Source organism: Camelina sativa, chromosome 4, assembly GCF_030686135.1.
Source record: "Camelina sativa cultivar CO46 ecotype springtype chromosome 4, ASM3068613v1".
Taxonomy (NCBI): domain Eukaryota; kingdom Viridiplantae; phylum Streptophyta; class Magnoliopsida; order Brassicales; family Brassicaceae; genus Camelina; species Camelina sativa.
The window spans coordinates 1333022-1474678 of record NC_141883.1 but is presented as its reverse complement, the minus strand read 5'-3'; the positions used below and the strand labels follow the sequence as shown (position 1 = coordinate 1474678).

Below are 141657 nucleotides of genomic sequence, written 5' to 3'. Positions count from 1 at the left end.
TGCTTTATGCAGATATGCTTTCCCATTTGCGTGCACCAACGTTTCCTTTGCTGATGATAATGAAATAGTTCATAAGCCGAAGATTATTTTCTTTGAAAATCTTTATATTTTCTATAATTTTGTGGCTCTTTCTTACTGTTTCTTTTTATTGGGGTTCTTCTACATTAGGTAGCTGAATCTTCCCTAGGAAAAGAGCCCATAATGCTTGAACTCCGATAAATTGAGAAACTCTAACTTCGAGGTATGCATATTGTTCTCTAGCTTTTGTTGTAGTTACAAAGATTGTTCCCTAAAGCTAAATTGTATCTAATATGGTAATACTCTATGGAACTCAATGATGATTGGCTCACTACCATTAACCCGAACTCCAAAGTGGCAGTTTATGGTGCTTATGCTGTATCAACCCTTAAAGATGCTGGGAGACAGACTCCAATTCGAGAGACTTTGTATTTTCTGTTTCAAGATCATAAAAATTGCTTCGCTTCTAGATGAGCACATTGTGCTTTTTAATTTTTTGTATTCTCTCTGTTCAATACTTGTGTATCATACATAAGGTCTCTTATGCTATATAATCTATTCATCCTAGATATTTTAACTGGAGGTTGAGATTGCAAAAAGACTCTGCGATGATTGTGTAAATCTCTGGGAAGAAGAGAGAGGGCGTAGATATGATCGGTTTGATCTTCCAGTAGCCGCCATTGATGTGCAGGTAAGAAGCCATCGATGAGAAAGATAAGAGAAGCGTTTAAATTTTTCTTTTGATTTTTATTTAAATTGGGTTTAATTAAAGTTTTGGTGGTTCAGTTGAAAATTTAGCGATTCCGTTTGATTCTCATATCTTAATATGAGAGTTAAGATACTAAGTTTGTTAGACACAGACAGGGCAAGAAGCTTTTGGTTGTCGATAGCATGAAGTCAGGATATGTTAACATGATGAGATGGGTCTTTCTATTCATCTTTAAACAATTTATCTTCTGATACGTTTTGACAAATGGTTTTACTCTGCTGGAATTGAGCGTTTCCACCACAGATGAAGATATTGCCTATTCAGCCGAGGATATGGTGCTTCTAGTCTCAGGTACTTTCTTCGAGTCGATCTATTCTCTCTTTGTCTAATTGATGGGTTTTGTTTTGGTGTAGTTTTTTTTCTTTGTATTTTCAGTGTCTTTTAGCGTGAAAGGGATTTGAAGCGCTGAGAGGGATCTGATGATGGACATGCTTGGAGCACTTGATCCCGGGAATCCCCAGAGGTATGCATTAATATATGAAACTGCTGGTTTTCTTTCAAGTAATGGAAGCTGCTTCTTATGGAGATGTGTTGTAGCAGAGTTTTTTAAAAGAAGAACAATGTTGAGCAATGTTGAGCAATGTTGTACTTATCAAAAACATATAATGACTCTTGTGAACACTACAAGCCTACAACGTAGGTTTCTGTTCCTTCATCCGATGCTGTTTCCGCACATTTAATGTGGGTTTTGCTAAAGGTTAAAGTACTTTACTTTTTTTTTTAAATTCTCCAGAGACTAGGAACTTCTATGTTAATGATAGACATTAAATGATATTTTGCAGCGTGTTCTTCAGCTTCACAATGATATCGCAAAGGTCGGCTCTGTTCCTTGCTATGATTATGACTACTGCAATGTTGATTCTCTTGAGAATATAACGCATTCGGTATGTCCCTTTCTAGGTCTTTTGGCTACTTGCAGCATGAATTAGTATAACTTCAGCAGCTGCATTTGTGACCCACTATTTTAGTATAAGTATTAGAAAATCCCTTCTGAATCTAAAGCATCTTTGTGGTTTTGACATTTTCTTTTATTTGCATAATAGCAGCTCTGTACTTAAAGTCAAAGCCAAAGGTTATTTTCTTTAACCATCTTTATATTCTGTATAATTTTGTGGCTCTTTCTTACTGTTACTTTTTCTATACGAGGTTCTACACTGGGTAGCTGAATCTTCCCTAGGAAAAGAGTCCATAAAGGTTGAACTCCGATCATTTGAGGAACTCTTTAACTTCCAGGTATGTATATTGTTCTCTAGTTTTTGTTGTAGACTTGTAGTTACATAGATTGTTCCGTAAAGCTAAATCGCTACTGAACTCAATGATGATTGACTCATTTCCATTAACCTGACTCCAAAGTGGTAGTTATGATGTATCAACCCTTAAAGATGTTGGGGTAGAGACTCCAATTCAAGAGACTAGATGACACATTGTGTGTTTTGATATTTTTATCCTCCCTGTTTCAATGCTTGTATCATAAGGTCTCATATTCTATATAATCTATGCATCTGAGATATTTATTTGATTCTATATAATGTATGTGGAGTCTCTTATTCTATATAATGTATGCATCTTAGAGTCTTTTATTTTATTCTATATAATGTATGCATCTTAGATATTTATTTTATTCTATATAATGTATGCGGAGTCTCCTATTCTATATAATGTATGCATCTTAGAGTCTCCTGTAGATATCTATCCTGACATAGGTGCGACTTCTACATATATGAATTGTAGTTTCCTCGAATCTTTTTTTTTTTTGTCATCTGTAACTATATTACTTGAACCTTGAAACCAAAAGTTTACAAACAAAGAGAGTAATCTAACTCTCACCACTCAAAACCCCCCCTAATTCCACCCTCAACACAATGAGGGATGCCAAAAAAATATGTTAGTTTACATTAGCCTAACATATTAACCACACAGTCAAAAAACCAATCAAACCAGTCCCTACACATCTAACCAGCGGCCACACCCCTCTCTTCATTAAAAAGACCTAATAACCACTGCGGAGGCCCCATGGCCACATACGATTGGCTTCTCCGGTCGTCAGTAGCACTCCGAGCAATGAGATTTGCTCCCCTATTTGCACCAATACCTTCCCATTCCATTTTCCATTCCTCAAACCGCAGAAGTAATCTTCTCAAAGCCACTGCTTGCGGTTTAAAAGCAGGCCACTCTCTGGGTCGAAGGACTGCATTTACCCATACTTTATCAGAACAAGCAAAAATAACCTTATCTATCCTATGACTGGCCATACTTTCCATTGCCCACACCATACATCTCAAGCCTGCATCCTCTTTTGTCATAATTTTAGCAAAAGTCCTTCTACTATGTAGGATTACCTTACCATGGTTGTCTCTTAAGACCCATGCCCCTCCTGCACAAAGATTTCTACTTGACCACGAGGCACCCACATTACATTTGATCCAAGTCTCCGGTGGCTTCTTCCATACTCCTGCCCCATTTTCAACCAATATTTGAGTATCCCCCTCAAATTGTCTGCTTCCTCTGTCTCCTTCTTCTTCAACACTCTGGGCTTCAAACCACTCTTTTACCTCCACTCTTATCTTCTCCACTGTATCTACCGCATTAAACACTTTCCCTTCAAAATTTAAACTGTTTCTGTTTGTCCATATCCTCCATAATATCCAGGGAAAGCTTTTCCTCAACTCCTCAGGCCATTTTATGTTCCCTTTATTTTCTAAGAGATGAAACATATTGGAGAAAACCGACCCTTTCTGGAATCCCTCTAGGGGAAAGGGGAAGTCTGAAAGAGCCCATACCTGTCGAGCCACATTGCAGAGGAACAGAGTATGGTTAATTGATTCCCCGGTCTCCCCACATAGTTGACACATCTCATCCACTTTCAAGCCTCTTCCTATCAAAGCTGATGCTACTGGGATGGCTCCACTTAAAACCTTCCACAGAAAAACCTTGATTTTTGGGTCCGTTTGGAGTTTCCACACCAACTTTTTTAACTCAAGCGTTGAAGGTTGCATTGTAGCTTCCCTAATCAAGATTAAGCTCTTTTTTTGAAAAGCCACCCAGTACGCTGACCTCACAGAGAAGTCCCCACTCTTATTATGCTTCCAAATATAGAAATCATCTTGAGACACCAATGGTTTAATGGCCTTGATCCTAGGGATATCCTGAGGTAAAAACAGATCCTCTAAAATTTCATGGTCCCAAAACCCTGTTTGAGGATCTATCAGCTCGCACACCTTTAAACAGACATCAAAAAACTGTTTCTTTCTCCATGGGGCTCTAAGCCCAATATCTTCTATCCACGGGTCAATCCAGACATTCATCGATCTACCGTTTCCAACCCTCTTAACCAGCCCTTGAACTAAGAATTCTCTCCCTGACAGTATGCTTCTCCACGCAAATGATGGTCTTTTACCAAAATTAGCTTCTAGGAAGGAAGAGTCCTCATAGTATCTACTCTTCATTAGTCTTGACAACAGGCAATGAGGATCCTGCAACAACCTCCACGCTTGCTTTGCTAATAATGCCTGGTTAAAACATTGAATGTCCCTGAACCCCATTCCTCCATGATCTTTAGCCAAGCATAATCTTCCCCAGCTCTGCCAATGTATTTTCCTGTCATGATCTCCCAAGCTCCACCAATATGCCGCCATTGCACTTTCCAGGTTTTGACACGTTTTTACTGGAAGCTTAAAGCATGACATCGCAAAGACTGGCATGGACAAGGCAACCGATTTTAAAAGTACTTCTTTGCCACCTTGGGATAAACAGCGTGAGTACCAACCAGTTAGCTTGCCTTTCACACGATCCTTCAGGTAGTTCAACATATCTACCTTTGAGCCACTAAAACACTCAGGTAGCCCCAGATATGAACCCGCACCACCTTCAATATTAATTCCTAGAGCGGTTTGCACCAATACCTTTGTTGCTTCTGGTACTTTACTCCCAAAAGTGATAGAAGACTTTGTCGGATTAATCCTTTGTCCTGTGGCATCCCCATTGCTTTTAAGGATTTTCTGAAGGACTTGACTTTGCAGTTGAGAAGCTTTACACAGGAACAAACTATCATCAGCAAACAGGAGGTGATGTATTACTGGTCCCTCCACCGAGAATTGCATACCTTCAATTAACCCTTCCTGCTGTGCTTTGTTCATTAACAAGGACAGGCCTTCCGTGCACAAAACAAAGAGAAAAGGCGATAGAGGGTCACCCTGTCTGAGCCCTCTTTGAGGAGTAATAAGACCAAAAGGATTATCATTAATGAGGACTGAGTATGTAACGCTTGATACGCATAACATTACCCAATTTACCCATTTTTGATGAAACCCTAGGGCTAATAAAAGGCTTCTCAAATAACTCCACTCGACTCTGTCATACGCCTTTGACATATCCGACTTGACTGCCATAAACTCAGAGGACATAACCGGATGAACCTTCAGACTGTGCACTAGTTCATGAGCCACCAAGATATTATCCGTAATAAGCCTTTCCGCAACAAAAGCAGACTGATTAACCGATACAATCTCCGGGAGGAATGGTTTCAATCTTTTCACCATGATCTTTGAGATGATCTTATAAAGAACCGAGCACAGGCTGATGGGTCTGAGGTTAACCATTTCTGTTGGATGAGTCGTCTTGGGAATCAGGCAAAGATGTGTATAATTCCATTCAGTAGGCATAACCCCTTCTTCGAAAAAGTCCTGAACCTCCTTGATTACTTGCGGTCCAACAATTTGCCAGTACTGTTGGTAGAAGAGTGCCGGCATCCCATCAGCTCCAGGAGCTTTCACCGGATTTATGCAGAAAACCGCATCTTTTATTTCTTGTGCATTCACCTTTTCTATCAAAACCTCATTCATCCCCTGCGTGACTCTCACGTCCATACCATCAAACCACTCATAGAAACTAGCAGGATTAGACGAAGTAAACAGGTTCTGGAAATACGCAGCTGCCACTTCACCCTTTGCTGCTTCCGACACCTGATAGTTCCCATTAACATCCTTCAGTTTTTCTATTCGCTTCTTTTGTCTATTGTCTTTAACTGAGGCATGGAAAAACCGAGTGTTCCTATTCCCACTTCGCATCCATTTCTGCCTACTTTTCTGTTTCCAGTAAGTCTCTTCCTCTCTATATGCTTTTGCCAGATCTCTTTTTAACCATCGAACTCTCTGAAGCCGTGGCCACGACTTTGATTGTTCCTTCTCCAGTTCCACCTCTATAATAGTAATCTTGTCCTTAGAATTCTGCGAATTATTCTTTTTCCAGGAGCTCAGGGCTTTCCTACACTCTCTCAGTCTTGTTGCAACCGTTACACTTGCATCGCCTCTGTTTCTATTCTAGGAACTATTAATGGCTACTTTGACCTCTTCTTTGAACAGAAACCGTTTGTCAAATTTGAATTGCCCTCTGTACGCCTCTTGTGAAGCCATCAGCTTTATCAAAACAGGTCTATGGTCAGATCCCCTCAGATCGAGAAAAGCCTGATTACTCACCGGAAACTGCTTGAAAAACTCCCTGTTCCCAAAACAACGATCAAGTCTGCATTGAATCCAATGATCCCCTCTTCTACCTGCCCAAGACCATCTATTCCCTGTGCTGGATAGTTCAACCATATCACATACATTTAACATATCTGTAAAGGGTTTGAACTCATTGTCAGATCTTCTCGGACCCCCATTCTTCTCTCCATTATGCAAAAGATCATTAAAGTCTCCGAACATACACCATCTATCTTTCCTCCCTACCCCGATCTTTGATATACGTTCCCATCCATGTGCTCTATTCTTCCTATCCGGGTCTCCATAAACACACGAAACAAAGAAATTGAATGCTCCAAACTGTACTTGAGCATCCAAAAGGTTCTTATCTACAAACAGAACATCCACCTTTACACTGCTCTTCCAAAAGAGAGCCAGACCTCCACACTTACCCACCGGATCAACTGTATACACACGATCATACCCTAGCCAACACTGAAGATCCACCAAAACATCTCTTTTATGCATTGTTTCCATCAAGAACACCATCTCCGGGAAATACTTTTTACGCATTTCCTTGAGACGAGGAATCGCCAAGTCTTGAGACCGTCCCAAGCCTTGGCAATTCCAGCTTATAATGCTCATTGGAGTTTAGGCAGTCCCCCCTTTGGGACCACCTCTTGAGGATTAAGCTTTGGTTGTTTCACAGTGCTTGGACCCTCATCATCTGCTTTTCTTTTAACCATAGGACCTGCTTGACTACTCTCTATTACCTCTATATCCCATCCTTTCATGCTCAATTGGGCCTCCAGTTGCTTCCTAACTTTTTTCATAGGCCTTTTTCTACCTTTCGACTTGGCTTTTGCTTTGGACGAAATCCCAGAACAGGCAGCCCCACTAGTCCCAATTCCATGAACCGTTGGATTGTAAGCAACAATCCCGGAGGAATCAACACTAACGGGAGCACCCATATACACCGTTAGATTAGCCCTAGATGGTGGAGCCAACGCTAAAAAATTAAGAGGAACCTCCAATTCCTTCCTTGACACTTTTTCCACCAACCAAGATCTATCATCCTCTCTTGCACTGCTGTCATCCAGGACCACTTCCAACCCATCCCTCTCCATACACTCTCTTTCACCAGCTTCATAATTAAAAATCCTTCCCTTGTCTTTGTTGACATCCTGATGAAAAATGGGTAAAGGTTCTAACCTCAGGACTGATTTTTGTGTAAACAAATCCTTCTCCACCTCTTTAACTGAAGCCTTGACTTTGTCTATCCAAAGCAGTTTTTCTTCTTCTGACGACACCCTCAGATATTGTCTCATACCCTCCAAAACTACCGGCGCAATTTTTGGTCTACCAGAATTAGGATCTATCCCCACTTGATCTTCTTGTAACACTCCGTATAATGGGTCCGACATTTTTAACATTGGCTCTTTCCCTTTTTTTTCCCCGTATTACCTGCTTTCCTAGCATCCTCTTCTGCTTCTTTCTTCATTATCCTAATAGGGCACGTTTCCCTTTCATGAGTCATTCTTTGGCATTCAAAACACCTTTTTTGAACCCTTTCATACTCAAAATTCACCGTTGTTGTACCCCCTTTAGGCAGAATGACGATCTTTGATCTTCTTAAAGGCCTTGACACATCAAACACTATCTTAACCCTTATAAAATCTTGCAGCTGAGGCTTATCCGGATCAAACGCCACTTCTGTAACCTGCCCAATCATTTCTCCCATTGCAGTGAGAGCTTTCTTCGTGTAGAAATTAATTGGCAAATTCCACATTTGAATCCACATAGGAGTAAACTGCAGGTAATTATCTGGAGGATACTCGTACCATCTATCCACTACTATCGTCCATTCATTGAAGGTATGTACTCCTTTCTCTAGTACCTCTATAAGATCATGTTCTGAAGTGAAGAAGAACTGGAATCTTTCTTTTGACAACGCCACACCTCTCGTTCTCCTAAGCTTTTGCCACTTTCGGGGCATATTCCTGATCAGCTGGTCCATCGGTTGGCAAGCCGGATTTAAAGTTCTTCCAACCAAGCTCAAGGCGTTTTGTTCACAAGACGAGAACTCCGGTAAGTCAGGCATCTCGAACGGAACATCTTCTTCCTCCAAGGACATTGCCATCAAGGCTCTATCCATCGCGGAAGACATCCCTTCTTTCGATTTACAACCCCTCTGAAACTTGAAATTAAGGACCTATAACACGAGATCTACTTATTTCCTTAAGCTAAACCTTTTTCCTTTTTGAAATATTGAAGCCCTTCCCAAATTAACCGTTTATACTACTCCACCCAACACTCTCGTAAATACTTTTTAAACACTGAAGATCAGAATCCCTTAGAACCCTAAAGCTTTTTTGCAAATTTTTTCCGAACAGACCAAAAGCTGCGTAACTCGGTTGACAAGGTCAAAAGGGAAAGTGTTTTATCCCGGTCAAATCTCTATTTTAACCCTAATAGAAGCCACTAGTTTAAAAAGAGGGTCTTAAGCAAAAAGAGGGATTCTTACTTTGGATCGACACACGGTTTTGTTTCCTCGAATCTTGAAAGTAGTTATTTTTTGTTATGCTCTAAACCTTTCGTGATTGTTTTAAACATGTGAATGATATCCTAGAATTTTCAGTTTTGTATCAGACATTGAGAAAATGTAGATTTTACTTAGGCTATTGGACCATTACATAGTGTGCTTTTAAAATACATATTATCTCTGTTGTTTGTTTGAAATGGACAATATTTTCTCTATTTTTTTGGCTTTGTGTTAGAGTATAAAATCTGTCCGGTCATGAACACAATTCTTTGGTTGGTAGTGCCATCGTTTTTTTTGTCATTTTTCTTTGGATGTTACCATCCTGACTTTTGCATCTTGTGTCTTAGAATGTTAGTGTGATAAACTGACTAAGGGTATATTTATTCTTGTATGTCTATCTTAAATTATACCCAATTAAGGGTATATCGATGTCTATGATTGGTTGTGAGTATGGAGGATGTAAAGGACTTTAAATTTAATATTTTTTTTAGTGCTTGGTATTTTAAATGATTGAACCAAATTAAATTAGATATTCAAACAAACTTGGAGATGTTTACAAATTACATACTAGGAGTGAGCGAATATTTTTTTTTGGAAGATACCAGGTTGAACTAGAAGACGGGACCGAAAACATAATAAATGAGTTATATACTACAATTATATACCAGGTTCTGTTTGGCACCACCATTAAGTAAGTCTTCGTGTGTTGCTAAATTAATTCATCGAATGATCAGGTTCGATGAATTAAAAAAGAATACATGATCGTTGTGTGCGTCGTTGATCACGTTTAATACATCAACGATGATGGTTAGATTCGTATTGAACCAAAAGACATCAAAGTTAGTGGGTGCAAAGTTAAATGCGTTCGTAGCTTAACAATTAAACCTTCTTTTTTGGGTTACTCCTAGTTTATAATCTCAACATTAGAGTTTTATTATGTGAAAATCTCCTCTATGTTTTATTAAACGCTCGACATTGAACTATGAGTGTCTCAAAGAATCACTCTAATTTTCAAAATTTATACAATTACACAGACAATTGGAAGAAACAAATACATGTTGGGCTTCACCCACCACTGAAGCTTCGAAATATATATTTGGGCCGTAGAGAAAATCATTTAGTGACTCTTTTTCCTTAAGGCCTATAAAGATAAAACTCTCTCTAAGGCTTCTACATGCATAGGCAGAATATATTTATTATTCCATGGTAATTGCAGACCACAAAAGAGATTAAGAGAGTATGACAACTAAACATCTATGTTATGTTTTCAGTGTGATACTTCACTAAGAACCTTCGGACACGGCAATGGTACGAAACGAAAACCCATTATTACTTGAACAATGCGCAAAGCTATATGACTATATATGGGTTTATAGATATACCGTACGTATAAATCTGTTATTGTATAATGTAAGATCAGAGAAACAATAATAATTTCACGTGTGACAAGACATATCGACCAGTGGACTGAGGTGGGGTCGTAAATTTTGCAAATTCACAAAAAACTGAGTAAAGGATTTTGCAGGCGCGGGGTATATTTGTCTCTGCACCAAACCCATGCATACTCCTGCAAAATCACGACTCAAATAGTTTTTTTCTCTTTCCTTCGTTACATCAAAATGTAAATAATTTTGTCTTACTTCACCTTTTTTTTTACTGTTAAATGTTTTAAAAAAAATTATCGTCCTTTTTCTTCAACTTTTTTCTAGAAGAATAAAAAAACAATGATATGATCGGTAATAAAATATATATATATATATTTGATGATATGATCGGTAACACAAAAACAATGATATATATATATATATATATATAAGTTGTATAATTTAAAACCTCGCAAGAATATTTGATGTGTTTTTTCATTTTGTCACAATTCGAATTTTGTTTCTTATAGCTAACAATGCCACACTGCATGTTTCATTTCCTGTGTCTGACACTTTTCCACACAGCCTTATCTCTTTCTTGTTCGATACAAAATTTTGATTTTAACTCTTAAATAAACGTAAATTGTTTCCAAAATTTCTTTTAAGTAGGACCAAATTTTGTTTTGGAAAATTCAATATATAAGCCTTTATATTCTTTTGGAAAATAAATGGCTGTACAGTTGAATTGTCACATCGTATACTACGTACATGTTCATGAGTACTATAGGTTCATAGATCCATAATGTCAATAATTTTGTTTAAATCATATTAAAAAATAAAGAGATTGAATTATTAAAGAAAACAATGGAAAGTGGCTAAATGGAAGATAACAACGAACAACAAATTGTGTCATGGGCAAACATTATCAAAGTACACGTATGTATATACATAAAGGATGTTGAACGATTTCTCAAGATCATTTTAAATATATAGTTGGAAGTATATAAGAAAGGAAAATGCCAAAAAATAATTTACTAAGAGGCTAATATAAGAACAAAACTGAAAAAGACAAGAAAATAAAATACCTCAGGTTTCAGTGCAAAACACAGAAATAGCAAAAGAGGGTCCATCAATCAATATAAATACTGTATAATTGAGAGGCTTAATAGTATTATTATCTTACACATATTTAAGCATATAAAGACAAACCTCAGCTGCTTCATCAATAATAATTAGTTATATATATAAAAACCTATACGAAATATTCAACGTTTATTTAAGTATTTGTAAGTTGTAACTAAACCAGACTTTTTCTTTTTCACAAAAAAAAAAAAAAAAAAAAAATCTGGTTTAGTTACAACATACAAAATAGCCATGCAAATTTGAAGTCAGTTCTAATTTAAATTATTAATCATAACTGAAAAACAAAGATGTCGGGATTTTGCAATATATAATACATTAATACTATAACACAAGAAATTGGATTTTTTCCTTATTAAAAACAAAATAATTAAGGTTAGATATGGTAGCAACTAGCAAGTAGTAAACAAAATAAAGAAGACGGAAGTACCCATTGAGTAAAGGTTGTCGACGCATACATCCCATCAAGGAAGTGAAGGGTATTTTTGTTATGGCATAAAAGCTAAGCATATGGTTGTTCCTTTGTGGGAAGTATGAGGCAATCCCATGTGACGAGAGATTTTCATGCTAACCCACTTCCAAATCCAACAACTAAGTACACTATTATTAAAATCCAATAATTATATATTAGCTAGCTTCGTTTCTTTCTCGACATTCTTGACAAGTAGGTAGCTTTTCTTTTATATTGTTGATAAACAATCTTATTAATGTTTTTTTCAACTTCTGCTTACAACATGACATCTGGCTTATTATATAACTGACACATGTCCTCTTTTATTTTTAAAGGCCATTGTTTTTACATTTTTAAATTGGACCTAACAAAATAAAATCAGTTACAAGTCCAGCAAATATAATTGACAGCTCTTACACCCATCAGAAGGATATGAACCAAACGATGTCAAATTCACCTATACTCACCTTCTCACAACCATCGTTCCCGGCAGCTACCACCTCCGATGTACCTTCACAAAAATCTCCTAATCCTTGGGTTTCTTTGGTTTAATTTTCCTACTCCACCACCAAATTCTAAATCATTTCCGGTTTAATGTCTGTATCAAGATTCCGAAAACCTATTTGAAGTTCCGAATTGTATGTAACATTAATCCTGTCCAAAATCATTTTTAAATTGCTTGGTATCAAATTTAGAAATATTAAGAAAGGGGTTTAGATCTTCACTACCAATTAGAATCATATAAACCATTATTATGACGTTATTTGTATTACTTATTACTATATTTAAGGTAATTAAAGAATTCCACTGAAGTATATCCTTCATTTTCATCTTTACGTTTACCACCCAATTATAACGTAATGAAAATAATACCAAACACCTATGTTTTCATGGTCATTAACATTTCATTTCAATCCCTGATTACTCTTCCTCAACCATTGCATTAAGTTTTTTTTTTAAATAACAACCTTTGACGACACTCATCTTCTCTCTCACACACCATGGGTAAAACTAAAACAATAGCACTCTACTCTACCCTTGATTCAACCTCCAACGAAATACACAACACTGGTATCAATAGGATTGTTGTTTGGGTCATCCATATTTGGGAAGTTTGAGACTTTTGAAGAAACAATATGTTACTTATTGTTCCTGATGAAAATGTCTCCTTACTGATGAAAATATATATTATCTCTATTATTGTTCCTCTTGACCCCTGATTTACCTCCATTTTAACACATTCATTTAGCCTTTGTTTCAGGATTGTGCTATACAAGCTTCAGTTGTTCCTAATCGTGTGTCTAAGTTTCAAGATCAATTGGTTAAAGGCCAGTTGTACAGCATCAATGATTTCGATGTTGTTGCATCCTCCAACCGTTATCGTCGCACCAAGCACAACACTACAAAAAGTCAGGTGTGTTGTATCATTTATTTTGTATCACAAAATAGAATGAAGTAAATCTAAATTACTTATTTTCAAGTGAAGCAAATAAAAATGATTAGCATCAATTAGATCATTTGATGTTATAATTATCTAATTTTACATCAGTTATTTATAATTGATTCAGTTTCAACTAGTTTGTATCACTTTTTTAAAATTGATATAAAATATATTTTTATATCATTTACATAATTGTTGTGTTTTTTTTTTGGATAAAATCATTTTTAAAAATGATTTAAAATTTACATCAATTAAAAACTGATGTTAAACAAAATTATATTTAAACAATTAATAAGAGATGATTGTATCCCACACCGAGTGGGAGAGAAAAAATGATTAAAAAAACTGACTATAAATAGAGTGGTGTAGGTTTATGTTGTTTAGTGGCTTTGGGCATTGTATTAAAGCCCGTGTAGCTTAACCAATTTTTTTTAAAAAATTAGTTAAATATCTGATTTTAGTCGGTTAAGCGGGTAAAAATCGGATAACGATTAATTTCAGCGATTTGATCATAATCGCCGCGGGTATGTTCCGATCAGCGCCTAATCGAACATGTAATCGGCTAGGCGCACGACTTTTAGAACATGTTGAAACTGATGTAAATATTCTAATCATTTGTGATAATTGACACTAATTTTAAATCAGTTTAACTAAATGACATAAATATTAACATCACTTAAATAAAATGATATAAACGTTGATATCAATTTTAAACAAATGATATATATTGACATTGATTATAATAATCGATGTAAATATTTGAATATTAGCATCGTTTTGATATAAACTGATACAAATTATTTGCATCGACAAAATATAAATCATTCATTAAAGTGATGTAAATTATTTTTGCATCACTTAAAACTGATACAATAATAGAAAATAAATGATTTAATACAATTGATTTTTTGTAGTGCAAGTAGAGAATTGTTTTCACGGAGAAAACGTCTTTGGAGACTGTTAAAAAATGACAATGCTCGATTGGTTTTGATTATTTTAGGTTCTCTACTTTTTCAGACTTGCTTGATATGGTAAACAAGGGTGAGGAGCTTCTAGGTAACAACCTTTTTTGCACTGTTCGTATTTCTGGTCTCTTAGCTTCCACTCTGTTCTTCAGTATATGATTTATATCTACATTTACCCACTCACCAGATGTTGTTGGCCAAATATCCTCGTCTCGAACATTTGAAAACAAAGATCAGAACCACCCTTCAAAGACAACTTTCAGTTTAATATTGACTTGCATTTTAGAAAGGTATTGGGTTTTTTTTTTTTTTTCAGATTCGTTCTACACTTTGTAAGTCTGTAACTGTGTAACATTTATGGTGTTTGTTGTAGTGGTGACAACGTATACAAATCTCTTTGGAGAGAACTTGCGGTCGATGTCCATGCCAAACTTTTAACCCTAAAAGATGAAACAGTTGTTGTCATTGCAACTCATGTAAACCCACAAAAAGTTAGGCTTAAGTGTTTTGTTTTTAACGTTCTACTTTCTATTAAATATTAATTGGTTCAACGTTTTGGTGTTCTAAAACTTAAGACCAATGTATATGAGCCTATGAATGAATATAATGCTAACAATGGCCATATGTATTCTTGACAATTTCAAAATTAGAGCATGTTAATTCTGTTTAAGATTTGATGTTCTTCATCTTCAATTCAATAAACCGTGGAAAACTAAATATTGTTTTAGTAACGTCCCATTATCAACTTTAAATCCCAATGAATTAGCTTACATTTATATCAAAAAATCAGTTTCAATGTTTAGTCATAAATTTATATTTCAATCTCTTATTTCTCTTCATCTAAAGTTCTATATTGTCCCATTAATTTTAAACGGCCAAATTCTGCTACTATAATGGCTGATGGCTGGTCCCTTAAAATGTATATTTTATGTGATTGTATTCTATTTCGTACTTAAATTATTGTTATGATTCGAGGAAAGTTCTAATGTCTCTGAAGCATTTTTCCTTTAGATCACGTAAATGACTTGCTCATTGCATAGTTCATTTTTAAATCCCATTATCACATTTAAAATCCCAATATATTAGCTTACATTTATATTAAAAAATCAATTTCAATGTTTAGTCATAAATTTATATTCCAATCTCTTATTTCTCTTTATCTAAAATTCTATATTGTCCCATTAATTTTAAACGGCCAAATTCTGCTACTATAATGTCTGACTGGCTGGTTCCTTAATATGTATATTTCATGTGATTGTATTCTATTATGTACTCAAATTATTGTTATGATTCGAGGAAAGTTCTAATGACTTTGAAACATTTTTCCTTTAGATCACGTAAATGATTTGCTCATTGCACATATAATTTTTAAATCCCATTATCACCTTTAAAATCTCAATAAATTAGCTTACATTTATATCAAAAAATCAAATTCAATGTTTAGTCATAAATTTATACATTCCAATCTCTTATTTCTCTTTGACTAAAATTCTATATTGTCCTAATTTTAAATGGCCAAATTCTGCTGCTATAATGGTTGACTGGCTGGTTTCTTAATATGTATATTTCATGTGATATATTCTACTTCATACTTAAATTATTGTTATGATTTGAGGAAAGTTCTAATGTCTCTGAAGCATTTTTCCTTTAGATCATGTAAATGATTTGCTCATTGCACAATTCATTTTTAAAGGAAAATGGAGGATTTAAGATCTCAGATAAGGAACTAAAGTTTATGCAAGCATGTAAGGTAGTAGTCTGTACTGGTGGTTAGGTGGAGGAGAAAACTTTTACGGAATGACCAAACAATCAAATAAAAAATTTAGTTACTCTTATTTTCTCCTTTAAGCTTTTTTTCTATTGCCATATTGAGTAAGGTTTTCTATTAAGTTATGGAGACACCATGAGCCTACGTGCATGAACACTACGACATATTCATAAAGTTAAAACAATGCAGCTTAGCCTAAGATATATATCACACAATGGTATAATTGTGTTAGAAAATGATTTTTTGAGTTTAAAATTTAATTATACATTCTTTTATTTATATATTATTCTAACTTGGAGATTTGTTAAGATTACTATGGATAGGGAGACCTTAAGCTCAAAATAGATGATCAGATCTCTATTATATATATATCGAAGGAAGACATTAAAAGAAACAACGTTAGACGAGGTGATTTGTAATTGATTTCAGTTAACTTGTGATATGGGACTTCAATTTCAACTTTCGCTTATGTCTTCACGTAACAACAAAATAAAGATGATGAGGATTTGCCTTAATCAATGTCGAAGTGAATAAAATCACCAAAAGGTAATCTTTATTTTATTTTATTTTTGGTTTAAAGCCACTGAATAGGCTTTGAAGTTTGAAGGATACGTATCATTTTCCATCTTGTGTTGACAGGACAAAAAAGGTGCTTTTGATGTTAGGGGTTACCAACAGTTAAAAGAGAAATAAATTACACATTATCTGAATCTGAGGATGAAAAATGTGCAATATTAAGGAATATAATATTTATTTTATATCTCTAAACTTCACCATATTTAATAAAAGATTACTCATGGGATAAATTCAAAACTCAACAATGATGGTAGATCTCGGCTATTTCTGTAAAGCCACAGCGGAAACAACGTCCAAACAAGTTATTGTCGTAGTTTGAAAGTGACATGTATTAATATGACTATATGAGTCTATAATTTTTAGTTGACAAAATACATCTTGACCCAATAGAAAATACAAAGACGATGATCATTTGCCCATACAGCTTACATCAAGCATGTTAGTATTCTGGAAGTTGTTTAAATATTGATTGACCATTTTAATATTAAATATCATTTCAATGTTTATAAATACATTACATAAATCATCTACATTGTAATCACAAAATTTGCCTTAAGTGTATTGCAAAATGGTTACATCGCAAAACAACATGTCCTAAAAGAGAATCAGTCTAAGCTTTTAAACATTTTGTTATTCAAAAAAGTAAACATGATTAATAAAATCCATTATACATGAGGTTGTAGTTTAATTACTTAAGATACATACTCTTCCCCCAAAAATTTATATAATTTTTATCAATTAAAAAAAAATCCAATTAAGAAAGCAAAATACAGAAATATAAAAATCTAACAGTTAAAAAAAATTGTCAATAGAACAAATACTAAGATAAGCCCGTGCGTGGCACGGGGCAACTCCTAGTAAATATATATGGCTTAAATATAAAAGATTAAAAGAGACTATAAATGATTTGGTTTGCTTCTAAAACTTCGAACTGATGATTTCATTACTAGATGAAAAACGATTTGTTTTTTGTTTTTGTACCAAAAAGTCTGGGATCTAGATATGTAATATGTTTTCATTAACTTAGTTTTCTCTCATTGTTGTCGTTCGAACTCGTAAGCTTGAAGAATCTCTTCTTTAGATGGCCAACTATTACGCTGGCAAAGGTTGTTGCGTGAAAGACCGGTTCAACCTTCCATCAAAGATAAAGAGGTACAGGAATTCTCTAATACTCGAGGAAGAGGTAACCGTGGACGTGGAAACCGTGGCCGCGGAACTCGTGGTGGCGGACACCGTGGACGTGGCTAATTGTCCTCTTGTACTTATCTAAGAAGCAAGCCGAAGCGGATGATTCAGTTGCCAAATTTTTACTACTTCTAATATTGGCATTTAGCTATATTGTCGTTAGTGTTTTTACTTTGTGACTTAGGTCATGGCTCCGTAACTTTAAACTTTTCATTATTAATATATATATATATTATAAAAAAAAAAAAAAACTATTACGCTGGTCGACCTATCGATATAGGGTGGCGCCAATAATTACTTAATAGTCTACATATAATTCATAGAAGACGAGTCATATAATTTATTTACATAGTTTATGGACATATAAAATCCGGAATTAACAAAATCAATGGACTAAATCTTCTGCAAACAAAAATCTTCCATATCACATGCAAATAGAATAAGATAAGAGAAGAAAAAAAATAATATATAAGTGGCTAATGTAGCAAAAGGTCCTTTAGGTTGTGAAAGGCATGAGCATTTGAAAGGTTGGGGGGAAGAGAAGCAAATATGCACATGCTCTTCTTAAAAAATGCTATCCCAAGAGATAAAAAGCTAAACCCTTTTTTGTCTTGCACGTTCCACTGTTGTTCTCTTTTTTTTTTTTTTTTAAACATTTCCCAAACCAACTATTATATATTTATATGTAGATGATCCGAGCAATTATAATTTAGTTCTATTACATTTACTGACGAAAAGAATCGCGTTAAAGTGCATATTTACTACCAGCTATAACATGAACCCCAACATTGTATCCACATTGACATTGTTAGACAATTATTTATTATTATTTTTTGTTTTTTATTAAGAGTTAAACATGGTTAGAAAACTGGGAAAATATTACATACACTGTTTTACGTTCACAGTTCGTAACGTAAACCACCATCAAACATATGCATACATATACTACATGCCTTAGTAATAGTATTACACACATGTGTTTGGCCATTGGTATAGAGAAAGCCTAATATGCTCTCTCTCTCTCTCTCTCTCTCTCTCTCTCTCTCCACCTCTCTTTCTGTGACAAACATAGCTGCAGAATCTGCAAACCTCTCTGCGTGTTGGCACAAATGATGAAAACGAGAGAGAGAAAGAGAGAAGAGAGAGAGAAATAGTCACTTTCAATGCAATTGAGTGCACATTAAATGCAACGAGAAGCAAATAAACGTCATGGTTTTCAGTGCCATAGAGTTGAAACGGAGTAACGGGCAGGCATTTGTCACTCTCTTATTTACTTAACCCACTTCTTTAGTTCTCTCAGACAAACATTCATGTCACATTTCTTGTTTATTTTTTCTTCAAGTCCTCACCTCACACTCATTATTATATCCTCCTAATTTTTGCATCGAAATTGGTCCCAAAAGATGTACAAAAACCAAACCCACCTCGGATTTTAGATTTTTGTAGTGCTTCTTCAATCTCATACGCAAAAGATCGTCTTTGTTTTTGTTTTAGATATTTCTTATTTTGTTATATATATATATATATATATATATATATGCATAAATGTATGCATCTATATACTTACCAATCAAACTCTTTCTCTTTCATGTATCGACATTCATTTATTATGTGTGTTCATACATCATAGACCTGTCCAATCTACAAATGTTTGGTTTTCATTTATAGGAAAAAAAACTTCATCTAAAAATGTTTGGCTAGAAAGATGAATAATCACCATAATGTATTAATTTAGAACTCTCAAACGTTTATCAATCGTGTGGCTTGAAACATATAATGTTTTTGTATGACTTGCAAACCAGATGTTCTTTATCACCACAAAGTTTGGGATAATTTTATCTTCTTGGCGTAATATGGTATTTGGTTTCAAATTTTCTAATATTGAATTAATTAAACTTGAATAATACACACAATTTGATAAATGGTGTATTTTTATATGAACACATAAAACTGATGTATTTTTTTATAAAGATTAATTAATCTAAACTTTTAACTTAGAATCTCACGACCAAACCTATATAAAAATATGACTATTTTGAGTGATGGTGATATGTGGATTTATATTATTCTACATGCATTTCCTTATAAATCATATTTATTGGTTTTAAATCAAATGAAGAATACGTGTACAAAAAAATTTCTGGACAATAAATGAGTAGCTAGAAAATTTGCTAAAAGTTGTAATAACAACAAGTAAAAATGGGTCGGACTGTTTTATCATGATTATAGATCAACACTTTTTGTCCGAATCTAACGAAAGATGAAACGATGTTTGTTTATGAACCTCGTTATAAGTGTAACGGTCACGGACCAATACGACATCATAATAGTACATTTCCCATCACTCCACCATATATTAACTCGTCCCAAGCAATTATAGCTTACCCACTTTGTATTATTAATTTGCATGAAATATTTTTCAGACCTTATACCATTCATTAGATTTTGAGAATATGTTACATGGATTGGTTTGATCTTGACGACCAAAAAAAAAAAAAGATTCGTTTGATCCGTATACCTTACAATTTTTGAATTTTTAAATTAAAATATACCATCATATGTTTCACAAAAACATTGTAGACAAAGAAAAAAAATATACATTAATCCATATTCACAAAAGCTCTGGACTTATAAGTGGCGAAGAGCGGATATTTCTTTGTGGATTTAGTCATTTAGACATGAGGTCAAGACACCAATGGATTTAGCTCCTTGTTAAATACTGTAGACGTCTACAATGAAAAAAAGTTATTAATTTTTAGTAGCAAACTTGATATTGTAAACTTTAAAGTTTATGATACCAAATTCTTTTTTTTTTAAGTTTACAATTTATAGTCTATTGTAGCGGGAGTGACATTAACAAGTAATCTAAACTGCAATATTTATCAAGAATGTAACAGTAACATGTAACGGTACGTTTATGAAATAGTGACGACATCCTGTAAATTTTTTTGAAGGATTGAGGATTGGGGCTTCTATTTTTGAACAATTTAACCACGGAATTGTAGATATAAATCTAGAATAATAGGAAAACCTGTATATAGAGTCATGAGCACTCATAGACTAGGTACTACTGTTGAACCTAAGATAAATTCGACTGAAAAATTAACATATTATATATGGTACGTACGTAGTTGAAAAAAATAAATACAACCGTGTAGTTAATACACAAAAATATTAAAAAAAAAAAGTAAAACTTTAATTTAAAATGAACTTTGTACTTTTGTGATTTACTTAAAATCCATTTTCAAAGTCTCCGTCGGTATTGGCTGAAGACATGTAACTGACCACAAGAGATGTCTCGTCAGCCGCAGCCGCCGGAACCGCAACTGCTTGAAACTGTCCTTTACATGTTTGACAAGTGACTTGCATGATCGTTGAGCTTATTTTCTTCATAGATTGTTCCTTTAAAAACTTAGCTCTCTCAAGCTCAGCTTGTGCCTTTTGCCTAATCTTCTTAGCATTCGCAAATTCGTTTTCCGCTATCTCTCGTTGCCTCTTCGCTTCTCTTTTAGCTTCCTCCGCATAAGCTTTCTCCTTCATCGCTATCTTCATGATTTGCTCGCTTGCCATTATCTCTTTTATACGATCAAAGTTATTGTAATGTTGATATGATGATGATGATGGTGCAATGGAGAGGTTTAAGTTTGTAGCATCATGATTATGATTATGATGATGAGATGGTTCTTTAACTTTTTGTTGTTGGTTTTCTTGATGGTTAGGGTTTTGATTCGACGATAATGGAAGAAGCTGGAGTTCGAGGTTGAGATTATTTGATGAGTGAGTGAGAACTGAAGGTGAGATTCTCTGATGAATTGGACGGCCTTCTAGAGGTATAGGAGTCGCAACAGCAATTGCACCGCCGTAATTGGTTTCACTAGACGGAGTACTGATGGTTGAAGCGGTTCTAGAGGAGCAGGCCGGGACTGGTACTGCGGTTTGTGGCGGTAGAGGCTGTTCACGGTGAACTCTCCGTACGGAACAGTTATCTTGATGCTCAATAAAACTCTCCACCCTAAAAGCAGAAAAGAAACTTATATATCAATTTAATAATTTCATTTGGTTATGAAGTGACAAATTTAATAATTTTATATTAAGGTTTTCTGTTTAAACCTCGTTTATGAAATAATAACGTTATAGTTAGACTATATTTTGACCAAAAAAAAAAGACTATATATATTATTAATATGAGTTTAGGTCCAATAGTAGCCTAAAAACATAGTATAATATTTCTTTATAGATTGGGGTCAATGTCATTAATCTAAGTAATTAACTTTCTTTTTATGTCACAAAAACCAAACAAATAGTCAAGAGATATATTAGAAAACTCTGATGCATACACAGAATTAGTAAAAATCATGAGCGATAGTCAAATCAAATAGTACTATAACTATCAATCTTGGTTTTGGGTCGCTTGAGCAATTTCTATTTTTGACTCTTTTATATGATCTTCTAAATATACATACCAAACAGAGCCAAATTAAATGTATATTGAGCAATTTTTGCATCTTTCTTGAATTCATAATACCAATACTAACTGAGTAACAAAAAAAGGGTCCATATATATATAATAAATTAAAAAAGTTGGATTTTTTCTGATTAAAAACCAAATTTTAACGAGGAACAAGAAACTATACCTGGAGAAGACGCGACCACAGTCACAAGAATGTCCTCTAGTGCCACAAGTTTTGAGATGAGCTTTGTAATCTGATTGAACAGCATAACCTTTAGAGCATCTCTCACAAACCCATTGCTTATGGTTACTGTGCTTTCTTCTGAAATGTTTTTTGATACCAACAAGATCTCCGAGAGCATGGCAAGGATCATGGTGAAGGCAAGTTGGTTCAGGGCAAACATAGACTCGTTTCTTCACCTCTATGTTGTTGTCTCTTTTAAGAAGCTTCCATGGAACTTTGTGACGTCTTCTATGCATCTGGAGATTCTGGTCTCTTTGAAACCCTTGGTTACAGATCTCACATATGTATCTGTCTGATTCAAGAAGAGTTCTTGGTGATAAAGACACAACTTCTGCATCTGGATCTGAAGAGCAAATAAGACATACTCCATCAAAACACATATCTTCGGTTTCAAGAAAAATTCATAAAGCTGAGTTTTTAATGAGGTTTAAGTAAAAAAAAAAAAAACACATTAATACCCAAAAACTTGAACTGGTACTATTATTAAGAATAAAAAAAATTGAAACTTCAATATCAAACCTATAAAAAAAACATGTCTTCGGTTAACATTATATATATTTTTTCTAAAGTATGGTTTTAAATGGAATTTTAGAGAAAACCAAAATTTAAAACAAGAAAATAAAAAAAGAAGATTGAACATTAAATTTTTCAGTAGTGGGGATTTATTATTACCTGGTGTACCTGCAGGTCTTCTTTTCCTCTTCTGAGTGGATGTGTTTGTGGTGGTGACCCCATTTTCTGAAGAAGAGAGGAAAGGATCAGAAGAAGAAGAAGAAACCACACAACATGTGTTAGTGTTCTTGTTGGACAACATGACTTGATCTGTTCTCATCAATAACTCTACTTTTCTTGATCTCTCTCTTTTTTGACTTTATTGTATTTGGATACTAGAGATTGATTTGATGAAACAACAAGACCCAAAGACCCCAAAAGAAAAGAAAAGAAGAAGTAGAAAATTTGAAGATAGTGGGAGGTTCAGCTTTACAAAGATGAGGAAGGGTAATAAAGAGAGATATAGATATAGGGAGAGAAAAAGTTCTTTTAAGCTTTCTGCAACAAAGGCTTTTCAAACTTTTTCTTAGACTCTTCAAAGTTCTCTTATGTTATTATGATGAAAGCTTTTTAATTGCTTGGGTCTCTCTCTCTCTCTCTCTCTAGCTCTCTTTGCTATTTTGACTCTTATCAGCCTATTTCTCTCTCATACACTTGAGAGCTGAGAGCAAGTAAGGAGGGGTGTTTGATGTTTATAATCCTTCTGTTTATAAAGCTCATTGCACTGTGCCATCATTACATATAATATATACATACACTCTTGTAGCTATCTAAAGAGATAGAGAGAGAGAGAGAGAGAGAGAGAGAGAGAGAGAGAGGGTGAGGTACTTATTTATTAGATTTAGATTTAGAATTTTCTTTTTGTTATTTTGTTTTTATATTTTAGACTTTGTTTCTTAGAGTATGTTGGATATATGGATTTTTGGCTTGGACCCATATCTTGTCCTGATTGATGAATTTGTCTGATTTTCTTGAACCTTCATACACTATTTTAAAAATAATTTCGATTTTTTTTTGTTTTATATATGTTAGTGATTATCTACATGTGGTTTCTCTAAAAAAATGAGAAAAATATGAGATCATACGTCCACATGTAGGGCTCATTTTCATTGATAAACTAGGTCTTTGTGTGGAGTTTATCTCCATTGGCTGACCTAAATTCGAATTTTGGATATGTTTTACAAAATATGACAGAACTAATTAAATAATAGTTAAGGTTATTAACATACTTTTTGACTGTCACTCTCAACTCCTATAAGTAGTGTCACTAGTAAAAATTATGCGTATAGCCACGGCTGAGTCACGAACAATCCATGGCTAATTTCAACATGTCACGGAAAAACTACGGAAAACCCACGACCATATTAAAAATACTTGTTAACTTTTTTGACTGTCACTCTCAACTCCTATAAGTAGTGTGATTATACATCACTAAATACATCTTGCGTTCCATTATTGTTAAAGCAATCCAATAATATATAGACAATCTCAGAAAATTTGTCATTGTTAACTATATATGAATGTTATGTCATCATGTTTCCAAGGGTTGGTCCACATACATGTTAAGATTCTTTTCGAATTACACTTGGAAACAAAGTAGAGGAAAAAAGGTATATGGTTCTTGTGAATAATCCAAGGATAAAATTGCATAATTGCATTAAATACCAAATTCTGTAAGTTTACAATAATTCAGACAAACTATTATTTCTTTTCTATTTGGCTTATATAACGGACGTACTAGTGCCCATACTGTTAAGGGAAAACAAAAAAAAGACCAAGAGTAAAATGTGAAAAGTATTATTATAAAACCCTACATTGATAAATTCATATTCGATCCCGATTTAAGAAATGAAACAAAACAAAACCAAAACCGATCCCGCACGTGATTTTATGTCTTACTCACGTGACCTTTTTTCCCATCCACTCTCTAGTGTCGATTCCTTTTAGGCTTTTGCCTTTCTTCTGAGTCATTCATTCCTTAGGAAGGTTTCATTAACATATATCTAAGACTAAGAATATTTGCACAAAAAAAAAAGACTAAGAATAAGTAATTTACGATCAATAGGCGATCAAGGATTTAATAATTAGTTTTTTTTGTTTGCTGTTGTGTGGAACTCATATGAAAACTGCCAAAATTAATCATTATTGTGATCTAGAATTTCTCAATCATATTTAGATACATTTTTCTAGTAATTAAACAAGGTTGGAATTAAACTAAGAGACTTTAATCATATCTAGAATTTTTTTTTCTTTTTCTGTTTCAATTGTAATGTTTATATGTATTCCTTAGCTTGATCGCGCTAGTAGTTTTATATTTTCCTTATTGTCGAATAATAATTTAAATATCTGATAAAAGAAACAAAAGATACCTCATAATGTGTTTTTTGTCAGTTGTCTAAAACTGGTTTCAAATAGACCGAAACGAAAAATAAAACAAAAATGAAACGAGAAGATATATCATCGAGTTAAGGTGACAGCTTTTGTATAAAGGGAAAGATATGAGATCGTGTTTTGTAATAATTTCCTAAGATGAGATTACTCTCCCGACTCTTGCTTTTATCGACTACCATTGATTATTCCTATACTAGTACATATATAATGCATATGATATTTATTTCGTAACTAAGAAACTAGAAATCTGTAGTATATATATATAAAATTTCAGAAGTTAAGTTAGGAGAATGAATAAAATAAGGAAGATACTGAATGTGAGTAGGAGAACTGAGTTGGAAAGAGAGATCAAGTCACATGCTCCAAATTTACAAAGCAAAGAAATGCCATCATCTCCCCCAACTCCTCCCCCTTTGATTCTCTTTATCTTTTCTTTTTTTCTATCTTCATATTTTAAATATTTTTTCTGATAAAATAACATATGAAAATAGTTTAGCTATTTGAAAAAGAACATTCCCAATACATCATTACTAACTTTTATTCGGATATATTTTGGTCTCATGCCTTCATTCTCAAGTTTGGCATACATCAATGAACTCTAAAATGCAGCCAAAATAAAGAAACACCTATACGAATGTGTATCTATATTTGTGTTAAATCTTTCAAATCAGATTATCATAAAATATAATTTTAGTGAATAAAAGAACTTGGTTAAATTGTACGAATGTATATTACATTATATTAAGCTGGTTACTCTTTTCTTTTTACTATCGAATTAAGTTGGCCACCAAACAAAAATGTGACTAGAGGCCGAAATGATTATTGGGCCGTGAAAATCAGTCCACTGGCTGTATATGGGTCTCCGTGAATGATGTTAGTAACAGTAAAGTTGGATCCAAACCCAAATAGATCGTCGATATTAATTGAAACAATTTTATAAAACAAAATTCTAAATTTTTTTTATTTATGTTTTTATAAAGTAATATAAGTGAATTTTATAAAATTTTATAAAGTAATATAAGTGAATTTTCTAAAATTCATTCCACATCAAAAGTTAAATAACAAACCCACATTCTTCTATATAAAAATAATAATTAATTTAAGTGAATTTTTTACAGCTACCACATGTCTACCTAAGGAATTCATAGAACATTTCTGCAACTACGTTCTTGCAACCATTTGTAATGTCTACCAAACATTTTTCGTTCCACGGTTAAATCTATGCAGCCAAGAAATGGTTTGGAGTGTCCGTAGTAGTATTAACGTGATCAAATATGTTTTTTCCATTGACTTGTCAAGTATGTAATAATCCTTGATAATATTTCATAATAAATACATGGTGAATCCTTGATTAATTTTTTTTTGGTTTATTATTCACAATTAAAATCATTGTGTTTGTTCAAAATATGTACTAACTAGTTATGAATTAACATGGACATGTACCAAGGTTTTGCATATCTAGATGAGATAGTTGAAAAAGATAATGTTTACAATAAATATGTGAACAAGATGTTAATAGATAAAGAATGGGGAGATAATGTTACATTAGACGCTGTGATAGAGTCCCAAATACTATAGCATGTTGGTCATGTGTGGTTGAGTTTTATGGCTGATAAGTCTCATTATAGATCATTGGTAGAGAACTAGAAGTGAGGACAAGGATCGGAAGCTAAGGATATATGAAGGTCCTCTCAAGGGAATTGACCTGTTTCTGGATAGTAGAGGAACTAACTCGATGTTTTAGCCTAGCTATTGTTCACTTGCAGCTACATTTGTATTAAAATTAAGCTTTCATGGTTTTTAACTTTTATTAGTAAGACCAATTCAGCTGCTTCTTGTTAAAATATATATATATATATCTATATTAACATTTTTGAAGTATATTTTGTGTTATACCCTTTAAGTTTTGCTTATTTAAATTATATTCATAACATTAACCCCTAAAAAATTCCATAAATAACATTGCAGAGAAACTCAAATACTAAACTTTCTTAAATCGACCAACATTTGTTACATTTATTGCCATAAAATCTTAACAACATCTATACATTCCGATTTTTCCAAATAAAACTCTACCCATTAAAGTTTTAACCCATTAAATCTCCAAAACTATTTTTATGGATGCTATAATCTCTCAAATTTAAATGATATACAACAGATTTTCCATAATAAAAGTTTACAATCTCCATAATTATATTAACATTAATAAATTTCCTAAACCGAAAATCCAATGATAAAATGTCACATTAAATATGTTGAAAATCCCCTATATAATTTGGTTTATTTTTTATTTTTTGAGGAAGTACCAAAAAAATTAAAATTCTATTAATTATCATAAACTATATATATTGACATGGAAAAATTATAAACTATAAAAATATGCTAATTTGGTAAAACAATTAACATAATTAAACTTGATAAAAAAACTTATTTTGATTATTTTTTTTTACGCAAAAACTTATTTTGATTTTTGTGAGACGGGCTGGCATTAATCCCATATAGGGAGTTAAGTGAAATTGTTATTTTTTTAAAACACTTTTAGATGTGTACCAGGAGATAAATGTATTATTAGACTATACATAGACCACACGGGTTAAAACCTTTAAAACTGTAACACTCGCGAACCATTTTTTTGGTATTTTGGTGAGGGTGTCGATCGACACTGAATGTTTCTGGTTCGACCGGTTCGATTTAATTATCGATTTGGACCGGTTTGGTTTAGGAAAAACCACTAAACCGTGATATTTAAGTGTTTTGTCGACCAGAAGGGTTTTGGGAAGTTCTTTTGTCGCCGCTTTGTTGTTTTTGAGAGAAAAGGAGGAAAAAATGTGTTCTTGAGCTTTTTGGTGATTTTTGGTGAGATTCTTGGCTGTTCTTGAGAGATTGGAAGCTAGGAAGGATCTAGAAGCTTGCTAGGAAGTTTGGATTCGTTGCTATTGGTCTGAATCTTCCTGCAAAAAGGTGAGTGCATGACCATGGCTTATCTAAGCTAAGATCTCTAGTTTTTATGTGATTTGGTGCTTATGTGGTTGTTTCTTTGAGTTCTCTATGGTATTTCGTCGCTGCTTTGGCTGGGTTTGGCTTCGGGGAAGGCATGGAGCGGATTGGAGAAGATTGGAGGCGAAATTCAGAGTTTTTGATCGAAGGAAATCGCTGCTCGGCATCGGTGTCGGTCGACACCAGTTGGGGTGTCGGTCGACACCAACGCGAGGACGGCTCGAGACTTTGGCGAGTGTCGATCGACACCATGTGGAGGTGTCGGTCGACACAAACTAGGGTTTTCGGGAGTGTCGGGCAAGGTGTCGGTCGACACCAGATTGTCAGTGTCGATCTACACTATCTGGTGTCGGTCGACACCCTTCTTTCAGCTGTGTATTGCCTGGTTTGTTTTATTGATTGTTGATTATGGCATGTAGAGATCTTATTGCTTGTGTGTATAGCCCAGTAGATGGGAGGATTGCCTCACTGAGTGTTTATCAAATACTCATGCATCTCAATTTGTGTTTGTGGTGCAGGTAAAGGCAAAGTGTGATCGTGGAATCAAGGAAATGAAGACGAGGATGTTCTAGGGACTCGATTGGATGTTGTCTGGCATTGTTAGGTTGCTAGAGTTGAGTCATTAGAAACATTGCTAGGTTGCTGGTTTCATGTTTCTTGTTGTTTGGTATTTAGATATTGCTTATGCTATGATATTGGATTGTTATTGGATTATTATTGGATATTGGTTTTGTTATTCCGCTGTTGATTGTGAATGTGGTTAGGTGGCTAGTGGGTATGGGATCACTAGTTGTAGTTTATTTATATATATATTATTTATTATTTATTAAAAAAAAAGGTCGGTCCTTTCAAAAACACTACAAAAATTCTATACTTTGAATACTTATATCAAATACCTGTAAAATTTTATATTTTTAAAATTAATAAAAAATAATAATAAAATAACAAATAAATACAATATAAATTTTAAAATTTTAAAACTAAAAATATTATCCCGCGGTGTACCGCGGGTTAAATCCTAGTATATATTCAAAAAAAAAGAGACAAAGAGTTCTAAGACTTAACTAATCTTATCTATAATCTATATATACATTTTTGAAGTATATTTTGGGTTCTCCCCTTTTATTTGTACTTATTTACAAAGTCAATCCCTAACAAATTTCCAAAAATAGCATTACTTTAGATTTTATTTCCTAAATATTTTACACTCCATTCCAACTTAAAAAAATTACACCATTCAATATGAAAATATAAACTATATTATATTTAACCATACTTTCTATTGTGTTTTGAAGATATTCTATCTTCAAATCCTTTGCAAACAAAGAAAACAACAATTTGATTTCCATTTTGTTTTCCAAAACCTGTGAGCTCTGATTCTTAACGTAAGAAGAACTTCGATTCATATTTATTTAAATATTATAATTAATATATATAAACTTAATAAAATTTTAAAATATTACGAATATGTAAAATTAAGAAGGTTTAAAATACTATATAATATGGTTATATAGTAGACGAGTTATAAAGAGGACATGTTAGAATGAATAAATATCATTAAATTTGTGCTAACACGTGTTAAATCCTCATTTTATTATTTGTCCACTAATAATATTAGAATATTTGATATATAAAATCAAGTTGAATTAACTAAGATTGTTTAAAATAATTAAATCATTAGGAAAAATATGACTTAATCACAGCGTATAAATTACCTATTATGTATTTAGATCCCTTAATTTTTGTTATAATAATTAAAAAACAAAATAGAATCTCTAACACTAAACAAAACAAACTAAATATAACGAAGAAATGGTCATGAAGTGTATTGCGGGTTAAAAAAGTAATATAAACATTTAGCCGCAAAAACGGTCGAAAATTTTAGTTATTCCTCTATTTACAAAACATTCAATATTTAACAAACAAATACAACATAAAATATAAATAATAATAAAATTAATATATATATATATATAAAGTATAAATAATAATAAAAATTATGTGCATGCGGTGTACCGCGGGTTAAAATCTAATATTGACATATTTTTGTTATCTTGCTAAGAAAATGATGTACATGATAAGCTTTTGTATAGTCAAACAACGACTTTTGTTGCTTATCCAAGAACACACAAAATCGATAGATCAAACTTCTAAAATAAACATTCACTAGGTAACAACTCGCACTATATGCGGGATAAATCGAGTCGAATAAAATTATTACAAGTAAAGTTATTATTTGGAATTTAAGGTGTCATAACAATAATTTTACACATAATTTTTATTTTATTTTATTCAAATTTACATTTAATTATTTTGTGTAAAAATATATTTCACCCGTGAAATGTGGAAAATAATGTTAATTATTGTGATAATTGTGATAATTTAATTTATTTTTAAGATTATTGTAATAATTAATTTTTAATATATACTCCATTTGTTTCATAAAGAGTGTCATTTTTTTTTAAATTCAAAATACTCTATATTGAATTAAGGCTGATCAATACATAATTATTCTTGCAGCAATTTTGGCCTAAATACAGATTCAGCATAAAAAAGAGAAGAATTACATCCCAACTAGGCTAATAAATGAGCTGCATTATTACACTTACTCTTTGTAAAAACAGCGCTACAAGATTGAAACTTTGACATCCAAAACTGTAAATTGTGGAGGATGTTGATCAACTGTCGGTGTCGAGTTCGGCCATTAACGATGTTTATTAAAACTTCACAGTCCCCTTCTAGTATGATTGATGTGTAACCTTTTATCCATGATTGTTGTAATGCAACCAACATAGCTTTTGCTTTCGCTTCCAATGGTGAAGAGGCGTAAGAGATATTTGCTGCACCCCAAGCTAAAGGATATCCCAAATTGTTTCGAATTATCCAACCACCAGTTGTCGTGTGAGTTAAGTTGTTGTATCCTGCATCAAAATTGCATTCACAAATTCATCCGGTGGTGCTGTCCATCGAGGGATGTGTCGAACCTCTAAACTTTTCTGATAAGGCATATCAATTTGATGTATAATGATCTGTTCAAATTAACCCTAGAGCTACTCTCTCAAACTAAGAGATCACTGCAGTACTTAGGGGTCGAATTCCACAAGGACTCAAGTCTACTCAATGGATTATAGAGTTTTATAATTATGCTAAACAGATTAAATTGAATTAAAATAAAAGCAATGCAAAATATTAAATAAAACTGTTGTAAATTCAGAAGATCAAAAAGCTAGGTCTAGGGAATTTCTCAGGAAATTATGAAATATTAAATCAGGAAATAAATAGGATTCAAACAATTAAGAACAGATCTAGAACTCTAAACACTTTTGTAAAATAAATCAGTTCTCACTGCAAATATTATCTAAATTTAAAACCAGAAAATCCAAATCTCTTTGTAAAATTCTAGGTTAAAAATCAGCAATAAAATCAGGTTTAGATTGTTCACAAAATTATTAAATCAAATCTCTTTGCAAGAAATAATTTTGCTCATCAAAAGGTTTTATCAGGAAAATCAATTATATTCTCATATCAATTTATTTTCTAAAGTATTAATTCTAGATGGCCAATCAAGGATTAATATGAAGAACAACCTAAGATGAAGATCTAGATAGATAATGAATCCTAAATAATCAGATCTAATAATTCATAAAATCCCTGTGAAAAACCCTAAACCTAACAAGCAAACTACTCAGACATAATCAATGAAGAACAAAATATCTTTATGAATAATAAGCAATTGAAATTAAAAGAGTAAAGGGAGTTCAAGAAATTCTTCTCTCAAAGCAGATCTCTCTCTCTCTCTCCAAAGCTCTCAAAATCTCACATGGTTGCAGGAAAAATAAAACTTGATAGAATAAAACTTAAGGGTTTGGAAAACCTAAAAACTATATATATATGTCCTAAAACACGTTAGGGACTAGTCTTGCAAATATGGAAAACTTTGGGCAACTTTGTAAAACTTCCAAATTTGGCTCTCTCGTCGGTTTGGACTGGGTGTCGATCGATGCTAATGCAGTGTCGATCGACACCATCTCCTCTGATCGATTCCAAGTTGATTTCTTGCGGATTATTGCTCCAAACTGATCCAAATTGCTCCACTTTGCTCCTTCCATGCTAAAAACCTGTAAAGACTCAAAAACAATCTAGAAACAAATGAAAAGACACTAAAAGACTCCTTATATCATGGTTAAAAACCACAAAAACCATGATATATCATATAAGATCATGGTATTGTTTTGCTTCTGATTTGGACCAAAGAACTGTTTTTGATGGACTCTCCCTGTAGTTATTAAAAACACTATTCTTTCTTGCTTTCCAAATTCTCCAAAGTAGCCAAATTGGCAACATAGTTTGACCATTTGTGGATGTAGAGTTGTGGATTGAAGTTATGATGTTAGAAATGTTTTCTTCCGCATCGTTTGCTAAATTAGCTATATCAATATAAGGAGTACTTGAAAATCGCCAAACCAGAAGTGCAAAGAGACATGTAAATAAGGCATGGTTGATTGTTTCCTCTGATTGGCGACATCTTGAACATATAGGATCTAGTGTCATACCTCGTGAGCGTCATCTTGTTAAAGTTGGGAGACTTCGGGATATAACACGCCATAGAAAGTGCTTTAATTTTGGGATCACTGGTAGTTTCTAGATTTTGTTCTTGAGTTCCGGTGAGCCGTAAGGTATATCCGGTGGTATGTCACACGAGAGAGGATCATGTGTTAAGAGCCAGTAGCTAGATTTGACCGTGTAGTCACCTGTATTGCTATAGTTCCATATCAGAATATCAGGTTGACCTGCGTGTGCTAGGTAAATCCTTTTTATTTGGTCAATATCCTCAACTTTGATGTGTGACTAAATCTTCGTATCGTCCCATGATCTGATCTAGCCCAATTCTGCCATAAGCGTGTTTAAAATTTCATTGTATTCTTCATTTAAAGCAGAGACTGGTCTTGGAGGATGTGATTTAATGACATTGTCCAAGCCTATTCTTACTGTTTTTCCATCACTAACATTGTATCTTGATCTCTTTTTTATTAATGAAATATCCACTAATAGAGAAGACCAACCATAGGATTGGTTTTTCCTTGGTTTTGCATCTAAAACAGAAGAATCTTGATAGTAGCGAGCTTTCATTATTTGTGGAAATAAAGAGTTTGGATGTTGGATTAAACGCCAAGCTTGTTTTGCTAATAGTGCATCGTTGAATTTTTCTAGATCACGAAAGCCAAGACCTCCTTCTTTCTTTGTGTGTTGCAATTTTTTCCAAGCTATCCAGGAGATTCCCCTTTTGTTGAGCATCTTTTTCCCACCTGTAGTTCATGAGTATCGAGTCAATATCCAAAGTTACACCTTTAGGTAGTTTGAAACAAGACATAGCATACACCGGCATGGCTAGTGCTATTGATTTAAGCATTATTTCTTTGCCTGCTGGAGAAAGTCTCTTTGCACTCCAACTAGATGTTCTCTGTTTCACTCTAGTGACAATATACTCAAACATTTCTTTTTTTCCTTCCAAACTCCTCAGGTAATCCTAAGTATTTGCCTCCTCCTCCCTGATTCGGGATCTCAAGAATCTCTTTTAATCTATTTTGTGTTGTGCCATACACTCGAGAACCAAACGTTATCATAGATTTTGATGTGTTAATTTGATGGCCCGAATAGTATTCGTAAACATCAAAAACATTAATGCTTGGCAATTCTTTCTGTTAGCTTGGCAAAAAAACAGACAATCATCAGTGAATTGCAGATGTGTTATTCGAGGTGTACTGTCTCCAACCTTTACACCTTTGATGTCTCCATCTGTGACCCGTGATTGAATGAGATGGCTCAAGATATCAGAACATAAAATGAAGAGATAGGGTGAAAGGGGGTCCCCTTGTCTTATACCTCTCTCTGGTTTGACATGTCTGAAAGGCGATCCATTGATTAGTATTGAGTAACTCACTGATTCGACAGTAGCCATAATCCAATCAATCCACTTATCACAGAAACCAAAAAGTTGGAGAGTAGTTCTCAAGAAATTCCACTCGACTCTGTCATATGCCTTGCTAACATCAGTTTTGACTGCCATATAAGATTTTGAGACCATTTTTCGAACTTTGAGTGAATGCATAACTTCATGGACTATCATGACATTATCTTGAATCAGTCGTCCTGGTATAAAATATGCTTACGCATCTGAAACTATCTCATTTAAGTGTGTTTTAAGTCGATAGACTAGGCATTTAGAGATAATTTTGTAAAGGACATTGCATAATGCAATTGGTCGGTAGTCAGGGAAAGTGATCGGGTTATTTATTTTCGGGATGAGACAAATGTTGGTATGGTTCAGCTGAGGTAGCATAGTGGTTGTATCAAAGAAGTTTTGAATTTCTCGTCTGACATCACTACCTACTGTATCCCAACATGTTTTATAAAAACGAGCTGTTAAGCCATCCAGACCAAGAGCTCTGTCATCTCCTATTTGACACACGACATCATATAATTCCAGTTCAGTGAAAGGTCGAGTGAGATCATCATTCATATCTGATGTAACTCGTCGTTCGAAATCAGCAAAAACATCCTTAGTAACTTGGTGGCTATTAGTTGAGAATATTTGTTGGAAGAAAGATTGACCCTGCTCTCCTATTTCTTTATGTCCATGAAACATGTTCCCCTGTGCATCTTAGATTGAGTTTATTTGGTTTTTTGTGTACCTTGTATTCGCGCAAGCCTGGAAAAATCTCGTGTTTCGATCACCCTCATTCATCCATTGATTTCTACTCTTTTTTCCAATGTTTCTCTTCATCCAAGTATGCTTTTGTGAGTTCATCTTGTAAGGTTGTAATTTGTTGTCTTATTGTGAAATTTAGACTTTCCATTGCCGTGTTAAGTTGTGACTGCAGAGCCTTAATTCGCGTTTCTGAATTTAAGTGAACTTCGTGTTTCAGGTTTGCCATCGCTTTTCTGCAGGTGACAATTCGTCTTGAGATCGGTATGTTAGGTTTCTGCATTTCCCTGGACCATCCTTGCTTAACAACCGCTTTGAAACGATCAACTTTGCATAACCGCTTGTCAAAATAAAAGGTTCTCTTTCTGTATGGGGATCCAATATTAAATTTTAGGGATATCGGTTTATGATCAGATCCTGTGAAGTCTAGAAATTCAACTTCTGCATTCGGGAAAGCAGCTCCCCAAGGTCCGTTCTGGAAAGCTCTATCTAGACAGCATTTGACAGTGTGGATGTGTCGTTCACCTACCCATGAAAACTTATCGCCCCTGTGTCTTATATCTTCAAGATCACAGATCGCTACCATGTGTTAGAAGTCACGGAAAGTCCAATCTGCTCTAATAGGTCCTCCAAGTTTTTCAGAGTTTGAAAGTATTTCGTTGAAGTCACCTATAAGCAACCAAGGATCATGGCGATGGTAGGATACATTTTCAATTCTCTTCCATAGATGATGTCTTTCACTTTGAATGGGATGACCATACACACAAGACAAATAAAAACTTATATTATTAATGTTTACAGAAACATCAATGAGGCGCTCATCCATTGAAATTGGACTGAGAGCTACATTATGTTTCCACATCAGAGCCAAGCCTTCACTCCTTCCAAGAGGGGGATGGATAAGTATATTAGCAAATTCTAAATCACACTTAAGTTTATGTACTACATCACACTGATTAAGTGTTTCAATAAGAAAAAGAACATAACACTTAGTTATACGACATAATCAAGTAAGTCGAGAAAGAGTTTGCGGCGGTCCAATGCCCTGACAGTTCCAGGAGAGGACTCTCATATTAGATCTGGGGGTACCGAGCCCCCCGTGCCTCCGTCGAATCGCTGGTTGACTGAGTACGAGCCTATGGAAGCAGTAGACTTAGGCCTCTTTTGGAGTTGGCTCAGGACCGCCAATTCCTCTGTAGCTTCCGCATTGTTGAAAGCTTTTTCAAAAGAAACTCTTTTGCGCTTCATGAAAATAAATTCAGACAAGGTATTATCTGTTGATGCTTCAAATAGATCCTTGTAGCAGGTGGGATCTTGGATGGTAATCTTCCGTTTGGCCTGGATGCAGCGTATCTTTTCTACATTTAAATCAGGATCAGCAAACACAGTCGGAGTCATTGATGCTCCTCCTATTCCATTGCCAGGTTGATTGACTTTACCACTTGGTGGCGCCATCTGTAGTCCGGGGATTAAGTTTGCTGGGTCAATAGATGGTAAAGTTTCTGCATCAGACATGTTGTTGTCTCCCGTCAAGTGGTTGTCATCATCACTGCTATCACCTGGATCCACTTGAGTATCATCATCAAAAGCCACAGGACACTCTTTGTTGTTGTGTTTCAGAGAACCACATTTGCTACAAAAGTTTCTTAGTCTCTCATAACGAAATCTCACCACAATATTCTCGTCAACTATGAATTGCAGATTCTTTTGAAAACGTAGCGGATAATCGACCTCAGTTACAATCCTAAGCGATTTCCAACCCACCGAGCCATAGCATTTGTTAAGTAGAGAGTCAGAATACCTTGGATTTGCACTCAGAATGAAATGATCTTCATTTCTCCAGCGGTTATGTTAGGATACCATCGGTGAGTCGTTAGCATCCAGTCATTGAAAGACCATGGTCCGCGATTAAGTACCAGATTAAGTGATTCTTCAGACTGGAATCAGAATTGAACACAACCCTCATCGAGAATCCGCCCAACACACCCGTCAACAAATCCCCACACGCGGGGCATTTGGCGAATCAGAGCACGTTAGTTCTGCTTCCGCGGATTCACTGGAGTAACCACCAATGAGTAGCGGTTAATGTTAGCCGCCGTTCACAGAGTTCCGGTGGAAGAGGTATTGGGATGTCATCAATTCCCAAGTCGAGATCTTGGACTGATTTTCGAAGATAATCACTCATTGTGGATGTGAGAAGATGATTGATAGAAGAGTATGAAAGATGATTGAGGAATTGGATGAAGAATTGTTGAATAGATAAAGAGTGTCATTTTAGAATTTTATTTTTGTTTCACAAAGAGTGTCATTTTATATTTCCAATGCACTATTTTATATTTTCAATGGATCTGTTTCATTAGATTTTCTAGTTTTACCCTTAATCTATGATTAAATTAACCCATTAAATATTTATTAAATAAGGGCATATATGTATATTTTAATATTTTCTTAATTTGTGTGAAATGTGTCAAAATGACACTTATTGTGAAACAGAGAGAGTACTTGAATAGTCATCAAAAATTTTAAAATCAGAGAAGGAAAATACTTAGGTTCACTCCTAGGGTGAACCTTCTTGTTCACTTCTTCCTTTTCAACTAATCAGAATCTTCTATACATTATTTTATTTAAAGGAATAAATCAAAATTAAATTAAAAAGCAAAACAGATTAAGGAAACAAATTCTGTATAATTTTTTTAAGGAAAGTTAAATATTGGCTTAGTTTAGATTTCACAATTAAAATGAAATGATGTATTGGTTTGGGTTTACAAATAAGGTGATTAGGGTTTAGATTTTACAATTCAAACAAAATTATATGTTGGTTTGGATTTACAAATGAAGTGGTTAGAGTTTAGATTTTATAACTAAAACGAAATTATATGTCGGTTTGGGTTTACAAATAAAATGGTTAGGATTTAGATTTTATAATTAAAATGAAATTATAGGTCGGTTTGGGTTTACAAATGAGATGGTTAGGATTTAGATTTTCTAATTATAATGAAATTATATGTCGGTTTGGGTTTACAAATGAGATGGTTAGGGTTTAGATTTTACAACTAGAATGAAATTATATGTCGGTTTGGATTTACAAATGAGATGGTTAGGGCTTAGATTTTATAATTAGAATGAAATTATATATCGGTTTGGGTTTATAAATAATCGGTTTAAGTTTTTAATCTAACAGATTTTGTTTTCTTATTTTATAAGAAAGTGAATAAATAGGTTTTTAAATGCATTATGACATGTCAAATTCTCATTGGCTAAAATAATGAGAAGTGAACAAAAGGGTTCACCTTAGGAGTGAACCCAAGAATTGTTCAATCGGAGAATAAGTTTTGTAATTCAAAAAGTTAAATAGATGAATAAGTTTTTTAATAGTTTATGAAATGTAATTTACTTTAAATAATTAAATATTTTATGGAAATGATAACTAAATTATTAACTATATATATTTTTATAATAGTTGATGAAGTCTTTCATTTTAAAAAACTAATAGAAAGAAACATTACCTTATATATTCTAATGACACATTTATGTAAATAATAATAAAATAAAGATTTCCTTAAATATTTTAATGGCATATTTAATGGATCAAAAGACTTATTTTTGTAAATATGTTTATCTTGAGATGCTTAATTGCAATTAAATATTCAAATCGCTCTGGCGATGACACATCAGCATTTTCAACAAAATATTTTTCTATTAACATATAGGAGATTTGTTTCATTTGTGCTTACTCTACTAGCAAAACATTATCCCTGGAAATTAAAAAATACAACTCATTTATTGCTTCCCAGATCTTTCATGTAAGAGAAGTTCACACAAATTACCCTTGTATGTTGTTTGAAGTTCTTTTCCGTATCCTAAAAACAAGCATGTTGCCATAATTGTGTAAATTGTCTCGTTCGGTTTAAGTATATTACCAATCTTACTCTTTAAAATATGTTGTTAATGGGCTTCTACCAAAAGAATTACTTTCACAGTTTCACTTCTATTTCATTCTAATATTTTACCCAAATACACAAATGGGCCTCAAATCAATTCCTCTTTAGACTTTATTTCTTAATTTTAGATACATTGATTGCCTTCAAAAGTTCTGGTTTACACACAATTATCATCATAAATACCTTAATGTATCTGTTTTTAAAAAACTTTTGATTTTGACAATTACGTAGGCATATTTTAACAATGACTAGGTGTTTCCCCACGTAAAGCGTGGGTTGTGGTGTAGTTGGCACTTTCTTGTTTTTTTTTGGTCTTTTTCATTTTCTCTTTTGTATTATTTCGTTTTAATTAGGCATATACGGGCTTTGCCGTCACTTTTATTTAAACACTATATGTTTATACCATTTCGTTTAAATGTGTATAATTGTGGCGTTTATTTTTTATGAATTATGAAGATGTTGTTTCTTGCTTTTGAGGATCCAATCTTATCATTGACTGATATTGTTTCCAATACATTTATTGTATTATAGATTTTCTAATTAACTGATTATGTAAACCCTTCATACGTTGATGTTGCAATAATAAGTTATTTTTTAAAATATCTTCCGTGTAAGTGATTATGTTTGTATGCCCATGTTTTGGTCTAATATCAATAAGATCGTTTCTGTTTTTCTTTAGTTGGCTTTGAAACCAATTTTGAGTTAAGTAAATAATGGGTCGAATTATGGTGTTAATAAGTAATATAAATTCTTATGTATATATATTGTATATATGTGACTATAAATTTAGCTAACTAAAAAATTATGTAATATTTAAATACAATCTTGAACATATATATATATATATATATATATATTTGTGGGAGGAATGTATGAAATTATTGGATAGAAGTTATTTTTGAGTTAAATGACCTTTAATGTCTTTAAAGTGAGTTAAATATTAATAAATTTTCATATGTGTCTTGACTTTTTTTAAAAAGGAATACCAAGTGTTTCCTTCCAAATTTGAAGTGACATAGTATCTTAGTTTTCTTATATGATTTTATGAACTTCAATGTAAAAGTTTTTCAAAGTAATAAGTACACTCACTGATTGAATTATAAAATTTGGAGAAATGTTTATTTCGATTAATCATCTGCTCTTTTAAATAAATTAAATAAGTATGTTGTTATTCCTACAAATAGGACAACATATATTATAGTTTAACCATGGAGTTAAGCAATGGAAATGGAACTTGTGATTGCAAGACAAAATGCTTATATGTTACACATTGATCGTTTAAAAATGAATAGGAACATCTAATTCTCAAATAAAGTTAATTTTTTTGTTAAAACCAACATATGTGAATTTAAATTTAACTATGCAAATTTAAAAAATAAATATGAATAGATTAGAAAGGCAATAAATATAAAAAAATATTTTTTATATAAATAAAATAAAAATTAATAACAATGTTAAATATAAATAATACTTTCTACATTAAAATATAGAATCAAACTCTTACAAGTTACAACACATATGAGATATAACAACATTTGATATTGGTAGGAGAGGAGGAGAGAATGTTTACTATAAGATGGTAATCCAAATTAGATAATGGAGATGAATCTTTAAAAAATAGAACAATGTAATATATATATATATATATATATAATACTTTTTAAATTAAAATATAGAATCAAACTCTTACAACACATATGAGATATAACAACATTTGATATTAGTGGGAGAGGAGGAGAAAATGATTACTTATAAGATAATAATCCAAATTAGATAAAGGAGATAAATCTTTTAAAATAAGAACAATGTAAAATATATATCATGTAGTCTCTAAAATTAAAATTTAGCATTAACAATTTACACGCCTTGAGCTGGAGGTTGACTCAGAGTTAGTGGTGGGTTTCTTAACCACAGGGATTGCTGCCTCGCATCCCCTGTCGTTCCTGGTGCGTCTGTGCCATGGCTTCATCTTTAGGGACTGGATAGTCCGGATATCACACGTCTATAGGGAAGCTAACCGTCTAGATGATGGGTTAGCCAACTATGCTTTCTCTTTGTCTTTAGGTTTTCATTGTTTTGAGACAGCTCCGACAATTGTGGAGTTGATTGTTAGGGATGATGTTGCCGGAACTGCGTTTCCGCGCCGTATCCGGTTGTAATTTTTCTTTCTTTTTGCATGAATAAATAGCAAGGAGGTTTTTGCCTCCTTGTCATCTACCCAAAAAAAAGCATTAACAATTTACAATGATATTTCATTTGTTTTTTACAACCCATACAACAAAAATAAGAAATCAAAAATAACCGAAAAAACGAAAAATGATTTGAGGTATTGTAGAAGAGAATGAGAAAATGTGAAAATGAGATAGTAAAAGAATGTCAATATGAGAGAATGATAGATTGAGAGAATGCTTATTTATATGATAAGAAATGATGGAAGTTACATTTAGAACTATGGAGTTACAATAGTAATTTATTGTGTTTGAATAAAATTGAGTGGTAGAATATGATTAATGCATAATTTATTTTATTTTCAGTTATAATTTTATTTTAATGTGTGAGTTAAATGTATTGTGTTTGTTGGGTCTTAAATATTGTTTAAAGCAATTAGAAAGCAAATAAAAAAAATAAAAAAAATTAGAAAACATTAAATGAAAATCAATAAGGAGAGACCAAAACCTTACTTTTATATATATGATATATTGCTTTAAACTTTGAAATGAGAAATATATTATAAACAATAATTTTACATGAGAAATATATTAATTTAGCCAACCAAAATATGAATATAAGTTTAGCCAACCAAAATAAATAAAAAATATTAAAATTTAACCAAAAATATTTTTTCTTTAAAGATAAATAAGTTAGTAGGAGGAATGAATTAATGTACAATTATTGGATAGGAGTTACATTTGAGTTAAATGGAGTTACATGTCTTTAATTATAAATAAATATTTTAATTTTTTATAACTTAAAATAAAAGGAATACCAAGTGGCTGAATCAAAATTCACATGATTTGGTTGTTTGTTGATATAAACTCAACACTTACACATAATCTTTCAAAATAAAAATATTACTTTTTAAGTGACAAACTAAATTAGTTTTCTTGTAAAATTATATGAATTCTTCAATCTCAATAATTTTTAAAATCCCAAGGATAACTTATATTTTGTTGGTTTTCACTCATCAATTTAATTTATAGTGCTAGATTTCATACTAATGGTTTCATCTTTAGAGAATTTAGTGAAATGATATTTTTAAAATTATATTTTATTTTTATATTTAAGTTCCAGTTGAATATGTTTTGTTTTTTGGATCATTTTTTATTTTGATTAAAGACACAAAAAACCAATTGTTTAATTATGTTCTTTTTGTTTTCAAAAACCTCAAATCATAAAAACAAATATATATATATATATATATATATATATATATATTATATTGATCTCTGCAGATTTATCAATTGGATCACAAAACAAAATAGTATTTATAAATGGATAAATGGATAATTATATTGATCTTTAAATATTATATTGATCTTTATAAATTATTAAAAATGATACATGAATATGTGAGATAACCAGAGACATAATAGATAATTACATATGGATCATTTCAACTTTATGATCTTATAGTGTGGTGAATATTGTAAGGAAGTATGAAAATAATGACTTATAAGATGTTAATATAAAATAGAAAATGGAGATAAACATTTTAAAAGATTAAAATAAATATATAAAATATACATATCATATAAACTCTAAAACTAAGCTTTTACAATAATATTTGATTTGAATTTTTATAACAATAACACAAAAATACAAAACAAAACAAAGATTTGAGAGTAGTGGAAGAAGATGAGAGAATGAAAGAGTGATAGACTAAGAGAATAAGATAATGAGTATTTATAGGAAGAGAAATGATGAAATGTTACATTTAGAAAAATAAGAGTTACAATTCTAATTTATTGTTTTGTTTTAATACAATTGATTAATACAACTTAGTGGAGAAATAAAGTTAATGCATAATTTATAGGAAGAATTTATATGATTTCAGTTTTATATTATATGAATTAAATGTGAAAATTAATTGTTTTTAATTTGTGTTTTAATATAAATATTTTTTTTATTAAAATTGCATTGCCAAGTGAACCAATAAGGAGAGAATGAATCCTTACTTTTATATATATGATTCAATAGTACAATGTAAACGGATAAGAAGAAGCAGTGGCTTTGATTTTGTTTTTTTTGTCTTCTTCTTCTGTCACATGGTTTTCCTTTTCCCCTTAATCTGTGCCCTACAAATAAACCAAACCTCTTCACAATCTATTTTTTTTTACAAAAGCCATTTTGGAAATTTTTTTATATATTTAAAAGTGTCATTTTTAGGATTCTCTCTCTTCTTACAAAAAAAAAACTGGAAGAGATCTTTTATAACATTCTCTCTCCTCTCTCATCCCTCATATCTTTCTCTGCTTAGGTTTTTTTTTTTGGTTTTCTCTTTCCTCTCTCTTTCCCAATCTCTCTCTCTCAGGTTTCTCTCTCCAGGAAGGTCAAAAAAATTCCTTAAAGAGCCGTTTAGACCAAACCCACCATGTAAGATTTCTCTCTCATCAATCTATGTCTCTTTCTTTCTCTCTCTCTCTCTTAATTTTTATAAGATTGAGTCCTTTTTGTACTGTACTCTCTTTCCATTTCTACGATGCTCTCTTCCATTATCTTATTTGAAGATATGATTTATCATAACTCGAGATCTGAACATCTCTCTGTGTGGGCAAAAAAAAAAAAATCGTAGCTTTATGTTCTGTTTCATTAGATCTGGTTCTGGGTTTTGTCAGATCTAGAAATTTGCATATGGGTTTCAGACAGAAATGTGAAATAAATGGATTCTAATTAGAAAAAAACCCTAGTTTTCGTTTCTGGGTATCTCAAAGATCTGTGCTTTCGTTTTGACTCTGTTTACAGAATCTGAGAAAATGGATTGTTTTTGTGTTAATTTCTTGAGAATTTCGATGAATCCGAGATTTAGAAACAGATTCAACCTCAAATTTGGATACTTTTCGATTGCTTATTGTTTATTGGATCTTACACAGTCATTGTTCTGTTTTTGTTTGGATTGAATTGGGTTTATACAACTTGAGGTTTTAATCTTTCAATGGGGGCATTGTTTATGTAGTTTATAATCTCAATGGATGATGATGGATTTCGCAATTGGGGATACTATGAACCAGCGGCTGCTACGTTTAAAGGTAACCTTGGTTTGCAGCTTATGTCTACCATTGACAGGAACACTAAACCGTTCTTACCTGGACGTGAATCGAATCTAATGATCGGTTCAAATGGTTCGTATCATCCTCGAGAGCACGAGGCCTCAATGCCTATAAACTATAGCTGGATTAATCAACCAAAGGACAACAAGTTCTTCAACATGTTACCTATAAGCACACCTAACTACAGTAATGTCATGTCCGAAACATCTGGTTCGAATTCGATGCAGATGATGCATCAATCGGTTGTTACTACATCCCGGTTTGAGGAAAACCCTATCCCTCCTCCTCGTGAAGATGAAACCGTTCAGCAGCCTAGTGGTAAGAAGCGAAAGATGAGAGGCAGCATCGCAACACCAACAGCACCAAAAGCTAAGAAGCCGCGTAAACCGAAAGAGGAGAGCGGCGTTACTAACAATGTTCAACAGCAGCGTGTGAAACCGCCTAAGAAGAGTGTCGATGTTGTGATTAATGGAGTGAGTATGGACATTTCTGGTTTACCTGTACCGGTTTGCACTTGTACTGGAACTCCTCAGCAATGTTACCGTTGGGGATGTGGAGGATGGCAATCAGCTTGTTGCACAACGAACATTTCGATGTATCCTTTACCGATGAGTACTAAGCGACGCGGTGCAAGGATATCGGGTAGGAAGATGAGTCAAGGTGCGTTTAAGAAGGTCCTTGAGAAGTTAGCAACAGAAGGTTATAGCTTTGGGAATGCTATTGATTTGAAGAGTCATTGGGCTAGACATGGAACCAATAAGTTCGTCACGATCAGATAAGTTTGGAAAAATTCAAATGTTTTTTTCTCTCTCACTGATCGTGTATATACAACCAAAACTGTAACCTTTTGGGTTTTTCCTTCTTCTTCTGCAAGGTAACTTCTTTGTTTTAGGGTTTGATCATCATATCTCTTAATTCATACATTCTTAATGTTCTGTTTTTGTTTGTTTGAAGTTTTCTCTTAGATGTTGTAATGATCAAATGTTGTTATTTTAAACAATTTTAGTGAAAGTTTTAAGTTCTTTTTTTTTGCAATTTACCCTTATACAAATCGTTAGATATATCAAGTTTTAACTAATAATGCAATGCTAATAGTCTAAACAAGTGTGTACACATTAACATAGATGCACAAATGAGGTGGACTTAAACATGATTAGTCACTAATTACGTAATTAGAAGCTAATTAAATCTGATGGACGATCCTCACTAGTCACCAAATCCACCTCCACCATATCTTCAGCCGTTACCTTTGTCGCCTTCCGATCTAACTCCGGGGCCATACGGAGAAGCTTGTCTAGCAGTATCACTTGAGACTCCGTGACTCCCACGAAACTAGAGATTTCTTGAACGTTGGTGACACCAAAACCTCTACAGAACTCTAAATACTTGACGAGTTCTTCTCTCTGCGACAAAGATTTCGCCACGATCATCATCGCCAATTCCGCCTCCGCAGACGATATCTCGAGAGTATTGCACTGAACTTGGGATAAGAAACCGGCGAATCCGCGGCAAATATGACCGTTAATCTCAAAAACCTCGCTGATTACATACTCCATAGCTTCGATTACAAGAGGCGTTTCACCAACCGGTTTGATCCTCATCAATGAATCAACGATGCGTTGCATTTTGACAATGATCTCAAGACGAATCGTGTTCTTGTTAAAGAAGAGAATCGATCTTTCGTCAAGAAACAAGAAATAAGCGCGAACGAATATATTAAACCGACCGGTTCTACTAAACCGAGATTTCCTTTTCCTGAAACCGGAAAGATCAAACGGTAACCTTCCGATGGAATCGACGGCTTTGATTCCGGTGAAGAACAAGCCGTGTAATAGCATCAAACATTTCAAAGCCACCGTCCAGTTACTCGTGCGTTCCACACGTAACGAGATGGCCCGTATGATTGGTTTGAAACTAGAAGGGTTGCTCTGTATGTATCTGTAGATGAATTGAACGTTTTCAATGTCCATTGAGAGATCGTTGTGGCTCGTTGCTTTGATGATTGCAGCCGTGAAGTTTTCATCAGCTGCTGTGATAAGACTGAGCTTGTCTTTTATAGCTCCGGAGGCGCGTCTCCATAACTTCATTTTTCACCGGGAAATAAGTTTTCGTCTCATCACAAAGTTCTTTCAAATCTGTTATAATTACGAGTTTCAACGAAGTGGATTTGTTTATGATTTGGATTTTAGATTCTTAGTTTGTTTTTTCAGTTCGCTCTGTTACTATAACTCTGTTTTGGTATTTTGGTTATGGTTTGAATTTTATAACAATATATTAGTTTCTTACTTTATAAAAAAAATTTTTTGTCAAACGCAAATTGAGATATTTTAGTATCTTACGTGTTAATTTATGTATCTATAAATAACAATGAGCATATTTGAGAAATGATGAAATAAAAAATGAAAATTTGGCGGGTTGTTGGAAGTGTCATATCTCCACTAGTTGACACGTGCCACATTCACTGGCCGTTAGATTTTAATCTCTGGACTAGTTCTTATCCTTGTGAGGTTTGGTTGGTTGTTCAATGGCGCAGATACTTTGTTTGCTCATTGAAACGGCTTAATACATGGCGCTTTCGAAGTCACCACCACATTTAACTCTCATTCACAATCAAAACTCTCCAATTGATAAAGCTGATTCTATCTTAACATTTTCCATTGATACATTCAGAAGAAGAAGAAGACGAAGAGACGTTTTACTCTCAGTTTCAGGAACACTAATCACTCAACTGTTCTTCTTCGATAGCAACCGCTCTTCTTCTGCGAATGCCGCTGATTTTTTCAACTTCGGCGCTCCTGAACCTGAGCCTGAACGAACCGTCGAACTTGCTAAGGTCTAAACTACTTATTTCTTGACTTTAGTTACATTTTTTTTTTTTTTTGTGGTTAATTGAAGAGTTTTGGAGGTCCCATCGCAATAGAATGTTCCCTAATGAAAGTTCAGACTAGAGATCCTCCAGAACGTAACTTTTGCAAGATCATAGAGAACTAGATACTCAATTTAGTTCTACTATATATGATCCATTTGTTAATTATATAGTATTAGAATTTAGATGTTGTAGTACTCCACTATATAATTGCTAAACAATTGAGGACAGTGTGTTATATACAAAAGCTTACTCACATGGACTGAAACAATTGCAACGATCTGTATTTTCAATGTAAAGTCACAAGGTCAAATTTTCTTTTGTGGATATTTTTTTTTGTTTTTAGATTCGTTATTCGAATTTTGACCAAGTGATTTATCCGAGTAAGTTCACAAAAAAAAAAACATTTATTTAGAGGAATATTAGATGTGTAATTAAGTTATCAATCACTATGGATTAATGGGTTTTAATTTTTTAACGCTATAAGTTATCCGTAATATGTTTGTGGAAGGCTTTTTGTTGCAAGATTATATAAAATTTGAATTTTTCGTGTAATTTGGATATGGTTTCATAGGAAGGGTTAAGAAAAAATGCAGAAAATATACAAAGAATTAAAGAGGTGATGATAGAAAAAAAATTGTGGAAGGAAGGAGGGAAAGAGCTAAGGAGAAGTGCATCTAACATGAAGCAAGACTTTTACTTAATCATCCAAGCAAAGCCTCCTAAGGATAGACCTCTTTTTAGGTCTCTTTATTCCTCTCTCTTCAATTCTATCACCAAGGTACATATTCTTCATTTTGGTCTCACAATATACTCATTACTATTAATAAACTATATATACTTTGAAAATTGTAGATGGATTATGCAGCAAGAGATGAAGATGAAACTAAGGTATTGGAGTACTATAAGATTATTGTTGCGATCCTCGATGACATCTTTCCTCGAATTTAATTTCGAACATTAATATTATTTTAGGAAATCGAGTCCCATTTGTTGTCATGTTCTTTCTTGTCTTTCCAAAGGAAAACACTAGTTGAAATACAAAGTGACAAGATAAAAAGTTGGCAAATGTTTTTTTTTGTATTATTTATCTAGTCATCTTGAGCCAGTTACCTACCTACATAAGAAAACTCATAGCTTATGTGAACAACCGTTCAAAAAGAGCTAAAGACGTACATACCATTACCAATGCAATCGGATTTCATGATATACTAAGTATTCATGTATTTGTATATAAATATTATTATCTAAATTCAAGACGTAATAATAAATAGAATTACATATTTTTTTCTTGTTTAAAACAAAAGGTGCGTATATACGTACGCACAACAATGACCATTCACACACAAACAAAATGATTAAGTACATTTCCTTCTTAAGTTGAGAGAAGAGTGAAGAGGAATGTGAAGGTGGGAGAGATTGTGTGTATGATTTGAAAATTTTAAAACAAGAAAAGAAAATATTCTTATAAATAGAGTATAAGGATTCACCATGATTTTTTGGTTTATTATTCACAATCCTTGATTAATATTTTTTTGGTTTATTATTCACAATTATTGTATTAAAATCATTTTGTTTGTTCAAAATATGTACTAACTAGTTATGAATTAAAAAAACTTTAAAACTAATAATATAAAAGAAACAAGGGGTAAAAAGAGCTTAACCATGATCATTATGATACCAAATATGTCAATGGATAAAGAATGGGGAGATCATTTAGACACTGCGGCAGAATGTGGTATCTACAGACGTGAATCAGATCGAGGTTATTCGTCTCAAATACCATGAGCTTGAAGAAGCACTACAAAAATCTAAAAAAAATATGTGAAAAACAAATTTCATGTGTATTGGTGCCTATATACTATGAAATTTGTATATACTATGAAATTAAGGATTTCATGTTATATGGTGAATCCTTGATTATATACTATGAAATTTCATGTTATTCCTTGGTGCGTATATACACATGAAATTTGTTTTTTTGGTAAATACATGGTAAATAGAATTACAAGTTTACAACCAACGCAATATATATAGGAATAACAAACTTACACAGTATCATAATTTATAGTAACTTAATTAGATGAGTTGGTAGATAATGAGCTACCAAGGCACGTTGAAACTCGTTTGAAGAGTCTCTTGACCGTTTGTTATAGGATGCCCCCCACTGATTGATAAAGTAACCTAAAATATTCACATATATTTATTTCATATGTGAATTTGTAAATATAAACACGAGTGTTCATTTTTACTATTTTCACCCAAAAAGACACTGTATGAACCGTATATATATACTCTTTTACGTAACTAATGTTAAATAGTTTGAAAAAATCAGACTCAATAATATACTACAATAAATTCAGAAAATTTACTACAATATTATAATTGCATGGCTAAGTTACATATTTTACCGTATACATATTTATGGTCTTTTTACATATATACGCTAGCTATATATTTGTGTATTTATAGTAAGGTAGCTTTTTCCATTCGCATACAAAAACGGCTTGTTAAGTAAAGCAAAGTTGTGTACCTCATGCTTTCCCCTTAACCAGGCCCGGCCCACCTCTAAAGCAGGTAAAGCATGTGCTTTAGGCCACATATTATATATTAACTATGTGGGTTAGTTAACAAAAACATTTCCTAGCTAAGTTGGTTTTGTATCTTGATAACAAGGTACTTGTCCTTGGTTCGAGTCTCTGTTTCAGCAATCTTGCAATCTTCGTATTTTCTTTAGTTGTATGTATCATATGGGTACAGTTAATATTTATCTATATAAAATACCATGACAAAAATGCTTTAGGCCTCCATATTGCTAAGACCGGCCCTGCCCTTAACGGCCGGCTTTAGTGGTTTTTGTTTTCTTTTTGGCAAATTTCATTTTAACGGAATACGAGCAAATCTAATAGCTTTTCTCTACATCACCAATCTTCTTCAAAGCCCTAAAAGGGAAAGAAGAAAAAAAAGTAAGACATGAAACAAAGCGAAAGATTGTTCGGATTTTCAAAGAAAGATAGCATCTCCTTTTGTCAAAAGCAAGAAAGTGTATATAATACTGTATATATATAGTAGTTGTTTTTTACCCTCTTTTTAGACCCTGAACCAAATAGTGATACAATTCTACACATACAGAAATACAAATTTGATATTGCTATAATATTTTGATGTATATATGATTCATATACGTACAAGACATATATATAATACGTTAAATTTACTCTTTGGATGTAAATTGTGATTTCTCATTTGATTGTCAAAAACTCACAATACTCATAATTTCATTTCATATACATGAGCTTGGAGTTTCAATGTGATAGTTTTTAATATATAAAAACAAAAAGTATTACCTTGAATAGACTCCATTAACACACTCCATGTTTTGAAGTTTGGCACCGATTGCTAATATTAAGAAAAACATTCTTACAAAAAGTTGTATCACCCATACGCCATTTGAATGATATGAAAATGGTCCTGAAAAAAGAAAGAAAAAAATAGTGGGAGGTTTAGGAATCTTTTTCTGCCTCACATCTTTTTTCACTGTGGGGTTAAAAAATCCCTCCTTTTCATGCCAAAACACAACTTTTATTTATTTATTTTTTACCCTCCTCCCTTTTCCTCAATTTTGTTTTACCCTTTTATACACACAAGCTCTCCCACCTTCACATTCCTCTTCTCTCTTCTCTCAACTCTCACCTTCCACCAAGCTCATGGACTTCGATTCCTCAGTGAGTTTTTAATTTTCTCCTCAACCAAAGCTTAATTTCTCTACTTCGTTTTTGATTTCATTTGTTTTACGAAACCATGGACACGTTATTCTTGAATATTGCAAACAAACCCATATATTTTTCTTGTTTTCTTTAGGACAAAAGAGAGAGTGTGGAGGAGACAGTGATGATGGAGTACGATGGAGAAACCAATCAGTTCGACGTTGAGTTTTGTCCTGTTGAACATCCGGTTGAACCGGAAGAAGAAGATCGTCCGGTTAAATGTCCCGTACCAATCTCATCCTCCCTCGTCCACGTAAGTGTTTAGTTTCTTAAAATGAATCAGTTACTTACACCAAAAATTTCCTCATTTTCACCGATTAAATCGATTTTAAAATTGTGAAGAAACCAAGGGAGAAATCTAAACCGGGATGGGTAAAACACAGAGCCAGCAGCTACGAAACTTCGGTTTATCCACCACCACGTCATCATGTACGTAACGTACGTAAGAGACACAACTCGTTCGACGTGGAAGGGAACAACAACTTCTTCACGAGATCTCATCATGATGACGAAACCACATCTCGAAGATCTAACATCACCATCTACCGAGTTCTTCAATAAGTTCACTCAGTTCGAACCGTGAATATATCAAAATCTCTTATTATGTATTGAGAGTCGATCGGTTCTATTGTGAGATGTTATTACTTTTTTTTAGCCGGCGATTTTATTTAAAGTTTATGTTGGATGTGGGTTAAAGTAGTATGTAGTTTGATCATGTAGTACCAAGGTTTCGGTATACTTGTTATTCGGTGATAACCGGTCCGGTCAGATTCGGTTACCATCTTAGAAAATGTTATAATTTCTAGCTTTTTATGAGTGCATGGCCAATTTCAGTATAACCTAATTTAAGAATAGGCCGTATTTTATTAAATCTTAATCTGTACATGTGCTTAACTGGGTCTACTCTAAAATTATCTATTTATTATTATTATTATTTTCTCTCCTCAATTTCATGATAAAAATTTTGAATCATGATTAGTTAAAAACTTCTCATGATAAAAGAATTTGAGTTAAAACAACCTTCCTGTTTTTGGTCAATTTATATATAAACACCATCAATGGTTATCAATATATATTTTATAATTATATACTTACAAATGGTTCAATATACATATAACTGATTAGAAATCACAATGTATTACTGTTACAATTTTAATGAAAAAAAAATTACACACGAATGTCATTAAGTTGTACATAAAACACAAAAAATATATCAAAAGCTTCAAAATGCAGATCCCATTACTATTGAAATTTCAGTCACAGTTTTGTAAAATTTAAACAAATGTGCATTTGGGTGACTCCTTTTAACAGTAAACGCATAATGAACCTATCCATCTAACCTTTAAAGTATACGCAAACGCAATGGTTCAATATCAAAAAGCACTACTAAAAACACAAACATTAAGCTTAAAGCAAATACGTATATTATACACAAATACGTACGCACAACAATGACCATTCACACACTTTCACACGTGCATTACACAAAACAATAGTATCTTCTCACTTCAAAATAGAAAATTTGTAACCTCTAAAGAATAACAAATTTCACATTTATTTTTTAACTCTTATCTCACCATATCTCCTAAAAGTCAGTCACCTTCTGTATTCACAAGTCTGCATCTTCTTCCACTTCCTTCTTTTTTACCATAAACATTACTCCCACAAACCCTGCACCAAGTATCCAACTTCTAACATCAATCTCTGTCTACACAAAAGTTTCAAATCACCACAAGAACCTGGTCATTTGAGGATTCTACTACAAATGCATGTGAAGCTAATCACTTGATGCATCAAAAGTTTTTGATCTTTTCTCTTACCGGTGCAAAAGAGAGTCAAGTCAGCCTTGGAGAGGCGAGTCTGGCTCAGAGCTATAAATCGATGTGTAGGTAGTAGAAACAGTATCTTCCTTTTGCATGGCCACATAGTTTGACGGAGTAGAAGTGTGTCTCCTAACTTCTTTGAAATACCCGTTTTGGCGATGATGACCAGAGTAAGATCTCGGGGTTAAAAGAAGGTCAGGAGTAGTTGTCCCTACCGAGCTTCTACGAGGCGTGGGAGGTACTGAACCATTCCCATTGCTAATGTTGAAACCATTGGGCTTTCTGAAACTACTGCTTCTTCTTGGACTTGGTTTTGATCCGTAAATAGATTCCCTTTGAGTTAGTAGGAGATCTTGCCTCTTCTTTTGATCCTGCATTAAGATATAGAACTATGTTTTAAGCAGGAAAGCTATAATCTCGAGTGTTTGTAAGAGAGTTATTTTGGGACTAACCCTGTATCTTTTCTTTTCCTCTTCCTGTTGTTTCCTTGTCAATTTATAGTCTTCTAGTATGTTAACCAATCGAACCTATAGAAAGTAGTCACAAAAATTAAAGAAAGGACTTTGGCAGTTAATGACTTTGCACTTAACTTTAAATAGTTTTAACTTACACCGTCGTATAGAAATGAATTCTGCATGTCATTTTCCCATACAAGTGTTTTCTTGATAAGATTGTCAACCATTCCTGTAGTAAACACCACACAAAAATTATTTATTTGACTTCATATTCAGAAACTAGAAAAAGGTGAAAGGTGGAAAAGTACCAGGGATCTTATTGATTGTAACACGGGCTCGTTCTGCACGCTTGAGGTTAACATGTCCACCTCTTCCAGCGCTATACCGGTTCTCATCCTGAAACCAAATAAAGAATCTTTATTAGAATACATCCTTCAAGGAATCCATTTTATCTTCTGTGAGTTTCAAGCTTGAAGCTTCTCTCATACCAGATTATATTCTTCCAACCAGTTTTCCTCTTCACATGCGGAGAGCCAACGGTCAATTCTGTCCATGATATCTTTTCGGCTTTGTGCTTCGTCTTTAATTTTGTTTATTTGCATTTCAATATTTGAGAGAAGCTCTGAAGGGTCTACTAATCCTGAAGAAACATGGGGAAGCTAGGTTTAAAATAAGTGGAATTGGCAATTATTTACCAACTACTATATAAAAACAAAAAGCTCTATCATATTTACCAGAATCAATTAGTGCAGTTGATTTCTCAGCAGAAGTGCTTGTGTCAGGTTGAATGTGAGTTAGCCTGCAAAGATCCTCTAACTCGGATCTTCGTTTCATTACAAGCTCCTTCATTCTGCTTGCTTTCAGTTTACTGAGACTGTCCACTTCTGCAGATACCTAAAAAGCAAGGGCAAAAAAAAAAGACTCAGATAAAGCATAAAGAATGAGATTAAAGACATAAATGTTAAATGATAAATGTGCTTCTACTGAACCTGTTCAATTGTCTCGGTCGAAAGGATTCCAGGCTCAGTGATAGTAGATTCAGATGATCTTACAACATAAGTAACTCTTCCAAATTTAGTTCTCTCTTCTTGTTGAGTGTCCATTAGATTCCATAGCTCGAAAAGTGAAGCCACTACATCCTTCAGCTGCACATATGAAAGTATGATTGGAAACACAAAAATGAAAAATCAATCTATGAATATAAAATAGAAGAAGAGTATTGTGCAAACATGCATATAAGTACAAGGTTACCTTTTGAAATCGGGCTTTTCTTTCAGTTTTTAGCTTTTGAATCATGTGCTCAAGACCCTCTAATGTGCTATCACTAATGTTTGCAGATTGCTCTTGCTCTGTCCTATGCAAGCTTGGATGAACCTCACTAACCGTTTGACTAAAGTCAACTCCAAGAACACCGCATAGTGCATGGACTTCGTTGACATAACCCAACACTTTGTTGAGACGATCAGACTGCATGAAAGAAACATAAACCTGTTCATAAAACAAAAAATGAAATAATGGATATTGTTCATTGCTCTATGTAGAAGTGTGACAGAAACTTCACCTTTTCTTTTTGAAGCGTGCGGAGATGTGTTTGATACTCGTTAAGTTTCCTCAGAGTCAAGTCTTGTTCTTCGAGAGTCAAGGAACTGATCATGACCTTATTGAGATGGTCACTGTATCCTGAGATTTCCCCACTAATCTTCTCAATTTGCGCTTTTATATCCGAAAACTGTTTCATTCTCTCCTCTTTTTGAATCCTCAATTCCTCAACTAGAGGAGTCACAGCTGCAAGCTGTTCTTTCAATGATTTTGAACCTTTATCCAGTTTAATCTGAGCATCAAAATACCCAAAACAAAAAAAAACACAAAAATTTAGAATAAGCTAACACGCAAGATAATCATCTATGATCATGAAGATAGCTTCATACCGGTGAGTTGATGTTAAAAACTCCAAGGGCAGCCGTTAAAGAAGCAACTTCAGCTTCAATAGCTGCAACAGACTGATGAAGCTTTGCCTTGGAATTTGCAGCCTCGTCAACTTTTCTTTGATAGATTTGAAGACATTCTCTCTCCAGTTCCATCAGCATCCTATCTTTCTCAGTCTCACTCTCACCAATTTCAACCCATATTTTCTGTTTCATACACCCAAACAAAAAAAACCCATTAAACTCATGAAAATAGCCTCCATATGAGAAAAACAGAAGAGATTGTTGAGTACAAGAGCTTATGCATGATCTTGTTACCAAAAATAAAAACATCAACAGTTACATGTAGACCAAAAAAATTGAAAAAAACAAACTTCATGTTTAGTCAAAATCCACAGGAACCCTTTGACCTAAGAGATGAAAAGATAATGAAAACAAAAGGCTAATTTCATTATGAGTCCAAAAGAATCATCATCCTTTACTAACCCTTGAGAGTTTACAAAAAACAAAGATAAAGACTTTTCTTTTTCTTCAACCGTCATCATCAAGAAAAACCCCTAAATTCTCCCAAAGAAAACAAAAGAAAGAGAGAGAGGAAGAGACAACAAACCTGAAGCTCACGGAGAAGATTGTTACAAGTAGTGTTCGTACGAAAAAACAGAGCATTGGGACTTCCAATTTCCAGCATTTTCTTCAGCTAAATTCTCCTCACTCTTAGTTAAAATCTTGAAGCAAGAAGCAAGCAAGAAGCAAGCAAGAAGCTTTTTTGGTCCTTCTTCACAAAATGGTGCTTAATCGAACAAGAAAGAGACAACTACTTGCAGAAAGAAGCATCAGATCTGAAGCTTGAAGATGAGACAAACATTCAATTAAGCTCCTTTCATTACTTAACTTTGCAAAAACCAGAAAACAGAGAGAGCAAAGTAAGAGAGAAACAAAGATAATAAATTTTGCTGAATTAGGCTAAAAAGAAAAGGGAATGAACAGAGAGAAAAGAACAGGTAGCAGAAACAGAGAAGAGAGTTTAAAAAAAAAAAAAAAAAAAAAAACAATAATGAGCTTCTTTTAAAATCGGTTATTACAGGATTATATATAACGTTATAATTTTTTTTATTACACTACACTACTACAACTTTAATATATTATTCTGTTTCACGGAAAAATACGATAAATTGGCGAAAAGACCGACGACGGGTACGGTGCGGGTGAGTGTGCCAGAAGATAAGCGCGTTGCCGCTATGAGAGCGTGGTGGATACGTTCCAATTAGAGTACAAGGATGAATGTGACGCCAGTTATGAGAGAGTGTGTTTGTGTTGTGTTTTTTGGTTGTCGTGTAGTGGTGATAGAAGAAGAGTCACTGACATAAGTAGCTGTGTTTTGACGGTGTAGTGTAAACTTTACGATAAAAATTCTTTGTTTTCATATATATAAATATTTATAATACCATTTTTTTTTTACTCGTGAAAATAAAAATAAAAATATATGCAACTAATTTTTGTAACGTTTTGTATCCAGTAACTTTTTTTTATTATTAATCAATTGTTCAAGCTATTTTACTATTACGTAATTGTAAACTTCATCTGACATGTTAGAGAGATCATCAATATATTTCTATGAATATAAATTTAAATTCTGTAACAAATTAGGTAGACAAATAATATATTATCTCAACAGAAGTTAGACGAGAATATATATATAACGGTACATAATACACAACTTCATAAAAGTATGTGCATATATTATTATCTTTCATATTCCAAATGTAACAATGTAGGCATGGGCGTTCGGATATCGGATCGGATTTTAGATTTGTTAGATATTGAATCTAACATCCATTCGGATATTTATAAAATTTGGATCGATTTCGGTTCGGATAATTCAGATTTCGAATCAGTTCGGATATAATTATTGATAACCAAAATTAAACCAAAAGTTATTGGACAATATTTTATTCGAATACTTTTAATCTTCTTGTACCAAGTAACCATACTAATGGAGTATTAAAACAAAATAAAAAAGATAGAAATAAAGTAAATGACAAGATTCTCATAGAACCATATAAATACATAAAAGATATGAGACATATCTATGGGAATATCAAACTGTTTCTTATATATTCGGATATCTATCGGATATCGGTTCGGATTGGATAATATCCGATATCTAAAATAATGAAAGCCAAAAACCAATCGGTTATTTTTAATATCGGTTTGGTTTTAATCCGCTTATTTCGGTTTGGATACGGTTCGGATTTTCGGATTTAGATTTTATGCCCAGGCCTATAACGATGTATACGAAATCAAATATAATATTGTTCTACTAATAATTGTTAGTACTATTTACTAATAAAACTTAAACGTTAAAACAATCAAACAATGATCGGGAGAAGAAAATGTACCACAAATGGGGAGGACAGAGACTTCTATTGTTAGTTTGGACTCTGATTAATTAAAGTTGAATACCTCTCTTAATAACAAGAAAGATGCCAACTTAGTCTAATCAAAAGTATGGTCACTCATTAACGCTCTTCTCCTACCAGTTTCATTTCATCAATAAAAGTAGAAGTCTATTTTAATTAACAACTTTTGTTAACATCCCATTCCCATCCAAACATAATTATTGCTCTCCATACCAACTAATCAAGCTGCAAATCATTATTTTATTGGGTTTTTTTTTACTTACATAGTTTTTATATAAACGAGTAACGATCAAGTTCAATAATTTATAAAATTAGTATTTATTGTCATTTTACCATACATATTCAACGTTATTTTTTAATGGTTAGGGCATCTCCAACCCACCTCTATACTTGCTTTTTAACTCTATTTTAGAGTAAAATCTACTCCAACCCATCTCTATTTCTACCTCTATAATAGAGATCTCTATTTTTTCCTATATATATAGAGAACTCTATTTTTTCCTCTATAATAGAGTTAAACTTTTTTATTTATAAAATGGTCCTTGAACTTTTAATACTTTTATATTTATCATCAAAATAAATAAATTATATATTTAAATAGTTTAATAATAATTTATGAAGTGGAGGTTTTGTATTTAAATAATATTTATGAGTGTTAAAAATTTAAATAATGTTATAATTTTATGAAAGTTTCACAAATAATAAAATAAATAGGTTAGTTTGCAACTTTTATAAGTAAAAGGTATTAATAGTAAAATAAAAAAAAAGAATCTCTACGGAATATTCTTTTTTAGAGGAAAAAATATAAGTATCCATTGGAGCAAAAATCACCTCTATTATAGAGTTCCTCTATTTTAGAAGTAAAAATAGGGAAAACCATTGGAGATGGTTTTAGAAACTTGGAATATAGTCCACTTACACGATAAAAACGACATTAATCAAATGAAGATCGAATTGAACTTTCCATTAATCAAATGAAGATCGAATTGAACTTTCCAGCTAACACATAATCAAGGTATGGAACATAGTTCTAGCCATTAAAGTTTTTAAAGTCTCCAAATTTTGTTATCATATTTTTGTACACTGTTAAGTATCTAAATGCTTTGTCCTTTTTTTTTTAAGAGAAAAATATATATAAACTGTCCACGTTTATAATTTTTTTGTGCAAAAAAAATATCTTTGTAATTAAAAATCAAAAGATGGCACATAACTCTTAACATAAAAGAAAAAAAACGAAAAAATATTATAAAACATTTAAGGTGGTTGGGCAGAAAAAGAAAAAAGAGAAAGTAGCTAGAATCGGTTCAATTTTGAGTGGGGAAATACGGTCCATACATTTATAAAATAAATTAATAACCATAAGACTTATTCGCATCAATTTAAATTGTATGATTCTATTCATTAAGTATACGATCTTATGGGAGTAGTTATACATACGTCTCCCAATAATAATAAATTTGGGTAACTTAATAAAACAAAATTTGACCCATAAACTAACAATCTTTTACGAAAACATTTGTTTTTTTTGTTTTGTTTTGTTTCTGTACTACCCAGTTTAATACCGCATGTGTGGGAGACTGAATGAATATTAAAAGTCAACGTCGTGCTGGATACAGTCGTAATACGATTATGAGGAAACATGATCAATTAAGAAGGAAATGTACTTAATCAGTTAATCATATTATTCGTTTTATATAAGAGAATCATACATATGCCATGAAAGTATAAGCAAAAAAGAATTGTTTATGAAAACAACACTAAATGTGATTTTTTTTTTTTTTTTGACAAACTAAATGTGATTTCTTTTTTGGTAGAAACACTAAATGTGATTTAATACTAAAAAGAGTTAATAAAATCACTATAATAATGTGCTAAAAGCCTAAACCCCTTAGGATGCCACTGGGATTAAGTGTCTAATCATTCCATCTAATCATATACTTATCTAGTGGTTGGATTTTAACATCGACGTGGCAAACCCATTTCACAACTCAACAATCCTGAATTATTGGTTGTTTGAAAATCAAATAAACATTAAATTCAAGGACTCTCATTTTTGGAAGGGTCAAATAGTTATTTTATTCAAAAATTTTGTTATAGCACAGGTCACTTTTGTTTTGTGTAATGTAATAGTAAATATTACAGTGAAGTTAGGATTTTAGTACTATAGAAAGCTTAGAAACAAAAATCTGTAAATGCCAAGTGGAATTGGTTATTTCTCTCTTTATTTTCACATTTTTTTGTCTTTTCTTTTGTCAGCATTAGTTATTTGTCTTTATGTTGGTGATATTTTTCGGTTTAATAGTGAAACTAAATTATTTGAGGATATTTGGAGAAGACAAAGCCTAATGTGGTACAGTAAGGACAAAAATATTCAGAGTTAAAGTACCAATATAATAAATTCGCACATTTATGTAGGTGAAAGTAAATTAAATTTTAGATGGTTCGAAGTGGATCTAGTAACTCACATGCTTGGTATGTCGCAGCGCAACCGTCATTGCCTTGTGAAGCATTACATATATCATTAGATCCCCATGTGTTACGCATATCGATTTATTCTACCCTCATCGTATATATTAATATATACATACAATATACGAATTAGAATTTCACAAAACATTACAAAATACACGTGTATTTTGTAATTCTCCAACTCAATCATTCTACTTTATTTAAAGGTCAAAATTATGGACCAAAACCTTACTGGAATTTATATTTAACGACTCTATTAACAGTTTGAAGGCAGGAAAATTAAATTTTAAAAGTAAGGAAATTCATATATGATGTGTATAAATATGTACGTGTGTGTATGCATATAGACCCTACATACATGTCCTTATATCTTCGAAAATATATATATGCATACTTTATTTCAACTTTAAATTGTGCTAAAAATAAAGTAGAAGATAAGAAGGGATTAAAGCTGCGTGTACCTGTAGGGTTTAAGGAGAGTTTAGGAAGGGTGAGAGTAAAGGATATGATCAAGTATGTATCCAACAAGCTCCACCACTTCCTTTTCTTCCTTGTTTGTCACCATTTTCACTGTCCAAAAAAAAGACAAAATTCATAATCATATACTATATTAAAAAACAAAATTCATAATCATATACTATAATAAAAAGGAGTTATAATATAAAGAGACAGTTTCAGAAGGCTCATCGTATATGAGCTCCTTGGAAACTACTCCAGTGGCGGAGCTAGGAAATCAGTTTATCAGGGTCAAAAAAAATTTAAAGGGTCAATTATGTTATTAAATTTTTTTATAGGGGTCAATTATGCTATTTTACCAGGGTCAATTTGATTTTTTCCCTAATATTTTAACCAAATTTAAAAATTCACTAGGGTCATTTGACCCAGATGATTCTATACTGGCTCAGCCCATGAACTACTCCTAACTCAACAAACATCTTTGGTGTATAATTTTGGTTATATTTTATGTATCAACCTCCTAAACAAACAAAGAATCCAGCTTTAAGTGAAAGCAAGAAACATAAATATAAAAATGAAAAATATTTTTTACGGAAACAGACACTCTTTTAGCCAAATAGGTGATTTTTGTCGATATTCTAATACAAAACTAAAATGCTAACACTAACTTTATAACAATGGACGTTTTTGATCTATTGCAAAAATTTCAAAGATACTTAAATTTGAAGTAGTCGTTATTTCACAACACCTTATCCAATTTCTATAATTAACTGAAAATGAAAATGTAAAATGAAAATGGTAGGTCGAAGTAGGGACCCCATAATATTGATGAATAATAAAACTATATATCCCCTACTCACAAACATCAGGATCATCAAAGCCTGCAAGCCTTAAATTTTTGCTGCATCTATTCGAGTCATGAATGATATAACAGAGTCGTGTAACACAGAAGCAGAATATAACTATGTCTAGTGCCTACCTTCTCCTAACCTTAGAAACCTCACTCTACTAAGTTTAAATTTTTAATTTCTTATAATTTACAAATATGTTAAAACAAAGTTTTTGTATAACACATAACCAAGGTTTATATTATAACATAATATTGAATACGCTATCAAATCATTCACCGATCAAAAACTTAAGAAAATTACATTAATTTCTTATTTTGATTATCTTATTTTTCTTACATTATGTTAATCACTAATTTTTAACATATTAAACCTTTTCATACTTTAATCATTTTTCTGTATAAAATTCTTTTTACTATATGATTATAATAAATAATAATTGCAATTAAATTGCAAATATTTTTCTTATTAATTGCACATATTTTCCTATTGAAATTAATAATTTAATAGATAACTTTCCTATTAGAATTAGTGATATAATAAATTACTTTTGGCTTTATATACTTTCAAAAATATTAATTGTAATCCTTTTATTTTTAGCAGTTTTTAATTATCCTATAATTATTAAATAAATTTTATTTTCACACATGTCAAAATATTATCAATATACTTGACAAATGTCGCGATTATAGGAATTAGTAACTTTGAAAACTAAGATTTATATAATAAGATATATCACCCACAAATGGTAAAGAAAATAAAACAAAACATACATTAGGGTTAGTTAGGCTATTTATACAATTAAGTATTTAAGTCTATCCGATTTAAGTGTAAATAATTATAGGTCATCTTAAATTTGAGATTTCTCTATTTTTATTTTATTAATCCATTTTCTCTCTTATCATTGTATAAACCATAGTTTTTACAGTTAATCCAATTTTATAAAAAATATATTTTCAATAAAAAGTATCCTCCGTAGCAGGGGTCTAACCTAGTGGTCGCTAAAACTAAGATAGGCCTAACATTTTTTTAGCTTTATAGTAAAGACTCATACCACATGGGGTTCTATGAGTACATGTGTACAAAAAAAAGAGTAGGTGAAAGAATTTGGTATTGTTTGAAAGATATCACTGTTTGCTACCATGAAAATGTGAAAACTTAAAAAGGTAATATAGCGAAAAATCTCAGAACAATTTAGTGTGGACTACTCCGTAAATGAAGAAGAATAAAATTTGGAGAGGGACCCTTTGAAATAAATAAAAAATAGACTTTTCTTCTTTCTCTTTTGTGTGTGTGTGAGTGTATTACAGCTATAAATTCCATGAAAATGAGGTATAGTTTTTCAATAGAAAAAAAAAAGGAAATGCTGACGTTTGACTAGTGACTTCTACTATTACTGTCTCCTATATCTATACGGTCCGGTACAATATTTGAGTGGCCCGGACCGGAGATATGTTAGGTTAAGCAAAATAGTGTGGACCACAAAAGATTTGATTGGTCCGTAAACCGTATATGGCCGGTGGTCAGAACTGAATAACTTATATAAGTCAAGCTTGATGGCTTACTATCATAATAAAAAGTATTAGGTGAGGAACATACAATGTCCAGGTCTAAGGGGCAATATGAAGAAGACCTTGAAGTGTGAACGAGGTACTCTTTTGTGTGATGTTGAAATGCATAGTCAAAAAGGAGCACATTGGGCCTTATTATGTTATATGTCCTGTTTCTAACTAATTCAGTATCCTATGACTTGATTAATCTAAATCTATCTTTGGTAACTGTTAATCTAAAAAACTTTTGATGGAAAGAGCAGGAGTATGAATGCTTACCCCAAGGGAGGATAGGGAACTCATACTGCTGTTTTGGCACTGTTATTATGTAAGAAGACACCTGTGGTCAAGAGAACAACATGAGTTAATTTGGTTTTTGAGGTCTATTCAAACAGAGGCTTAATGGAAAGCAATTACATTACCAAAATGGAAGTAGCTAAAGATGTTGAAGATTGATAAAGAAGGGATGTCTCCTCTGTCTCGTAAAGAAGATCCATCATGTCCATACATGCTTCAAAGTTCAAAAGTTCCCCAACCTTTGCAACTTCTCTATTAGAAGAAAGTATGGTTTAGGAGTTAGATAATAATAAAAACATGGAGTAAGACGATATCGTTCACTTTATGTTAGTTTTAAGCAGGAGCTTTAAGGGTTTATATACTTTGATAAGGATAAAACAACTTACTTGAACTGAATGAAAAGGTCTTCAAGCAGTGTATAAGCTATATTAAGAGTGCCAATGTCAAATTTCAAAACCTGCTTCTCATGTACAATGAGAAAGACAGATAATAAGTTCGAATAAGCTCGCTTTCTATAGCGTAAACAACATATCCCCCAAGTGTAGAATGGTTACCCTCAGAAAAACTAGTTCCTGCAAAAGAAACTCATAACTCAATACGAAAACCAAAGCATCTAACAAATGTCATTCACAGTTTGAAGAGCAGCTTACCGCATCCAAGAAATCCCGAACCATAAAGAGTTGCTCTGTAATCACTTTATCCCCAAAGGATTTCAGACTATGAACCGATAAACCCCGGGCACAATGCATCTACAGAAGCAAAACAGTTCAATTCTAGGTACACAATAGAAGAGAAGAAACACACAAAAAAGACTATATCACAATTAAGGAAGTAAAAACCCACTTTGCATGAGATCCAAATGGAGACTAACACAAACAGCTGCAGATTGCTTTCAGTCAGAGGTTGCAATAGCCAATGCTCAGCTTTCTTTCTCTGTAAGAACCTAATAAACCCAAGTATCCAGATAGAAGAATCACAAAACATGACATAATGCCTAAATTTTTCACCAAAATCCAAAATCCATCAAACAAGAACTGATCCAACCAAAAGCACATAAACCAACTAGTGAAATGAGTATCAATAAGGCAGTCAAAATACTCCAAATCTAAAGTATCCGATTCGAAATTAATCCAATCAGAAGCAAAGGAAACGAGCAATTTCACCGATTTTGATAACTGAATTCCACAATTAAAACCCTAAACACAATCGAAATCACTAAAAATTCTCAAATCAGGAATCATCGGAGGAGTGAAAAATCGCAATACCTGACTACAGAAGGACGAAATCGATCGAAGAAGAGAGATAGCGCTGAGTATTTAACGATCGGAGGAAGTTCGAGTTGCTTTCATCGCCAAAATCAGATCCAAAAAACAAACAAAAAAATTCAAAATCAGAAGTGAATAAAACCCTAAACAGGTAGCGATTGATAAGAAGAAGAAGAAGATTAAACTTACAGTAGAAGACTGAATCAGGAACTCGACCAATCTCCGTCGTAGATGAACGATCTCTGTACTCATCTCTCTCTCTCTTGACTCTCTTCTCCACCGTGAAAATTTTGAACGTTTCAATGGCGCTGAAACTCTCAAGGCCGATTTTTTTTTCTTTTTTTCTTTTATCAGTCTATATCGAGAAGATTCTAAAATGGGCCTGGGCTCATAATTAAATAGGCCTAATTTTAATTTCCTTATCACAAGTATATATTATGGATGATGAGTAGCGAAAACAAAATAGTGAATGTATTTTAATTTTATTTTCCCATTTTCTTACAATAACGATTCATTTGTTTATTGGTAACGAGATATTTTTGCATTTTGTATTTTTCCCAATTATACACTAAAAAAAAAAAATCATTCAATATTCACTCAATGTTCAAATCTGATATTATCCTATTTCCAACAACTAAAATTTTGGCAGACAAACGACAACAACTCATATATGCATTTACTAAAACCACTTGCCCATTATAATTAACAAAAACCATATCTCTTTGTTTTGTGAAAACAAGATAAAATAAAATATGATTCTTTTATATATTAGTCTCATATTATTATATAAAATACCCAATTGTTCATGCTCCAAGCCTCCTGTCCACATAATATAATGCCAATTGCTAAATTAACCAACCATATGGCTTGTTCGTTTTCTATTTATAAAATTTGTTAATGTTGTTTGTTGTTGTTAAAGTGTTAGTCACATATATATATATATATGTGTATGTTACTGCATGGGATGTCACCTCCAAATAACTTTTAAAATGTGTAATTTATAGCCAAATGGATGTTCCAGTAATATTCTGGTGGTTGATAATTCGTTTTAGTACGTGTTCAGGATCAAAGATTGGGTGTTACTATACTTTTCATTAATTAGTAGTTCTTTTTAAAAGTTGTGGTTGAGAATTTTAACCTTTTTTAAGTAACAAATATATGTGATCCCGGACCATAGAGAGTTGTTGAACTGCATAAATGATATAACTCGATGTACTTTGTAATTCTTGAATAAGATTTTACCACACAACTGTCACTTGTCGCCAAGATTGCATATTTAATCAATATTTCACAAAACCTCTATTATAGATTCTTTTATTACAAGATGCTTAGAACAAAATTGTATAAAACAAAGACTCTATTATATGAATAAGCTTATAACTATAGTTGGGTGTATTATATACATGAACACTCACCCCCCGGTTAATAAAACTACGTAGATATCCACGAGAAGTCTTTAGCATCTACGTCAATTGTTTCTTCAAATCTGTCCGAGAAAAATAAATTACGAATCTTTTTACCACGCCGTATAACAGTAACTTCTGCGGTGAATATTGCTTTGACAGGTCTGTGATCAGATATCTTCGTTTCTCCTCTTGCATATTCATGTTGCTTCAGTCCACTTCCGTACCATATTATACGATCACACCTATCATTTATATGCATGTGATCAAACTAAGATATATAGTAATTAACCAATATTATGATAAGGAGCATGTATATTGATGTATACTGTATACCGTATACACATACTTTACGTTACTTTACTTACCATGCAGGAGCTCGTTTCTTCTCGTCTTTTTGGTATGTAATGCATCCATAATATAAATCCGAATTTGGAATATATTTATAAGTTGGAGCAAACATGACAATTCCTTCTTGCCATCCTCTGAAAATCTGGCCGTTCAAGATCTCCATGCTTAGCTTAATTTTATATAAATAAAACCATATAAGAAAATGGCGAGTTTACAACCTTTAACACATGTAAAAAATATTGAATTATACTAGTAAGATGTTCATTTCTATATAAACAATCACCTGATCATTTTCTAGTAAGATGTTCCATTCTTGGCTTTTCACCAATAATCTTGTCTTCTCCTCGGGTAGTGAAATTCTATAATTCAAGTCTCCCAGAAAAATTACTCGACTGTATAAATTGATCCAATAAAGAGAAGACAAAAATAACTTTAATTAATAATTATATAGATAAGAAATATCACAAGTTGGGTAATTTCTTAAACAAGGAGTACATACTAAGCAAACTAGCCTTTTTCCTTTCACAATCTCATGTCTTATTATATTTAACCGGTCAACTTGCTTAAACTATTTTAATTTTGGTCTGACCTTATATAGTTAATTACTAACAAGTTGGCTTTCTTATAAAAAAAATTCACGAAGTATATGAACCAAGTGTTATTGAATTCATTTCAAGATATTAGCGTTATATTAAGATATAAAGCTTACTCGTGATCAAGAATCTTTTTAGGTAAATCTAGAGACGAGCCTCGAGGAAAACTCGATCTCGCTAAGATCTCATTAACATCGGAGTTTCTCTGCCTTTCATCTCGGTCCCGGCCACCGGAAGCTAGATGGCAGCAAACAAAACAGAAGGTCGTTTCGTGCAACTGAAACCTAACCGATACCGATCCCTAATGATAAAATAATCAGTGGTGTAAGTATGATAACCAAAGACAAAGAGAACAATATAATTATTTATTTATATGAAATGCAAATTTTGTTTGTGTTGGCGCTTCAATATTAGGCACAAAAATCAAACTCACACATGCTAGCTAAATTTAAGTTTAAATAAACTTAACTATGTTTTGATATTCGGTGAAAATACTACCAAACTATTACTATGTGTTTATATATAAATGGCCGACATACTGGCATTATATTCACTAATTCATATACATATATATAACTATAAGTTCAAATTTCAACCACAAATTATAATAATCATTTGTGAATACAAATGCGAACGCACGTAATTATTTCCTATTAACAGTCAACACCTAACTCAGTCGACATCTATAACAGTGAGATTTTCTTTTGAACTGAAAAAAAAAAAAAGTTAAAAAATACTTAATTCTAAAAATCAGTTACCTTGTTTCCTAAGCAACCCATGATGCCGCATCCAACGCATGAAACGCTAGGATGCCGGATATATGGCCAGAGATCACCTCGGACCCAAACGGTGATCAAGATTCCGACCATCTGTTTACTTATGATACATCTGAAATCTTGTGAAATACTATTAGTGCCCTTTGATTCCGACACGTCCTTGTCTCGATGAGGTTCTGCTACTCCCTTGTTTAAAGTCTCTCTTATCAAAGAGTTCCATTTTGCAGAGACCTTATTGTTATCTGGTCCCAATACATTCGAAGCTCGAAGAGGCACAACCTCTTGAAACCTAGATTTTCATTCAATCAACTTTTAGACATATAAAATCCATACGTTATAACTAAATAAATTTAATTTTTATTATTAGAGTTTATTAATCACCCAAGCACGTATATGTCGCACGGTGTTTTGTGTGTTTCCAATAAATCATCCATGTCAAGCCCATCGTCCGGTACAATACCACCGACGTTCCATGTGCTTGCAAAAACCCTAAAAGATATACATAAGTTTACATTATTTTTTAATTAAAAAAAAACAATTGTCAAACGTTCTAATATATTTGATAAACCATTAACTGTTAATTTTGTAAACTCATGGAACACAAAGGGATCAAACTATGACTCCCTTAGAATCTAAATTAATTACGGTTGTCATCCACCTGTTGATTATAACTCTACTGGTTTTGCGCATTCGGAATTAGGTTTAAATGCCGTGCAATGCAAGAAAAGTGACTAGTTATGTCAACTATACGTTATTGTGATCCGCGCTCTCTTCTTTTCCCAAGTATATTCGACGGTTAAAAACTACAAATAAAGGTAACTATTTTTCATGACAGAAAACGAAACAAAGGGTATATAAAGTTTTAATGTATTACTTGTAGTTAAGATGCGTGGTTTTGTGTTGCTCGAGTAGAATTGATTTAGACGTGAAAGAAGGTCGTTCATCAAGTAATCCGGAAGCTTCTAGAAGCTTCTGATCTGAATCAGGTGGGAAATCAGCGACGAAGTTGTTGCTCCCGACGCTTTTCCTTAGGATCTTGTTGGCCACAAGTCTTGGCCACATAACCTTATCAATATATACCACAGAATAAATTGCATGCATATATTAAGATCAAGGGAGAATAACAATAACTTATACAAGTATATATTTTTCCGGTTTATCCGACGTATAGATTAAAAAGTACGAAATACGAATACTCACTTCTCTATAGCTTCCAAGCATTGCTTAGAGAGAGAAAGAGAGACGAAGAACAAGAGATCGAAAGAGGAGAGAGAGAGAGAGAGGTTTATCAAGAAGCAATGGAATTGTAGAGGAAGTATAATAAGTAAGGGAGGGAGGGAGATAAGGAGCAAGAAAGAGCCATGCAAAGCCGGAGAGAAAGAGGTGAAAATGTGACGTGGGCGATGATTATATACTATATAGTTTTTATTATCATTCCCTTTTAATAATTAGTCCGACGATATTATTAAGCTTATTTTAAAAATCCAAAAGAAATGAAGGTTGATGATTGGTCCATTATTATTACTGGTTGTTGGACTAGTTAGACATCAAACCACCTTGATCACATTGTATACGTCCTTAAAATCCCACACAAATTAATTTGAAACCAATCAATCTTTGTCCTTAACTGTATTACTTTTAAATTAAACACTGAAAATGATTACCTTTTTACTTATTTTTAATAAAGAAGAGGGTCCAACTTGTTACTATTTTTATCATCGGATAAAAAAAATTAAGTGAAGATGTGAAAGCAATTGCAAATTGTAATAATGAGAAATGACAAAATTAGCTGGCGATGTATTTGTTCCTCTAATATAAAAGAAAACATTATGTTCCTCTAATTATAGAGTTCTACTATTTTGGTCTTTGAATCTTGTTATATGTCATAAACTTTCTTTTAGCAGAGAAATTAAGATATTGTTACTTTTTGGTCGGTCTAATCAATGTGGATCGCTACATATTTTTTTAATCAAAGGCTTACCATTGTTTGTTTAACGATATATTAATTTCGATATTACTAATTATAAGTTTGAATTAATTTCGGCTTATAATTGTGAGCAGCTAAATTACTCCACCAATAAGTTGCTGCTAGTGGTGATATTGTATGGGGAATATCCGTCGTATTTATTTGGTGCTCTGTTGTAACTTGTAAAGTCTTTATATCAGTATATATATATTTCAATAGGTCCCTCAGCTGATAATACATTACGAATTATAATCATACTATATAGAAGCACATGACACGGCAATAGTAACTAAGACGAAAGAACAACAATAAGTTATGCAAGCCGTATATGTACTAACTACTAACCAGAAGGGTTAGTAACTTGCATAATAAATATAATTTGTCAAAATGGTAGTAGGAGATATGGAAATTAATTTAACTATTAAAAAATGGCAGTGTGATTTTTTCTCTTCACATGTTATTTTGTTATGTGAACGTTTATTTTATTACATAGAATTTCAATTTTATAACCATTTGTCACGGCAATATTTGGTTAACGGCTGTGCGTTTTAAAATATTTTAAATTTGACCAAGAAAATATTGTTACCCGATTTAAAAATACATGTATTACTGTAGCTCATCATGGAGCAAGTTGCATGAAAAACAAAGTTTTGGGTATGGAACTTGCACTTTGTAATGCAGCCAACAAAAAACCAATTTATGTCCAATTGGATCCAACCATTTTTAATGGTGACTCCACAAAGCTTCAATGTACGTGTGTGTACGCATACACACAAGATTATAATTGGTATTGGATTGTCTAATTAAACACTGACAGATATAATAGTGTAATGATCTATATTGATCGATGCAAGTAATATCAGTATTCACGAAATGAAATTTCTTTTTATTGTTTAAAACTAGTTTCATTTCATATAAACTACATGATTCACAAAGTAGGGCTTTTCTTCTGATGACTTATTTTGATTTTAAAAATAAAATTTTATATTTACATTATTACATACTTTCTAAAAAGGAAGAAAAATAATGAAAGAAAAGTGTTTTAATGTGAGCAATTTTTGGTGGATTCGTATCCATTACATATCTTGTAGACAAGTAAGAATGAACCAAAATGCAACACGTGGCAGATACAATATTGTACGTAAAAAAATGACTATAGGCTATAGCAATACATATAGTTTAGATTTAGACATAGACCATTTTTGTTTGGTATATGACTAAGACATAAGACATGCACCATACTAAACAACAAGTTGGCAAAATTGTCTCTAGACAACACTTGCTTTTACACAGGCTAAAAAGGTGCAGTTAATGTTTGATATGAGGGATCATATACTTCAAGTCTTCAACCAAATATTTCCCGTGTAGGTTTTAATACTCATTGTGACAAAATACTATAGAGATGCATGTCAGAATGTCTTACAGAAAGAAAAAAAACACTATACACCAGTTGTTAAAATGTGTTGATTGTTTTTGTCTTATGTTTGCTTATTTGCTCTCTTAGTATTGGATCATAACGAAGTTAAGTTTATTTACCCCAACAATATTTTCTTACCAACGAAATTAAAAAAAAAAAAACTTAAAATAGATCACAAGAGCGTTATAATTTTGTTATGTTCGTCTCTTAGGGAGATACTAAGAAAACGTGTGTATATATATACATTTATATGAGATTGTTGCTGGTATGTCTGTTCTTTTCACACAAGATGTAGTATATACCAAAGTTCGGAATATGAAATGTCAAGATAATTTTTTTTTTTTTTGTGCAAGAGTCAAGATAATTAAGTTTCATGTTTTCGATAGTATTAAAGAGGGGATTTGTATACGGAGAAGAAACTAATCAACTAGTTTTACCTTTGATCTTAAGCAAATTAAATTACATACCTAAAGAATTATTTTTATAACATTTCTATGTTTCTTTTTTTTTTTTTTTTTTTTTTTTTTTTTGGCAAACATTTCTATGTTTCTTGTCACAACATTATTATTGTTATTAGTTTATCATTATTAGTGGATGCACGTGTCGTCCTTTTATTTGTTTCTCTATGAAATAAAAATTATGACATTATAATTATATACTATCCATTTACATACTTTTATTAAAAAATGTTTTGGATACAACCGGACAAATTGTCCATTATATCGTTCATTGGTTCAATAATAATTCTAGTCAGTATATGTTTATACTTTATACTTATAGTGATAAGATTATTAACGTGTAATAGCTCCGATTTTTCTTTTATCGAAGTTCTATTTTAATTAACTATATTTTGTTTCGGTATTTAACCAAGCAAATACAATACAGTAAATAGGTTTGATTACTTAATTTTTAAAAAAATATTTTCCCGATGAAAAAGACAAAGATCATTGGGTATCTTGAAATCGAGATTCCAGGAAAGTTGGATTTCAATTAAAATCGTAAGGAAGAGGGTTTGGTAAGTTTTCTTTTTGCGGCATGTCTATTAATATTAATAACCAAATGATTAATAATTTATATCTAAGATAATCTTAAGAATTGTTGGGCTTCTAAAGTTTTAGGGAAAATCACTAGTTTGACCCAAATTGAGCAGTTAATTGCTAGATTAACTCCTAAAATTTGAGGGTCAGTTGGGTTAGTTTTATACCGAAAATACCCTTTTTTGCTTTGTTAGGAAAAAAAAGAAGTCAATATTACCCTTGGTTAAAAATTCCTGCAATTTCGTTTTTTTTTTTTTTTTTATAAAAGTCTGCCATACAAGTAATGGCAGATTAATTTGTAAGTGGCAGATTTATTGTCGATGGCAGTTTTTCTTTGGCAGACTTATTTTAGATGACAGATTAATTTGCAGAGTTTGACGGCAGATTTTTTTTCTATTGGCAGATTTATTTGAAGTGTGTAACGACAGTTTTTTTGTGAACAACAGATTTTCTTAACGCGACAGACTTATTTATAAAGTCATGACAGATTTTCATTGTTTTAGTCAATTTTCTTGGAATTTTGTGGCAGATTTTTTATGATTGTTGTAACAGTTTTATTTTTCACTTAAAAAATCTGTCACATTGCGACAGATTTATAAACGTAAAATTAATTGCTAGTTTGACATATAGTGGTGACAGATTTTTTGTAAGTTATGACTGATTTTTGGATTGATGGAAAAATCTGTTGTTTGATAACAGATTTTCGAAAGTCTTTTTAAAATTGCTATATTGACCCACATGCACAATATACGTTATGGCAGATTTTCTTATGTTATGACAGTTGTTTTTTCCTACTAAAAAATCTGCTGCTTGATAACAGATTTATTATATATGAATACAATGATACCAGATTTGTTTTATGTTGATATAGTGACAGCAGATTTTTTTTCGGGGTAATGACAGATTTATTAGTGCCTTTTGTGACAGATTTTTTTAAAGTTAAGCGACAGACTTTTGTAGCAGTTGCCATATATGGCGAGAATCTAGGATTTACCTTATTTTTTTCTCTTTTGTATCGTGCCTCCCCTCCCCTCCCCCTATATCGACTGAAATTTTTTTTCTCTTTTGGGTTCATCTTATTTTTTCCATAAATTCCTTCTTCCTCCTCTCCAATGTGGATTTAATCATGCTTTCTTTCCTTTTGGGGTTCATAATCGACTTCTCTATTATTTTCCTTTGAAGGTGGTTTTTTTTTTCCTATATCTTCCTTCACGTTTTAGAGTGATTGTTACACAACCAAGAGAATATGAAGCATGTGATTCTCGTTTGTGGTAATTGGATCTTTGACAACAACAAATGGTTGTTTGTTGTTGATAATGAAAGGGGTTCACGAATTCTACAATGTAACGATCAAAGCAGATTTGATGATTGCATTGAAATGGTATATGAGGATTACAGGCTGGATAACAAGGTATTTGATGTTGTCTTGAGTTACAAGATCTCGAAGAGGTTATTGCAGGATTTATCCAGTGATACACCACCAGTTATTATCGATAATTCTCGTCAGTTGCACACTTTTCTGGGACAATTGGAAAGGGTTACAGGTCGACTTTGTGTTGAAGTGAAGAAGAAAATACAGACTGATTTGAATCACAAAGGTAAGAAACAAGGAAGAGATGAAAATGATCAGGTTGGAGAAGAGTATCTTGATATGGCCATCGACACAAATGAAGAAGAGATCGATGAAGATGATAGTAGATTTGATTATTGTGATGATTCTGACGGAACAGATTCTGATGATGAGAATTTTACCATGTATGGAATTCCACCAGAAGAAGAGGATCAACAATTTCCAATGAAGAACAGGAGTTCATCTTTTTATATTGAAGAAAATAAGGAACCTGTTGATGTCTCAAAGGTAGACTTGTCTTCTGTGAATTTGGCTGTTGGGCAAATGTATGATACAAAGGAGCACTTAGAAACACGGTTGAAGATACTAACCTTGGTACAAAGGTTTGATTATTTTGTTTACAAATCGAGACCAACACTACTGATTGTCAAGTGTTGGGTTAAAGGATGCAAGTGGAGGGTAAGAGCTGCAACAATAAATCACTTTCCAAAGTTTGAGGTCCGTGTGTTTATTTCAGCACATACATGTTCTGTAACAGAGCGCTCTACACGTGCCCGACAAGCAGATCATCATATTCTAGGAGAGTTGTACAAAGATTTTGTTGGTGGAGTTGGTCCCAAGGTACTCCCAATGCATGTTGCTGAAGCGTTAAATAAACGCTTTCAAATCAAGGTATAATTTTTCTATTTATTTAGCATTATTTAGATTATTTTGTTTAGCTTTATCATTTTTCCGTTTTTTTGTTCACAACAACGAAAAAAAAATATTTGTTGATGATAGATGGATTATTGGAAAGCATATCGAACGTTAAGGCATGCTCGCGAGTTGGTCAGGGGTAGTCCAGAGAGTGGTTATGAGCAGCTTCCTACATATTTGTATATGATAAAAAGGGCAAATCCTGGAACTTTTACACAGCTTGATGTTGATGAAGCTCAAAGATTTAAGTACTGTTTTCTAGCATTTAGTGCAAGCATACAGGGATTTCCGTTTTTGAGGAAAGTGGTTGTTGTGGATGGTACTTTTTTACAGGGAAAATACTTAGGGACACTACTGACAGCAACAGCTCAAGATGGCAATTTTCAGATTTTTCCAATTGCTTTCGCCGTGGTTGATACAGAGAATGATGAATCATGGGAATGGTTTTTCAAGCAACTCAGCTGTGTGATACCTGATGATGAAAGTCTTTCCATTATTTCTGATAGACACAAATCAATTGGGAAAGCTATTAAAAAGGTTTATCCGAAGTCTAGTAGGGGAATATGCACATACCATATGTACAAGAATATTTTGGTTCGGTTTAAAGGTCGAGCAGAATTTGCTTTGGTTAAAAAGGCGGCAAATGCTTTTAGACTTATCGACTTTCAAACCACATTTGATCAGATAGAAGCCATGAATCCAGCACTACATGAGTACCTCGTAAGGGCTGATGTGCGTATGTGGACTCGTGTACATTTCCCAGGTGATAGGTACAACTTGCTTACAAGCAACATTGCAGAATCAATGAATAAGGTCATGTCACATGCTAGGAGCTTTCCTATTGTACAACTATTGGAAGAAATAAGGTCCATGATGACTAGGTGGTTTTCAGATAGAAGGACTGATGCATTGAAGATGACAACAGACTTGACTCGTGGTGTAGAGAAAATTCTCCAGGTCTGGTCGTTTTCATCCTTTCTTAGCAAGTGTGTATGTTATACAACTAAGTTTCTAATATAATGTCGTTATTATTTTATAGGGTCGTGTGGACTATGCTAAGTTACTTACTGTCCAAGATATCGATGCACACCAAGTACAAGTAACAAGTGGAACATCTCTGCATGTTGTCAATTTGAAAGATAAAAAGTGTACGTGTCGCCGGTTTGACTTGGAGAAACTCCCTTGTGCACATGCAATTGCGGCCGGTGAATTCAGAAACATTTCTCGCATTTCAATGAGTCATCCTTATTATCGGAAACACTACGTTTACACTTCCTACGAGAATGCCATCATGCCAAGGGAGCTTGATAAATCTGTTCCTGGACATGTGATAACAAAGGTATGTAGACCACCGATTCCAAAACAACAACCAGGTAGACCAAAGAATTCAAGAATCAAATCAGCATTGGAAATTGCAATGGAAAAGAAGAAGCCAAGAAAACAATACACATGTGGTAATTGCAACCAAGTAGGACATAATCGCAAGACATGTACTCTATAATTTCCTAGTTTTTGTTATCTTCCCAAGTTCTCTTTATTTTTTGGTTGAAAATGACAATGCTTTCATTGACATAGAATTCTTTTTAGTTCAAAGTTCTTTTATATTCTCCACTTCTTTTGTTAGTAACAATTTAAAATTTAAAATGAGTATATTATCATCGTTCACGTTCAAATTCACATGCAAAAGAAGAGTAGTCTTCAAGTTATATTATCATCATTCACGTTCACATTCACATGCAAAAGAAGAATAGTCTTCAAGTTATATTATCATCATTCACGTTCACATTCACATGCAAAAGAAGAATAGTCTACAATTATAATGTTATTACAAAATGTAAGGCAATGAAACAAAATAGTCTACAAGGACTCATCAACTAGGGAAGGGATGATAACAGCTCGAGGAGGTGAATCAGTCATATTAGGTGGTATGGCTAATTCTCTGACTTCATCGTATAATTCCGCTGCAAGCTTAATCCGAAGAGCCAACATGTTCTCATCGCAAAGCCCATCAAATGTTTTCCCAAGAGCTAAACATTCAATGTACTTAAGAGCATACACACCACAATCACCTGGATTTTCATTCCGAGGAACATTTTTCTTCACCCTTCTCAATTCCAACATTGCTCTGCTCTTTTTACGGTTTGTCTCAGGAATCATGTCACTTAACATCGCAGGAATCATTCGCCTTAAAGGCAAACATGCAATGGCCATTTGTTCGTCATTCACCAAGGTTGGTATGCTATCATAGATGTGAATCTTCTTACCTCGCAAGTCAATATCCAAAGCCACCCAATGGTTCCCATTGACAAAAAGACAAGCGTATAAGTTATCCACATCAATCCACCACTTCTTGTTCGTAGCTGACTCCTCAGGATATTCACCAAAAACGTGTTTCACATAGGAATCCCGAAACACAAAATTCTTAGGCCCCATATCAAACTGTATGTAGTCCTTCTTCAATGTAGTCATCAGATCTTGGTCTAAGAAAGCTATGCGCTCTTTAGGATACGGACAAGGCTCACGCATATATCTTCGCCGGAACATAGCCATTGCACAACCCATGTGCTACATTCAAAAAAATAAAAACTAGAATAAGCGAAAAATATAGTATTGAATAAACGCCTATACTAAATTATCAAAAATAAACTTACATGTTCTGTCAACCATCCATAGTCATAGCTTGGCCAATGTTTCCTTGGAGTCATAATTTTCCAATAGAATCTCACAGCTGCGTTGCTGGTGCTAAGTGGCTCTTCCCTGTGAATATAAGAAAGAGTTAGTACATATATAGATAATGATAGTAACTTTTATAAACTATTCAGAGTTGTTGATGTATATACTTGTCAAGGCTGAGAAAATCCAGAAGTCTCTGATGTTTCTCATCATCTACAGGCTTAAGATGATCGCCTAACACATTATCACCCTCTGTAATGATCCGCTTGACTGTCGAGTTACCAAGGTAAGGATACTTCTGCGATCCTGCCAACTGGGGCACGCGTCTAGAAGTCTTCGAAGGTCCAGGTCCATCCAACTTCGTCAAAGCCTCTCCAAGGCGGTTTAATGTCACCTCAAGTTTTTTATGTACCAACTGATCCTCCTTGTTGGACCATGTATCTTCAGAACTGGAAGCTATTTTCAATTTAGCTTTCTGAACTTGGGTAGTGATATCCTCAACATCGTCAGAAGCAAGACCAGTAATCTTATTTTTCTTGGAAGTTTCCTTCTTCCCAACCTTCACAGATTCCTTCCTCACCACCCTTTGAACTGGAAATTCATCTTGTGATGTCTGCTTCATCTCAACAATCCATGACTGCAACCGAACAGAACATTCCAAGGAGGTAAGAAAATCGAACATGAGAAGCAAAAACAATCCATGATATGTTTAAGAAAAAAACAAACAGAACATGAGAAGTTTAAAAAAAACAGAACATGAGAAGTTTTATTAATTCAGAACATGAGAAGTTTTAAAAAAACAGACCATGAGAAGTAAAAAAAAAAAAAACAGAACATGAGAAGTTTAAAAAAAAACAGAACATGATAAGTTTAAAAAAAACAGAACATGAGAAGTTTTATAAATTCAGAACATGAGAAGTAAAAAACAAAACAGAACATGAGAAGTAAAAAAATAAAACGACGTGGTCGAGTTTTTTAAAAACAGAACATGAGAAGTTTTAGACAACAACAGAACATGAGAAGTAAAGGAAAATGTAACTTACAGGTGTTTTACTTGTTCCCTCATCATCGTTAATGGTGTGCGAAGTGGCATCATTCCGTACATCAGCGTCTTTAGGCTCTTTTTTTTCTTTCTCCAATGCTTTAATCCTCTCACCCATCTCCTCTTTGAACACCGTCATTTTTTTTTCAACGAATGTTTCAAATTTACTCTCCAAAGCATCTATTCGACTGTTGAGTGTTTTGCCCAAGTCAGAAATAGTCTCATTCATTTTCTCAATCGCCCTCCAAATATCCAAAGAAATTGACTTGTCATCCTTACCATCCTACAATAACATGTTCATTAATATCATAATAGAGAAGACAAAAATTGTTAATCAATTACGGTAAAGGAAAACGAAACCTTACCTCCATGTTGGTTACATTTTCTCCTTGTTCACATTTAGGATCACTATCTGTCAATCTTTTTTTCTTAGGATTGCACCCTCTGTTGTCATTCACCTTATCAGCTTCAGCACTTCTTCTCTTCTTTTTTGAACTTATACCAACTGTTTTGACACAACTCCAAGCATCTAGAGACAAACGGTTATGAATGAGATCTTTAAGTAGCTCGTCTAGGTGTAGATCCATATGCTCATCTGTGTCAGACCATAGAGGATACATGTTTTCCTCTGAAACATGAACCATATGCCTAACACGAACCTACAAGCCATGAATAAAGTGATTAACACTGGTAATAACTTTAAATTCACACAAATTATTAATTGATGTCAAAAGTATTTTTTTTTTAAAGATAGTAACGAACTAGCACAACTACTAACCTGTCCATGCAACTTCTTCTCGTTTTGGATGAAGTTTGTGAAGTTGATACGTTTTCGAGATGATCGCCAATCAAGAAGTGGAACACCAGTGGTTTCTATCCTTCTAACCCCATAACTTTCTCCTATTCCAGTAACACTCTCATACAACCAAATTAACAAAGCATGAACACACCCGTGTATGGTGTATGAATCTCTGTCATAGTCAACCATCTTCACAGAATTCACTAGACTACTAAAAGCAACCCGACCCCATGGATGTTTTTCAAAAGCAACTGGATCTAAAACTCTCTTAGCGGTTGCCAACGGGATTCTAGATGTATGATGAATTCCATGTACGCATACTGACAACAAACATAACCTACCAACCATCATCCTCTTATCAAGATGCCATGTTTTGCTAGAATCAATAACCTTTACCAACTCACTCCACATAGGACCATCAAGGGTTGTTGGTATTTTCATTTCTTTCCAGAAATCATGGTGATCAACATCAAAGTTCTCTAAAAGGTCAAATGCATCACAATTTAACCTTGTTATCTCTGCAAACTCATTTAAAGAAAATCTAATTGGCCTATTATCGATCAAAGACCAAACCTCATGAATGTTGTTGATTCTCAGCTGATGTGTGAGTAGAAAGTGAACTCTCTGCGCAGCCCAGGTGTATTCCAATTCAGCAAACTTTATAAACACTCCAAGAGATGAGTCCTTGAGTTTATCCCACACGTCCACCCCTAATCCTTCTCTCAAAATTCCAATTTTGGACACAAAACAATTGTGGTTCATGCTCCTATGTTGGAGAGGCGATTTCCCTTCTTCATAAAGTAGAGGAGGATATTTGATGCTATTGCTTGAAGATGCCATTCCTAAACATACAAAAAAAAAGAATCAAATGTAACACAAAATTGTTAGATACTTCTAATCCAAAAAAAAAATCTCTCGTTTATAGAAATCAAAGAGAAACTAATGAACACAACAATTAAGATAAAGCTAAATCATTCGCAAGTTCCTATTTAAGCACAACTCCTATTTAAGTAGCAAAGACGTTCACTTGTTTGCAATTTCAAAAAAGTATCAAACAATTTCAGAAGAAACACTAATGTACCATTGACGAACAGAGAGATTGGTGCAGGATTAATCTACAATTTTCAATTGTACTGCACAATTCCTATTTAAGTAGCAAAGACGTTCACTGGTTTGCAATTTCAAAAAAGTATCAAACAATTTCAGAAGAAACACTAATGTACCATTGACGAACAGAGAGACTGGTGCAGGATTAATCTACAATTTTCAATTGTACTAAATCACTCTGACCAAACTAACTAAATATGATTAAACTATAATTTAACAAATTCGACAGTGCTAATAAATTATTAAGGGGAAGTTCCTAGTACTTTTTAATTCAATTTAACAGATTAATCGGGAAGACATGTGATTTCATCTGAGTTTTTTGGAGAAATTAAGCCAAAAGGCAACAAAAGGAAAGCTTTTATACCTCAAAGGGTGTAACAATGGCGAGGGCTTCAAGAACACCGGCGCCGAATCCGAAAATCAACCACCACCGAAGCCACTAGGGTTCTTATTCCGCCGCCGGAATAAACGACCCAGGACAACCGCTGTATCTGGCTAGAGCAGTGAACACCGTTGATTACACTTCTTATTCGCCGGCGAAGATGACAATAGATCGTGCTTCCGAAGCCACTAGGGTTCTTATTCCGCCGCCAGAATAAACGACCCACGACGACCGCTGTATCTGGCTAGAGCAGTGAACACCGGTGATTACACTTCTTATTCGCCGGCGAAGATGACAATAGATCGTGCTTTTCTCCCTGGACTGTAAAACCTGTTCTTTGCCGGCGGAAGAAACGAAGTTTCGGTTTGTACCAAAAAAACGATTGTTGGGTTTTTTTTTCTAGTTTTGACTTAACATTTTTTTGTTTTTATTTTATCATTTAGTTAATTTTTATTTCCTATTTCAATTTTAATTGGGCTTTTGGTAATTTAAACACAAAATTGTGTTATTCTAGTTTTTCTCTAAGAGAGGGTGTCAAACTAGCAATTTTTTTTCAAAATTGTGTCAATCTGGTCTATTTTCACAAAGTTTTAAGGTCAAAGATTCCTTTTTTTGTCTTTTTTTTTTCTTCGAAGTATATACATTGACCGAGTGTAATATATACACACTTATTGGATGATATGAGAATTAATATCTCAGTAGTACGGGAAATTCCTATTATATATGAATGCTGAAATTATTAGTCTAAAAGATAAACGATAGAAATATCTTAGAAGGTTATTTGATTGTTTTCCTTTAATGATTTATTACTTTGCTTGATATGTTTTTATTTATCTGTTTTGTCAATTCACATTGTTACTTATGGGGAACGATACATACAAGTCAATATATATTTTAAATACTTCATAATGAAGGAGACAATAGGCAATAGCTAAACGTACTTGTATATATAATAAGTACTATAGTTTAGTTTAGTGAAACTTTCATCCATTTAAATAAAAAATATAGATCAAAAATTGAATCTTATTGACTGGTCGGTGAAAGTGCATTACGATTATAATTCATATGTTTTCGTAAATTTTTAAATGTCTTCCTACCAGCCAAGAGGATATTTATAGTATTGAAAGTGCAAATACTTTAGAAATAATTATTCCACATATCTTCTTCATCTTTTGTCCAATCAAAAATATCTAAGACACATATATTTTCTCACTTTTTGCTTCTCTTCATTGGTACGACTACTAAGAGATCGACAAACTTACATAAAATGCTATTAGTGGTTAAGCTACAAATAATATATTAATTGATATTTAGGGACCATTGGGACCATAAATTCTTTTTTAGGTAGGGTTACTTTTTTTCTTTTACATTTAAGCTAAATGACTTTACCTTGTATAAGCACTATATTATTTTACTATACAGGTTTTTGTATGCATAGTCAGAAGGCAACCCATTAAGATGTTCCATTTTTTGTTCTCCACCCGTAGTCTTGTCTTCTCCTGCGGTAATAATACTTACTTAAAATTTTGGTTGCAATTTACTTTTTAACTTCAGTTTAAATTGATGTGGATATGAGCAAAATCGAGTGGAAATCAATTTTAGTTCAAGTCAATGAAAGTTGACAAAGACGAGTTGGAAGTGGAACTTGGTAATTGAGCTGCTATTGGTACTTCGGTAATTCACAATTAATATGGTCTTTTCATATCAATTCCGTTTCAAACAAGCTTCTAGGCAATTGGGATGTTATTGGGCTTATCTTTTTCGACTGGTTCTAATTTGAATTAACTGCAATTTATTCTGTTTTGGGTGCCCATTTGAAAAAGTGAGTCTTTTTTGTTTGTTTTGGTTAAGAAAAAGGAAGAGTCTAATTACAACATCTGTGCATTTTTGTTCTTCAATGCAATATCAACAATGGTTTAAAACGGTTAGGAATAATAAAATGGAACACGGTTTGTCTAATTATGGCGGGATAATTATAAGTTTTGACATGAGGTTGAATAGTAAACAATATTTAACATTCTTTTGGATAAAAACAATATTTAACATAAGAGCCGAATTAACCCTTGTAATATTTTTTTTCTACATCTATATTAACATTTTTAAAGTACATTTTGGTTTATGCTTTTTAAGTTTTACTTATTTAATTTTTTTTTATAACATAAACCCCTAAAACAATTCCATAAATAACATTGCAGAGAAACTCAAATACTAAACTTTTTTAAATTGACCAACATTTGTTACATTTATTTCCATAAAATCTTAACAACATCTATACATTTCGATTTTTCCAAAAACAACTATACTCATTAAAGTTTTAACCCATTAAATCTTCAAAACTATTTTTATGGATGCTAGAATCTCTCAAATTTAAATGATATACAACATATTTTCCATAACAAAAGTTTACAATCTCCATAATTATATTAACATTAATAATTTCCTAAACCGAAAATCCAATTATAAAATATCACATTAAATATGTTGAAAACCCCATATAATTTAGTTTATTTTTTATTTTTGAGGAATTACCAAAAAAATAAAATTTTATTAATTATCATAAACTATATATATTGACATGAAAAAATTATGAACTATAAAAATATGCTAATTTGGTAAAACAATTAACATAATTAAACTTGATAAAAAACTTATTTTGATTATTTTTTTACGCAAAAAATTATTTTAATTTTGGTGAGACGGGTTAACATTAATCCCATATAGAGAGTTAAGTGAAATTGTTTTTTTTTTAAAACACTTTTAGATGTGTACCAGGAGATAAATGTGTTACTAGACTATACATATACCACATGGGTTTTTTTTTTTTTTTTTTTTTTGTCAAACAAATGTTAACATTCATTCAAGAAATAGTAACATACAAGGGAAATGAGCTAGTTTAAGGGATAACATAAGAGGGGGTTTCCCAGAAAATAATACATCAAAGCAATAAAGATAGATAGGGACAACAAATATTAGATGCTTGAGAGCTATGGACCAAAGGCTTGATAGCTTTCTGGAACCTCTAAGATCAAGGCGTATCGATGCATCTTCCATGAGCAGGTCAAGGGAAGGGAAGCTGGCCATTGTCTTAAAACAAAGACTAATTGGCAAAAGAAAGACCAAGGCTGAAACTCTCGTAAGAGCCTTGTCAAGGGGGCGAGCAAGGGTGGTGTTGCTCTGCAGATCGACCATAAAAGTGGTGGTTGCAACTCTGCGCTTGGGTGAGGATACCTTGGGGATATTACGGTAACCACTGCTGCTTTTAACAAAGATCATAATGCCGCATATCTTCAGGCTTAACTGAGAGTACTTCAAAAAGTTGATGCAGAAACAGATAGAGATCATAAACAGACGGCAAGGGAGGAAGGAGAGGTTGATGAAGCAGAGGTAACCCCCTCTCCGTAGAGGTGGGATCATAATGCCAATCTTCAAAAAACAATCTCCTTCTAGGGGGTCATCCTTAAGGGGCTCTAGTAACAGGGTTCTTAAGATACTCTTGGGCCAATTTAGCAATAGATGCTGGTTAAGTTTCACTAGCAGTCTTCGGACTAGCGGTATACTTAAGCTAAGCAGACATTGACTAGATAGGGGAAGAGTGGAATTCGGATTAGGCCTAGTTACAAGTTGACACTGAATCAGCTGAGCTAATGGTGATATATATGCTAAAGGATCAGGGAGAGCAAACAATAGGGATAAACCAATTGGCAGGTCAAAACCATTATCAATGAGCAGCATTGCGAGCTTCCAGACCAAGCTACTTAACTGGCCTTGACACAAAGAAGGATCAACCACAACCGAAATATCTAAGTATCTGCTACCGAGTGTAACTCGACTTGACCAAGCAGTATACAAAGATATTAAACGATTTGGTCTTACTAAGCAATTAAGTTCAGGGGTTCTAAGGCAGTTCCAGCTCAGGGATGACTTATAGTTTATCCAAGGTAAACTATATTCCAGGGTTTGAACATATGAATGGGGAATATACCTGGGACAAAGGTTAACCGAGAGAGAGACAGGGGTCACCAAGGAGGAAGGATTCGTTGTCAAGCGGGTCACCGGTGCTAGCGTCAAGACAGAGCTTCCGTCCAGCTGCATCCAAGCAAAGTACTTGGTGAGAGGATCTGGATCCAAGGAGCGGAAAGATGTTATACTTGACGGCTTATAGGAATGGTGGGACAGACAGAAATCGAGCCTAGAGGGACATTGACGGATCTCTCGAGCGGTAGCAGATGGGTGGAAACTCGAGATGGTAGGATCACCAAGAGGAGAATCCAGGAGCGGGGGCAACAGGGATGAATGAAGCTTACACATGGGCGGAGATGAGATCTGGGATTGCAAACTATCTCCGGGAAAACTGAAACTAAAAATGAGAAGAACACAGAGGAAGAGACCGTCGTGGAGATGAAGAAACCAAGTCCCAGCGACGCCGATTGGACTCGGCGTCGCCGGAGGAGGAGATCTCGGTTGATGTGCCAGAGAGAAACGAAGGCTAGGGCGAACTCCCAGAAATTAAATATACCACATGGGTTAAAACCTTGAAAACACTACAAAAATCCTATACTTTGAATACTTATATCAAATATCTGTAAAATTTTATATTTTTAAAATTAATAAAACAATAATAAAATAACAAATAAATACAATATAAATTTAAAATTTTTAAAATTAAAAATATTGTCATGCGTTGTACTGCGGATTAAATCCTAATAGATAATATTAAAAAAAGAAACTCAGATTATATATTTACTTTTACCAGCAAATACACGAGAGTTGTGAAGATTTGTTCAAACATGATTTATATATTTTTTTTTTTTATTAACGGACCCTATAGCTCTGATGTTATACACCATGGTTGGATTTTACTTTCATTAACTGAACTATAATCATTCAAATATGCATGAGTCTTTTGGTTCTTGATATGCCACCACACCTTCATATATAAAGAGGCTTTTGTTTTGTAAAATTGATAACTAATTGATGTATCCTCATCGAATTGCAAGTGAAATTAACATTAATTAAACATCCTTTTGAACAATTGAAAATGGGTTTGAAGCAAACACCAAAATCAATACAAAATGATATATATTTTAAATTGAAAAAAAAAAAAGCAGTACCAAGTTCAAATGAATCACAAGGGGAAAGTTAAGTGTTTTTTGTGAACTTTTAATTTCAGCAAGAAAGTATGAAGTGAAGAATCATGATGGGACTGAAAGATTCATACTCTAAGGTGTTTGCTCATTCAACCATGCATATCAAAAAGTTTTGAGCCAATATCTCTAACACATATTTTTCAAACAAAACATGAAAGCTAGATTTGTAATATTTCATCAACCGAAAATAATTTATAGCCACAACTCACAAACCAAGTCTTCTAACCAATAAAGGACTGTTCTTGGAGATCTTATGAGCACGGCTTCTCTAATGTTGTCATTAGAGACAACATTATCGCCAAAGATCTGGCAACTCGTGAGCTTTCCCTATAATGATGTATGGATATTCTTGTATTATGTGCTCAATTATAAGGAAAGAAGAAGCAACTATAGCGATGATGAATCATAACATACCACTGTTTCTCGTTCCATCATCACTAATTTTTTCTGATTGCAAATATATATGAACTGAGTTTTACCTATTAATTTTTATATTTCTCTTACATATTCTTTTTTTTTTTGTCAACTTTCTATTACATATTCTTCTGTTCCAACATATATATTTTAGATATTCATACTCGCTCGTGATCATCATTCCGAAGCCTAGAATCTCATTTGAGATTTCGGATAGATCCTACATCATCTATACGTGGATGCTATTTATTTTAGCATATGTAATATGAATGTATTTTCATGTATGCGATCTAAATATAATGGAGAACATTTTGGAAGTTTTCGTCGACTCTCACATGCCATTTGGATATAATTGTTGTCGACGTCTCTTGGATCTTGTCAAGATAAGAAAAACACATGAACACAAAGATCAATAATTGAAAATCTGATATGACTTCCAAAATGGTATGGGTGCCCGTTCGGCTTATATGACTCTTCGTATGGTAGAGGATTATACATCATTGATAACTTGATACCTCTATCTTCTAGTATTATCAAAATCCAATGCAATTTCCAAATACTTAGGAACCCTCTGATCCGGTCAACTTCTTTCCTTGTTAAAATATATGGGAACAAAATTGTATGCAATGTCAAATACATATACAAAATGTGGAACAATATATGCCACGTCACATAAATATGGAACATTCACGCCTAATTTCAATACTTCATCCACCGCCCCTTTAAATTGACGTGCAAATTGTAACTAAAGTCCATTTTTATTAGTTTGAGTGGTCAATTATGATAATATGTTCTTAAAACGTAAAATCGTCAAGAGAACATAACTTCACAATTATTACATTATTTTTCTGCCTTTATTTTCTAAAACGTGGCCACATATGGACTAGCTATATATACCAAAGCCACAACAAATCCACCATCACCCTTTACAATATTTTTTCCCCCAAAGTCTCTCGATGGATAGCTTGAGAGCTAAGCCCATCGAGCTCATATTTTCTGTTCTCGGTTTAATTATTATATTCTCCGCCTGCAATTCAACAGCGGAGCTACCACGGTTGGTTCAACCACCGAAACCCGATGGTACACTCAGTTTTCTCGTCGTCGGCGATTGGGGAAGAAGAGGTTCTTATAACCAGTCTCAAGTAGCTCTTCAGGTACATATAACTCTGTTTGTGTGTAGATATGACCTCGTTTTATGAATAAATAAATACTTATTCCTTGTCTCTGAATTAAGCTCAACTCAAGTTTTTTTATGGCGTAATCATGAACTAATTATGAGCTAGAGAGAAATTAAGCGAGAGGACGAAAATGATTAGATAAATCATATAGTACTTCATTATATTATTAGAAGAACCGAGAAGCGTGTAATATTATGTTTTCTTGACGTCAAATGCATCGTTTGAGTAAATTACTAAATATCAGCTAATGTCGTAAGTATGTGTTGCTTGAATAAAGTGTTGGTTGGAGTCGTATAAACGAATAACAGGTATAATTCTGAACAATAATAAAATTATAATGAGTGGGAGGTAATATAATTTTGAGGCAGATTTTATTTTGTTTTATCCGAGTGGGGAAGTTGCTTACATAATCTTTAGTTCATACTTCATACGTAACTTACGTGGAACGTATAATCTTAAGGCTGTGCGTTAGTCTTACAGTTCCACGTTATCGTTTTTAAGTTTGGTTGCTTCTACTATCCTACAAGTAAATGCTTCTGATTAAAGTACGGCACTGATTGGAGACTTTTTTTTTTCCACAAAATTTTTGTATTATTATATTTTAGTTTGTCGTGAAATGGACAAGTTTATCGCAGCTAAAATTTTCCGAAAACGACAATATATATATTCATGAAATTTTATATCGTTATCATTTGTTGTTTATTTCTAATGCTATTTTTTCATCCTATATAATTTTCTAATAAGACTGATTAGTTTTTTTTTTATGTGTGATTAACTTTACTAATGGACGACTATAAATTTGTTTGCATTCAGATGGGGAAAATAGGGAAAGACTTAAATATCGATTTCCTTATATCGACTGGAGATAACTTCTATGATGACGGAATAATCAGTCCATATGATTCTCAATTTCAAGATTCGTTTACCAATATTTACACAGCATCTAGCTTACAAAAACCATGGTATAGTGGTACGTAACCAGTTCTAGTAATTATGTTATTTATACTCTAACCATAAAACCATCTCTACTATTTTCATTTTACGAAGAAAACAAATTATTTGACTACAAAAAATATATATTTATATTTACGTTTTCTATTTTATAATATTGACTTGTTTGTAAATTTTCATTTCCCTCGCAGTATTAGGAAACCATGATTATAGAGGTAACGTCTATGCACAACTCACCCCCATACTCAGGGATTTGGACTGCCGATGGATTTGTTTAAGATCATACGTTGTTAACGCCGGTAAGTAAACTACCAAGGGAAAAAAAAGAAGTTAATATCTTCTTCATTCAGAGGACTCTGTTGACACTTAACCTTTTTTTTTGTAGAGCTTGTGGATATTTTCTTCGTGGACACGACACCGTTCGTAGATAAATATTTTGATGAACCAAAGGACCATGTCTATGATTGGAGAGGCGTACTACCAAGAAATAAGTACCTTACCAATCTCTTAACGGTAACTATTTTTGTTTCTTACTCTACCGTACGCTAGTTATACTATCGAAAACATGTGACTAACATTGACCTAAGTCGGTACATAAAACGGTAATTCATAATAATATATAGGATGTCGATGTGGCATTGCAAGAATCAATGGCAAAATGGAAAATAGTCGTAGGCCATCACACGATAAAAAGTGCAGGTCACCATGGAGTAACCATAGAGCTTGAGAAACAACTTTTACCTATCCTCGAGGTAATTTTACATAACCTACTAAAGTATATATGTTCAATACTAAAAATGAAAAACAAGTAATTAGTTTTTGTGAAAGAAAATCAGGCTAATGAAGTGGATCTCTATATAAACGGACATGATCATTGCTTGGAGCACATAAGCAGCATCAACAGGTGATTAATTAAATAAATGCGTTACGATTCATTAATAAGGATAAGTATGGATATGTAACGTAAGGGAAATGCGTTGTTGCGTTGTGTATAGTGGAATACAGTTTATGACAAGTGGAGGCGGATCCAAGGCTTGGAAAGGAGATGTGAATCATGATTGGGACTCTCAAGAGATGAGATTTTACTACGATGGACAAGGCTTCATGTCGGTTTACATATCCGAAGCTAAACTACGCGTCGTTTTTTACGATGGTTTTGGTCGCGTTTTGCATCGATGGAGCACTTACAAAAAGGGTGTTTATTCCGATATCTAATCGATGGTTTGATTAAAGAGTTAAGACAACATTATTATTAATCGTTCATTGTTTATTATGTGTATATTTCACGTGCCTTTTGACTTTTATTGTTGTGTGATTATTTTCGAATTTTAAAGTATGAAAAAGAGTTTTTTCATACATGGAGACGTAAATTTAGTCCCATAGTTTAGTTTTAATACTATTGTTTACTTTCCATAAAAGAAAGTTACCTAATTCTAGAAGCTACCTAGTTCTTGTGTACACATTACGTTGTATAATTCATTACCATCATATTTCCACTATATAAATTTTTCAATCTCATCAAAAAAAAATAGATAGATTATTCAAAATAATTATTTTGCTCACATATAGAAAGAAATCCTTTATAGTTCTCTTTGTGATTTGAACCCAAAAAAACACATATAATTTGATTTTTTTTTTACTAATTTAATACAAAATTCATACATATACAGAAATACTTATGAGTAAGATCCCAGAAATATTAATGTTAAGAGATTTTTAAGGAAATATATAATATATTGAAGCATTTTTTTAAAAGAAAAAGATATAATGTAATTAAGAAAATAAACTAGGAAATAAGTAGAAAAAATACCTTTGACCTAAATGTGCAAGTAACACGCAGCATGGCCCATCAAAGATAATATTATTACAAAACAAAGCTCTACTCTAATTACGGTAATGAATGATTATATATTTCCTTGAAAATGTTGACCAAGAAAAAAAATCTCCTCGAATATTTTATCGACCATGTTTTTCTTACGAATCCATCTATATTAATTGTTACGAAGACATCTCTCTCTATATACATATTTTTATGCATTTTCTTGCTGGATTTCTCAAACCAGATAATTAACTTATAAAGAAGAAGATGAAGATGGGTGTATGGTTTAGTGTGAGTTTGATGTTTCTATGTATCTTCTTCATCACTGGTTCTTTGTCGAAACTTGAAAGATTGAAGCATCCGGTGACGAAATCTGATGCCTCTCTGAGTATTCTGGTCGTTGGAGATTGGGGACGCAAAGGACAGTTTAATCAATCTCGCGTTGCACACCAGGTGCTTAATTTTTAATAACTTTGTTTTCAATTTACAGGTTTTAGTGGTTTGCATTTGCATCCGGTCACCACCGAATTTAAATTTCATGTGATGCATTTGATAAGAATTCGTAAGATTTAATGCTTTCATTGTGATACAAAATTATAACCGAAAAATACACCTCGTGGTAATTATGTGTTCATGGAGACTATACAAAAGAACGAACACTAATATATGTTCATAGAATCATATATGTGTTCATATATTTTACACCGCCCAAATGATTAGGTTTGATTTTTGGTGAAAAGGTGTGATTAGTTTAATCCGGTGTATATGTTTTCTTCTCCATATAATGGAGATTGTTGAAAGTTGAAACACGTAATTACGTAATGAAAATATAAACATCAATGTAATAATATAGTAGCATAAAGTTGCGTCCATATATCTTTCTTTTAAGAAGTCATTCATTCTACCTTCTACGCAACATATATATGTAGACATTAGTTGAAAAAAGCATATTCGTGAAAGTATTCTTGGCTATTGACGAATTGATACGCTTCATTAGAAAAAGAAAAGCATATTCCTAACAGAAAAGTGATTAGAATATGAAGGTCTTTTTATATATAAAAAAATGTAGTCATGACTCATGACAAAGAAGTAAATGTAGATTCAATTTCATTATATATAGTTTCAACTTTTAAATATGAAATTAAAGTAAATTGACTAACATTTGCATGAACTGATAATATGTTCTAATAAACAAATAAAAACTGTTTGTGTAATATTTTAAAACTGGAAAAAACTGGCAGATGGGAATAGTGGGAGAGCAATTAGACATAGATTTTGTGGTATCAGTAGGAGATAATTTCTACGATGACGGGTTAACAGGAGAGACTGATCCTTCCTTTGAAGCCTCTTTCTCTCATATCTACACTCACCCTAGTCTCCAAAAACAGTGGTATGCAGGTAATTTTTACATCCTTCAAATCAAGTTTCACATACTAGTAATTAAAATGTGTAATATATGCCTAATTAACGCGTGCGTGAGACTTAAACACTCAAATGCTGTTGCAGTTTTGGGTAACCATGACTACAGGGGAAATGTTGAAGCACAACTAAGTCACGTTCTCACCCAAAAAGATTGGAGATGGTTTTGTCGCAGATCTTTCATCTTATCCTCAGGTTCCTTTTTTAAACAATACTTCCAATTTATTTAACTTTTTAAAATATACAAGATGTGACACATTATCTAGTTCTTTATATATACTTTTTAATTAATATATTATATTACACAGTACAAATCAAATTATTTAGTGTTTTTTTCTTTGTTTCTTTCTTGGTTATATAGGAATGGTGGAGTTTTTCTTCGTGGACACAAATCCATTTGTAGAAAAATACTTCACTGAGCCAAAAGACCACACTTACGATTGGAGGAATGTCTTACCCAGAGATAGATACATCTCAAACCTCCTACATGTAATCACATTTAGTTTCTTTCATAATCACAAATCTCCATCGTCTTTTGAAACTGTCTACTAAGTTTAACTTCTTTTATTGACACATTAGGATTTAGATAGAGCGATTAAAAAGTCGCGTGCCACATGGAAGTTTGTCGTGGGACATCACGGGATCAAAACCGCAGGTGAGCACGGTGTTACTCAAGAGCTCGTCGATCAACTTCTTCCAATTCTAAAGGTAAATATAACCATTCATAATTTCCAGCTAACATATTATTCTAATTTATTGTATTTTTCTACAAATGATATAACTAACCTATTATTGAAGGAGCATAAAGTGGACTTGTACATAAACGGACATGATCACTGCTTGCAACACATTGGCACTAAAGGGTACGTAACACTAGTTTTACTTACCTCTTCTTTTGATCCAACGTAAATTAACATGGATATGATTATATGAGATAATAATAATTTTTTTTTTACTGTTGTATTCGTAAAGTGAAACCCAATTCCTGACAAGTGGAGGAGGATCAAAGGCATGGAGAGGAATTGTTCTGCCATGGGATCCAAAAGAACTCAAACTGTATTACGATGGACAAGGTTTCATGTCTCTTCACATCACTCGCTCCAAAGTAAACTTCATCTACTATGATGTTTCCGGCAATGTTCTTCACCAATCTTCATTGTCCAAAAGATCTCATCTCTTTTAAATGGAGTATTTCTAAGAAAACACAAATTATTATATATATATATATATACTGTTTTATTTATAAGAGATCTATCGATGTAATCCTATATTATATTGAACACAATATGTGTGTGCGAGCGAGTGAGCAGTTTTTTACTTTTTTTTCATAAATCAATTTACATGTTCGGTATTAAATTTCTTGATTTGTTTTTCTGACCTTTTTGGAGCAAATGGGCCTTTCAAGCCTTGAATAAAACTTTACAAAATGGCACAATGTTGAATGGTGATATAAGAAAGAAAAAACCCCTAAGAAGTCAAGTTATCTACAACTTTGCCATCAACAATGTCCACACAGAAAAATTTATCATCTTTCAAAGAAGTGTAGCAGAAGAAACTGAGGAAAACTGAAAATGGTGCTGTTAGGCTTACAGTCTCTTAACTGGTACGTACATGGAGGAATTATTGATAAGAAGAAGAAGAGACATCTGATGCGTATTGTCCAAGCCACTGAAAGAGACGACTCTTCTTCTTCTTCTTCTTCTTCTTCTTCTTCACAGAGATTTGAAATCGATAGAGATAAAGCAAGAGAAGCTCTGAAACAGCTTGATCAACAAATCGAATCTCAAGCTGATGAAAAACCAAGAATTATCATCAAGACATCACCAGACGTCGTCAGAACCAATGATCCAATCATGTTTGAAGAACCACCTGAGATGTCCGGATCGTTCCTGGCAACTTCAGCTTTTGTTCTCTTAGCTCTTACCTTGTTCTACAACATTTTGTTCATTACAGTGATCAAACCATCAATGGATGGACCAGAATCAGTTCCAGAAGCAAACAGAGTTGCTATGTCTGATTCTGACATTGTCAAGTTTCCACTTTCATCTTTTCCTGCAAACACTTTCAAACAGTAAAAATTACTATAGTACTTATCTTTACATCATAATTAGTGTATTTCTTGTATATTACATCTTCATTGTTGTCAATGCCAAAAATTTTCAAATAAAACAACATTGCAACTGATAGTGAAATACAAAACTGGAGTTCCTTTACTGAGACATTGTTAGATTTTCGAGCTGCAACAACCTAAATGAAGTATCTTTATCCAACCTGAATCCAGCATCTTCAACTTCCTTAGATATCTCTTTACACTTTGTCAATCGCCCTGAAGCGGTGTAAACGCTAATCATATCGCGATAAATATCATACGTTGGCGAGAATCCAGCTTCCTTGAGTTTAGAGTAATATCTCATTGCCCTTCCCAAATCATCCAACGCCACAAATAGTCTAATGACTACTCTATAAGCTGGAAGATCAAGAAGACAGTTTGATTCCTCCATCTCCCAAACCACATTCATCGCCTCTCGGTATTTCTCTTCCGAATACCTGCTATGTATCATCGTAGTGTACATTACAACGCTTGGTTCTCTGTTTGATTCTTTAAACCAGTCAAAGAGAGACTCAACGAGCTCAAACTCTCCAAGTTTCACACAGATCTTCATAATACCTGTGCAATCCTGTTGGCTCAATCTCAAATCTTCTCTTTCTTTCAGTTCCTCGAGAAGAGCAACCACAAGATGGTACTTGTCAGGGTTTTTACCTATTTCAAGAATCATCTTCACGTAAACACTCGAGTCGAGTATTCGATTGTTACTCTTCGAGATCAGTATAAGCTTCCGGGCTAGATTCAACCATCCACCTTCAATGCATCCCTTGATCATTGCTTCGATAACGTTCTTGCTAGCCAAACTATTGTCGAACTTAAGCAACTTCAGCTCATGGTGCTTCGCCAAAACCTGTATAGTGGAAGCGAGAATCCGGTTATCAGGGACTAAATGAGAATGCTTTCCAGCCCAATGGTATGTCTGTAAAGCTCTCTCAGGCAAACCCATATGACCCAATTCTCGAATGGTCATAGAGAGTGAACCTTTACGCAAGAAGCAAACCCATTTATTGAGAACAAGAGAGACATCTGCATCAGAGGAAGGCAAGCTCTTGATCTCTCTAGCTAAACCGATGAGAAAGCTCGGATCTTTATGAACTTGCTTCGATACAGAAGACAATGCAGCTGATCTTATCTTCTTCTTTGGTGTTGGAAGACCCAAAGGTCGTAACTTGTGAGGTTGAGGAAGTGGTAAAGGCCTAACTCGAATCGGTTTACCCGGTTTTTGAGGAATCCTTTTCTGGAAAAGCGACGAAATTGCTTCTATTTCTTCTCGTTCCCATACAACATCTTCTTCTTGATGTTGCACATCATCATCATCATCCAAAACTGGTTCAATTTTGGGTTTCCTCAGAAACAAATTAACACCAAAATCAGGAGGAAGCTTGGTGCGGCGTGGATTACGGAGATTCTTAGTGAGTTTCTTGGAATGATTCCTTTGACTCGCGTTGACTCTTGTGACTCGTATGTTTCCGATACTACTAGTTCGATGATTAAGGTTGAAGCTAAGTGACGAAGAGACAGGGCATTGCAGTATCATTCTTAAAACACACCCACGAAGTTACGGTTCTCTAATTTAGGCTAATTCAACTCGAATCCAGACTAATCCGCGATAAAGTCCTAAGTAATCTAACTCAAAACGTTTCTACAATAGAATCAGGAACAGCTTAGGGTTTTGAAATCGAACACAAACCTTTAGAAAATGAATAAACTTTAGGTCTAGAAATGAAGAATACGGAAGCACTATATTAGTCTGAAGAATGTATTGTGATGAAGCTTATCTCATGAAGAAGAAGAAGAACTGAAGAAGTAATTATTTTTGTTTTATTTTTAAAAAATCAATTACCCGATCCAGTAAACTGGGTCATTTCCGACCCGAACTAACCAGGCCCAACTCAAGAGAAGGAAAAAAAAATTGAAGTTGATTGCAGATAAGCATTAATTTGGTGTGTGGCAGAACCTTTGAAAGCATGAAGAGGGTTTTGACAACCTCAAAACGACTAAACACAAATTAGAATGAAGGTCTGACTGGTTCAAACGCAGCATTTGCGGTTGTGGTCGCAGGAGATTGCGGAAGCGGGCGATTGCGGTTTCAAGTGTTATTAAGCGTTTTGAATGACTGGTTTAGCATTTCAAAATAGGTGCGTTTGCGGGAGTATAACGACTGGTTGACCAACGGTTGCATTAGCGGTTAAAACATAATAAATGTAATATATAATTATATAAATGTTTAAAAACACCAAAACTTTATTAAATTTGATTTATAATTAAAAATATTTAAAAATACTAAAATAATTATTTAAAAAATAAATAAATTTCATATTGAAACACTTATTACTTTATGTATTTGGCTTTTCACCCAAAATTTAATCAAGTAATGTGATAAATGACAAAACTTATGCTTTAGATTATAGATCTTCTTTGCTAAATCTCACACACTCAATAACTTCCTCACACTGAATTACAAGGCTAAGGTAAATTAATTATGAAATAGTAAAGAAGAGTCATTGGTAATTTATTTTAATATTTTCACAAATTATCTTATTTTCTTAAACTTCTGATGAAATGTTATTTTTTTTAGTTTTTTTGGAACGTATGTGCGATGTGCCAATAGTTTTACATCATATTTTTTGGTTTTTTGTTAATTGGAATCTTATTTTCTTGTAATTGTTTATATTCTAATCTCCTCAGTCGTATTTGTACTTCAATTTCTCTTATCTTTTATTGTTACAATGGTTAGGTTGAAGATATAAGAAAGAAAAAATTAGTATTTTTTGACTTAAAAAAAAAAAAAAAATTCCAAACGCAAACGTCCGCAACCGCAAACGCTTGCGGGAGGCAACTTTTGGAATTTAGTGGTTGGGAGCGATTGAGAGCGGTTGGGAGTAACTGGAAGCGGTTTATGTGATTGGCACCAAACGCTAGCAACCGCTACCTCCCGCAAACGCAGCGTTTGCGGGAGGTAGCGGTTGAACCAATCAACACCTGAGTTAAGCCAATTTTGTCTATAGTTTTTTACAAGTCTATCCTTTAGATAGTTCCCAAATTTGCCAAACCAGACCTATATATGTAATATATAACTAAATTGTATGTTTCATAATCCTCCTTTTGTTATTTTTTCTTAAATAAATTTGCCGCTAAAATCAAAAACTAAAACTTATGTTTGTAACTGGTCATGGCATCGTATATTGATATTTTTTGGTTTATATGCAAATGATTTTATGTTTTAATGAACTAACAAAATACTAACGTGATAATAAAAAAATGATATAATATATGATAATCTATTTTATTTCTTATTATAAAACACATAGATAAAAATATTTTACATATGTTTTGCTTATATTTTCATATTTTTTGCTTATTTTTTTTCTTAATTTAATTTTTCATATCAAACAATATATGTAAGATGTTACCTAGTCGTGAGATTTTTGTGAAAAATTTTCCAACTGCTACTCCCACAAAGAACAAGATAAAGAGAAAGAAAATGAAAAATATCGTTTTGAAGCTTACCTCCTTTCAAGGAATCAATCGAACAGTAAGAGTGAGCTTGAGAAAGAGAGCACGCTACGAAGAAGAAGAAGAAGTAGAAGTAATTATCTATATACATTTTTAATTATATTTTGAGTTCTACCCTTTTATTTGTACTTATTTAAAATTTTATTTGCAAAGTTAATCTCTAAAAAATTTCCAAAAATAGCATTACGTCAGATTTTGTTTTCTAAATATTTTACATTCTATTTCAACTAATACAACAGTCAATATGGAAACATAAACTATGATATATTTAACCACACATTCTATTGTAGATATTTTATGAAAGAAAAATACTTAGGTTCACCCCTAGGGGTGAACCTTTTTGTTCACCTTCTCTTCTCTCAACCAATCAGAATCTTCCATCTAATATTTCATTTAAAACATAAATCCAAATTAAATTTAAAAGCAAAACAAATTAAGGAAACAAATTTTGTATACTTTTAATTAAGGAAAGTTAAATATTGGCTTGCTTTAGATTTTAAAAATTAGAACAAAATTATATGTCGGTTTGGGTTTACAAAAGAAGTGGTTAGAGTTTAGATTTTACAATTAAAACGAAATTATGTGTCGGTTTGAGTTTACAAATGAGGTGGTTAGGGTTTAAATTTTACAATTAGAACAAAATTATATGTCGGTTTGGGTTCATAAAATGAGATGGTTAGGATTTAGATTTTACAATTAGAACGAAATTATATGTTGGTTTGGGTTCGCAAATGAGATGGTTAGGATTTAGATTTTACAATTATAATGCAATTATATGTCAGTTTGGGTTCACAAATGAGATGGTAGGGTTTATATTTTACAAATAGAACGAAATTATATGTCGGTTTGGATTCACAAATGAGATGGTTAGGGTTTAGAATTTACAAGTAGAACGAAATTATATGTCGGTTTGGGTTCACAAATGAGATGGTTAGGGTTTAGATTTTACAAATAGAACGAAATTATATGTCGGTTTAAGTTTATTAAAAAGCGGTTTAACTTTTTAAGTTAATAATAATGTATACAAATTTTATTTTCTTATTTTATAAGAGGTGAACCTAGGAGTGAATCCAAGTGTTGTTCATATTTTATCTCCGACTCCTTTGCAAACAAAGAAAACAACAATTTGATACCCATTTTATTTTTCAAAACCTGTGAGCTTTGATTCCTAATGTAGGAAGAAGTTCGATTCACATTTATTTAAATATTATAATTAATATATATAAACTTAATAAAAAATTAAATATTATGAACTATATAATATGGTTATATTATATAATATGGTTATATAGTAGATGAGTTATAAACAGGACATATTGGAATTAATAAAATATCATTAAATTTGTGCTAACACGGGTTAAGTCCTTATTTTATTATTTGTCAATATTACAAGTATTAGAATATTTGACATAAAATCAAGTTGATTTAAATAATTAAATCATTAGGAAAAATATGACTTAATCACAGCGTATAATTTACATATTATGTATTTAGATCCCTTATTTTTGTCATAATAACTAAAAATTAAAATAAAATCTCAAACACTAAACAAAACAAACTAAATATAAGAAACAAATAGTTATGAAGTGTATTGCGAGTTAAAAAATTAATATAAACATTTAGCCGCACCAACAGACGGAAAATTTAGTTATTCTTCTATTTACAAAACATCCAATATTTAACAAACAAATAAAATATAAAATATAAATAATAATAAAAATTATATACACGCGGTGTACCGCGGGTTAAATAATTATTTTATTTTATTTTTAAAAAATCAATTACCTGATCTAGTAAACCGGGTCAGAAATGACCCGACCCAAACTAAACCGGGTCCCTAAATTTTCCAAACCAGACCTACATATGCAATATATAACTAAATTGTTTGTTTCATAATGAGTGAATTAGCTAGATAGCCAAAATTGGGAATGTAATGAAAAATATAGCACATTAAATCAGGATATTAGGTGAGTAACCAAAGGGCAAAGAGAAATTACCGTAATACTCTCAGGTGGCTGGCCGGCGGTGTCTGGTCGGAGGTGGCTGGCCGGCGGTGGCTGGCTGGAGGTGGCTGGCCGGAGGTGGATGGCCGGAGTTGTCTGGCTGGATTGGTGGTCGGAGTGGTGGGTGGTGACTGGTGGTGGTAGGGTTAATTTGGACATTAATATACATAATACAGAAAATATAAGGGATTGATGGTTAGAGTGGTCATAGAGTGAATTATAGATTTTTTTTTTGGGTTATTAGTGCCAGTTCCCTTTCATAATCCTCTTTTTGTTATTTTTTTTATGACATTGCCGCTAAAATCAAAAACTAAAATTTATGTTTGTAACGGTCATGGCATCATATATTGACTTTTTTTTATTTATATGCAGATGGTTTCATTTTCGACATAGTTGTTAAAGAGTTGCGCGATAGTAGTTGTTCTAATCACACACTAGCAGCGCCGAGGAGCAACATCTAGGGGAAGAGAACTCGGTTTCATATATGTTGACATCCTTTGCATGGTTGTTGGTGGTTCTTTCCACGTAGTCGTGAGATTTTTGTGGAAAACTTTCCAAATGCTACTCCCACAAAGAACAAGATAAATAGAAAGAAAATGAAATATCGTTTTGAAGATTCCTTTAATTAGTACGTAGTTGTGAGGTTTTTGTGGAAATTATTTCAAAATACTACTCTCGCAAAGAAGAAGATAAATAGAAAATATCATTTTGAAAATTCTTTTGATTGGTAGATCCTCGATGATTCAAAAGATTCGTCAATTGGGTTTGTCAGTACCTCAAACGATTGACTGCTTAGAGCGATGGCTGTTCACTTAGGAGAACTCGTAGACATTGGTAAGGAAAACCAACAATCAGTCAATGTCTCATCAGATAAATCCAAAAATTTGATTTTTAGTTGTGTATTTGTTAAAAGACATGAGATTCATTATTTTATAAATAATGTTTTTAAAAAAAAAAAGATTTATATTGTTCTGCTATATAGTCTTTGTGGGAACTGAAACTAAATTCTCCCTTACCAAGTGTTTTTCGATTGGAGGGACTTACCACCTGTTATAGTTCCGAACTAAATCTAGAGATCGAAAGAGTAGTCAAATGAAAGTATGTGTTATTGCTTAACGAAAAGTTTTTTTCGTCCGGCTTACAATGTCCCTCCTCACGTATTTATATCAAGTCATTACAATCAATGCCTAATTAATTCTCTACGTAAATCTCGCACTCTAATCAATTTGATTAAATGCGAGAATCTTTGACCGAGTCTGAACTGCGAACTGATTTGAGGGATGCTTCTCTTCGTTCCAACCTTCCATCGGGCTTAGTGGGCCGATCCATACTATGTCCTTGGCCCATTTTGTGTGTTTGGCCTGGGCCTTAGTCCGTTATCCGAGATGACCCCCCCAAGTCCTCCGAGCTGACTAGCTCGGGAGACTTTTGATCTTCAGTTGGTTGTTTTAGGGAAACTGAATATCCTCCATATCTCATGATTTGATCGTGGTAATGATGAGATTTGCCTTTCCGAACAAGCTTTGGGGCCCACCGAGAAGCCTAACACGCTATAAGAGATAAAAAATGACCGAGGAAGCCTAACACGCTATAAGTGCGTACTGCTCGTTCCTTCGTTCTATATTGGCTCGAACCTCCTCGTGCAATGCCTCGACCATCTCTGCTCTCGCGGCTCCGTCTTGATTCTCGGCTTCATTCGGCAGTATAGGGAGGAGATCCAATGGCGTTAACGGTTTGAACCCATAGGCAACCTCGAACGGAGACTTCTTCGTGGACGATTGCATCGCCTGGTTGTAAGCGAACTCGATTATAGGAACACACTCGAGCCAGGAGCCTTTGTTGCTAGCGATTGCTGTGTGGAGTAGAGCGCCTATCGAACGGTTGATGACCTCCGTTTGGCCGTTGGTTTGAGGGTGAGCCGCGGTGGAGCATAAGAGCTTCGTTCCAAGCTTTCGCCAAATGGTGCGCCAAAAGTGACCGAGGAACTTGGGATCCCGATCGGATATGATGGTGCGGGGCACGCCATGAATCCTTATGACTTGACTAAAAAACAGATTCGCCAATTGCACCGCATCGTTGTTCTTGTGGCACGGGATGAAATGAGCCATCTTCGAGAACCTGTCAACAACCACCATATGACTATCTTTATGCGCCAAGAGAGGTAGGCCGAGGATGAAATCCATGGAGAGATCGATCCATGGTGCGGTTGACACGGGAAAGGGCATATAGAGGCCATGTGGATGAGTTCTCGACTTGGAAGTGCGACAAACGATGCATCAACCAACGTGCTTCTCCACCATACTTAGCATCTTTGGCCAGTAGAAATACTCCTTAAGCACGGCCAAGGTCTTGGTGATACCGAAATGACCCGATAATCCACCACTATGAGCTTCATGAACAAGCAACTCCCGGATAGAGCCATTTAGTATGCACAGCCGTCGTCCTCTGAACAGGAACCCCTCATGAAGGTAGAACTTGGTGTAAATTCCCTTCCCATGGTTCTGAAAGCAATCTCCAAAATTCAGCATCCCCAGCATAAGCATCCTTGATGCTTTCAAAACCCAACACTCGCGCGTCCATCGTGGTGATCAGTGCGTGTCGTCTTGATAAGGCATCGGCGACGACGTTCTCCTTGCCTTTCTTGTACTTAATGACATAGGGAAACGACTCGATGAACTCCAGCCACTTCGCATGACGTCTCTTGAGGTTAGTCTGACCGTGGAGATGCTTTAGAGTTTCGTGATCAGTGTGAATCACAAACTCTCTCGCCAGTAGATAGTGCTGCCAGACCTCCATTGCTCGAACAAGAGCATACAACTCCTTGTCATAGGTCGGGTAGTTGAGCGCTGCACCACTAAGGTTCTCACTGAAGTACGCGACTGGTTGGCCTCCTTAAGTCAACACGGCTCCAACCCCGAGTCCCAAAGCATCACACTCGACTTCAAAGGTCTTGTTGAAGTTAGGCAAGGTGAGCAATGGTGCGTTCGTGAGACGTTTCTTGAGCTCGGCAAACGCCTTGTCTTGTTCTTCTCCCCAATGAAACTCGCTGTTCTTCTTGATCACCGAGGTGATAGGCGCGGCCATGGTACTGAAGTCTTCACGAATCGCCGGTAAAAACTTGCTAGGCCGTGGAATGATCTAACTTGAGTGATGCTTTTTGGCGTGGGCCATTCCTCAATCGCGCGAATCTTTTCCTCGTCCACCTTAAGACCCTGCGAAGACACAACAAAGCCTAGGAAGACCAACTGATCAGCAGCGAACACGCACTTTTTTAAGTTTGCGTAGAGTCGCTCTTCGCAGAGTAAACAAGACTGAATTTAAATGTTCAACATGATCAGCCAGACTCGAACTATAGACAAGTATATCATCAAAGTAAACTACTACGAACTTATTAATAAATGATCTTAAGACATGGTTCATGAGATGCATGAATGTAGAAGGGGCGTTAGAAAGACCGAATGGCATTACCAACCATTCGTACAAACCCTGTTTCGTCTTGAAGGCGGTCTTCCACTCGTCACCCTCCTTCATACGAACTTGATGGTAGCCGCTCTTCAAGTTGATCTTTGAAAAGATGCTGGCGCCACTAAGCTCGTCTAGCATATCATCGAGGCGTGGGATGGGGTGGCGATACTTGATGGTGATGTTGTTGACGGCTCTACAGTCAACGCACATCCTCCATGATCCATCTTTCTTTGGGACTAGGAGCACTGGAACAACACACAGACTCAAGCTCTCTCGAACGTATCCTTGCGCCATAAGTTCTTTGACTTGTCGCTCAAGCTCCTTCGCCTCTTCGGGGTTGACACGGTAGGCTGGTCGGTTGGGAAGCTGCGCGCCTGGTATGAGATCAATCTGGTGCTCAATGCCTCTGATAGGTGGTAAACCTTCAGGGAGCTCCTCCGGAAACACGTCGGCATAGCGTTTAAGGACGTTGCGGATCACCTCCGGTAAAGCGTCTAGTGAACCTTCGAGACCTGAAAGCAACACATCTCGAAAAACCATCAATATCACTTGGGCTGAGTCCTAAATGGACTTTCTAACATCACCATACTGGATCAAGAAATTCTTTTTATCGTTCGAATCTTTAGACAACTTGTCTGGCATTTCATGAACTTGCGTGGGGATCAAGGGTTTCAAGCAAATACGGTTGTTGTCATGAACGAAAAAGTATTGGTTGGTGTGGCCGCAATGCGTGGTGCGCTTATCGAACTGCCATGGACGCCCCAATAAGAGGTGGCTAGCATGCATAGGCACTACATCGCATAGGACTTGATCCTTGTATGGACCGACACTGAATGGGACCGTGACATGTTCCTTTACATGGATCACGGTCTTATCATTTAACCATCTCAAGCGGTAAGGGGGTGGTTTGTGGTTTCAAGAGAAAGTTTCTTGACAAGACTGGAACTTGCCACGTTAGTGCAAGAACCTCTGTCTATTATCAAGCCACAAATGCGACCACTTATAGTGCACCTCTTGTGGAAGATGTCTCGCGTTGGTTGGCGTCGTCGGTGGCTACGCCTACGTTCAGGATGCGGCGTATCATCAACAGTTCTCCAACTTCGGGCTCAGCAACAGCTTCTTCCAGCTCAGCCTCTCCTCGAGCAATCTCCTCGGGGGCCTCATCGTCGGACTCGATCTCGCCGGCTTCGGTAAGGATCATCGTGTGGGCGTTTGGGCAGTCTTGGACGTAGTGTCCTCTCCCTTGACACTTGAAGCACACGATGTCACGGCTTCAAACGTCGGTTGTGTTGCGACGCGGGTCTTGGCGCTCATTGGTGGCTGGCTCCTTTGGTTTGAATCTCGAGTCAGCACTGGTCACCTTTGGCTTGTCCGGTAGACGGTTTGATGGCGATGCATTAGGAGTCCAAGTTGAAGCTCCTTGAGTTCGGCCACGAGGCGCGGAGGCGCTCTTCTTCTTGATATGGTTCTCTATTTGCATCGAGAGGTGCAATAACTCTTCGAAGACTTGGTAGGGCTGGCGCTCCACCTTGTGCGCGATGCGTTCTTGAAGACCGTCCAAGAACTGAGCCATAAGTGACTCCTCGGAGTCGTCGACTTGTAGACGGTTGCGCAAATGCTCGAACTCTTCGTAGTACTCCTCTACTGATCGTGAACCTTGAGTGAGTCGCTGGAACTTCTTTTGTTGTTCTCGGTGATAGAACGGTGGCACAAAGCGTCGGCGCATCTCGACCTTGAGAACTTCCCAATTGGTGATAGGTCGTTCTCGGTTGCGGCTTTGTTCAGCTTCGAGGCGATCCCACCAAGTGAGAGCGTGATCGGTGAACTGAACCATGGCATACTGAACCTTGCGCAAATCCGGATAGGCATGACACGAATACAAGTGCTCCATGCGGCTTTCCCAATCGAGGTAAGCTTCAGGATCGGATTTGCCCGCGAACGTGGGTGCGGTCATCTTGTGAGCTGGTTCTTAATGCCTCGGAGCATCGTCATATTGATCGTCTCGCTGGTGGCGTCGTCTAGGCCTTGGTTCGTAATCCTACTCGGACTGGTCGCTCTCCGTGTCTTTTCTTTGGCGTCTCGCGGGTTGAGGATCTTCACGGGGAGGGTTTAACAGCTCAATACGTGTTAAACGTTCAGCAAGTTGTTCGATGCCGGTTTGCTAGGCGGCGAGAGTAATCCCTATCTTTCGGTTGTGCTGGTGGTACTTGGTCGGCCATCGTACGGATTGGTCAACGTGACGTGGTGAGGCTTCGCGGTTCGGGTTGAACTATGACACACTCAACCTATGACTAAACCAAAAGCAATACTCGCACGCGTGAGTACCAAACGCTCAAGGACCACAAGAGAATAATCTTATCAACAAAGGAGACGTTGCTGACAGCTATGACACACTCAACCTATGACTAAACAAATAAAGGAAAATTAAAAGTGCAAAACGACAAGGACTGCTTTATGACGCGTAAACAAGAACACACTCCTAGCTATATCGATCTAAAAGTGGACTCACAAGAACACGGATTAACAGAGTTATGAACACGATCAACACAAATGAAAGCTAACAACCTAGACAAGAGCTTAATAACCGCTAACATGCACCAAATTAAACCAAATGAACAAACGGAACCTATGGAACAAAAGATGCAAGCTTTACTACTAATGAACTCAAAGATTGAAACTTTAAATGAAAGAGATGAGTTATGAAACGAAACAACCTGACAGGAGCTTTAAAGCACTGATACCAAGCTGATGTGACCCGAGGACGCGTGTGCGGAACTGTGGAAGGACGCGGCTTCGGACAAGTCGAGATCGGTGGAACTTTCCTCGGTCGAGCCTTGGGGATTTGAATCTAGGGAAGATTCAAACAAGGGAAACGAGAAATGAGAGGTTTCCAACGAGCCGTTTGAGAGTACGGTCGTGTAGCCTCTACGGATCGAACGGATGCGATACGGTACGGACGGATGCGAGAAACCTCGAGCAGTTGCGAGAGGCTTCGAACGGCTTCGACACGGATCGATGGTGGCCTCTAGAGCGAACGATGCGGATCGATGGTGACCTTCGAAGCTTGCGATAGGAAACTCGATGGATGCGACGGTGACTCGATGTAGATTGTGATGATGGTTCGATGGAAAGGAAGCGATGGTGAACTCGAGAACTTGTGGAAGAGAATTCAAGGTTGTGGTGATGAAATGAAAGAGATGAATGATGGAATAGAAGTGGATCGAGTGACGACACAAGAGGCTTGGCTCTCCTCTTGATACGGTCGCTAACAAGATCGAACCCGGTTCGAGTCTTGCTAGGGTTCTCTCACTTAGGCAATCCCGGATTGAGCTAATGAGAGGATGGAGACAAGTCAAGAATCTCTCTTGAGAAAATTTTTATTTTCATTCAAGTCTAAGGAGGAACAATAGCTAAGAGAGGGTTTAAATACATTAGGTCAAGTGAGGGCTTAGGGACACGCGGATTCACTATGATCCGCACAGTTGTCCTTAGACGTGTTTCCCTTGTAAATGGAACACGTCACCTCCCTTGACTTTCAAAGCAAAGCTCTCAACATTCAAAAGCAAAAGGATCAAAAGAGGAATATTCCCAAAGTTCAAATTTAAACCAAAGATAAGAGGGAAGAGAGATAACCGCCTTGGCCTTGCGCGGGAAGCAACTTAGCCTTGGCGTTGTGCACTAATCTCCATGCCTCGTTAAAACCTCTCCGGTAAACCCATTGGGAAAAACCCAGAGTAGGGAAAAGAGTACACTTCCTTGCTTAAGTGACTTGATCGTCTTCACTCTTGGGTAAGAGTGAAGACTAAGCGGATGGAACCTTCGGAGTCTTCTTGGGATGGTTGGCATTGGGTGAACGATCGAACGAACAGGTTGAGCCGCTGCTTGGCCGCCTTCGTTGAGCTCTTCGAACGTGTCGTGGCTCCGGGGGTGATGGCCGGTGCTTTGGTCGCCTCAGTCGTTTGCGTCTCGGACAGGTTCGGCGTCTCCGGGTCGTCTCGGTCAGCCTCGTCTCGCGATCACATCAAGCCTGGTCCTTCCCGGAGAAGACGAGATTGCGGCGTCGGAACCTCCTCGTTCCTCCGATTCTTTGTAGATTTATTTCCGGGGTTTTTTTGGCACAAGTTGCCCCCCTTTTTGTTGTTTTTCCTTTCCTTTTGCTGAACCTAACTCGGAGTTTTTGGTCGCGGTGACCACTCCGAGTATGAATATTTCCTTCAATATCAAGATTTCCTTTACCTTTATAACTCGTACATCCAAATTTTTTTTATTACTGATAGTGTGAAGTGAAATTTCCATTCGAACAGTTTTTAGGAAGTGTGATTTCCATTAGGGTTTGCGAATTTACTTTGGCCTGAGAAAATTTACAGAGTAGGACTCTGGTTTTAACTAAATTTCGCGAAGTAAGTTTTAGCTCCGGGTTTTCTGATATGAAGTAGAACTTCGGTTTAATTGAATTTTGCGAAGTTTAACTTTGGACTTTCTGATACGAAGTGAAACTTCGGTTTAATTGAATTTTGCGAAGTTTAACTTCGGACTTTCGGATACGAAGTGAAACTTTGGTTTGATTGAGTTTTGCGAAGTTTAACTTCGGACTTTCTGATATGAAGCAAGACTTCGGCTTAGTTGAATTTTGCGAAGTTAGACTTCGGCTTTTCGATAATAATTAACCATTCGTTAATAAAAAGTTTAGAGAACTTTTGATTTTATTAAGATGGATAGCTGGACCCGAAATGGGCTGCCTACGTACCCTTATCGGGATCAAGCCAACCGTAGTTCGATACACGATTATTCAAGCTAATTATAGAAACGTTTGAGATGCAAGAATCTCCAGGATCTCGAGACTGGTTTCCCCTTTGAATCTTCCAGCTGATAGACTCCGTTGCGCACTTTGCGAGTGATTTTATACAGTCCATCCCAGTTGATTCCCAGTTTCCCTACATTGAGCTCTTCGGTGTTTTCATGGACTTTTCGCAAGACTAGGTCACCAACTGCTAGAGGTCTACCTCGGACCTTGGAGTTAATGTTTTATGACTCTGTTGGTTTAATTATTACTACTATTGATTTATTGGTTGTTGGTTTAATGGAATCGTTTTATGTTATCCGCTGTTGTTTGATTGGGGTTAGGTTGTTAGTTAGTATGTGATCACTAGTTTAATATTATATTAAAAAATGGGTCGGGTCATTTCAAGATCTGAAGCTGAGGACGTGATAGGAGCTTACTAGGAAGCTGATTTCGTAGGTTTTAGGATCAGATTTGTCATTCTCAAAAGTGAGTACGGGGACCATGGCTGATCTAAGCGATTAAATGTTTTGTTTTGTGTGATTTTGGTTGTTGATTGCATGTATGCTTGCTTGTGAGTGTTTTGGGGTCATATTTGTGGCCTTTGGAAGGCGTTTCTAGTGTCACAGAGCCGAGGAGAGTCGGAGGAGATTGTTCTCAGCGATTAACAAACCAGACAACTCTGAACACACGCGTCAACTCTGCCCACTTGCATCGACCGACGCACACCTTGCGTTGATCGATGCAATCCTCCAAATCCCTAACTGCATCTTACGATGCACTCCTTGCATCAACAGATGCAATTCCTCCCGACTCCGTCAAATCTCTAACTACATCGACCGATGCACTCCTTGCACTGATCGATGCAGTCAATTCCTTATAAATTGATAGTGCTTGTCTTTTCGCTTGTGTGTATAACTCAGTAGATAGAATAATCGCCTTACAGAGTATTTATGATAATAGTCACGCATTTCATATGTGTTGTAGTACAGGTAAAGGCAATCAATTTCATATGTGTTGTAGTACAGGTAAAGGCAATCAATGCAAAGTGTGTCATGCATCTCAAATGATTTTTTTATAATTATTTCTTAAATTTGTGATAGATGATTTGATGAACAAAGAAAAATCATTTTTTTCTTGATTTACAATGAAAAAGTTAGTTTTTTTGTTTTCATTTTTTTAATGAGACATTTCAAACAAATTCTCTTTTTAAATCAACAAATATGATTGGATTATGTCAACAAAAAAGCTACAGAGCCCTCGATAGCTCATCTGAAAACGAACACTCGGGGTTGCTGGTTGGAGTGATGACTCCTGATAAGAAACCATATAATTTAGGTTGGTCTCTTTCTCGAAGATATATTGAGTTTCGGCCCAAAAACTTCTTGGTCATTAAAAAAAAGGAGAAAGATGATTGCAGCTTAAATAAAAAATAGTTATTTTTAGTTTTAAAAATTGTTATATATACATATTCATATTAGTTCTAAACAGAAATTGGAAATAGACCTATGTTTCAATTAGTTAGATTTAACAGGTTGCATCATCTAATTATTTTCCAAATGGTCACTTTCGTATGTAAACATATAAAATAGTTTTCCACATCAATAATTATTAGATATGAACTTCCAATAATTTGATGTGGAAAACTATTTTTTTTTTTACATGCGAAAAACTATTTATTAAAAGTATTGCTATTGAAAATGCATTAAACTAGATTTTAACCCGCGATACACCGCGAGACTATATTTTTAAAAGTAAAATATAAATATAAATTTTTAGTAGATTAAATATATATATATATATATATGACTAATGTTTTGTAAATTTTAAATGTATATCCCTTATATCTATATATTATTTAGGTTTACCGGTTTAAAAATTTAGGTTTACCAATTTAAATTGTTAAATTCAGAATATAACCCGTGATACAATATAGTACTGCTTGTTTATTTTACATAATCGTAATTTAATAAACTAAATTAGATATGCCTAATTATCTAAGTCGATGGTTTAAACAAAAATGAACTGATGATTTACTAACAATTAATGATATAACTTTCAATTTTTATTAATACACAAACTCATCCCGCTACATACCCAAACACAATTTTTCTTTCTTGCTTAAATAAGACATGCATGTTTTTCAAAATCCAAATACGAAAAATGCAAAAAAATATAGTTACGTTAATTTTATGTATTTTATGATGGTTTAAAGCAAGTAAACTAAATAAATCAAACAAAGATGACAGGAAAATCGTAATTTTAATTAAAAAATATATATATATATTATATTTCAAACAAAATTTTTAAATTGTGTTTGGCTATAAGGATAGTAAGGAATTAATTGAAGATATTGTAATTAATTTAATTAAATATTGTAATTAGTCATTGAATTATTATTGAGATATTTTAGGAATTTTTACATGCGAAAAACTATTTATTAAAAGTATTGCTATTGAAAATGCATTAAACTAGATTTTAACCCGCGATACACCGCGAGACTATATTTTTAAAAGTAAAATATAAATATAAATTTTTAGTAGATTAAATATATATATATATATATATATGACTAATGTTTTGTAAATTTTAAATGTATATCCCTTATATCTATATATTATTTAGGTATACCGGTTTAAAAATTTAGGTTTACCAATTTAAATTGTTAAATTCAGAATATAACCCGTGATACAATATAGTACTGCTTGTTTATTTTACATAATCGTAATTTAATAAACTAAATTAGATATGCCTAATTATCTAAGTCAATGGTTTAAACAAAAATGAACTGATGATTTACTAACAATTAATGATATAACTTTCAATTTTTATTAATACACAAACTCATCCCGCTACATACCCAAACACAATTTTTCTTTCTTGCTTAAATAAGACATGCATGTTTTTCAAAATCCAAATACGAAAAATGCAAAAAAATATAGTTACATTAATTTTATGTATTTTATGATGGTTTAAAGCAAGTAAACTAAATAAATCAAACAAAGATGATAGGAAAATCGTAATTTTAATTAAAAAATATATATATTTTATATTTCAAACAAAATTTTTAAATTGTGTTTGGCTATAAGGATAGTAAGGAATTAATTGAAGATATTGTAATTAATTTAATTAAATATTGTAATTAGTCATTGATTGATTATTGAGATATTTTAGGAATTTTTGTTCAGCCCAAAATATTGGTTTTAAATTTTAATTTAAAATTTAATGATTATGGCATTCCTTTTAAATAAGTAGCAACTCTAAGATTTATTTGCTAAGTGTCTCTAAAAATGTATATATAGATATAAAAACATCAATTATAAGAAAGGAATTTTTTGAGTGGCATTTTTTAATTTGTCATTTTGGTTCAAAATTAAATCTGATGGATTTGTCACTTTTGATAGACAAGTCAATCGAACTTAATCTGAAAAGCCCAAATTTTTTGGACATAAATCCGTGTCCAAAGTTTTTCATGGTTAGACTGAGCCAACCCGCAAACTTTTACCTTAATTGACATATTGACATGCCTAACTTTTCATATACTTGAGCATGTGTTTACGGGATTATTACACAAAATACTTTTTTTAGCAATGCTATTTTTTTTTGTTTTTCTCTATTTTCTCAATATTCGTTCAATTTTGTCGTTTATGCCACCTTAAAAAAAAACATTTGAGAACTTTTTTTTTAATGAAATACATATTTCATAACGAAAATTATACGCTACAAAAAAAACTGGAACCTTATAAACCCAAGTAAATTGTGTTAAATCACGTTTTAAGATATAAGAAAAAAGCAAGCGCGATTGTTTTTGAGAAAAAGGGCAAAAGTTACAAGCACTCCTCAAATAAGAGTCAAATTTTGTTATTAACTCAGTATTTTATCCGTTACGAATAGGTTTAGTCGGCTCTATTCTTTTAGAGTATAGTATTCGTTATGAAGTATATATTTTAATAATAAAAAATCATTAAAATACATATTTTAAAATTCTTTAAAGAGGCAAGTCCGTAAGATTTGAGTGAAAATAGCACATCCGTCAAATTTGAATGAAAAATGTCAAAATCTATAAGAATCTCATACATATAAGTTCTAAAAAGCAATTAGTGGATCATTAATATACTCGTTCAGTTTCACTTAGAGTGTCTTTTTAAGGTTTTATTCATGTTTCACAAAGAGTATTGTTTTGGGTAGTTCTGGGCGTTCGGATATTCGGTTCGTTTCCAGATATATCCATTCGGTTCCGGATAGTTTGGATATAGAGGTTTAGGATCCATTCGGTTAATTTACTATTTTGGTTCGGTTTCGATTATTTTCGGTTCGGTTCCAGGTACCCGAAACAGTGTAGTCTATATTTTTTAAAAATATTATTTAAATAAAATTTGATTATAATTTAACAAATATATCTAAAAACTTCCAGATATTTGGTTTATTTAAAAGATTTTGGTATTTTGGTCTAAATATATATGATATTGGTTTGGTGTTTTAGTTTTATTTTTATTACGTTATATAATTTAACACGTATTGTAATACCAAAAGTTCGACATGGCGCAGTGGCCACTTTGCACGCTCAAGTTTGTAGAGGTTTAAGGTTCGATTGTCGGCAAAAACATATTTTTAATATGAGTTCGGTTTGATTCCGATAACCGAATGGATATCGGTTCGATTTCGGTTCGGTCCATTTGCCCAGGACTAGTTTTGAATGCAATTTTTAAGACCAATTTTTTTTTTTTTACTATTTTCAGTTTATTTATGAGAAAAATATCATATCTAATGTATTAATAAAGAGTATAAATAAAAAAGAGAGTATATATTACTATTTATTTAATCTTATTCGTTTTACAGGTTTTTTGGATTATATAATCCAAAAAAAAGAGTATATATTACTATATAATAAAATTTATTTAATCTTACTGATACTAATTTTTGAATTTTGTTTTTGGTCAGTCTATTGATTACTTTTAAAGATAATATTTTCGATTTTCAGAATTCTTTTTGGTCAGTCTTCTGATTATTCAGCTGGTGTTGTTGTTGCCTTTTATGTAAGTTCAAAACCCTTAATTTAGCTTAGATTCAAAGTTTTGTAGCTGTTGGGTATTGTTAGGATTAACCAAATAAGGATCTTTTTTCCATAAATATGATTAATTTCACTATTGATTTGGGATTAGTATTAAGTAATAATGATTTTTATTTTGGGTTGGTATGGTTTCAGATGTCCAATGGAGATATGTATGAGAAGAACCATGATGAGATTGATTTTGAGTTTCTTGGTAACATTAGAGGAAAAGAATGGAGGATTCAGACAAACATTTACGGTAATGGAAGCACTCATTTAGGAAGAGAAGAGAGATATAATCTCTGGTTTGATCCAACTGAAGATTTTCATCAATACAGTATCCTCTGGTCTGATTCTCACATCATGTAAGTATAAACTAAAAGTCTCTCTTAATCTCTGTGTTTGTTATTAACTCAATTAAGAGTTTTGAAATGAGATTAGGCTCTAGACCCCATTTTGAATTTAAGCTTTCTGGATTCAATAATGTCATCTTCTATTTAAGGAAACTCAAGTGGGGTTTTTAATGATGGGCGGATCTTTTTTGTTGATAAAAATTGCTACACATTTCTTGGTTGGGTATTAATTTTTTTCCTTGTTGTGGAAAGTTTTGTGATGCTTGGGGACATCATTTGCTTTTGGTTGTATTGTTCCTGTCAATTTCAAGTGTGTGTGAGCCCCCAAAATGGTTTACAGCTTTCGATTTTTTGGCATCAACAATGACCCCATAGAGAAGAGTATGTTTTTTTTCCTTTGGGGGTCCAAAAATCACAAGTTGAGAATCTTTTTACTTAGTTCATCAAAAGCTGGATATTTTTTTATGCCAAAAATGTTATATTTCTATGCTTACAGTTTTAGGATATTGATCAAAATCAAACTTACTTAACGGACATATGTTTTTTTCTTTATAGCTAATTGAATCCTTGTCCCTCGTTATTATTTTTTATGATCAGAGTTGTTCTTTTTGGTTATGCAGATTCTTTGTAGACAATGTTCCGATCAGAGAGGTCAAACGTACAGCTTCAATGGGCGGTGACTTCCCATCAAAGCCGATGTCTCTATACACAACAATATGGGACGGTTCTAAATGGGCGACTAATGGTGGCAAGTACGGTGTAAACTACAAATATGCGCCTTACATTGCACGGTTCTCTGATCTAGTCCTTCACGGCTGCCCTGTGGACCCAATCGAGCAGTTTCCGAGGTGTGATGAAGGAGCGGCCGAGGATATCCGTGCGGCACAGGAGATCACCCCATCACAGAGGAGTAAAATGGATATTTTCAGAAGGAAACACATGACTTACTCGTATTGCTACGATCGGACAAGGTACAAGGTTGCTTTATCAGAGTGTGTGGTAAATCCCGCGGAGGCTCAAAGGCTTAGGGTTTATGATCCAGTCACGTTTGGTGGAATCCCTAGGCGCCACCGATATGGAAAGCACCGGAGCAAGAGAAGCAGAGTCGATGGAACAGAGTCGATATGAGAGTAACATATATAGTCAATAATATGGTGTTGGGTGAGAGATTTGGTGGGGGGGGGGGGGGGGGGGGGGTTTCTATAATAAGTCCATATATTGGTTAATTTATGATTCAGTGCATTTTCACAGTTAGAGGGAGCATTTTTGTCATTTGTTGCTTGTATATGAATATATAAAAAAGAAAATAATTAAATTTTTTTATTTGAGAGATTTTTTCGAGTTTGAATACTACAAATTGGTTTCTTGTTTTTGTAAATACACTGTCGTTTACGAATATTTGCAATGTAAGTTCAGCTGTCTTTGAATATTTTTATTTATTGATCATTTCATTTTCTTTGGCCTATTGATCCAATTGATATATATTTGTATTCAATTTTGGGTACTTTATGTGGAGAAAGCTTTGTCTCTCTTGTGTACTTGTTTTTATTCAATGGGTCCAACGAATATTGTTTTAATTTTGTGTGGACATGTTCATGCACATATGTATATAACATACAACGACAAATATTTTATGTAAATCAATACATGGTACCTTTCGCATTCCAACAAATTTTGAGCTGTGTAAACAATTCAGTTTTGTAACACATGTACGTTATATAAGCTATAGTTTCGAATGGTTTGTTTTGAGTTTAGCCGCATAGTTTCAAATATATATATATATATTTTTAAATTATTTATAACATATAGATATATATGGGAAATTTAGGGACCATCTAAGGGGATAAGACTTGAGAAAAACTAGACAAAATTGGCTTTAGTTCATTCTCATTCGTGTTTAGTCGTTTTGAGGTTGATGTTTTGCTTTCTGCCAGCTATTTTCCAACTGGTAAAACACTTTACTTGTTTTCAAAGGTTCATCACACAGCTGCTGGCTTAATCTTTTATTCATAAACATAACTTTTGATTGGGTCGGGTCGGTTTGACCGAATTGGATAATTGATTATTAAGAAAAATACAGCGATAACTCAAGGCTTGAAAGACCCATTTTATCCAAAAAGATCTTATAAATATTTCTCCATGGAAATATGCTTAAACAAATCTGTCAAAAAAAAAGCCACATAATGTAAACCACATCGACTGATATTTATGTTTTTTTTTTCTTTTTTTTTTGGTGAACTGATTGATTATTTTTAAAGATAACATTTTTGATTTTCAGAATTCTTTCTAACAAAATGATATTAAGACGGTTTTTTGTTTTAGTGATTGTGATGGAATTGAGAATAGTATTATGAACATGGTTAAGACGTAAATATATTTTATTAGAACATATATAAATATAATTTAATAATTTATTATTCAAATTAATATCATATTGTTAAATATCAGTATAATATTGATTTGAGCCAATTAAGTATTCTCGTTTTATTATGATTGAGTAAAATGGATCCTTTGACCATATCATATCTAATGTATTAATAAAGAGTATAAATAAAAAAGAGAGTATATATTACTATTTATTTAATCTTATTCGTTTTACAGGTTTTTTGGATTATATAATCCAAAAAAAAGAGTATATATTACTATATAATAAAATTTATTTAATCTTACTGATACTAATTTTTGAATTTTGTTTTTGGTCAGTCTATTGATTACTTTTAAAGATAATATTTTCGATTTTCAGAATTCTTTCTCAAAAAAAAAAAAAAGGAATTAAAACGGTTTTGTCCTTTACTGATTGTGGTGGTATTGAGAATAGTATTATGGGCATGGTAACAAATATAATTCATTGTCAAAATCAATATCATATTGTTAAATGTCAATATAGTATTGATTTGCACCAATTAAGTATTCTCATTTTTACTGTGACTGAGTATAGTTAATTTCTAATATCACATATTTTAATTTAGTAACTAACATCAAACATAAAGATAAACAATAAAAAGTTTTAACACTCAAGTGATAACTGTTAATGGTGTTGAAGCATGTTTGTTATCCACAATTAAAAAAGAAATTTGTTCATATGGCTCACCGTCAGGTCTCTAAAAATAGTTAAATAAATTTGGATTCCAACTAAAGATTCCAACATTGACTAAATAGTTAAATCCAAGAAAATTCTTCATCTGGCTCATCGTCAGGTTTCTTAAAATATGTTCATCGATCTGGCTCATCGAATGCTCATAATAGCTGCAAAAGACAAAAGAATCACACAAAATCACCATTGACTAAATCCATAAAATCATCTAAAGATTCCAACTAAGATTACAACGAAATAAAAACATCTAAAGATTTCCCATAAGATCTTCATCCGATTATCTCTTCCACAAAAACCAAAGTCAAATAGGCAAAAGACAATGGATTAAAATACCCCTGGAGATTAAAATGAAATAGAAAGTGAGAAGAAGCTTGAGATTCTAACCTTGACTTCATCAAAAGGAGGTAAATCAAGTAATAATCTTTTAAATTCTTTCTCTTTGCTGCATTGCCTTTTAGCAACACGATAAACCTCCACAAACAAGCTTGGGAATAAATGATCAAAATAGTTGAATACCGTATCTTTCCCATTTGGAAAAACTTGCTGAGGAATCAAAAGTCAAAACAATCAATTAGAATCACAAAGGCTGGAATAATTAATGACATTGAGTGTTTTTGTTAAATATTATAAGAATCAGAGAGACTGGAACAATGAATTAATTAGCTTTACTTTGACAATAGACTTGTTTAGAAGGTCAAACCTGGACATTCTGTGGAATTTCTCTGAAATGAGACTCAGTGTTTCTTATAAGTCTGAGTAAATCACAAAGCGTGGAATAGTTGTACTTTGGGATTGTTGTAGTAGTCGAGTTTTGCCGGTTCGCTTTGACTTTCACTTTCGCATTGATGTCAGTGAAGAAGTCACTATCTAGCTTAGTGTCCCAACTTCGAACTCCTACTCCCATGACCCTTGCAAATCTATTCTCCAGAATGTTTTGCAGACGGAAATTGCCATAAAGATGGTCACTGACCTCTGTTATCATCTTGAGCTTCTGTTGAGAATTCCAGAAAAATGGATGTCTGAGAACATCACTTGCGCTGGGGCTAACAGAAAAAGAATATGTATTAAGGAATAGTTTAAGCCAGAATATAATTAAGAAGTAAGCGGAAGGGTCAGAACTTAACGAGATTGCAATACGTACCGTTTAACGGGATTTAAGTTCAGCAAATGTGGGATCAAGTCAGCGGCTTCAGGAAAGTTTGAGATTGCATCTAAATTCTTGTGGTTGTTCCTGATGTTTTGTTCAATAGTTGCAGACCCTCCACATGAAAATGGATGCTCACCCTGAGTAATAATGTAGAACATGAGAACTCCCAGGGAGAACATGTCTACTTTATTGCTTTCGGTGCCGTAGTTGGTTTCATCTAGTGGTTTGAATCCCGAAAATTTTTCATCTGTAAGAAAGCCATTTTTAGAGTTCATCAATCAATCCATCAATACAAATACAAGGTATATGAACGAACGCACAACTAACAAGAAACTATACCTCCAAAGTGGATGAAGCGTTGTTCCTTTTCAAACCAAGCCATCCTCATGTCATCAGTTTTTGCAGTTATTGTATTTCCATTTGACATGATCATCACAGTTTGTGGTGTCAAATCTCGGTGGACTATATCTAATCCATGCAAATGATCAAGTCCTAAAACAATATCCCTAGTTCCAAAATAACAAGTTTGTTATGAGTACACTAAAGCTATATAGCAAAACAGTATATGAATCCTATTCTAACAAATACACAACAAAGGAAAAATCAGAATTTTTGATTTACCTGATGAGGCTAATCAACAGTCGTTTAGGAACACCTGTTGCTGTCCACAGGTCGTTTTTCCCAACAACTCTTGTTTCAGAATCTTGTGAAACTGAATTTCCACGTGAGACATTGTCTATGAGATCACCAAATGTAAACTGCCATAGCTCTAGGCAGTGTAAAACCTGATCTCCCCAAATCGCAGAGCTAATATAGCGGACTATGTTTGGGTGAAAGTCAGATGCAATGAGAATTTTCTTCTCATTTGCCATTGCGTATGAGTTTGGACCATATTTAGCGATTATGGGACGCTTTCCGAAAAGCCCTAAAGCCATCTTGACATCTCCGCTTTCTCCTATGATTGTATCTGAAACACTCACCTCATCCATCGTCTTCCAACCTACGTCTTTCACAGTAGTCTGCTGAAATGTTTCCAGTTCATGAGACTCTTGACTGGGATCGTCTTCTGAGAAATATTCAACGCAATCTTCAGAGATCTCTTCAGAATCATTGTTTGGGGTACTGGATGAATCTGGCAGAGTCGTCTCCAAATCGATATTTTCCTTTTTCTTCCTATTTTTCTTCTTCTTCTTAGGAAGATTGCGTATATTCCCCTTGTTCTCCAAATCGATATTTTCCTTTTGCAAACTTCTCCATAGAAACCACACGACCACAGGAAAGAAAGCACCAACAACCAGGGCAAACAATATCCAGATATATGGAACAGTATATTCCCCTTGACACTGCTCCTCTGCGCTGCTAGTCCGTGGTAATAGCAGCAATATGATAGTATATTTGACGCAGCAACTCCTTAACAAATATGTTAAAAACGAAACCATCTGCATAGAAACAAGAAAAGAAATCAATATAAAATGCCATGGCGCAGTTACGAACAATATAATTCAGTTCAAACAATGAGTCCTTCCTAAAAGGTAATATCTAAAAGCAAAAGCAAAAACACAGCAGAATAGCAGAACGTTGGTGTGAATAAGTGACCCAAATGCAGAGTATGAGAAAGTTCAGTTCGACTCAGGTTCAAAGATATGATGAGTTTCAAGGTTTGGACTTTAAGTTACGAAAAGCAGAATCGGTTCAGCATCTCTCAAGACTCAAATCTGGAAGAAGGATTTGGTCTATAATCCGCTGCATATCACAAGTATGTTTGTGATGTTATTAAGTTTCAAGATTCTCAAGGTCTGTTTTTCTAAGGAATCAATGCATGGATTAGAACACAAGAAGATTGATGATTTTAACAAAGGAAAGCTTATACTCTTTGTTGGGTTTCAGTTTGAGTATGGTTTGAGTATATTTGTTTAAATCGACTTCAGTTAATGTTCAAGATTGGTTGAAAGAACATCTTTGGAAGCTCATAGATTCTGGTTACTATAGGGGACGCCTTAATTAGGAGGATGCATCTATGTGTTATTGCCAGTTAAAGCATCAGGTTAAAGGTTGAGATTCAAGTAATGGATTTGCAGGTGGAGTAAACTAGAAACTTGGTTAAGATAGCTGAGTTCAAGACAGGTTTATGACTATGAAGGTTTCAGGGTTTGAGGAAGATTTGAAGAGGTCTCGGCTACAAATTTAGCCTCTGGGTTAAGTATCAGGTTCTGAGAATTGGATGTGGTTACAGGCTGTGAGGTTTAACGTTCAAGAAGATCTCAGGGGTCTGTGAGTGGAAGTATAGTCAAGAAAGGAATTTGACAAGCTGCATCAGTATCAGTTGTATGGTTTATCGGTGACATTGGAAGTGTTGAATTCAGATGGTTTTCTGTAAGAACAACAAGGGTGATGTTTTTCCTTAAGAAACAAGTCAAGTCAAAAGGTCCCTAAATAAGAAGCATGGAAGAGTAGAAGTCAATAAGGGGATATCTGGAGAAAAAGGTTGGCTCAGGCTAGAGCTATAATATCTCTAGCAAGGTTCCTGGAAATGAAATGATTAAAGCTGATAAGGAAAATCAGTTTTACAGAAATCAAGCAACAAGAAATAGGTTTCGGGTTCTTATGGCTCATGAAAAAGAGTCTAAAGAAGAAAAGTGGATCAGCTTGTTATAGAAATAGGATTTAGACGTTGAGACTCAATAGTCAAGATTAACGGTCCTGCTTTGCAAATTTCAGGAGACGCTTGTTCTGGTTGGACAAAACAGAATGGTAGAGTGAAGAGTCAAGCAGTCAAGCGGTTATATCAGGTTAAAAGCTGGTTAGATGGTCTATAAGACCAAGGTACACAATCAGATTGGGAGCTTCATTAGAAGCAGGTTCTTGGAGAGTCCTCAAAAGATTAAAAGAGACTGTTGGAGGTAGCTACATAGAGGGCAGTAAAACGTGTCCAAGATATGACAAATGGATATGTCATGGTTTATACAGTCAAGCACACAGAAGGACTAAAAGGACTAGAAGGTTCTACACAAGCTCTCTCTCTCTTCATTGGCACGTGAAAAGCACATGTCATGGGCATTGGTGATTATATCTCAGACAGTAAGCTTTCAAAACCAGCATCAAACTTTCTAACCCAAGAAAAGCTGAACTCCAAGAATTAGCTAATGAGCTGACCTGATGCAAGATGTCAGACATGCAAATATATCTTCTAGTTCCTGCGGCTAAAATATAACCTCCATCAGCAGAATAGCACAACCTTGTAGTGCACTTTCCAGCCCTTGATTTAGCTACCATAACATCCCACATCTGAAAACACACAACATTTATTAAAAACATGCTATTTTAAATCGATGATAAGAATGTAACAGTTGAGTCATGGAGATTCTAATACCTTGACATTGCTATCATCAGCACCATGTGCCAAGAACTTGAAATAGGGTGAGTAAGTGACACAATTGACATCAAAATAGTGTCCTCTTTGGCTTTTAGATTGCCACTGCGAGACTAACAATTGAACCGAGTTGGTCAGCCAAGTTCCACGCTCATTAAAGACAGTTGTTGTTAGCTTCTCCCTCCAAATAGACAGCAGATGTGTACAGATAAAATCTGGCATCTGATAAAGCCCAAAAACACCATCAGAGAACCCCAAAACAACCATGTCGATCCCCTGGTGATAGTTGCAAGCTGACACCTTTGCCGATGCCTGATCAAACCCATCCTTCCTTAACAAAACCCATCTCCCTCTATCCATATACTCTTCATCAGCCCACTTTGGAGTATCATGGGAGGGTGGCTCAGAGTGGTCATCCTCTGATTCATCAGGGGAGGCAGCAAGGCGACAAATGTTGGAAGAGGGACTGAGTAGAAGAGTAACCGTACGGTGCTGGTTGAGGTCGGTGACAGAGACACGATTACCTACCGGTGAAATGAGCTCAGTGTTCTTAGTGATGACGGCGTTCCCGCCTCTGCAAGGCGCGCCAAGAAGTTTCTGGAAGCGGTAGTTCATGGCTATTTCAGATCCTCTCCATCGTTTGGAAAGCCGAGTCAGTTTATATTATTCAAGCCCTACGGTAGCTTAAGGTTGAAGGAGAGTTTCTTTCTTTGGTGTGTTTGACATTTTATTTTAGAAACTTATGGTTTGTTAGTTGGTATAATGTATATAATAAATTCAAATAACATAATCTATATATCTGTAATATAATTATTGTTAATCATGTTTATTTCTCAAATTTCAAATGCTTATTTAGTTTATAAAATATTCTCTATGCATCATTTTTATTTCGTTAAAATTGTATATATATGTTATAAAAGAATCATCACTTACTACATCACCCCTTATTTAGTAGTACTGATGATGATGAATGATACAATACGTCTTTCCCCAAATAATATCAACAAACAATAAATACTCATTGGAAATATTTCAAATTTAATTGGTAAAAACGGAAAATAAAATAAAATTTATAAGTGTATTTACATATATAGAAAACGCGTTTTCCTTCACTGATTGAAATCATGAACAAAATAAGAAAAAAAAAACTTTGAAGAAATTTGTTGAACTACGACAGCTATTTTCAAAGAGTATGATTTTGTTTTTTAGCAATAAATGTGAGCCCTTTAATACAAAATGGTTTAATCAAGTTTTATAAGCGTTTCCATTAGCATAATCAAAACACACACAAACAAAAAAAAACGTTATCTATTTTCAAAGAGTATTAACTCTAAATTTAACAATGAAATGATTGTGAAACACATAAATTATCATTACACAAGTGAAATAATCTAAAAACCGTTTACAAACTTGCGAGCTTTATAAACAGACTCCCAAATCCCAACTATGTGGTTATATGAAAACCCTCCTCACTATAATCAGAAAATGTCCACCAAACCGTAACCAAACTGAATGACTAATGCTTTCTATATAGTTCCAATATTTGCAAAACCGAACAACCGCACACCGAAAAACACGAACCTAAACCAAACCAAAAAACCAATTGCCCAAATAGGTTAGGAGGTCTACCAGCGGCTAGAATCACAACAGCAACTAGAACCACAACAGCAACTAGAACCATAGCAGTAATGGTTGTATCTTTGAGGATGCTTCTTACAAGTCTCGACGAGATCACTTTGCAGGACTCGTCAGCTTCGTAATGAGAATAAAGAGAAGCATTGGCTCGTCCTTCAGCGATGGCATTTTTATTCTAAAAACATCACAGGTGAGGTCAGAGATGAAATGACAACTGGAATGGAGGGTGAAATTAGTTAAGCTTAGAAGAGCAAGGAGCAATTACCTGTAGCGTGAAGCTCATCATAGTTTGACCAAGAGTGAGAGTATCACTAAGCGATGATGATAGTTTGAGGGAATGATCCTTCCATTCTTCTACTAGCATTTTAAGAAGAGCAACACTAGCTTCCAGATTCTCCTGATAGAGTTTGTCCCACTTTTTCCAGCAATCAACATTTTCAGTCAAACACCAAATAGCGATTGATGTAGCTTCCTTGGCTAAAACAGAATTTGCTGTAACTGTAACACATTAGAACTCTATTTGGAGAAGTTTCGAAAAAAACTCAAGGATTCAAGGTTTTGGGATGTTAGTAAAATACCTTCTCCAGCTAATTTCAAAGAGAGAGTAAATATCTTTCGAGTGATTTGTTTCCATGCCTTGCTTCCTGGTGAAGTTGCAAGAGTATCACTCGGTGAGGATGAGAGATTGAGGGAATGATCCATACATCTCTCGGCAAGATGTTCAAGAAGAGCAACACAAGCTTTTAGATTATCCACAGAGATATTGCCCCTCTGCTTCCAGCAATCAAGGATTATGTTAAGAGACCAGATAGCGACTGCGGTAGCTTGCTGGGGTAAATTTCCTGCAACAAAGTTAAACGTATTAGAACTCTATTTAGAGAAGAGAGAGGGAAGCAGAAAAAGTCAAGGATACAAGGATTGGATTGTTACAAATACCTCGTGCAGCTAAGTTCAAAGAAAAAAAGAATATCTGGTCATTCATTGCCTCAAGTGCACCGTCCTGGAATTTCCCTACAAGTGTTTTAAGAATATCAAGACTCACTTTTACATTTCTATAGTAGAGATTCTCCCAGATCTTCCAGCATTCCTTGTTAACGGTCAGAGACCAGATAGCGATTGATCTAGCTTCCTCGGCTAAAGCAGTATTTTCTGCAACAAAGATAACAACAGATAAGAACTAGAGAGGGAAGCGGAAAAAAACTCAACAAGGATTCAAGGTTTGGTTTTGTTACTAATACCTACCTTCTCCAGATAATCTGAAAGAAACAGTGAATATATTTTCTTCTATAAATGCCTGGCTATTGCTTGTTGTATGGACTAGAGCCAATTTTTTCAGCAAGGGGTAAATTGCCTTAAACCTACTTGTAGTAGGCTGTGTGCACAAAAAAATTAAAGATCACAGTCGTGATCAGAATCGACAGACACGCATTAAGTAAGGGTTTTTGTTTTGTAAGTTGCAAAATAGTAAAAAGTACCTCGGATGAAGCAGGGAATGCAAGCCGAAGCAAGATCTCAAATGAATGAGGTGGAATAAGCCGCCGCTTTCCCTCCCAAAGAGGAGCTTTTAAAAATCTGGCATGATCATCTGGTTTGGCCAAAATCCTGAAAAGGAAATTGCATTGCATGAACAAACAAAGATCTCTCAGATGATGTTTTTTTTGTATATAAGATAGCAAAAAGGGAAGTCAAAAAGAAAACAAAACTTTGGACTCACTTCTCGACAAAGTCGAGGATGGCATCTGTTGACTGAGGATGGCTGTCGACTAGAGGTAACAAGTTATGCGCCCATGAAAGCAAGCCTAGAGATAAATCATCTTTGGAGGCCTGTCCCACATCATTTTTACAGTTGAATAATTAGAGCTATACAAAATAAAAATAAAATAATTACAACACACTTGGTCCTAGTACGCACACATACGAACCTGAGTTATCAACCAGAGTGTAAGCTGAAACTGGCCCTGTCCTTTATACATACGCCTCAACCTCAGAGAGGGCAAAACCCTAGCCAAGAGATGAGGTTTGCTACGCACTATCATTGCTAATGTAACAAACATTGCCATCTAATCGTAAAACAAAATAGTGGATTTAGTGAAAACAAAGGTAAGTGGGATACAGAATTCCAATTCCAATCACGCAGACATTATTAGTGAAAGCGACAAGAGTTTTTTTACCTTAGACCTGTGAGGACCTATCTTGGCACCTTGTGGAACAAAACCCTCGGGAACAAAGTCCTCCTGGTGGTGTAACCAAATAAGAGAGAATATAATTAAATGTCGACAATACAAAGAGATAGCGTAATCTCTCTGGAACTTGTTGGTTGAGCCATTCGACTGATGTTCGGAAGACAGGTTCAGGAATATGACATAACGGAACCTGTTTTATTTATTTATTTATTTATACATTAAAAAAAAAAAATCATCATCAGCCCCTCTCTCTCGCGATGATAAATCTAACCTAAGGTAAGAAGAGAATATTGATTGCTTGATTAACACACAAGACAGAAAGGTAAAAAAGCTCACATCGATCAGATCCATTAGCGTGGCCAAATTAGAGTCGTTGAACATCTCACGCCATGGACATGATACTCCCGAAAGTGCAGCGCCGTAGTAATCGAGAAATCTCGATATCCGAAACACCGGCAAAGGCGGATACTTGTCCTATTAATTAACAACCAAACCAAAAATAATGTTGAAATTTTGATTGAGAGATTTTAGAAGATGAGAGATGTTTCACAGGATTGCAATTATGCACGTACCGGCACTTTCTCGAGGAAATCTGCCAGATCTGAAGGACCCATCTTTGCCGCAACATTCGCAAAAGACACTTCCCAATCAGCCGCACCGTTAGCTAGGTTTCCACTGGGGGGCAGGACGGATCCATATTTGTCGTCGACGCAACTGTACTCCACAGATTCTTGTATCGCATCCTCAAATACTATTAACGAATCCATCATCCACTGAGTTTCTCAGCTAATTATCTCTCCGCCGTGAAAAACAAGGGAGATATTTTAATTAGAGTTTCTCGCTAATTTTCTCTCTGTCCAAATTGAATATGTGAACTACATACATATATACAAACTTTTTTTTGTTTTCGTTTAGTAATTATTAGTTTTAATTTATGTATTTTTCTTTAGACTTATGGATTGGAAAAATGATTGTCAGTAAATGTATAAATGTTACGCTAGATCACCAAATTCCGTAAATGTTAATCACATCTTAGGTAAATGTCAAATTCCGTAAATGTTACGTGCGACGGAACAGACTCGATATGAGAGTAACATATATAGTCAATAATATGGTGTTGGGTGAGAGATTTGGTGGGGGGTTACTATAATAAGTCCATATATTGGTTAATTTATGATTCAGTGCATTTTCACAGCTAGAGGGAGCATTTTTGTCATTTGTTGCTTGTATATGAATATATAAAAAAGAAAATAATTAAATTTTTTTATTTGAGAGATTTTTTCGAGTTTGAATACTACAAATTGGTTTCTTGTTTTTGTAAATACACTGTCGTTTACGAATATTTGCAATGTAAGTTCAGCTGTCTTTGAATATTTTTATTTATTGATCATTTCATTTCCTTTTGGCCTATTGATCCAATTGATATATATTTGTATTCAATTTTGGGTACTTTATGTGGAGAAAGCTTTGTCTCTCTTCTGTACTTGTTTTTATTCAATGGGTCCAACGAATATTGTTTTAATTTTGTGTGGTCATGTTCATGCACATATGTATATAACATACAACGACAAATATTTTATGTAAATCAATACATGGTACCTTTTGCATTCCAACAAATTTTGAGCTGTGTAAACAATTCAGTTTTGTAACACACGTACCTTATATAAGCTATAGTTTCAAATGGTTTGTTTTGAGTTTAGCCGCATAGTAGCAATAAAAATCTTCAAATATATATACATTGTTAAATTATTTATAACATATAGATATATATGGGAAATTTAGGGACCATCTAAGGGGATAAGACTTGTGAAAAACTATGACAAATTTGGCTTTAGTTCATTCTCATTCGTGTTTAGTCGTTTTGAGGTTGATGTTTTGCTCTTTGCCAGCTATTTTCCAACTGGTAAAACACTCTACTTGCTTTCAAAGGTTCATCACACAGCTGCTGGCTTAATCCTTTATCCATAAACCTAATTTTTGATTGGGTCGGTTTGACCGAATTGGATAATTGATTATTTAGAAATATACTACGATAATTCAAGGCTTGAAAGGCCCATTTTATCCAAAAAGGTCTTATAATAATTTCTCCATGGAAATATGCTTAAACAAATCTGTAAAAAAAAAAAAGCCACATAATGTAAACCACATCAACTGATATTTATGTTTTTTTTTTTTACTTTTTTTTTTGGTGAACTGACTGATTATTGTTAAAGATAACATTTGATTTTCAGAATTCTTTCTAAAAAAATGATATTAAGACGGTTTTTTGTCTTACTGATTGGGATGGAATTGAGAATAGTATTATGAACATGGTTAAGACGTAAATATATTTTATTAGAACATATATAAATATAATTTAATAATTTATTATTCAAATTAATATCATATTGTTAAATATCAGTATAATATTGATTTGAGCCAATTAAGTATTCTCGTTTTATTATGATTGAGTAAAATGGATCCTTTGACCAATTAGTATTCTCAAATTGCAAAACAAAAGGATCACACAAAATCATCATAGGCAATATTTACTAAATCTATATAATTATAAAAGATTCTAACCTAGACTTTTTCAAAAGGTGAAAATTCATTTGAAGAACCATACTCTATTATTAAACTTGATTAGAATCTTTAGAATCTCAAGCTTAATAGATAAATCTCAGCTAAAATCATTTTCAGACAATAAAGAGGTTTTTTCCGTAAACAATGACCATATCTTAACGAATTCCAAAACTCAACCATTTTTTAAAAATCAGTAAAACAGATTATAAAAAAGATTCAAGCAAGAAAAAGGTTTTAATATGCTACTTCCAAAAATAGAACAGTTTATGCACTCAAGCAATAGATATTGGTTGAATGTTATTTTCGAATTTTTTTTTATGTCAGTTATCTCTAAAATATCTCTACACAATCATAATTTAATTAAAATCGGATCATTTAATACAAAATTAAACCTAACAGTCCATTAAATTAGGAAACAAATAAGGTAATTAATATTCATTTCTGATTTCATATTCCTAAATTCGGATTGTTGGGATTAATCTGTTTCCTAATATTTCTGAGCAAATTTGGTAATCTATATTCATAATTAAAATCGGAGTCTTTCTTTAACAAATTTGAGCTTTCAATGCTATCACTAACCATCAATATCATAATCTATAACCATTTATGATTGTTATCTAATCTTATATTTAGTAAGAATAAAATTCACTCTTTAGGATTTGGCGAAAGTGGTGTGTTTCATCTAAGGTGAACTTCCATTGTTCTAAACAGATAAAAAACTGATCTCCCAGTTTCTCATAGCAAAAACAACGAACTATATTGTGGTGAAAATCAGATAGTGCTGCACCATACTTAACAACCACGTGACGATCTTGGAAAAAGCCTAAAACTATCTTGCAGTCTCTATATTCTTCCACGGTTGGTCCGATACTTTTGGAAATTTGAATATGAGAAAATCTTCTTAAGTTAGATTCCAAATTTGATATTATTTAAAATAAATAATTGTAAAATTAATGTTAATGACATGATTGTAAATAAGTTACAACTTTAGGATTTATTTCATAAATGTCTCCAAAAATGTATATATATAGATGCAATTTTTATTTCGTTAAAATTGTACTATATGTTATAAAAGATTCATTACTTAATAGTGATACATACATCACCCCTTACTTAGTACTTTCTCTGTTTCATATTAAGTGTCATTTTAGAGTTTCTCACACATATTAAGAAAATCATTAAATTTTCTATTTTACCCTTTATTAATATATTAATCAATTTTTTCTATTGGTGTATACATTAAATTAGTAGATATAAAATTGGAAAATTTACCAAATATCTACATTGGAAATATAAAGTGACACTTATTTTGTAACAAAATAATCAGTCTAAAATGACAGTTAATACAAAACAGAGAGAGTACTTAATACGAAACAGAGAGAGTACTGATGATGATGAATGATACAAATACGTCTTTCCCCAAAAAAATATCAACAAACAATAAATACTAAATGAAAACATTTCAAATTTAATAGGTCAAAACGGAAAATAAAATAAAATTTAAAAGTGTATTTACATATATAGAAAACGCGTTTTCCTTCACTGATTAAAATCTGAAAATTATGAACAAAATAAGAAAAAAAACTTTGAAGAATTTGTTGAACTACGACAGCAATTTCAAAGAGTATAATCAAAACACACACAAAAAAAAAACGTTATCTAAATTTAACTATGAAATGATTGTGAGGTGAATACTACTTGTTATACTTTTTTTGAATAGAACAAATAGACTTACCTGGTAATGCTAAGTTAAACAGTTTAACAAGAGTTTTCTCAAGACTCAAGAGTCAAGACTTGGTCTGCGGCATATTATTGTCCGTTGTAAAATTAGTTTGACCGCAACAATCATTTAAACCCTAAATAAAATATATAATAAAAAAAAACTTTTAAAATCTATTCATATTCTCCTAAACATTCTCAAGTTTGTTAATCTCACGACTGCTCTTTCCTGAATATTCTTGTCCAAGCTCTTTTTATTTTATTTTATTTTCTTCCTACCCAAAAAAAAGCTCCTTTTTATTTCTGCTTCTGGCTGTATGTTGTAACATAATTTAACTCTGTTGTTATTATGAAAAAAGAACAGAAAAAGAAACACATAAATTATCTTGACACAATTGAAATAATCTAAAAACCGTTTGTTTACAAACTTGCGAGCTTTATAAACAGACTCCCAAATCCCAACTTTGTGGTTATAATTATGAAAACCCTCACGATAATCAGAAAATGTCCACCAAACCGTAACCAAACTGAATTACAAATGCTTTCTATATAATTTCAATTTTTGTAAAACCGAACAACCGTAGACCGAAAAACCCCAACCTAAACCAAACCAAAAAACCGAAAGCGCAAATAGGTCATGTCCACCAGCGGCTAGAAGAATCACAACAGCAACTAGAACCATAGCAGTAATGGTTGTAGCTTTGAGGGTGCTTCTTAGACGAGATAGTCTCGACGAGAGCACTTTGCAGGACTTGTCAGCTTCTTTGTAAAGAGAAGCTTTGGCTCGTCCTTCAGTGATGGCATTTTTGTTCTAAAAAAAACATCACAGGTTAAGGTCAGAGATGAAATGACAACTGAGTGGAGGAGGGTGAGCTTAGAAGAGCAAGGAGAAATTTACCTGTAGCATGAAGCTCTTCAGAGTTTGACCAATAGCGAGAGCATCACTAGGCGATAAAAATTGATCGAGGGAATGATCCTTCCATTCTTCTACTAGCATTTTAAGAAGAGCAACACTAGCTTCCAGATTCTCCTGATAGAGATTGTCCCAGTTTTTCCAGCAATCGACATTTTCCGACAGACACCAAGAAGCGATTGATGTAGCAGCTTCCTGGTCTAAAACAGAGAACTCTATTTGGAGAAGTTTCGAAAAAAACTCAAGGATTCAAGGTTTTGGGATGTTAGTAAAATACCTTCTCCAGCTAATTTCAAAGAGAGAGTAAATATCTTTCGAGTGATTTGTTTCCATGCCTTGCTTCCTGGTGAAGTTGCAAGAGTATCACTCGGTGAGGATGAGAGATTGAGGGAATGATCCATACATCTCTCGGCAAGATGTTCAAGAAGAGCAACACAAGCTTTTAGATTATCCACAGAGATATTGCCCCTCTGCTTCCAGCAATCAAGGATTATGTTAAGAGACCAGATAGCGACTGCGGTAGCTTGCTGGGGTAAATTTCCTGCAACAAAGTTAAACGTATTAGAACTCTATTTAGAGAAGAGAGAGGGAAGCAGAAAAAGTCAAGGATACAAGGATTGGATTGTTACAAATACCTCGTGCAGCTAAGTTCAAAGAAAAAAAGAATATCTGGTCATTCATTGCCTCAAGTGCACCGTCCTGGAATTTCCCTACAAGTGTTTTAAGAATATCAAGACTCACTTTTACATTTCTATAGTAGAGATTCTCCCAGATCTTCCAGCATTCCTTGTTAACGGTCAGAGACCAGATAGCGATTGATCTAGCTTCCTCGGCTAAAGCAGTATTTTCTGCAACAAAGATAACAACAGATAAGAACTAGAGAGGGAAGCGGAAAAAAACTCAACAAGGATTCAAGGTTTGGTTTTGTTACTAATACCTACCTTCTCCAGATAATCTGAAAGAAACAGTGAATATATTTTCTTCTATAAATGCCTGGCTATTGCTTGTTGTATGGACTAGAGCCAATTTTTTCAGCAAGGGGTAAATTGCCTTAAACCTACTTGTAGTAGGCTGTGTGCACAAAAGAATTAAAGACCACAGTCGTGATCAGAATCGACAGACACGCATTAAGTAAGGGTTTTTTTTGTTTTGTTTTGTAAGTTGCAAAACAGTAAAACGTACGTACCTCGGATGAAGCAGGGAATGTAAGCCGAAGCAAGATCTCAAATGAATGAGGTGGAATAAGCTCCTCTCCCTCCCAGAGAGGAGCTTTTAAAGTTCTGGCCAGATCATCGGGTTTGGCCAAAATCCTGAAAAGGAAATTGCATTGCATGAACAAACAAAAGATCTCTCAGATGATGTTTTTTTTGTATATAATATAGCAAAAAGGGAAGTCAAAAAGAAAACAAAACTTTGGACTCACTTCTCGACAAAGTCGAGGATGGCATCTGTTGACTGAGGATGGCTGTCGACTAGAGGTAACAAGTTATGCGCCCATGAAAGCAAGCCTAGAGATAAATCATCTTTGGAGGCCTGTCCCACATCATTTTTACAGTTGAATAATTAGAGCTACACAACAAAAAAAAATCAAACACACTTGGTCGGTCCTGAGTCCACACACACACACAGAGATACGAACCTGAGTAATGAACCAAAGTGTAAGCGGAATCTGGCCAGGTACTTTATAGAAAGGCGCAAACCTCCTCAGAGAGGGCAAAACCTTAGTTAAGACATGAGGTTTGCTACGCAATATCATTGCTAATGTAACAAACATTGCCATCTAATCGTAAAAAAAAAACAAATATGAAAAATAAGTGAAAACAAAGGCCGCAAGTAGTATTTCCAATCACACAGACATTAGTGAAAGCGACATGGTTGTTGTTTTTTTTCTTTTTACCTTAGTCTTGCCCATTATGAATATCAGTTCACTCCTGGGAACAAAGTCTTTTGCTGGTGTAACCAAATAAGAGAATATATAATTAAATGTCAACATTACAAAGTCACAGCGAATTCTCTCTGGAACTTGTTGGTTGAGCCATTCAACTGATGTTCGGAGGACAGGTTCAGGAATATGGCATAACGGAACCTGTTTCACGATGATAAATCTAATATTGATTGATTGATTCACCACAGAGAGACAGAAAGGTAAAAAAAGCTCACAACATACATCGATCAGGCTGGCCAAATTAGAGTCCTTGAACATCTCACACCATGGACATGATACTCCGGAAAGTGCAGTGTCATAGTAATCGAGAAATCTCGTTAGCCGAAACATGGGCACAGGCGGATACTTGTCCTATATGTTGGGAAATTAACAAACCAAACCAAACCAAACCAAAAATTGGGAAATTTTTTGATCGATTGAGAAGATGAGAGATGGTTTCACGAACGTACCGGAACTTTGTCGAGGAAATCCGCTAGATCTGAAGGACCCATCTTTGCCGCAACATTGGCAAAAGACACTTCCCAATCACTGAGCTTCTTCTTCTTCTTCTGGGGCACGACTTGGTTACTACACCCATGATGGTCGTCCTCGAGTAAACGGAACATATTACCGTCGTTTGCATCATGGTACTCCACAGATTCTTCTATCGCATCCATCATCCACTGAGTTTCTCGCGCGGAGAGACGCGACTAATAAGAGATTTTAATTAGAGTTTCTCCCTATTTTTCTCTCTGCCCAATTGAATATTTGAATTACATATGTAGGAAGAAAATATTTTTCTCTACTTTTTTTTTTTTTTTTTTTTTTTTTTTTTTATTTTTTATTTTTATATATATAGTAATTATTAGTTTTAATTTATGTATTATCTTTTTTTTTACAACTTTTAAACATATAATAATATCTACCAAGTATATTAATCATTGTATGTCTTATCAATATTTCCCAAAAAACAAAGGTTTAAAATTATAACTTAAATGTAATTAAATCATTTACAACTTTTAAAAATATACTAATTGTTAACCAAGTATTATAGTTCAAATCAATTCAGAATAAGTATCATATTAGTAAACTATAAATATATAATTAAATCATTAACAACTTAAAAAAAAATATACTAATGTTAACCAAGTTTAATATATGTTACAATCAATTCAACATAAGAATCATATTAGTAAAAAATATATATAATACCAATAAAATACAAATAACAAATATATGCTGATAGTAACTTTATATATAAGAACACCAACTAATGACAAAATTGATACAATATTTAAGTTCCAAAAATTTGAAGGTTTTATATTACAGTTTAAAATCAGTGAAAACTATTTAATCATCTACAACTTAAAAAAAAAATACTTTGACAGTTAACCTAATGGAAAATTCAATTTTTTTTTTTTTTTTAATTATCTTCTAGATATATGTCTTTCATGTAAATAAATAGAACTTTTATTATTTTCGTCCTATTAAAAACAAAGACATAAAATTTTGTAAAATCAAATAAATAGTTGGCAATGTCTTGGATATATTCCAAATGACATTATCTTATAAATAAGCAAAAAGACAAAACAAAAATATTTAAAACCCCCTACCTTTGAAACTACAATATAAAAAATGATATTTAAAAGGAAAAGGTATATATTTGTTATAATTTTATGAAAAAAATCTACTACACATAAAATTTTGATGGTATAGTTTTATTATATTTTTTTTGGTATATTTTCTGTATTAACAAAATTAGTTACTAGATATACCACAAATTCCGTTTGTCATATAAACTTTTTTCTTTATATATATAATTTTCTTCTATTTTTTTATCGTATAACTTTTTGTTGTTATATTTTAATTTTGTAAATTATTCAAATCATTTATCTTTTTTATTTATTTATCAAAAATACATTAAAAAAAAAAAAAGAAAAAAAAAGTTTTTTTGAATATTTTTATGGTCAACACTGGTCAACGTCGGTCAACACCGGTCACATAACCTATGTTTGTTTATGGTGTTATACACATAACCTATGTTTGTTTATGTATGTCCTTATATGATGACAATAGTTCACGTAGTTAACATGACATTCATATTGTTTGTATATATGGTCATGTGTAGACTTATACTTCAAGTAGCTGACAATCATTTTTCATAATCTAATCCCTATGCTATTTAACATATTTAAAGTATAACTAGAGATTGGACCCGCACGTACGTGCGGAGTTGACTTCAAAAGCTAAGTTAGTAGTCAGATTTACAATATCTTATGTAAGCACCAATTTAGTATTCGATTTGCTTTTAATCGGTTTAGATAGTATTAAAATAATACAAAAAACCAGACTAAAGTAAAGTTAAAATATATCTATGTACTTTGACAAATAATAACTTTTCTAACAATAAAAATTAAATACTAGTATATAACAATTATATGATTAAATTTGTGTAAACTACAAAAAGTAGACCACAAATTCAAACTACACTAATATATCTCCCACAAAAGTTAAAAGAAAATAAAACAGAACATACATTAAGATTAGTAAGGGTATTTTTACAATTAATTATATCCGTTTAAAATGTAATCATTTATAAGCCATCCTAGATTTGAGATTTCTTTATTTTTGTTTTATTAATGCATTCTCTATCTTATCATTGTATAAACCATAGTTTTTACAATTACTCCAATTCCAAAAAAAAATATCATATTTTTCGATGATTCAATATATATAAAAATAGTTACAAAAAGTTTTTCAAAATGTAACGCAGATCTAACCTAGTATATATATATAAAAAAACATAATATTGAGAGTATAATCATGAGATTCATGACTATAAGCAGTGGCGAATCCAGAAATTTTTTAGCATGGAGCACAATACATCGTGCAGGTACGTTATCCTTGTGATAGTCCTTAACCAGCTCCGTCGCCAATAAGACATTCTCAATAAACAATCTATCTTTTACAAATGCGGATTGGTTTCCGGCAATAAACTTCAGTAAGATTCGTTTCAGCCTGTTTGCAAGAATCTTAAATATCACTTTGTAGAGCACATTGCAACAAGAGATGGGTTTGTAGTCTTTCATCTCCTTAGCATCCAACTTCTTTGGAATAAGGGCAAGAATAGTGGAGTTGATGAAGAAGCAAAATATGATAAAATATCAGTATCTAAGATATTTTTATTGGACAAAAGATGAAGAAGTTTATGTGGAAAATTATTTCTAAAGTATTTGCACTTTCATTACTCTAAATATCCTCTTGGCTGGTAGGAAGAAATTAAAAAATTTACGAAAACATATGAATTATAATCGCAATGCACTTTCGCCGACCAGCCAATGAGATTCAGTTCTTGATATATATTTTTATTTAAACTGTTGGTGCGAGATTTAGCACCCACAACATATCGACTCAAACCGAAGGCAAATCGATCAACTTTGAAGATCAACTAAAATGAGAGATCTCCCTTTTGGGTCGGTTAAACGAGCCTGTAAGTGGAGGCCCAACAAAAGCAGCCGACCGACCTCCGAGACCGCCTCCAAGTCCGACCTGATCATAAAAGGGGAAACTTATCCTATATTCCATCCGAGATTTAAGCAAAATAGATTTATCTTGTAACCTAAGGTACTCATATAAATAGAGGGGTATTGTAACGACCCGCTCTGGGTAACCTGATGGTACCACAGATACCGGATCAGAACACCCGACACGCTACGTACGCGATACATGCGGCGGTTCGAGAACAGAGCGTACATGTATGAGTAGCAGTACGATAGGAGAATGTATGCGGTACTAGTGGTGGTACGATAAGGGAACGTACGCGGTACGAGTAGCGGTACATACGCGGTACGTGCCACAGACCAAGGACCGTACGTTCACAGTGGACGATGGCACCGTTCACAGTGAACGAGAGACTAGTTAGACCATGGGTATCCGATTGTGGAAATGAAGAGTTTGGGGACTACTGAAGTGACAATAGTGAACAGATGTTTGAATTGAAGAAACGGAACCCAAATGAAAATGGAATAGTGAAATATCTAGTGAGAGTGACAATGAAGTGGGACTGTCGGATAGTATGGTATCATCGGTGAACGATGGACCGGGCCGATGGGACATAGGTAGTTCGGTTATGACCATGGGCCGGTAGAAGGCACAAGAACTTGGAATCCTTGCGGATAAATTAGACTAATAAGAGATTTTAATTAGAGTTTCTCCCTATTTTTCTCTCTGCCCAATTGAATATTTGAATTACATATGTAGGGGATACTCTACTTTTTTTTTTTATATATAGTAATTATTAGTTTTAATTTATGTATTATCTTATTTTACAACTTTTAAAAATATAATAAACATTGTATGTCTTATCAATATTTTCCATTTAAAATTATAGCTCATATATAATTAAATCATTTACAACTTTAAAATATATACTAATGTTAAGTAACCAAGTATTATAGTACAAATCAATTCAGAATAAGTATCATATTAGTAAACTATAAATATATAATTAAATCATTTACAATCTATCCAACATAAGAATCATATTAGTAAAATATAAATATAATACCAATAAAATACAAATGACAAATATATGCTGATAAGAACACCAACTAATGACAAATTGATACAATATTTAAGTTCCAAAAATTTGAAGGTTTTATATTATAGTTTAAAATCAGTGAAAACTAATTAATCATCTACAACTTAAAAAAAAATACTTTGACAGTTAACCTAATGGAAAATTCAAATTTTGTTTTTTTAATTATCTTCAAGATATATGTCTTTCATGTAAATAAATAGAATTTTCATTATTTTCTTCCTATTAAAAACAAAGACATAGAATTTTGTAAAATCAAAGAAATAGTTGTCAATGTCTTGGATATATTCCAAATGACATTATCTTCTAAATAAGTAAAAAGACAAAAAAAATATTTAAAACCCCCTACCTTTGAAAATACAATATAAAAAATGATATTTAAAAGGAAAAGGTATAAATTTGTTATAATTTTATGAAAAAATCTACTACACATAAATTTTTGGTGGTATAGTTTTATTATATTCTTTTTGGTATATTTTCTGTATTAAACAAAATTAGTTACTAGATATACCACAAATTCCGTTTGTCATATAAACTTTTTTTTTGTATATAAGTTTCTTATATTTTTTGTCGTATAACTTTTTGTTGTTATATTTTGTTTTTGTAAATTATTCAAATCATTTATCTTTTTTTATTTATTTATCAAAATATATAAAAACAAAAAAAAAAAAATTTTGAATATTTTTATGGTCAACGCCGGATTCCGGCCAACAGAACACCAAAGTTGAATGTTTATGGTGTTGTACACATAACCTATGTTTGTTTATGTATGTCCTTATATGATGATAATAGTTCACGTAGTTAACATGACATTCATATTGTTTGTATATATGGTCATGTGTAGACTTATACTTCAAGTAGCTGACAATCATTTTTCCTAACCTAATACCTATGCTATTAAACATACTTAAAGTATAACTAGGGATTGGACCCGCATGTACGTGCGGAGTTGATTTCAAAAGCTAAGTTAGTAGTCAGATTTACAATATCTTATGTAAGCACCAATTTAGTATTCGATTTGCTTTTAATCGGTTTAGATAGTATTAAAATAATACACAAAACCAGACTAATGTAAAGTAAAAATATATCTATGTACTTTGACAAATAATAACTTTTCTAACAATAAAAATTAAATACTAGTATAAAACAATTATATGATTAAATTTGTGTAAACTACAAAAAGTAGACCACAAATCCAAACTACACTAATATATCTCCCACAAAAGTTAAAAGAAAATAAAACAAATATACATTAAGATAGTAAGGGTATTTATACAATTAATTATATCTGTTTAAAATGTAATCATTTATAAGCCATCCTAGATTTGAGATTTCTTTATTTTTGTTTTATTAATGCATTCTTTATCTTATCATTGTATAAACCATAGTTTTTACAATTACTCCAATTCCAAAAAACAATATCATATTTTTCGATGATTCAATATATATAAAAATATTTACAAAAAGTTTTTCAAAATGTAACGTAGATCTAACCTAGTATATGTAAAAAAAAAACATAATATTGAGAGTATAATCATGACTATAAATACAATGATTAAATATTACACTTCAAATGATGTAATTTCATTGAAAGTTCGTTCAAAATCTAAACATGGACTTCTTCAAAACTCTATTTTAAAACTCTACTTCTAAAAATATAACAAATAATGCTCAAGCAACTAATAATAAAAAAGTAATCCGATCTTCATCTATATTAGAGGTTTCACGACTCTACTCGGCGTAGATTTTGGAGGCGACATGCTTTTCGAGTAAGAATAGAGACGATTGATCTAAAAGGGAAAGAATTGAAGAACTTTCCGACGAGTAACGAAGAACAAAGGAGGCAGGAGCAAAACAAAACACAGAGGGCAAATAATAAATTTTTAGAGTAAAAGAGAAACAAGTCGGGAGGGTTACCTTTAGACACAGAACCAAGAGGAAGTAATGATTGCCTGGGAAAGCGAGAAGTCCCGGTTCATTTTTTCTCTCTTATAGCGTGTTAGGCCTCTCAGTGGGCCCCAGAGCTTGTTCGGGAAGGCAAATCTCATCATTAACACGATCAAATCATGAGATATGGGGGATATTTAGTTTCCCGAAAACAACCAATTGAAGATCAAAAGTCCCCGAGTTAGTCAGCTCGGAGGACTTGGGGGGGGGGGGAAATGTTGTACCCACGATTGCTCATCTCAGATAACGGACTAAGGCCCAGACCAAACACACAAAATGGGCCAAGGACATATTATGGATCGACCCACTAAGCCCGATGGAAGGTTGGAACGAAGAGAAGCATCCCTCGAATCAGTTTCGGACTCGGTCAAAGATTCTCGCATTTAATCAGATTGATTAGGGTGCAAGATTTACGTAGAGAATTAATTAGGCATTGATTGTAATGACTTGATATAAATACATGAGGAGGGACATTGTAAGACGGACGAAAAAACTTTTCTTTAAGCAATAACACATACTTCCATTTGACTACTCTTTCGGTCTCTAGATTTAGTTCGGAACTATAACAGGTGGTTAGTCCCTCCAATCGAAAAACACTTCGTAAGGGAGAATTTAGTTTCAGTTCCCACATTTGGCGCTAGAAGGAGGGGAGTGTAACCTATACTCTTGTTAGTTCCGACTCCACCCCCGGATCCACGCCGTGCAAGCATCGCTATGGCTAACGAGACCTCCAACCAGGTAACTTTGGAAACAATCCATAAACTTTTGCAGGATTTGGCAGAGAAGTCTGCCCAACAACAAGCAGCCTCCGCTGCTCTGTTCGAGCGCTTTGACAATCTGGAAGGGCAAGTCTCTACTCGCCTAGAGACAGTCACCAGTTCGGTTGCTGAAGTTTCAACCTCCCACCGCGCATATGCTGATCGGGTCGATCTCCTTTCTTTCGTGCAAAACCCGCGGCGACGCGCTTTGAATTTCACCAGCGTCATTCCGCCGTTCACTCCGCTGCAGGCAACAACTCCGGGGAACACCTACCCACCTCATACCGTCTCTCAGACCACGCTACTACTGGCCAGGGATGGCCATACCGCAGTCAGACCCAAATTCGTTGATTCTTCGGTACTCCCAGTTCGGCTACCTCCACCTGTAAGAGGGAATGTCCTTCAGGAAAACCTGACTCCGGGTATTTCAACCAACCCCGAGCTTCATTGGATGCAGGGCGAGATCCGAGACATGCGATCCAGAATGCACAGTGCGACCACTTTGGCACCGGATATTTTCCGGGTAATTGAAGAGTCCAAGCGGACTCCATTCTCAGATCAGATAGCCGGAGTCCGCGTGAAGGATAGATAAAAAATCAAAATTTCGAGCTACGAGGGGAAAGGAGATCTGATGACGCATCTTAAAACCTTCCTACTAATGGCCAGCCGCGTAGACCTAGAGCCTCACAAAGCCGATGCTGGTTACTGTAAGCTGTTTGCAGAAACCTTCTGCGGACCTGCTCTGCTTTGGTTCGCATCTTTAGCATCTGGCTCCGTAAACAATTTCAAGGAGCTATCAACATCTTTTGTCAAGCAATACTCAAGATTGATAGAAACAATGGTCACTGATGGCCAACTTTGGAATTTAACTCAAAATGCAGGAGAGTCACTTCTCTCGTACATAACTAAGTTCAAAGAAATTCAAGTCCAGATTTCGGGGCTTTTGGACTCAACTGCCTTGGCTGCTCTAAAGAACGGCCTCTAGCATGAGTCTCGCTTCCGAGAAGAGATGACTGTGAATCGGTTTGCCACTATCCAGGACGCTCTGCATCGAGTTTCGAACTGGATAATTGCTGAGGAAGAAAAAGCGGCAGCAGTTCAGAAGCATCAAGCAATATCGAAGCCTCATTTCGAAGTACCGACCAAGAAGACACCCCCAGCAGCTCCGAAGTCAGGGCTCGGGACCTTTGTGGTTGATAAGTCACCACATAAAGGGTCCCATAGGGGATCTCCTTCCAAGCCATCGTCTCTCCGCGCTCCAAAAGCGGAGTACTTCCAAGCAACAAATGGGTGCGGGATGAAAACGCATACTGCGAACTCCACAAGACTAACGTACACTCAACTCGGGATTGCAAGAAGTTGATGCACCTTCTTGCTGAGAAATTTGTATATGGCGAGATGCCGAGTGTGTTAATCAACGAGCTAGACCCAAAAACGGCGTCCGAACTCGAAGAGGATGTCCTTCCACCAAAAAAGCCGAGGGAAGTAGATGGGGACGCAAGCCCTAAAAACAAATATACATCATCATGGGAGGCTCACGTTTATTTTGCAACTCGATAACGGCAATCAAGGACCACCAACGCAAGCTCGCTAATCCAGCACCTAAACGAGCGAAGCTCGCTCCGAGCGATCTGCCTGAGATCACCTTTTCGGAGAAAGAAACAGAGGATCTAGATGCTCCTCACGATGATGCACTTGTAATTTCACTTGATGTAGCAAACCACGAGGTTTGCCGAATTTTGATAGACACTGGAAGCTCAGTAGATTTAATTTTTCTGGAGACTCTCACTAGGATGGGCATCAGAAAGAAACACATCGTAGGTCCTCCATCTCCACTGGTCTCATTCACCAGTGAAACATCGATGTCTCTAGGAACAATAAGTTATTAACTTTACCTGTCTCCACTCAAGGTGTTGTTAAGAAGGTGGAGTTTCAGATGAAGGCAGCCTATAACGCCTGCGGCCTATAACACAAGTATGGGGATGCCTTGGCTGTTCCAGATGAAGGCGTTTCTGTCAACGTACCATCAGTGCGTCAAGTTCCCAACTCCCCAAGGAGGTCGGAAAATTATGGGAAGTCAGAGAGTGGCGAGAAGCTGCTACCTCGTTAGCCACAAGCTCTTGAACCAATAGCAACCACAGCTCGAGGTCGCATAGAATCTAGTTCGAAAACAGCTGCAAGGTGACCTCACAGAAGCCATCCTCAATAACCCAAAGTTCCCGGATCAGGAAATTAAAATATGGCTGGTTTGGGAAGCTAGCTCCGAGCTAGTTTGATTTCTTATCTCAAAGAAAACATTACTACCTTCGCTTGGTCAGTTGACGAGATGCAAGGGATAGATCCCGAAATTATTTCACACGAGCTAAATGTAGACCCAACATTTAGGCCGGTAAAACAGAAGCGACGGAAGCTTGGCCCCGAACGGGCTGAAATTGCCAATAAGGAAGTAGAGCGACTACTGAAGGCCGGACAGATACGCAAAGTAAAATATCCGGAATGGCTCGCCAACACGGTAGTTGTTAAAAAGAAAAATGAGAAATCACGAGTCTGCGTTGACTTCACCGACCTGAATAAGGACAATTTCCCTCTTCCTCACATCGACAAGTTAGTCGAATCCACCTTCGGACACGAACTGATGTCTTTTATGGATGCTTTCTCCGGATACAATCAGATTCTCATGAACCCTGACGATCAAGAGAAGACCACATTCATCATGGACCGCGGAACTTACTGTTACAAAGTGATGCCATTCGGTCTGAAGAATGCCGGAGCGACCTACCAGCGGTTGGTAAATCGGATGTTCGAGAACCAGCACGGGAAGACCATGGAAGTTTATATCGATGACATGTTGGTTAAGTCCATGGAGTCTAGCTAACACCTCGCAGAGCTGAGAGTGTGTTTCGAGATCCTGAACCAGTTCGGGATGAAGCTCAATCCCACGAAGTGTACGTTTGCCGTTCCATCTGGAGAGTTCTTGGGTTATATCGTAACAAAAAGAGGAATCGAAGCAAACCCAAGGCAAATCAACGCCTTCCTATCCATGAGTTCCCCGAGGACCCTAAGAGAGGTGCAGCGTCTCAACGGACGGATAGCAGGACTCAACCGTTTCATTTCCTGCTCAACAGATAAATGCCTCCCATTCTATCAGTTATTAAAAAAAGGGGGAGGCACTTCGCATGGGACGAGAAGTGCGAGGAGGCGTTCTCTCAGCTAAAGACATACCTATCCGAGCCACCAGTTTTGGCGAAGCCAGAGTTTGGCGAACCTCTCTTCCTTTATGTAGCCGTTTCTGCAAGCGCAGTTAGCAGAGTTTTAGTTTGGGATGAAAGGGGGGAGCAGAAGCCAATCTTGTACATCAGTAAGTCTTTCACCGGAGCCGAGTCTAGGTACGCGATGATGGAAAAATTGGCTTTGGCAGTTGTGATTT

The 141657-nt window shown here is 34.1% G+C and overlaps 17 protein-coding genes and 3 long non-coding RNA genes across 39 annotated transcripts in view; 11 read left to right on the top strand and 9 right to left on the bottom strand.

Moving 5' to 3' along the window:
- LOC147945200 (uncharacterized) overlaps positions 1-84 on the top strand; it is an 804-nt gene extending 720 nt beyond the window's left edge. Inside the window, exon 3 of the long non-coding RNA XR_015596198.1 lies at positions 13-84. This is a non-coding gene — a long non-coding RNA (uncharacterized LOC147945200). The remainder of the gene's footprint in view (positions 1-12) is intronic.
- A 1481-nt stretch (positions 85-1565) lies between these two features.
- On the top strand, positions 1566-9881 carry LOC147945199 (uncharacterized). 3 transcript variants are annotated; one of them, XR_015596195.1, is made up of 3 exons: positions 1566-1671; positions 1831-2020; positions 2141-2244. It is a non-coding gene; the product is annotated as an uncharacterized LOC147945199 (long non-coding RNA). The 3 variants fall into 3 exon arrangements; XR_015596197.1 differs by lacking the exon at positions 2141-2244 and adding an exon at positions 9394-9881 and having other exon boundaries at positions 1573-2020; XR_015596196.1 differs by lacking the exon at positions 2141-2244 and adding an exon at positions 9387-9881 and having other exon boundaries at positions 1573-2020.
- A 10886-nt stretch (positions 9882-20767) lies between these two features.
- LOC104779519 (zinc finger protein SHOOT GRAVITROPISM 5) lies at positions 20768-23716 on the bottom strand. Of its 2 annotated transcripts, none has more exons than XM_010503885.3 (3): positions 23045-23716; positions 22313-22715; positions 20768-21690 (listed from the first exon to the last, which is right to left on the bottom strand). In XM_010503885.3, exons 1-3 carry the CDS (start codon positions 23202-23204, stop codon positions 20910-20912), a joined length of 1344 nt encoding a protein of 447 aa, XP_010502187.2. In that variant the 5' UTR covers positions 23205-23716; the 3' UTR covers positions 20768-20909. The 2 variants fall into 2 exon arrangements, with proteins under 2 accessions (XP_010502187.2, XP_010502188.1); XM_010503886.3 differs by lacking the exon at positions 23045-23716 and adding an exon at positions 22831-23010.
- Positions 21176-21823, top strand: LOC147945198 (uncharacterized). The gene is made up of 2 exons (XR_015596385.1): positions 21176-21314; positions 21398-21823. It is a non-coding gene; the product is annotated as an uncharacterized LOC147945198 (long non-coding RNA).
- Positions 23717-43191: 19475 nt separating the features above from the next.
- LOC104779520 (protein BASIC PENTACYSTEINE1) lies at positions 43192-45261 on the top strand. The gene is made up of 2 exons (XM_010503887.3): positions 43192-43552; positions 44133-45261. The coding sequence occupies exon 2, from the start codon at positions 44145-44147 to the stop codon at positions 45003-45005; it is 861 nt and encodes a 286-aa protein (XP_010502189.1). The 5' UTR covers positions 43192-43552; positions 44133-44144; the 3' UTR covers positions 45006-45261.
- Positions 45262-45398: 137 nt separating this feature from the next.
- Positions 45399-46313, bottom strand: LOC104779521 (putative clathrin assembly protein At2g01920). Its single transcript, XM_010503888.1, has one exon. The coding sequence runs from the start codon at positions 46311-46313 to the stop codon at positions 45399-45401; it is 915 nt and encodes a 304-aa protein (XP_010502190.1).
- A 276-nt stretch (positions 46314-46589) lies between these two features.
- On the top strand, positions 46590-48161 carry LOC104779522 (psbQ-like protein 3, chloroplastic). Its single transcript, XM_010503889.3, has 3 exons — positions 46590-47059; positions 47667-47873; positions 47948-48161. The coding sequence occupies exons 1-3, from the start codon at positions 46793-46795 to the stop codon at positions 48041-48043; spliced, it is 570 nt and encodes a 189-aa protein (XP_010502191.1). The 5' UTR covers positions 46590-46792; the 3' UTR covers positions 48044-48161.
- Positions 48162-50600: 2439 nt separating this feature from the next.
- Positions 50601-51667, top strand: LOC104779524 (uncharacterized). Its single transcript, XM_010503890.2, has 3 exons — positions 50601-50817; positions 50954-51112; positions 51202-51667. The coding sequence occupies exons 1-3, from the start codon at positions 50800-50802 to the stop codon at positions 51418-51420; spliced, it is 396 nt and encodes a 131-aa protein (XP_010502192.2). The 5' UTR covers positions 50601-50799; the 3' UTR covers positions 51421-51667.
- A 593-nt stretch (positions 51668-52260) lies between these two features.
- On the bottom strand, positions 52261-56319 carry LOC104779525 (65-kDa microtubule-associated protein 6). 4 transcript variants are annotated; one of them, XM_010503891.3, is made up of 12 exons: positions 55673-56319; positions 55066-55269; positions 54699-54968; positions 54389-54604; positions 54127-54282; positions 53872-54031; positions 53626-53777; positions 53446-53533; positions 53293-53366; positions 53135-53209; positions 52680-53053; positions 52261-52530 (listed from the first exon to the last, which is right to left on the bottom strand). In XM_010503891.3, exons 1-11 carry the CDS (start codon positions 55748-55750, stop codon positions 52700-52702), a joined length of 1827 nt encoding a protein of 608 aa, XP_010502193.1. In that variant the 5' UTR covers positions 55751-56319; the 3' UTR covers positions 52261-52530; positions 52680-52699. The 4 variants fall into 4 exon arrangements, with proteins under 4 accessions (XP_010502193.1, XP_010502194.1, XP_087365835.1 ...); XM_010503892.3 differs by having other exon boundaries at positions 52261-52567; positions 55673-56216; XM_087509709.1 differs by having other exon boundaries at positions 52261-52567; positions 54389-54625; positions 55673-56192.
- Positions 56320-59768: 3449 nt separating this feature from the next.
- Positions 59769-64689, bottom strand: LOC104774073 (cyclin-J18). 7 transcript variants are annotated; one of them, XM_087509705.1, is made up of 10 exons: positions 64557-64686; positions 64368-64444; positions 63946-64045; positions 63753-63851; positions 63657-63674; positions 63489-63562; positions 63228-63354; positions 63085-63145; positions 60413-60521; positions 59769-59980 (listed from the first exon to the last, which is right to left on the bottom strand). In XM_087509705.1, the coding sequence occupies exons 1-9, from the start codon at positions 64617-64619 to the stop codon at positions 60433-60435; spliced, it is 708 nt and encodes a 235-aa protein (XP_087365831.1). In that variant the 5' UTR covers positions 64620-64686; the 3' UTR covers positions 59769-59980; positions 60413-60432. The 7 variants fall into 7 exon arrangements, 4 of the variants coding, with proteins under 4 accessions (XP_087365831.1, XP_087365833.1, XP_087365830.1 ...); XR_015596383.1 differs by lacking the exon at positions 63657-63674 and having other exon boundaries at positions 63489-63559; positions 63734-63851; positions 64557-64689; XM_087509707.1 differs by lacking the exon at positions 59769-59980 and having other exon boundaries at positions 60231-60521; positions 63223-63354.
- A 953-nt stretch (positions 64690-65642) lies between these two features.
- LOC104779518 (type IV inositol polyphosphate 5-phosphatase 9-like) lies at positions 65643-68872 on the bottom strand. 3 transcript variants are annotated; one of them, XR_015596381.1, is made up of 8 exons: positions 68691-68872; positions 68365-68555; positions 67872-67979; positions 67473-67779; positions 66831-67015; positions 66405-66513; positions 66139-66285; positions 65643-66015 (listed from the first exon to the last, which is right to left on the bottom strand). XR_015596381.1 is itself a non-coding variant. In XM_010503883.2 (8 exons), exons 1-8 carry the CDS (start codon positions 68709-68711, stop codon positions 65799-65801), a joined length of 1290 nt encoding a protein of 429 aa, XP_010502185.1. In that variant the 5' UTR covers positions 68712-68871; the 3' UTR covers positions 65643-65798. The 3 variants fall into 3 exon arrangements, 2 of the variants coding, with proteins under 2 accessions (XP_010502185.1, XP_010502186.1); XM_010503883.2 differs by having other exon boundaries at positions 66139-66290; positions 68691-68871; XM_010503884.2 differs by having other exon boundaries at positions 66139-66263; positions 68691-68871.
- A 4284-nt stretch (positions 68873-73156) lies between these two features.
- Positions 73157-75677, top strand: LOC109133315 (uncharacterized). The gene is made up of 3 exons (XM_087509109.1): positions 73157-74152; positions 74261-75133; positions 75216-75677. Exons 1-3 carry the CDS (start codon positions 73157-73159, stop codon positions 75675-75677), a joined length of 2331 nt encoding a protein of 776 aa, XP_087365235.1.
- Positions 75678-76033: 356 nt separating this feature from the next.
- On the bottom strand, positions 76034-79530 carry LOC147945197 (uncharacterized). The gene is made up of 6 exons (XM_087509703.1): positions 78670-79530; positions 78257-78550; positions 77893-78174; positions 77017-77486; positions 76828-76933; positions 76034-76741 (listed from the first exon to the last, which is right to left on the bottom strand). The coding sequence occupies exons 1-6, from the start codon at positions 79528-79530 to the stop codon at positions 76034-76036; spliced, it is 2721 nt and encodes a 906-aa protein (XP_087365829.1).
- Positions 79531-86449: 6919 nt separating this feature from the next.
- LOC104779517 (purple acid phosphatase 8) lies at positions 86450-89225 on the top strand. The gene is made up of 7 exons (XM_010503882.3): positions 86450-86894; positions 87732-87888; positions 88061-88168; positions 88255-88382; positions 88493-88621; positions 88706-88773; positions 88865-89225. Exons 1-7 carry the CDS (start codon positions 86697-86699, stop codon positions 89082-89084), a joined length of 1008 nt encoding a protein of 335 aa, XP_010502184.2. The 5' UTR covers positions 86450-86696; the 3' UTR covers positions 89085-89225.
- Positions 89226-89660: 435 nt separating this feature from the next.
- LOC104779516 (purple acid phosphatase 7) lies at positions 89661-92463 on the top strand. 2 transcript variants are annotated; one of them, XM_087509701.1, is made up of 8 exons: positions 89661-89762; positions 89933-90141; positions 90930-91086; positions 91195-91302; positions 91469-91596; positions 91687-91815; positions 91906-91970; positions 92080-92463. In XM_087509701.1, the coding sequence occupies exons 2-8, from the start codon at positions 89956-89958 to the stop codon at positions 92288-92290; spliced, it is 984 nt and encodes a 327-aa protein (XP_087365827.1). In that variant the 5' UTR covers positions 89661-89762; positions 89933-89955; the 3' UTR covers positions 92291-92463. The 2 variants fall into 2 exon arrangements, with proteins under 2 accessions (XP_087365827.1, XP_087365828.1); XM_087509702.1 differs by lacking the exon at positions 89661-89762 and having other exon boundaries at positions 89807-90141.
- Positions 92464-92664: 201 nt separating this feature from the next.
- On the bottom strand, positions 92665-94751 carry LOC104779514 (pentatricopeptide repeat-containing protein At2g01860). Its single transcript, XM_010503878.3, has one exon. It carries the CDS (start codon positions 94749-94751, stop codon positions 93318-93320), a length of 1434 nt encoding a protein of 477 aa, XP_010502180.1. The 3' UTR covers positions 92665-93317.
- On the top strand, positions 92679-93276 carry LOC104710116 (uncharacterized). The gene has a single exon (XM_010426660.2). The coding sequence runs from the start codon at positions 92679-92681 to the stop codon at positions 93180-93182; it is 504 nt and encodes a 167-aa protein (XP_010424962.2). The 3' UTR covers positions 93183-93276.
- A 17176-nt stretch (positions 94752-111927) lies between the features above and the next one.
- Positions 111928-113713, top strand: LOC104783446 (putative xyloglucan endotransglucosylase/hydrolase protein 27). The gene is made up of 3 exons (XM_019244439.2): positions 111928-112014; positions 112185-112393; positions 113002-113713. Exons 2-3 carry the CDS (start codon positions 112185-112187, stop codon positions 113507-113509), a joined length of 717 nt encoding a protein of 238 aa, XP_019099984.1. The 5' UTR covers positions 111928-112014; the 3' UTR covers positions 113510-113713.
- A 1632-nt stretch (positions 113714-115345) lies between these two features.
- LOC147945196 (uncharacterized) lies at positions 115346-120867 on the bottom strand. Its single transcript, XM_087509700.1, has 8 exons — positions 119993-120867; positions 119776-119907; positions 117244-118061; positions 116962-117128; positions 116617-116869; positions 116176-116518; positions 115860-116018; positions 115346-115627 (listed from the first exon to the last, which is right to left on the bottom strand). The coding sequence occupies exons 1-8, from the start codon at positions 120605-120607 to the stop codon at positions 115619-115621; spliced, it is 2496 nt and encodes an 831-aa protein (XP_087365826.1). The 5' UTR covers positions 120608-120867; the 3' UTR covers positions 115346-115618.
- A 473-nt stretch (positions 120868-121340) lies between these two features.
- Positions 121341-131732, bottom strand: LOC104714885 (uncharacterized). Of its 5 annotated transcripts, none has more exons than XM_087509695.1 (11): positions 131399-131691; positions 131172-131300; positions 130902-131090; positions 130644-130784; positions 130428-130537; positions 130191-130314; positions 122870-122999; positions 122564-122776; positions 122206-122469; positions 121893-122125; positions 121341-121802 (listed from the first exon to the last, which is right to left on the bottom strand). In XM_087509695.1, exons 1-11 carry the CDS (start codon positions 131606-131608, stop codon positions 121509-121511), a joined length of 2037 nt encoding a protein of 678 aa, XP_087365821.1. In that variant the 5' UTR covers positions 131609-131691; the 3' UTR covers positions 121341-121508. The 5 variants fall into 5 exon arrangements, with proteins under 5 accessions (XP_087365821.1, XP_087365823.1, XP_087365825.1 ...); XM_087509697.1 differs by lacking the exons at positions 130191-130314; positions 130428-130537; positions 130644-130784; ... (1 more) ...; positions 131172-131300; positions 131399-131691 and adding exons at positions 123103-123229; positions 123342-123451; positions 123550-123687; ... (1 more) ...; positions 124147-124284; positions 124383-124858; XM_087509699.1 differs by lacking the exons at positions 130191-130314; positions 130428-130537; positions 130644-130784; ... (1 more) ...; positions 131172-131300; positions 131399-131691 and adding exons at positions 123103-123229; positions 123342-123451; positions 123550-123687; ... (1 more) ...; positions 124147-124284; positions 124383-124858 and having other exon boundaries at positions 121893-122119.
- Between the last annotated feature and the right edge of the window lie 9925 nt (positions 131733-141657).

Coding starts and splice junctions, on each gene's coding strand:
- LOC147945196 (XM_087509700.1), bottom strand. CDS start 120,607: ATGAACTACCGCTTCCAGAAACTTCTTGGCGCGCCTTGCAGAGGCGGG. Junction 118,062..119,775: donor TGTCTGACATCTTGCATCAG/GTCAGCTCATTA, acceptor GTTTCTATGCAG/ATGGTTTCGTTTTTAACATA. Junction 116,870..116,961: donor ACGCTTCATCCACTTTGGAG/GTATAGTTTCTT, acceptor GCTTTCTTACAG/ATGAAAAATTTTCGGGATTC.
- LOC104779516 (XM_087509701.1), top strand. CDS start 89,956: ATGAAGATGGGTGTATGGTTTAGTGTGAGTTTGATGTTTCTATGTATC. Junction 90,142..90,929: donor AATCTCGCGTTGCACACCAG/GTGCTTAATTTT, acceptor AAAAACTGGCAG/ATGGGAATAGTGGGAGAGCA. Junction 91,816..91,905: donor AACTTCTTCCAATTCTAAAG/GTAAATATAACC, acceptor CTATTATTGAAG/GAGCATAAAGTGGACTTGTA.
- LOC104714885 (XM_087509695.1), bottom strand. CDS start 131,608: ATGATGGATGCGATAGAAGAATCTGTGGAGTACCATGATGCAAACGAC. Junction 130,785..130,901: donor TCATAATGGGCAAGACTAAG/GTAAAAAGAAAA, acceptor TTTTACGATTAG/ATGGCAATGTTTGTTACATT. Junction 130,538..130,643: donor CACTTTGGTTCATTACTCAG/GTTCGTATCTCT, acceptor GATGTGGGACAG/GCCTCCAAAGATGATTTATC.
- LOC109133315 (XM_087509109.1), top strand. CDS start 73,157: ATGAAGCATGTGATTCTCGTTTGTGGTAATTGGATCTTTGACAACAAC. Junction 74,153..74,260: donor ATAAACGCTTTCAAATCAAG/GTATAATTTTTC, acceptor TGTTGATGATAG/ATGGATTATTGGAAAGCATA. Junction 75,134..75,215: donor GTGTAGAGAAAATTCTCCAG/GTCTGGTCGTTT, acceptor ATTATTTTATAG/GGTCGTGTGGACTATGCTAA.
- LOC104779521 (XM_010503888.1), bottom strand. CDS start 46,313: ATGAAGTTATGGAGACGCGCCTCCGGAGCTATAAAAGACAAGCTCAGT.
- LOC104779525 (XM_087509709.1), bottom strand. CDS start 55,750: ATGCTGGAAATTGGAAGTCCCAATGCTCTGTTTTTTCGTACGAACACT. Junction 55,270..55,672: donor ATCTTCTCCGTGAGCTTCAG/GTTTGTTGTCTC, acceptor TGTATGAAACAG/AAAATATGGGTTGAAATTGG. Junction 54,626..54,698: donor GCACGCTTCAAAAAGAAAAG/GTGAAGTTTCTG, acceptor TTTTATGAACAG/GTTTATGTTTCTTTCATGCA.
- LOC104779522 (XM_010503889.3), top strand. CDS start 46,793: ATGGCGCTTTCGAAGTCACCACCACATTTAACTCTCATTCACAATCAA. Junction 47,060..47,666: donor GAACCGTCGAACTTGCTAAG/GTCTAAACTACT, acceptor ATGGTTTCATAG/GAAGGGTTAAGAAAAAATGC. Junction 47,874..47,947: donor TCTTCAATTCTATCACCAAG/GTACATATTCTT, acceptor TGAAAATTGTAG/ATGGATTATGCAGCAAGAGA.
- LOC104779524 (XM_010503890.2), top strand. Junction 51,113..51,201: donor TCTCATCCTCCCTCGTCCAC/GTAAGTGTTTAG, acceptor AAAATTGTGAAG/AAACCAAGGGAGAAATCTAA.
- LOC104710116 (XM_010426660.2), top strand. CDS start 92,679: ATGGTGCTGTTAGGCTTACAGTCTCTTAACTGGTACGTACATGGAGGA.
- LOC104774073 (XM_087509705.1), bottom strand. CDS start 64,619: ATGAGTACAGAGATCGTTCATCTACGACGGAGATTGGTCGAGTTCCTG. Junction 63,852..63,945: donor CCATTTGGATCTCATGCAAA/GTGGGTTTTTAC, acceptor TTGCTTCTGTAG/ATGCATTGTGCCCGGGGTTT. Junction 60,522..63,084: donor GTTCCCTATCCTCCCTTGGG/GTAAGCATTCAT, acceptor TTTTTTGGACAG/TGAAAATGGTGACAAACAAG.
- LOC104779514 (XM_010503878.3), bottom strand. CDS start 94,751: ATGATACTGCAATGCCCTGTCTCTTCGTCACTTAGCTTCAACCTTAAT.
- LOC104783446 (XM_019244439.2), top strand. CDS start 112,185: ATGTCCAATGGAGATATGTATGAGAAGAACCATGATGAGATTGATTTT. Junction 112,394..113,001: donor TGGTCTGATTCTCACATCAT/GTAAGTATAAAC, acceptor TTGGTTATGCAG/ATTCTTTGTAGACAATGTTC.
- LOC104779520 (XM_010503887.3), top strand. CDS start 44,145: ATGGATGATGATGGATTTCGCAATTGGGGATACTATGAACCAGCGGCT.
- LOC104779517 (XM_010503882.3), top strand. CDS start 86,697: ATGGATAGCTTGAGAGCTAAGCCCATCGAGCTCATATTTTCTGTTCTC. Junction 88,383..88,492: donor ACCTTACCAATCTCTTAACG/GTAACTATTTTT, acceptor AATAATATATAG/GATGTCGATGTGGCATTGCA. Junction 88,622..88,705: donor AACTTTTACCTATCCTCGAG/GTAATTTTACAT, acceptor AAAGAAAATCAG/GCTAATGAAGTGGATCTCTA.
- LOC104779518 (XM_010503883.2), bottom strand. CDS start 68,711: ATGCTTGGAAGCTATAGAGAA. Junction 67,980..68,364: donor ACCACGCATCTTAACTACAA/GTAATACATTAA, acceptor TATATCTTTTAG/GGTTTTTGCAAGCACATGGA. Junction 67,780..67,871: donor TGCGACATATACGTGCTTGG/GTGATTAATAAA, acceptor ATGAAAATCTAG/GTTTCAAGAGGTTGTGCCTC.
- LOC104779519 (XM_010503885.3), bottom strand. CDS start 23,204: ATGAGAACAGATCAAGTCATGTTGTCCAACAAGAACACTAACACATGT. Junction 22,716..23,044: donor AAGACCTGCAGGTACACCAG/GTAATAATAAAT, acceptor TTTGCTCTTCAG/ATCCAGATGCAGAAGTTGTG. Junction 21,691..22,312: donor TGTGGTCGCGTCTTCTCCAG/GTATAGTTTCTT, acceptor TTCTGCTTTTAG/GGTGGAGAGTTTTATTGAGC.
- LOC147945197 (XM_087509703.1), bottom strand. CDS start 79,530: ATGGCATCTTCAAGCAATAGCATCAAATATCCTCCTCTACTTTATGAA. Junction 78,175..78,256: donor AAAATGTAACCAACATGGAG/GTAAGGTTTCGT, acceptor ATGTTATTGTAG/GATGGTAAGGATGACAAGTC. Junction 77,487..77,892: donor AGGGAACAAGTAAAACACCT/GTAAGTTACATT, acceptor GTTCGGTTGCAG/TCATGGATTGTTGAGATGAA.